General features: G+C 37.6%; 11 protein-coding genes and 2 long non-coding RNA genes across 17 annotated transcripts in view; 5 read left to right on the top strand and 8 right to left on the bottom strand.

The window, feature by feature from the left end:
* The first annotated feature begins 7,132 nt into the window (after positions 1-7,132).
* On the top strand, positions 7,133-8,203 carry LOC131306750 (heavy metal-associated isoprenylated plant protein 26-like). The gene is made up of 2 exons (XM_058333171.1): positions 7,133-7,544; positions 7,671-8,203. Exons 1-2 carry the CDS (start codon positions 7,464-7,466, stop codon positions 8,052-8,054), a joined length of 465 nt encoding a protein of 154 aa, XP_058189154.1. The 5' UTR covers positions 7,133-7,463; the 3' UTR covers positions 8,055-8,203.
* On the bottom strand, positions 7,708-12,345 carry LOC131306748 (basic leucine zipper 23-like). 3 transcript variants are annotated; one of them, XM_058333170.1, is made up of 3 exons: positions 12,084-12,272; positions 10,120-11,082; positions 7,889-8,031 (listed from the first exon to the last, which is right to left on the bottom strand). In XM_058333170.1, the coding sequence occupies exon 2, from the start codon at positions 10,914-10,916 to the stop codon at positions 10,143-10,145; it is 774 nt and encodes a 257-aa protein (XP_058189153.1). In that variant the 5' UTR covers positions 10,917-11,082; positions 12,084-12,272; the 3' UTR covers positions 7,889-8,031; positions 10,120-10,142. The 3 variants fall into 3 exon arrangements, with proteins under 3 accessions (XP_058189152.1, XP_058189153.1, XP_058189151.1); XM_058333168.1 differs by lacking the exon at positions 7,889-8,031 and adding an exon at positions 9,074-9,384 and having other exon boundaries at positions 12,084-12,344; XM_058333169.1 differs by having other exon boundaries at positions 7,708-11,082; positions 12,084-12,345.
* Positions 12,346-13,604: 1,259 nt separating this feature from the next.
* LOC131306747 (rac-like GTP-binding protein 5) lies at positions 13,605-17,074 on the bottom strand. The gene is made up of 7 exons (XM_058333167.1): positions 16,662-17,074; positions 15,868-15,955; positions 15,676-15,785; positions 15,492-15,555; positions 14,307-14,371; positions 14,116-14,181; positions 13,605-14,010 (listed from the first exon to the last, which is right to left on the bottom strand). The coding sequence occupies exons 1-7, from the start codon at positions 16,758-16,760 to the stop codon at positions 13,906-13,908; spliced, it is 597 nt and encodes a 198-aa protein (XP_058189150.1). The 5' UTR covers positions 16,761-17,074; the 3' UTR covers positions 13,605-13,905.
* Positions 17,075-22,426: 5,352 nt separating this feature from the next.
* Positions 22,427-26,992, bottom strand: LOC131307683 (uncharacterized). Of its 3 annotated transcripts, XR_009194196.1 has the most exons (12): positions 26,716-26,988; positions 26,142-26,322; positions 25,528-25,602; positions 25,204-25,441; positions 24,998-25,122; positions 24,213-24,246; positions 24,068-24,114; positions 23,816-23,956; positions 23,306-23,370; positions 23,165-23,213; positions 22,665-23,081; positions 22,428-22,600 (listed from the first exon to the last, which is right to left on the bottom strand). XR_009194196.1 is itself a non-coding variant. In XM_058334315.1 (11 exons), exons 1-11 carry the CDS (start codon positions 26,816-26,818, stop codon positions 22,919-22,921), a joined length of 1,221 nt encoding a protein of 406 aa, XP_058190298.1. In that variant the 5' UTR covers positions 26,819-26,988; the 3' UTR covers positions 22,427-22,918. The 3 variants fall into 3 exon arrangements, 2 of the variants coding, with proteins under 2 accessions (XP_058190298.1, XP_058190299.1); XM_058334315.1 differs by having other exon boundaries at positions 22,427-23,081; XM_058334316.1 differs by lacking the exon at positions 25,528-25,602 and having other exon boundaries at positions 22,427-23,081; positions 26,716-26,992.
* Positions 26,993-30,425: 3,433 nt separating this feature from the next.
* LOC131308448 (beta-galactosidase 13-like) lies at positions 30,426-36,933 on the top strand. Its single transcript, XM_058335384.1, has 19 exons — positions 30,426-30,813; positions 32,070-32,165; positions 32,293-32,405; positions 32,532-32,598; positions 32,685-32,777; positions 32,865-33,008; positions 33,090-33,184; positions 33,369-33,474; positions 33,552-33,636; positions 33,714-33,832; positions 33,932-34,099; positions 34,262-34,440; positions 34,576-34,685; positions 34,810-34,919; positions 35,012-35,119; positions 35,534-35,638; positions 35,741-35,886; positions 36,314-36,656; positions 36,787-36,933. Exons 1-19 carry the CDS (start codon positions 30,625-30,627, stop codon positions 36,925-36,927), a joined length of 2,517 nt encoding a protein of 838 aa, XP_058191367.1. The 5' UTR covers positions 30,426-30,624; the 3' UTR covers positions 36,928-36,933.
* A 7,482-nt stretch (positions 36,934-44,415) lies between these two features.
* Positions 44,416-45,931, top strand: LOC131307204 (myb-related protein 308-like). The gene is made up of 2 exons (XM_058333614.1): positions 44,416-44,949; positions 45,273-45,931. Exons 1-2 carry the CDS (start codon positions 44,687-44,689, stop codon positions 45,778-45,780), a joined length of 771 nt encoding a protein of 256 aa, XP_058189597.1. The 5' UTR covers positions 44,416-44,686; the 3' UTR covers positions 45,781-45,931.
* A 12,701-nt stretch (positions 45,932-58,632) lies between these two features.
* On the bottom strand, positions 58,633-62,747 carry LOC131307203 (protein EARLY-RESPONSIVE TO DEHYDRATION 7, chloroplastic-like). The gene is made up of 5 exons (XM_058333613.1): positions 61,958-62,747; positions 61,183-61,502; positions 60,456-60,622; positions 59,596-59,680; positions 58,633-59,026 (listed from the first exon to the last, which is right to left on the bottom strand). The coding sequence occupies exons 1-5, from the start codon at positions 62,555-62,557 to the stop codon at positions 58,837-58,839; spliced, it is 1,362 nt and encodes a 453-aa protein (XP_058189596.1). The 5' UTR covers positions 62,558-62,747; the 3' UTR covers positions 58,633-58,836.
* Positions 62,748-71,607: 8,860 nt separating this feature from the next.
* Positions 71,608-73,078, bottom strand: LOC131307654 (actin-depolymerizing factor 5-like). Its single transcript, XM_058334276.1, has 3 exons — positions 72,923-73,078; positions 72,446-72,705; positions 71,608-71,938 (listed from the first exon to the last, which is right to left on the bottom strand). The coding sequence occupies exons 1-3, from the start codon at positions 72,941-72,943 to the stop codon at positions 71,788-71,790; spliced, it is 432 nt and encodes a 143-aa protein (XP_058190259.1). The 5' UTR covers positions 72,944-73,078; the 3' UTR covers positions 71,608-71,787.
* Positions 73,079-74,877: 1,799 nt separating this feature from the next.
* Positions 74,878-80,391, bottom strand: LOC131308179 (uncharacterized). The gene is made up of 3 exons (XM_058335011.1): positions 79,141-80,391; positions 76,122-76,467; positions 74,878-75,253 (listed from the first exon to the last, which is right to left on the bottom strand). The coding sequence occupies exons 1-3, from the start codon at positions 80,163-80,165 to the stop codon at positions 74,990-74,992; spliced, it is 1,635 nt and encodes a 544-aa protein (XP_058190994.1). The 5' UTR covers positions 80,166-80,391; the 3' UTR covers positions 74,878-74,989.
* Positions 80,392-85,495: 5,104 nt separating this feature from the next.
* LOC131308531 (uncharacterized) lies at positions 85,496-88,668 on the bottom strand. Its single transcript, XR_009194463.1, has 2 exons — positions 88,194-88,668; positions 85,496-85,798 (listed from the first exon to the last, which is right to left on the bottom strand). It is a non-coding gene; the product is annotated as an uncharacterized LOC131308531 (long non-coding RNA).
* A 798-nt stretch (positions 88,669-89,466) lies between these two features.
* Positions 89,467-91,756, bottom strand: LOC131308530 (uncharacterized). Its single transcript, XR_009194462.1, has 3 exons — positions 91,358-91,756; positions 91,116-91,199; positions 89,467-89,823 (listed from the first exon to the last, which is right to left on the bottom strand). It is a non-coding gene; the product is annotated as an uncharacterized LOC131308530 (long non-coding RNA).
* A 15,719-nt stretch (positions 91,757-107,475) lies between these two features.
* On the top strand, positions 107,476-112,919 carry LOC131308084 (protein NUCLEAR FUSION DEFECTIVE 4-like). The gene is made up of 3 exons (XM_058334904.1): positions 107,476-107,882; positions 108,523-109,400; positions 112,206-112,919. Exons 1-3 carry the CDS (start codon positions 107,553-107,555, stop codon positions 112,672-112,674), a joined length of 1,677 nt encoding a protein of 558 aa, XP_058190887.1. The 5' UTR covers positions 107,476-107,552; the 3' UTR covers positions 112,675-112,919.
* A 1,951-nt stretch (positions 112,920-114,870) lies between these two features.
* Positions 114,871-116,205, top strand: part of LOC131308085 (endo-1,4-beta-xylanase 5) — a 5,375-nt gene continuing 4,040 nt past the window's right edge. Inside the window, exon 1 of the mRNA XM_058334906.1 lies at positions 114,871-114,996. The gene's annotated coding sequence lies outside the window, so the exon portion shown is untranslated. The remainder of the gene's footprint in view (positions 114,997-116,205) is intronic.

Here is a 116,205-nt window from a genome sequence, read left to right as displayed (position 1 = left end):
GGTAGACATGACTACCAAAAAAGAGAATTTTTTTTTTGAGGAGAAAGAACCATTTTTTGGGTATTTTTTCAGCCCCTAGATAAGTTCTTATGGCACCCAAAACTCAATCTCACTTAATTAAAGAACGTTGTACCAAACCCAGTGGTAGTAAATTGGAAATCGTTAACCTCATATTGATTTTTAAGTGCTCAAACTCAAAGTGTTATTTTACCTAATGCACCATCGATTCAGAGAGAGAAAGGTGGCGTTGGGAGTGGAGATCAAGTAGGGGTGGGAAAGGCAAAGGCAAAGGCAAAGGCAAACAAAATGGGGACCCATGTGCTGGCCACCTACCAGGGACCCATGAGTGATATTCGTGCTTGGGCGGCTAATCAGCAACCAATGGTGGAATCCATGTGAATGGACACATGACCCAAACGACCAAACAAAACCTTCAACATTACTAAATTCAAGAAATACAACGTATGACACAATATCCATCCATCAGTGATATCTCATTTTTATCTAATCAAATTGACTAAGTCGACAGACAAGACAACCCAGTAAAGAATTTAAAGATATGGAAAACAAAAGAAAAAGTTGGAGTCGTGATGATGATGAGGTGTATGTAGTACTAGTGAATAAAGTCCAGAACCCCAACTCAGTTCTCGTGTTTGATGAAGTTCCCTAGGCACCACTGCAACTTCCCTTCCCAACTACTTCTCCCCTCTCTCTCTCTCTCTCTTTGTTTTTTAGCCTTTTCGCAAAGTGATATGGAGCGTCAGTGACCCCACTTTCGATGTTGTAGTTGCAGCATCTGTTTGTGCTTCCTTAATTTGACGTAAAAGTAAAGGTTAGGCTAGAGTAATTATGCTTTGCTAGTAGTAGTACGGAGTACTAAATAAGATTATCATGCATTCCAAGACTAAAATCTGACATTACAGTGACTGATTCAATGCATTATCATTGTCATTGCCATCATACATATATAAATATCTGCATATTTTTTTGTCCTTTTGAAACATTGCCAACATTCACGTGAAGTTCATACATTTAATTATGATTTTTGCGTGAATATCTTTTGATAGAGATTCTTAGAACACCACGTGTTCTGTGGGTAAAATTTTGATTAGCTGAAAGGACAATAGGCCACGGCTATATCCTATGAACAAACCAGAAAGAGGCTCGAAGTTGGGCCGAATATCCATTTAAAGCTGTGATATCATTGACATTATGAGAGAGAGAGAGATGAAATTGTTGGCCATCCAGAGAGGAAGGACCACCAGAGTGTGGATAGTGGGAACGGTTGGGTTGTCCAATGTCTGTTCTGTTGCGTTCGTTCTAGGGGTGTGCACAGGTCGGACGGATCTGGTTCGGCCCCGAACCCGAACCCGGCTGGTCGGGTATTGAATTTTTGGGCCCCGAACCCAAACCGAAAGAGTGGGGGTAACCGTCCGCGTGTCCGATTTTTTTGGTCGGGTCGGGCTGGCGGGTCCGACCAAAACCGAAGTAAACTATATGAATTCATTGCCCTTTTTCGGGCTTGGTCGGCCCGGGTAAGAAAAAACAACACCTCGAACCGAAAACTGATTTTTTTGGAAAAATGTAGTCGTACCTGACCGAACCACATGTTCGGCCCCGCCCGAAACCCTTCGAGTCGGGTCCGTCGGGGCTCGATTTTTTTTGCACACCCCTAGTTCGTACGTTGGAGGGACGCTATAGAGAGAGTCATTGGAAACCGCTTGTATTGGCCACCAGATTAATTAGCTACTAACTGAAGAAATAGTACTAGTATTAAAATGCCACGTGGATGGCTCTGCGCATATAACCAATAATCGGGTCGTCCGTCGACTGCTTCAACTGCATAAATTGGATACTAAACTCCTAATAAAACCGTGACAGCTATTCATCAATGCATGTGCTTTTTTGACATGTAATCGGTAGATCAATTTTATTGCTGCATGGATGTATCTTATATTTAATTTGAATGTGTTATTTGTTGTTCGATCACGTGTGCAATGAGTCTTTTCCCAATTGTATTACACATGGTAGTTTAAATCAAAGGTGGAAATACACCCATTATGGGTTGGGCTGTAGCCTAGGTCCACTTTAGGAACACCCCCAAAATATATATATATTCTTGTGAAATATTTAGAGTTTTTTGTGAAAATTATATTTAATTCTAGAATTATCTCAAAATTTAACTTGTAAGAAAATATCTTTGTGCTAGAGCTTTCCAAATAATGTTAATAGGGATAGGTTCTAACTATCTTGTACCAAGCCAAAAAAAAATTGAGTTTAAATGTAATACAAATATTTTCATTCCTCACTATTGTCTTTAGTATTCTCCCTCTTCCAAAAATCATCAACGTAATTATATTTTTGCTCTAGGGCTCTCATATAATTATTATCCTTCAATTTTGCATAAGGGCAAAAATGAAAATGCATACTATCGATCCAATCATATCCCATGGAAAAAAACATAATATTAATAATCCTATCATCTCTAATCTCATTACAAACAAATATACTCATTACTAATATTTTCTTATCATTAATCGCAATTATAATCTCATTTCCTTATGAATCACACCCATCTATCACTGTTATCAAAATGCGGCCTAAGAGAAATTTACCTTCGAAAGGTAATTCCACTTTACCCATAATTGCTGATTAGTAAGCGCAAGAGGACCATTTATATAATAATAGTTTGTTTGCCAAAACCCAGTGTATCGCCACTCTCCATTCCCCAATTTTCAAGAAAATTCTGTCCCGCCATAACCGAGTTTTCTATGGGAAGAAAACAAGACTGAGTCTGAGAACAGTTGTTGCGTACCTTTTCTACGGATTGGCGATCGCGATCAGGACTGGTCCTAAGCTAAAGCCGGAGGTGCGGAGGAACTTTACGAAGAAACCAAGTAGCGTGGGTTACTGTTAGGAATGTAGAGATAGATTCATCGATTGATCTTCTTAACAATAGACTAATATTCTCTCGATGTGTAAGTCATTTCAAAGCAAGGTTGACATATTGGTCAACTCTTGCTCCACTTTGCTAGTATAATGGGTGAAGAGGTGTTCACAATTCTATTAGTGGTGACAAACTCTAGTAATTTACCGAGTTTAAGCTGCTTTGTCAAAATTGAAAAGAATGATTGGGGATTACATAGATTTTGCTGTTATTGTTGTTGTGTTAAAATCTTCTTGTAAATACCATTGAGCTTTATTGAATTTTTTTTTGAACAGCATTGAGCTTAATTGAATGAAATTTGTACTGATAAAAAAATGACATAACTCATTTTGTAGATAAATTTGTGAACTATAAGAGTATCCATTGCAATGAAACTATGAAAGGAGTCTCCGTTCATGTAAAAGAAACCTTAACTCATGATATACTTCTTTTGTCCCTTTTTAAGTGTTCTGTTTCGTAATTACAACATGTAAAAGAAACCTTAACTCATGATATACTTCTTTTGTCCCTTTTTAAGTGTTCCGTTTCGTAATTACAACTTATTAAGAAAATATTATCATTACAAATTTCATATCCACTTTTACCTCCACTTTCTTTACTTACCCTATATAGAGACATCATCATTATACTTTTACTCACTAACTTTTTAAAATGGAATCTACTTTTAGAGACAAAATGAAAAATGTATAAATTTTTACCCACTAACTTTACAAAATGGACACTTATTAAGGGATAATCCAAAATAAAATACTGAACAATAAAAAAGAGACGAAATGAGCAGTTAAAAGTTGAATTGACTTTCATTCAAATTGAAGGTTGGAGTACTGTACCCCTGTCACTTGATAGTGAAAATAAAGATGATTATTTATCTCTCTATCATCCATAGAGAGAGGAATTCTAACTTCTAATCTTTCCCACGTCTATTAGCTAACTAGCTATCAGACAAGCTTAATTACCACCTCAATCTCTCATAGCTACTTAAATATGACTTGCAATAAATCAAGCGGTTCGTGAACAGCTTGAGGCTCAGCAGGGCTCAACTCGTTTTGTAATTAAGCCGAATTCGAGGTCAAGTTTTAGAGCATATATCATGGAAATTGATATTAACACTCCAAAAAATGATGGAAGCATTCCAAAAAATAAATGAAAGTGACTTTGGAATTACCTTGATTTTGAAGTGCCTGCATCAATTTTTAAAATGCCAATGTCATTTCCCTGTATCATTTGAAAATACTCAAGCCTTTGAATGAGGCACCTATGCATATCACTTCTTTTTTTAAACCTCATACATATCACATGATATCACTGTCTTTCCTTGGCTCTTTAATGTGACCGTTGCTTTGTTTGTGGTATTTTTTTTATACGACTTTTTGAAATGTGTCACTGTTATTATAGATACTCGGTTTTCAATTAAGCTGAAATTGATCCCAACTTCTTAAGAAATTAGTCAAAAAAATCAACTTTTACCCGTCCTAGCCATTTTTATTTTAATTTTCACAAACACCCATCATGGCATGTAATTTACTGTAAAAGTGCGAAGATACAGAAACACATATATGTATTGGAAGGCAAAACGAAGAAAGGTCACGTGAAGCGTCTTTGAAGGAGAAATATATATTGCTTTCGGTTGGGCCTCTAGATTCAAGTGGTATCCGGTGAAGTTTGACTAATTTTAATGGAATCCCATAACTCGATGGCTTCTCATTTTATGTAGGATCGTAGATGTGTAGATGTACAAACAATTGAACCTTACCTTTATGTTTGTTTACAAGTCTCGATGATAAATGTTTCAAATTAATATTGATTGATTCTCTCAGTTTCTTTTCGTTTTGTAGACCCAACCCAACATCTTCGCTTTCGTCTTTAATCTTGACTTGGCCAACTTTCTAAGAAACTCGCTTACATCATTTAAGCCCCTCTCTCTCTCTCTCTCTCTCTCTCTCTCTCTCTCTCTCTCTCTCTCTCTCTCTCTCTCTCTTGTGTGTGTGTGTGTGAGAGAGAGAGAGACGTTGGAAATTTCATGATACATTTGTGTTGACTAAAGTTTCTTCAAGCAATGGAGCCCCATGACCCATAAAAAACAGGCACGAATGGAGGGTACTCATTTTTCATTTCATTTTTTTTTTTTTTAAAATCTCAGAGGGTACGAACTTCAAGTCAGGCAAATTAACAACCGACCATGATGTCAAATTCTATCTTGGATGGCGAATTTGTTGCATAAAATCTCGTTTAGTACGTGAAATGATGAAAAGCAAAAATGTATATGAGGTGAAGAATTGCATAGTACGTATCCAGATTAATCTCTTTTTTTTTTCCCGGATATCCAGATTAATCTTAAACGCGTCAAAAATTTATATTTCCACTAGCAATTCAGATGTCGAGCCTCATAACTCAAACAAATTACCAGAGAAGATACACAATCACATTTCATACAATAGTGTGTGTTTTTTTGAAGTGCATTTCACACAGCCTGACTTTGGGCCTCGCAATTAATTTCACTGGGTTTTTTCTTGGGCTATTGCACTACGTTTGGGCCAAACCCAAACACTGTCCACCGACATTCAAAAACTAGGGGCTAAATCCATAAAAGTATTTTGAAAGAAAAAAATGAGGACGATATTTTGAAAGGAAAAGCTAACATCTCTTTGGACGGTAATTAACTGAAAATTATTACTTACTCTTGGGGTATTGCCGGTCCATCATGTGGTGCTTCAATGGTCTCTACCAACGCACATTTACGTGTGGTCCCAGAGCAAGTGTATGGACTCCACTTGAATGTGTGATAGTACAGATTTTAGGAACACTACGTGACGGTGCTCCAGGAGCACTTAATAACCACTCGTAATTAAGGTTCAAAAAATATATATTAAAGAAGGAAAATTACAATACAACGTTTATACATGATGAAGAGTATGAAACATTTTTTATTTTGGCGCTTCGGAAAATCGAAGTTTACAAAAAGCGTATTGAAGTTTCAATTTTTCATTGCATTATTTTAAGCAAATACCTAATGTGTGTGTTTGTTTTTTTTGTAGCAATGCCCATTCGAAATGCGTCGCTTATGTCCTTTTTTTTGAATATCTAAAAAAGCAGATAAACAATGTTTGGTCTTGCATTTGAATTTCAAGAAGAAACAAAATAAAATAAAATCGGCTTACAGATAGACTTTTCTATGGGTAAAAAATAATTAAAAAAAAGGATGAATCTATGAGACAAATACACGGTAAATTTTTGTTCTCATTTTCCTATGGCCCCTTTTTGATCGGCAGAAATGGTGAGATAAAAAAGGGAATTAATGAAACGTAGTGAGAAAAGGGAAGGACCATCAAAGACTTTCATTTTGATACTTTTTTTTTTCATTTCTCATGTTACAAAATGAGCGATTTGAAGAAGGAAGCGGCTCCTCTCTAGTTTGGGGAAAAATTGGATGGGGTGCAGTCCAGCCAATTCAGATTCAGTTCGTGTCCATTTTGATAATCGAGACCGTTTATCTTGTAGAGCATGTCGAGACAATAGACCATGAAAGAACTTATGCCTATTGGATGGTACTTGATTCAAACACATTCAGCAAAAGGTAAATGGGTTTCTCATTTATATCCCGATCCATGTCATTTTTTGCATAGTCTAAAGTCTCGACATGCTCTACAAGATTAACAGTTTGGAATTGGCTGGATTGGACCTGTCTAGTTTTCCCCGAAACTGGAGAGTAGCCACTTGCAAGAAGGAAAACTCTAATTCATGTCTTTTTTTTTTTCTCTCACCAAATCACTCCATCCTAATTAATTGTTAATGCGAAAGAGGAGTATTATCAATTTCATTTTCCTCTGGTGAATTTGCTCTGAAGACAAAGTCAAAGATGTTCTGTAATTTACAGTAGTTTGTTTCTTTTTAGAGGAGTGGTGTAATTTCTTAATTATCTTCGTCTCCGCTTTTGTTACTAATTTGTTTGGTTTTGTGGGATCAAATCAATCATGCATATATATATATATATATATATATATATATATATATACGGGGGAAGCATCAGTTGGCTTTCTTCTTTCCAACAAAATTCAACCAAATTACTACTCCTAGTATTATGAGGAGTATCCCCAACTACCTTGTCGGCTCTGGTCGGTGTGGAGATTCCAACCTCATTAAAGGAGTACTATATTATGGAGTTATTCAATTCCATCGCCCTACTTCGATCTGCACAACACGTGGCTAAAACAACCAGACACGAAGCTACATCTACATACAGAATGCATATACATAATAGGAGAGAGAGAGAGAGAGAGAGAGAGAGAGAGAGAGAGAGAGAGACAGAGAGAGAGAGAGAGAGAGAGAGAGAGAGAGAGAGAGAGAGAGAGAGAGAGAGAGAGAGAGAGATGTACATATACTAGTATATGTATTAACTATAACGGAGGACTTCCCAGCGTCAAATAGGATCAATGTATGGGTTTATCTAGCGTGAACCCAAGAAACTGAATTATTGTGTTTCACAGCTAGCTAGCACTGAACTGGTGTTTAAGTGAAAATGGGCGTATTGGATCATCTCTCCCACATGTTCGATTGCTCTGGTGGCAGTTCCAAGCTGAAGAAACGCAAGCAATTTCAGGTAGGAGTAGTAATTGTCAGTCTTGTTTTTTTTTTTTTTTTTTGTATTCTACATCTGCTGATCTGCATTGCTGCTTTAACTTATTTGCTTCGCTAATTAAAATCAATACTGTGATTGTGTAATCAGACGGTGGATATAAAAGTGAGGATAGACTGCGAAGGATGTGAGAGGAAGTTGAGGAGATCCGTGGAAGGGATGAAAGGAGTGAAGACGGTGGAGGTGGATCCCAAGCAGAACAAGCTGACCGTCGTCGGTTATGTGGAGCCCGCCAAGGTGCTGGCCCGCGTGGCTCATCGGACGGGCAAGAAGGCCGAGCTCTGGCCCTACGTGGCTTACGACAAGGTGGCTCATCCTTACGCTCCCGGTGTTTACGACAAGAAGGCCCCGCCCGGGTACGTCCGGAAATCAGACGATCCACAGGTTCAAAGCCTCGCACGTGCTACCTCTTTTGAAGTCCGGTACACCACGGCCTTCAGTGACGATAATACTGATGCTTGTGTTATCATGTGATACTAGCGTTTTGTACTCTCTTTTGGGATGTACTAGTACATAATACATGATGTGTGATTTGATTGATACTCCATATTTTTTGTTTGATTAAGTCACTTCTTATAGACATTGAGAAGTCACGAATATGTTCATTTTTCGGAGTTACGGTCCATATCGAATATATATAGTTGGGGAAAATAAAGGTCAATGATGTGTTTTAATAATTAGTATTGGATATTTTTAATATTAACAAATATTCTCAACATGTTCTTAATAGGTATTAATTATCAAAACACGTTCTGAGTCGTCATTTTCCCATATAGTTGAGATGAGAACGAAATGAATTTTGTTGGATTGGTCAAATCTTTTCTGGTTTTATTTATTTAACTGGACTGAACGAAGGAATAAGGAACAATCCACAATTGATCAAAATATAAGGGCCCATTGCTGGGGATTGATGATCCATTCTGGATTTTTGGGCCCACATGGAGGCCCATTTTTACGATAAGCTCCCTGGGTGAAGAGGAGAATCATCAAAAACCCAGATTAAAGGCACACCGTTGCATCATTCCCTATGTAACGTTAGGGGTGGTTCAGCTTAAAAATCCATGCCTTATATTTTTGTCTTTATTCAATTTTGAATAATTCACCAAGGAATATACTATATATAGTATAAATCAACATCTCTTGTTTTTCTCCTTCCTTTTTTCCAAGAAGGATTGTTTTTATCCCAAAATAATCCGGTGCTTTCCCAACGTACCAGGCAATGTGGTCAACAATTCAAAACTCACGATCTAGAAATCTACAAAACTGTCGAGGGCCCGGGATGTTAAACCTACTTCCCTGTTGCCACTAGTAGATTTACTTCCTAGAGAGCAAACCCAGAATTCTATGACAAAATATGGGAATCACATTAGGGTAGCATTTCATGTGGTGCGCGGTGCCTACTATGTCATCTAGCTCTTTTTCACATGCAATTATTGATGCCACATCAAAAGGAAACAATGATGCGAACAAAATGGAACCTAATACCGAACAATTGGACATTGAAATGGAATGATTCACTAGAATTTTGAGTCAAAGAGCTACCAACCATTATCTCTATTTCGAAACTGAATACAGTCAAGTCATCAACACTGACTAGAAAAACAAAGAACATAGAGTTATGTTGATCTGTGTACATCAGACACTCAGCTCTGAAACCCAAAGTACTAAACTTGAGCTGACTGGAAGGAAAAACGATACTGAACTTCGCAAAACTGCACTTGTCTAATAATCTTGTATCCTCCAGAAAAAGAAATCTCTATATTTTGATTAGCTCTTCAAATAGCTGGTGATGTACAAGTCCTTCCTAACAGCATGAAAACAATGATGATCACTAACAAATGACAAGCTATGATAAATCAAGACATCGGACTGAATTTCAAGTTTCCATCCTTTCACTTAAGAAAAGATTACTCTTCAGTCACATGGTAGTAAGTAATGCAGGGGCACCTAAAATCCAAGCGCTGTCCTTGATCCTTCAATTATCTTTTTCAGCAGTCAGCAAAATTTCCCATAATCTTTTGAAAAACATACCGCATGCAAGTAAAGACAAAGAGGCCCTCACGCAATGTAGAAGTTCGTAAGAATAATGCAAAATTTAAACAGAATTGTTATCGATAAGACATGGATTAAGTTGAAACCATAGCACATGCAAATCAAAATGCATTCAAAACAGACGAAATAAAAGAGACTGTAGAGCTATGGAAATCTAGTACTAAGCCTGTTATTGTGGAATTCGAATGTCCAATCAAACTATCACACTCCACTTCCACTAAAACTGTCTCTATGTTAAATCACTCCACAAAACATTTGCATTGCACCAGGAACAACATGCAGGCTGTTAAGGAAGTCATATAGCATTAACGAATAGAAATCAAGAAAACATGCTCTATGATCAACATGAAAAAATACCAACAGGTGAGACTGCTACAAGTCACGCAAGCCTATATCCTCAAAAGAAATCAAGCTTGAGTTTGGTAAGAAGTATATTAACAACCTATACGAGAATGGAGCAAACATATAAAATACCAGTAAATTTCACCGTTTCTCTTGTTTGCATGAGAATTATCCACCGTCGAGACTACATCCAAGTCCACAACTAGGAAACTCCGTCAATCCAGCATTTTGGTTCCCAAGACACTGCAGATTCTCAAACTCACAACCACTGAAGTGTTGACCATTTAATGCCTCACCTTCCCCACTTCTTTCCGCCACCCCCGGATGAAGGCAGTAAACTTGATTATTACTATATTGCATATTACTACAGGGATTCATCACATATGCACCAGGCAAATTTGGAGTAGCCATGTTTTGATACAAGTAACTACCTTTTCCAGGCTTCTGATAAGGAAAAGACCCGATTTCTCCGTCTATCCTGCCCCGGATATCCACAAGCAAACACTTCATCCGTGCAACCTCAGCTTCCAAAGCTGCCTGCCCTTGCAATCTCTTCATCAGTTGCTGATTCAAAGCTCTCAATCTCACAACTTCATCCTCTAGCGAAGCAGTGCGAGCCTTCTTCTTCTCGCGATACTTTCGCACAGCTTCCCGATTACCCAATGGATGTTTCTTTGATTTCTTATCAGCGGACTCCGCTGTATTGTCAGGGGAAGCTGAATATTCGTTTGGAGGGGAGAGGATTTTGGTGTGCAAGTGAATACAAGTGTGGGTATGTGGGAAATCAGGGCCCGGTGGGTTACAAGTGTGGGTATGAGTGCAGGCGTGTGTATCATTCAGAATCTCGTTGAAAAAGCTGTCCATAGGACTGCTTGGAAGATCACCAAAGTCTGGACATGAGAACATTTCTAGGTTTGAGAAATCAAGCTCTCCGTCATCCATTGCAACTCAAGATACCACCAAAAGACAAGACAAAGAATCTAGAATCTGTAATCCAATATTTTGGCCTATACCCAGATGACAATTAGCTCTGCTTTCTCAACGTGGATACTGGTTACATATAAGGGCCTTAGAAAGCTCAAGTTGGGTGTTCAAAAACACCCAAACCCTGGAAAAAAACAGAGACAACATTACAAGAAAAGAAAATTTAGAACAGTGAATCTGGAACTGAATGCCCAAATCCAAAGCTGCATTTTTAATTGTACTAGTGCAATTACTTTTGACACTCTGCGAAAAAGAAAACGACGACTTTATTGATAAGCAGTTGGATGATCATGATGCTAATGAGGTGAAAGGCCCTAGAACAATGTCATTTACTTGTTTTAATTCCGTACCTTTTAAACATAAAAATAAAAACTGTAGGATGATGCTATCGTGTCTCCGGTCATTTGGGGGTTACCGTAATTTTGGCATACCTTCGCCATTATGAGCATAATTAAAACTCATTACAAGCATAACAAAATCCAAATCCAAATAAGGCAAAACCAAGGAATTCCAAAAAACCAACTAATGCATAACCAAATCCAAACCAAGGCATAACAAAGTTTGTTATGCCTTGTTATGATTTTATTATGCTTGTAATGTGTTTTGATTATGCTCATAATGGTTTTGTTATACCAAAAGTTACGGTGTCACCAAAATGACCGGGGACACCGAAGTAAAATAGAGGAGACACCAAAATGACCGGGGACACCGAAGTAAAATAGAGGAGTAGATATAGGTTACCACAAAAAAAAAGGAAGATATAGTACCGAACACGTATCCTTATCCAAGCACGAACAACAACGTAAGCAACGCGATTAAAGTAAGCACACATATTCTCCTACGATCAGTTTGGATTTAAAATATTACTCCCCCATCCGGATTTAATATTCTTTTTTCGGAGTTTATGCTATTTTTCAATCGCTTATATTTTTTAATTTATAAATTTATAATATTTTACGTCATTTTGAAAATATTGTATTATAAACTAATCGAGATCTATCAAACAAGATCTATATTCGATATGATATTCATTACAGATTCAAATATATAACTCATTTTTTAGCGGATTGGAATAGAATTAGGAACAATTAAATCCAGACGGATGGAGTAAAAAGGAAAACTTACGATAGAAATCGTAGAGAGAAGCAAAGGCGCTGAAGTTTCAATTGAGACCTCTCTTATCCAGTTAATTCCAGTTCCTCTTCGCAAGGGGCTGATGCATGAATTTTTGAATTGTGGAATCCTGGAAACCGAGAGGCGGTGTTGAGAGGGAAATTATGAGTTTTATACCCTAAAAAATGAGAAAGGAAGGCTAATAATAATGGGTGAAAAACAGCGCCATTTTAGTGGAGGAAAAGCTATGAACGAAGAATGTTCAAAGAGAAGACCCGGAGGAAAACATGTCTGCGGCCTCAATTTATAGGTTATTTTTTTTAACTGCACAGTTGGTAAATTTCATGTCCCTCCAGCCTGGCGAGTTTGAGATTTTAGGACTATGAATAATTTTTGAGTTTGACTAACATCCCACCAATTCTCACTGACTTGTAAAATATTTTGACAAAAAGAGAGAAAATTATTGGTTTTTGAGGGGGGAAGGGGTGATTATCAATAAGAGAGCTTTGAAGCTTTTATTGCTTATTGTTTCACAATTTTTTTTCCCCATAACTTCATGGGGCATCTGATAAAAATGAAAAGACACAAAAAAAAATAATAATAATAATGGGAAACAATATGTAGTTTCAACATGGAGTCTTCTATTCTATTACGAGTACTTGATTTTGGATGAGATCATAAGACGATCTCCATTTCAAATTCTCAAATAAATACTTAAAAAATAGACTTATTTTAAAACTTAAAAATAATAGGTTAACATAAAATAATTTTCAATTTTTTGACAGGATTTGATAGATCTCATCGAAATCTATCAAACAAGATCCATATTGCATATTATTTGATTTTCGTAAACCTATTATTTTAAGCTTGAAAATTCTGTACTTATTTTTTAATTTTTAAGGAGAGAAAGCAGAACACACCCAAGAAGATGACAAATAGAGGAGTATGAATTGCAATGCTTACTATTGTAGGTTCAATAGGCTCAACTCGCCGTTTTAATGAGATTTTTTTTTTGAACTGTAAAAAGGATGGGAGGAGACGACCGGTATAGCAGCCCTTGAGCATGACCATGAGGGCTCCTTAGCCACTGTGGAATGTCCGATTGAGCCATAGCTACTGCTCGAGAGGGTAGACCGTCACCACAACACCACTTAGGTACATAGTTGGAAAAGGCCCTATCCGCGAAGTCCAGCAATGAGTATGAGAGATTGGTTACGTACTATTGTGCCGCCATTACAAACTAGTAAACAAATTTTTACAATATTCAAACGTTATAAGATCATTTTGATGTAGACTCTTTAGTAATGGGATTGCAACTTTTCTTTTGCTGGTTCAGAGTAGTGTATTGTTCAAATTTCAGTGTAAAAGAGTAGTTTGTCGTAAACATATCTTGGAACTTTTGAGCAATTTCAAATGAATTTGCTAAGTCTGCAAGCCGAGCTGTAAAATCTAAATTAGTTCATATAATAATGGGTCATTGGACCAAGTAACGGGTCGAGCTTCTCAAAAAATCAGCACAAACGATATGCCCGGTTCACAAGAGGAACCGGTTTGGTTCCTCATAAAATGGATCTTCTACAATCTAGTCAATACATTACACAATTCTTTGACACAAAGAAATTAAAGCGTTGTGCACAAACCAACATAATCCGTATTATCAATATACAAATCATCACACACAGGACAAACTGACCATCATAATTTGTATCAGTCGAGACTCGAGAACAAAACCAGGGTTGCTGCTTCCCCAAGGTGGGAAAATATCGAGATATCAAGAAACCATGCGGTAAAATCAGCTGCTAGTAGGTTATCTGTTTTCTTCCCTCGAGTGTTCTTACAATATTCCACAGCCCTTGTGCCCCCTTTTCTTCTTTTTCTTCTTCTGTTTTGGTGGTTGGAGAACCACCTTGATAGCCGCGTCGAAAACAGCCTTCACATTCTGTAATTTCCAGGTAAATTCTTCATAATTTGCCATTACTGGTGATATAACTGCAGAAGTTTACATGAAGATAAATGGTGATACAAAACTACTATATAACAGCACCTGTTGGGTCTTAGAACTACATTCAATGTAAGCAGCAGCTCCAATCAGCTTTTTCAGCTCCTCTCCCTTGAACAAGAAATTAGGAAGTCAGGTTGTCACTTGGCACAGTTAATCAATGCACAAACCATGCAGTAACTAGTTGCGTCATGGCCAGAAAAAGGTTTCACCAACAACAGAAGCATAAAAGATACCTGAGCTGTCGTAATGGGCACGGCACCAGGGTGCTCTACAAAGAACTGCTTATCTTCCCGAAGATCTAACGAGGTAAAATCAGACGTTATTCAATCAGAAGAACAGTAGTTTGAACACAAGAGAGCGTGCGGAGAGAGAAACACTAGCAAAAGGGCAGTAAAATTCAAGTACTTGAAGTTCTGACCCTTCACAAACAGGCTATACAGATAAATTGTCTTGCTAAACATAAGAAAAAAAGGAAACCAAATGGGAAAAAAAAGAAAGGAAAAGCAAACAAAAGAGGAAATAAAGCAATATTAATTGCTCGGACCCCAATCATTACTGCCCAGTGCCCACAGAGCAGTTCCCCAAAGCAAGATGAAATTAAAAATTTGCTATCAAATTGCCAAAACTGCAAGGACTATGCGTGCTTTTCATACAAACTTCCAGAATAACAGGATATTGTAACACCGCCGAGGTTGTAGTTCAAGTGGTTGGCGCAGCAGGCTTAAGGTTGCTCCTCTCCCACCGGTCTTGAGGTCAATCCTTGGGTCCAAATGTTTGGGAGAGGGGGCTCCAATTTAACTTGCACTTCAATGGGGGCCTAGTTATGGAGCCCGCAATGTGGTGACAAATCAATATTACATCCCCAACCGGGTCGGCTATGGCTTAAGCCCAAACATTCTGGGTTGGGTGGGTTCCCCGGTTGATCGGGGGGGTCGCAACGCTAGTTCAATCTAGCCCACCCTTTTTATCGAGCCAAAAAAAGAAGAAGGATATTGTAACTATATGCAAGAACTAAGAAGCTATTAATTTCAAGGAATCTAATGATCCTAATCTGGCTCACATAGCCGAGCAATCCTCAATTGCAAAAGCAAAGCTGCACAAAGAACTGATAACAGAAACTAATTCTGCTACTTAGCTTTGAATCCCAAAGCACGGATACGAGGGGATAAACCTGTGTATGTTTAAACTTTAAGAAAAAAGATAGACAATCTTTATCCATAAATTGCCCTTCTGTATGACTATATGCCAGAGTACGGAAATATTCTTTAGGAGAGCTTCAAAATGAGTGAGTTGGCAATCATTGGCACGAAGGGCTACATTTTCTGGCAAAAACTTCCAAAACTAATTTACATTTGGACCATTCTACGAACAAATTGCTAATAACATGAGGAAGAAAAGGATAGGAAAGAGAAGCTAACCCAGCTTTGTTCCAACAAGAACTATTGGAACCCCAGGAGCATAATGCCTCAACTCAGGAATCCACTGACCATTGAAAATAGAAAACAAAAGGCATACATCAGCATACCATCTAATCAGACACCAAACTATCTTACGTTCAGAAAAGAAAGGCATATATATTTTACATGAAAAAATAATCCTTGCCTTTTTTGATATATTTTCGTAGCTGGCCTTGCTAATCAGAGAAAATGCAAGTATAAAGACATCGGCCCCACGATAGCTCAGTGGTCTTAATCTATTGTAGTCCTCCTGACCTGTTTCATGAAACTTACGAGTCAAATCCAGCACCGTGAAAAGTTTGTGGAAGAAGAAGAAGATCACTGGCTTTGAACTTACCTGCTGTATCCCACAGCCCTAAATTAACAGTGCTCCCATCCACCACCACGTTGGCACTAAAATTGTCAAATACAGTTGGCACATAATCCTGTTTCGATAACATAACAGTTGACAACAGAGACATCTCAATTCACACACAGTTCACGAAAAGCATCACCAACTTAGATACTATAACAAAGCAAGCACATACAATCAACATAATATCAGTTCAATAAATTCAGAATTTGAACAGGACACCCACTGTTGGAAAAAAATTCACGACCGTATACCATTTCCATGGTCAAACCGAGAAGTCCCAGAACACTGAAAGCTTAACTGTAGAAGCTGTCTTCCATTTTACACATAAATCTCACTTATCAAGTCCCCGAAAACCCCAATTTTCCATCTGATTCTTGAGAAAGTTTTCATCTTTTTCACTCCTCACTCACCAAACAAATATCAACGAAAAAATCCAAAATCTTCAAGAAGGTAGCCTACAAAAAATAAGCCTAATTCTAAAAATTGGTAAAAGGAATCAGCCCTTCCGGTTCCTTTCTACTTCACAATAACCAAACAGAACCCAAAACATCAAGCGTCTATCTCCAAGATAATGCATTTACAAGCAAATAAAACCCTAATTCGTTATCCAAGACACCGACTTTTAATTTCAGCTCACTAACCCGTCCAAAGAATTAAAAGCAGGAGCCACAAGAAAGGGAGATTTGTTCTAAACAATTGTTACAATTTGGTAAAGTACAGGGAAACCCTAGTCTTCATGTATGATGCGAAATTGGGAAAATTGGGGGGATACTCACAGTGGGGAAGGTGTTGCTGGTGTAGGAGATAAGCATACAAGTCTTTCCGACAGCTCCGTCGCCGACGGTGACGCACTTTATGAACCTCGACGCGCTCATTTCTCTTCGACCACGACGCCGTTTTTCACCTCTGTAGTCCTCACTTTCACTGCTTGCTTATCTGTTTATTGGGTTCTTGGGGTCTCCTCTCTCTCTCTCTCTCTAACTATCCATCTATCAATTACTTTCAGAAATGATAAACCGCAGGTTTGGAAGTTATAAGGTGAACTAATGTATAAGTACCTAACTGTGCAGGCGAATTGAGAGAGAGAGAGAGAGAGAGAGAGAGAGAGAGAAGTACGAGGGAGGAGAGAGGCGAAAGGGGGAAGAGTGTGGGACGAGCCAGCTCTGAGCCAGCTAGCTATATGAACTCAACTAGTCAACTTCTGGGTCACCTTCTTTAATCAAGTGAGTCAAAAAAAAATTAACTTTTTATTTTTATTTTTAAAGTGTTTATGCAGGAGAGAATGAGTCAAAAAAAATAAACTTGTTTATGCAGGAGAGAATTACCCATAATAATTTTTGACCCAGAACTTAATTAGACAATAGAAATTGAAGGTTTAGGATTTAGAGTGTATTCCACTAATTAAAATAAGTATTTATTATTTATTTTAAATATTTATTTTTTAAATTAAATATAATATATTATAAGAGAATGATCTATCTCGTAAAACGGGAAGCAAGTATTTGAAAAATAAGAATCTTAACGAAACGGGGTCTTATAATTACTACTTCAGTTAGCAAAAGGTTACTTACTTCAATCCTAAGTCACATAAGAATCTATGTTCTAGCTCTCGGTTTCAAGAATTTTTTAAGTTTAGAATATTTTCGAAACACGATCTCATGATCTTGCTTGCTTCCACTCACATTCACGTACACGCATCATTGGCTTAGCTTCAACCTAATACCAGAACAAACATAAAAACAATAGTAGTATTAATTTTCTCATTTTGTTTCCCTTGCGGCAATTTTATGAATGTAAAGGTTCTTCCAAGATCTTTAAAAAATTATGTTTTCCTCTAAGAAAATGCCGACTTGTACTTAAAGGATGTCACAGAACATATTTGTACTAAATTAGAATTGGAGAGGAAGTCTGTATGCTTACACATCAATCGTTCATATTAGAAATCAATGATCCAAATTTTAAAAAGATTCTTCTCCATATTCTTTTTGAAAAAAATCTTTCAACAAATCTGACACATTAAAAATACTTATAGACAATTGAGATCATATAGTTGCTCTTTGTCGTTTCAACACATGCTGCAAAGAAGCCTGATTCATTGCGTGGAGCTTTGCCTTGCACTTTTTAGGACCAATTTTAATTTCTTTTGAAACGTAATCACCTAGACAAAATCATACCTAAGTCTTGATCAATCAGGCGGGCAATGTCCTTCTACCTACCAGTGGTTACAAATAATTTTTAGGTATGTTTCCGGTAGTGAAAAATTTGTAGATTTTTATTTGTAGTTGAGAAGTTGTTAGGTATTTCCGGTAGTAAATAAATTGTTAGAAATGTCAAGTTCCTTCCAATAATGAATAAATTGTTGATGGGTTTGTGAGTAGAGTATAGCAAAAAAAGTTTTCGTCGACAATTTTTTTTGTTAGTGGAAATGAAATGGTAAAATGCTGAAATTTTTTGTTAGTGAAAACGAAATGGTAAAATGTGTTAAGTTTTTAGTATTTTTTGCTAGTAAAAACACTAATGATTGAAAAATCAAGTCCAAGACACGTAAAGGGTAGCCATCAAAATGCTCTCCGCCAAAATAAAGGTGACAATTTTTATGATCAAAATATCATGTAGTAGTATCTTTTTGGCATAATAGGAATAGATTCATTCTCGATAAAACTCAAGCAATTTGGACTCTCAACGAGGCTCGAGCAGTTTGGGAACTGCAGAAAGCTCTGGGTATGAGCTATAATGGTGACAAGGAGAATTTAATCAAAAGGATTGCTCAAATGGAGGAAATTGATGGAGGGGCGCTTTATAGCCAAGTTGTCTTCGGATTAATTTTTTTTGTTTTGAGGATAGTTAAGGAAGGCGTCTCTTGGGGTGTTGTTTGGGGTGTCTCTTGAGGTGTTGTTCGGAGTCATTGTTGGCTTCTTGCCAACCTTGGTATGTTATTCTCTCTCTTTGGGTCCTTGCGGCATATGATTGTTGAAGTTTGTTGTTGCCTCTTTGTGGGTTTGCTTTTCTCCAGCTTGATGCTTTGCGCTTTGAATCCTTTGAATCTTTGTAATTTGTTTTCAAAAATTAATAAATTTTTTGCCTTAAAAAAAAAATGTATCTTTTTGGCATTTGAAGCCTACCTCAATCCTACAGTCCCACTTATTTCCATGCTACTGTGGTTTATAGGTATTTATTTAGTCCGTAGTAATCGTCTCAATATTGGTTTCCAGCGCGTTGAATATGTATATAAGGTTTATTCACCTTCTTTAAAAGAAATTAAGACCCACTTATTTAGATTTTGGAGTTCTTTAATACGTATTTTCATATAGAGATAAAATGTCTAATTTGATGCAGTTGTCACAGTTTTTGTACGTGTGTACTACCGTTAGAAAGGAAAAATTATACTATGCCCCAAGGGCATAGCCACGTGGTGCCCCCAGAGCTTTCTGCACCACACATTTCAGTGGCCCACACTGAAATGTGTGGTGCAGAAAGCCCTGGGGCACCACGTGGCTATGCCCCAGGGGCATGGAATAATCTCTCGTTAGAAAGATATGCTCACCCGAAGATTATCACAGGACTAATTATTGGTGCGATATGCATGCTATAAAGGAGAAGAAATGGTTTTCATTGTTCAGATCAGCATCCAAAGTGCAATCAACATATAATATTGGTGTCTTGGCTTTCAAGTGAATCCACTAATGGAAAGCAAAACACATTTGATCAAGTGTCTAACTCATTAGAGGTAGTTAGTAAAGGATGGCCCTTTGTAGTTAGCAATATGGACTCCAATTCCAATGGTTAGTCCGGTTGGTTAGTGAGTTTGCTCTCCACATAATTGATCAGGGTTTGATTATTAAGTGTCAGGTAGCAAGAAAAGAATTTCTTGTGAATTCCCAACCTAACATGGAAGGCCTGCTTTTGACCGGACCAAAAAAGAGATTAGTCGAGGTGAGCTTGGGATGGCCCAAACATCCCTTGCCATCCAAAAAGGGAAATAGGAGAACCAATGTGGACTCATCAAATTCATAGGCAGTGTGACTTGTGAACTGCCCAAGTCATTTCTTGAATTATAATATACACAATATTGAAAAGGGTGGCGGTAGTTGAGAGGGTAAGAGTCCACACACCAAGTATGCGTAAATGTGGAGTATAAACTAGAGATGGTGGTTAGCAATTTTCCTCAAATGAGATCCTTGCATTAATAAATTAGAGGCGTGCTTAGCATCATACACGTCTCAAAATGACAACCTTGTAGGCCAAATGTTTGTTATATTGGGTAGTTGCTTTCAATGATTAATCAAAATGATCACCTAATAACTTGCCTAGATCTATTGTTTGTACAATTTCTGCTGAAATACATCAATATTAGTCACAATGCACCTTTTTTCCCATGGTTTGGAAGGTCACATATAGCCTCTAATCTCCTGACCAAAAAAAAACTATGGGTATGCTATTTTGGGTACACAGAAAGATATATAATGATCTAAGTTGTTCAATTTGGTTAAAATATTAGCTCAATCGAATATCCGCAAGGGCTTAATCAATTTATTCAATTTTTGGTTCTTAAATTCGCAGGGGCCAAAATCCAATGAATTGGTCAAAGGTCTTACTAATATTCAGTTGAAGGGCTTAAATCATTCAGTAGTATATACATATATATACTTGGAAAATAGGGTGCGATGTGTGTCCTACATACCGAAATCGCACCGACGGCCGCGATGTGTGTCCTATTTTTCGTGTATATACATATATATACTTGGAAAATAGGGTGCTTGGATCAAGTATATACATTTGAAATAACTAGATTCATAAACAAGTCAAATTTTTCGTGTATATATATATGTTATTCTTTTGATTTTAGTATTTCTTTAAAACAATTGAACAAACCAAGATAGTGAAACTTGACTTGTAATCGTTCGGAAAAATCATTTGAAATAACTAGATTCATAAAAAAGTCAAGCTTAAACTATTAAAGTTTTCAAGCCTTGAACAACCACTACTATGATGAAAAAACATACTCTATCCTTCCGTTCATTTTTAAGTGTCTAGTTTCGCAACTCAAATTTATTAAAGAGATATCATCCTTACACATTTTCTCATCAATTTTTACCTCAACTTTTTATATTTACCCTCTATAGAGACATCATTTTTACTGACTAAAATTTTCAAAATGAAATCTAGTTTAGGGGCAAAATAAAAAATGTATCAACTTTTACTGACTGACTTTACGAAATGAACACTTATAAAAGGACAACCAAATATGAAATCTAGTTTAGGGGTAAAATAAAAAATGTACCAACTTTTACCGTTTAACTTTACGAAATACACACTTATAAAAGGACAACAAAAAATGAAATACTGGAAGGGACGGAGAGAGTACCAATACTATTCAGTTTGGCAATATGAAACAGTAATAAAAAGACCAAATGACTTAAGTTCGACTTGAATGCTAAGCAAGTAAAACTCGAACACATAATTAAAGCTCTCTAAATTTTCAAGCCAAACTTGCCAATCCCCTGGGGCCTACTTGTTTTGCAACCCTAATCGGAACAAAAAAAAAGTACCGTTGTTGGTTAGGCTACTAATGCCAAAATGGACTTGAGAACAAATCAAAATTCAATTCCGGTGCACATGGAGAGACTTATACCAACTCCATGTGCATGGATGACCAACTCTATAACTACCTTCTCTCTGTCAATTTCTTCTTTGTTTCTGGCAGTGGCCATTCCTTTCTTGAGATACCATCATGGTCCCCTCTACCTTCCAATCTGGATGAAAGAAACAGCAACCAACAGAGATATGTCACCCACGTACCGTTATCCGCACATTCATTTTTTATTTTTTCCTTTCCTTCCCCCATGAATGATTCATGCTTCTCAGTTATAAAAGACTGCAAGGGGAAAAAGAAAAAAAAATCCAATAATCACGTAAATTGTAGTTTCGGACTTGGAGTATTAGCACCAGCATATGAGAGTACATTGACGGCCTAACAAAAAGATAAGATCTTCGGTTCAGTATATCATGACCACAATGATAAAATATAGGTGATCACAGTGGACAATACGTCCACAACTAAACTCTCTGAAGATTTGTATACTTAGGAAAGACTAGATCAACCAACCTCTTGGTTTTCTGTTTTGTTTTCCTCATAAACTAGTGTCTGGACCAGCTTATGCGTAACTGAACTAATCCCCCTTTTTCCTACCCAATACTCCAGAAGTCTTCTTTCTGAAAGAAGAGATGGCACGTACAGTTATTAGTACTACAGTGTTGACCTTCAGTAACAAGCTTACCAACTTCAAGTTCCAACATTGGCAGCCAATGTATCACATATAAGTTGATCGTTTAGGCTGCTGATTTTGCCACTCTCTTTTTTGTTAACTCCACTCCCCTGCAAAGTGTATTTTTCACAAAAAATACACTTTGCAGGAGAGTGGCGTTAACAAAAAAGGGAGTGGCAAAATCATTTTCCATCGTTTAACATCTAAAACCGTGATTATACTACCATGATGAAAGCCTAACTGCCTAAGTGGACTTGTAACCAGATAGCTGGAAGTAATCACCCAATAAGAACGATTTTGATCATTACATCAACCTATAGTTTCACAAGTAACCAAGAATTCTCGACATGGAAGGTTTTGAAAGTATAACATACTTGCATAATCTAAATACTCAAGCAAATCAATTCAAAAGACACTCACATTAAACTGATACACAGGTTAGTTGGTCTCTTCTGATCTTGGCTATGTCAATGAACGATTTCCTTTCCAAAAAAAAGAAGAAGAAGCTGATACACGGGTTCTCAACTTTCTCCACACAACAATAAGCAATTTATGAGATGAGAGGTGTCTCAAGTGTCCAATGGTTGACTGTTGACGGAAGCCCTAGTGGATCAATAATTAGAGAATGTATTTTCAAAGAAAACCTGTATCTTCCTTTACTCAAACCTTCAATAAAGAGCAATGACATCACACAGCCCATTTCTACCTCTTTGCCACTTGTCAGAGCTCAATCTCACCAAGTCGTAAAGGGGTTTGACAAGGAAGTCTCACATTTCTTCATCTGAGCTAATAAATTCTAATTCAATCATCTTTTCTCCAACCTCCTTGGTTTTCTCGGATGTAGCTCTCTCTTGCTCCATTTTTGTTCTTTTTGCATTTGTTTGTTGACTTCTGACTACAGGTGTATCCAACCTTGCAGCAGATGATGACCTGAAAAATGAGAGTGAATCTTCAGTGAAATAAAACACCGAGGGAAGTGGCAGATGGAAGTATAAACAGATGGCTTTAAATACCTCTTTTCTGAGTTCTGAGCTCTGTCAGAAGGTGTTGGAACCAATTTATCTGTAATAAGAGATGCAAAAAGGAATTATACTTCAATCACTTGAATAAGGCATCGCACTTTGCAACTACAGTGGTGAAGTCCGATCTTATACCTGTGACTTCAGTGAGAAATCTTATTCCTTGAGAGTGGGCATTCGTTGTTACTTTGCCTGCTTTGCTTTTCATTCATATGAAGTAAACATGGTATTAGTATCAATTAAAACCCAATCCTAATAGGTAGTGTATGGTTCGCTAGAAGTTTTTGTTGGAAGGAATGGAATGGGAATGGGAATGGGAATTCCTGCGCATCCTAATGTCACAATGAGTATTTGAATTGTTTGTAGCCCCATAACTATCAGAAGAAAAGCAGTGAACCAGACACTGCTGCTTCTTTTTTTTATTAAACGTTCAGGTTCAATGCTTCTCTGTTGAACATTCAGATGGCTACAAACAATCCAAAAGGTTAAAAGGTTCAAGGACGAGGAGAAATATTATGCTCCAGTTGGTTGGTTAAAATAATGGACTTTCAAATCATCGACATGTTTTTCTTGGCAGCCAAATAAAGCATATTCATTTTAGACCAAAAAAGGGCATAGGAATAAACTAGGATAACCAGGACAAACCTTAAAGCCTTCTTCAATCCTTCCACAGACAATAACTTCGCTGGCTGCTTGGACTTTTTTAAGTTTGTTCTGTCAGCCAGAGGATCAACCAAATATATTCCATCTGACTTGCGAGGATCCCTGATGGCAAACCTTAAATTCCTGAAAAAGACAAACAGTGGATAATTGCTTGAAGAAATCAGACATAGTTCAAAACACATTCCTCTGCCTGCAAGATAATTCCATATTTCATGAACGAAAGCGGATACCTACCCTCCCTTGAGTTCAGTTCGTGTAACAGAGTACTTTTCAGATGCTCTCTACATAGCAAATCGACAAGAGGAAAAGTAAGTTAGTAGCCGTACTTTGGAATATACTGGCTCAGACAAGATTGAGTGTTAAATAAACTGAACCTTACCATTATATGGTATGAGCAGTATACTCCACGACGCCTGAAATTACAAAATAACTAGAGTCATTATATGAGAACTTTTGGTGTGGAACGTACAATAAACTATGACCTCATATTCTCTGTCAAATGATCTAACAAAGGATCCTGATTCAACTATCTTGCCCATCAGCTGAGCAAATGTTGTGATTGAGAACAAAGCATGCAGTGCATAAAGGAACACGTTTTTACTAGAGAATTTATTGGTACTGTAAACAATAAATCATGGAATGTGCATTATATCCAGTCGTGAAACAAATTTTGTGCCTGACACATGAAGCTTCAAAGTTCCTCTGCATAACGGAAATGTATAACATCTCAAGTCTATTTCGCCTTCTTAGGGTTCCTATGAGATAGTTAATGTGACAGCGTAGAAAATAAGTTTGATTCCAAGTTGAAAAATGAGTTATGGGATGTTTTGCAAACCAGAATAGGGTAATGATGGGATGAGTTCCTTGATTTGCTAGTCAAGACTCAAGAGATTCTCCAGAGAGCTATTACTTACGATTCAGGTTTTTCCCAATCATGCAAAGCGATCGTTTTTCATTCCATCCGCCATACAGTTCACTTGGCACTTTCTTTAGCATTTTAAGTGATGCAGTAGAAGATGATCAAAAGGTGGTTGGCTTCTATTTCCAGGCCGCTGTACTTTGCCAGCGTAACCACACTCACACAAACATAATTGTGCTCTTGAGAGTAACATAACCGAAGTTAACAACAGCTCCTTATAACAAGTGAACGAGTTTCTAACATACTTGTTAATAACTAGTGTACAAGCCATCCCATCATTCTTTTTGGCCTTGCAAACTCCAAAATCTGAGGAAGTGCCGATCTTTAAAATTTGACCAGCGGAATAAACACTTAATGAAAACCCTTGCCCCTGTGGAAAAAGATGGACAAGGCTCAACAATCTGGCATTCTTTAAGAAAGCCAAGCTCACAAGCAAAAGAAAAGTTGATACCACTTTGTCCTTGCGAACACCACAACTGAAAAGAGCAAGCACAGCTCCAGCCTCCTCTTTCGAGTGCTTCTGGTAAGCATCACCAAACAAGAAAACAGAAATAGTCTTTTCATCTAGACACCCAATTTGCAATACACAGAAGCTCTTCCCCGTAGAACTCATTTTTGTGTTCCCTCTCCCAGTTACAACTCCAACAGTTGCCCAACAACCAGAAAGAGTATCCCCAACTAGTACATTCCTGAAAACCCAGCAAAGTATGTTATAAGTGACCACGTAATAGTCGAATGAGTAAAATTCACAAGAATGTTGAAGTTGTTTTCGTACTTTATTGCCGGTAACCTAAGAAATCGAATATCAGAAAAGCGATTGCTCAGTTCTAACTGGGAGACTAGTCGATTCCTGCGGAAAAAGAAATAGGAAAACATAAAGCTCCGTTTGGACAAGTACTAAAGAGAAGGATTCAACAGAAATAGTAAAAACGGAAGGGCGATTGTTTATAGAAGGAGATTTCAAAATGACTGTAATCACAAAGTTACTTCAAATTCATCAATCTTAAGAATTCAAAACCATTCTTTTAAATTTGGAGCTCAAATACAGAATCAACACGAAGTTTTACTTCTTGAACAAGTGATGCCAAAATATACAAACCCAAATGCAACTCAATAAACCTAAAATGAATTCCTCATCAAATTCACAATTTCTATTGATCAACTCTTAAAAGAGAGACCGCTCAATCTTGGCATTTGTGCTCATGGTGCTTATACAACAAGAACAAGAAGCTATGAACTCAAGCTAAAATCAAGGTGGTCATCATGCAATGCAATAGGGAGAAAAGGTTGGCAGAACAACATAATCAAATACAATAGACATGTTCGACTAGTGGTTGAATGCAACAACAAGTTTAATGCTGGGCTCAACTGGGGGTTAAAGAAACATACCTGATTCGCAAACCTGAAAACTTTTCAACCTCAGCATCATTTGACTTCTTTATCTGATTGGATTTTATAGATTTCTTCGTACTTTCAGGCTCATAATCAAGGCAATCTTGGACAGCAGTACGAAATACAGACATGCTCGCTTGTCCCACTCTCTTGGGGGAGCCATCGTCCGAAAGGTATCCTACAAATCAAGGAAAATCAAAGAAACCCGTGGAAATTTGGAGATAAACCCATGATAAGATTGAAGAAATACGCAGGAAAAATGGGTTTTTTTCCTGGATTACATATATTAGTATCAATTACTATTATAACGGGAACACTCTTTTGGTGTGAACGTCAATTTTGAAGCTGACTCACACTTTTTTCTTGACGTTCCGTCAAAAAGGATGGAAAAAAAACTGTCACCCCTGATTTCTTTTCCTCTCTTTCCTACTTCACATCCTATATTTCATTACAGATTAACCTAAATTGATTATGTTTCTCTTTCCATATATCACATAACACGATTTGCACATGGTCGCGTGTGTCCAGGCATATTGTGTGTATGTGTGTGTGTATAGGGAGATTGAGGTACCTGGGGATTTACAGTGGAGGGTTGAAGGAGAAGCGGGAGGGGTTTCCAAGACTCGATCTTGAAGAGAGAGAAGGAGATCGAGATCGTCTTGGTGGTTTGTCATGGTGAGCGTTTGCGCAAGTGATAACCAGCGAAAGCGATTGGAATTGTTTGTGTTGGATTTGTATGGAATTGGGTTAGGTAGTAGGGTTCGCCAGTTTGGTTATTTGGAGGGAGATTTTGAATTTTTGGAGCCCTAAAAAACTTATGCCGGGAAAGAAGAAGATGATTTAGGGGCTGAATTACGTCTGCATTCCTGAAGTATGATCTAGTACCACTTTAGCCCGTAGACTTTAAAATTTCCCCAATTGAGCCCTTATGCCTTTGGGCCGCTCCCAATGAGTTCTTAAGGAAAATGGCAAGCAGTGGATACCCACCCATGAGAAATTTTAGGGTGCTGAGAGCGGGTACCACGTGATAGTACCTGTAAGCGATTTCAGGTGTTCAAACGTGTTTTGGACACCCCATATTTATTCCCTCTATCTCTCTCTTCAACCGACCACTCTCTTTTCTCTTTTTTCTTTCTAAAATTTTTGGATGACTGAAATCGCTGACAGGATACTACATGTGTGATACCAGCCCAGCACCCAAAAACTTCTCCCAACGAACTGCGTAAAAGTACTAAAAAGTCGAGTTGTTTCCCAAAAGTAACTCTGGGCATTTTTAGAGAAATGACTAGACTTTTTGCATAGTATAAAGTAGTAGCCCGGGCTACTTTTGAGACACCAACCCTTAGTCATATAATTCTTAAAATGTTTTGTATGCTCCCGCTCGCACTCTTAATCCTTGTTTTCTCACGAATTGTACTTGATTGTGATGTGTTTCAAAGACATTTTTATATTCGCGCTCCCACTCTCGCTCATCAACAACAATCAAGAAAATCAAAAATAAAAACATAGGAAAGTTGAGCAAAAGTCTTTTTAGGGAGACCTTTCATAAACTGACAAACTTTAAGATTACTCTACTCTAATCCAAATATCAATCTGTGGAGAATAAAGGAGAGTCAATGAGTCATGACTACATTTGGATATTATGCAATTTTTCTTGGACATATGGCAAAACCATAGCGACCCGAGCGGTCGCACTTCTTATTTGCATACTCCGCAAAATTTCATTATTTTCTCTTCCAATTTCCAAATAAGTAAAAAGGCAAAGAGCCAAATGATTTCCCACATTTTTCGTTTTGCAAAACTAAAAGTAAGCCGACCTCATGAAAATTTTTTTTTTTTGCTTATTCCTGTGCAATAATCAAATTAATAAGTAAAACAACAAACCAAATGTGCATTGTGTGAGGAGGTGTTTCCGGTAGGCAATAACAAAATTGGCAAACAACATGTCCTTATTTTACTTTAATGCTCAATGACCAGAAAACGTACTCACTTTATACCACTTGAAAAAACGCCGGTGACTTGTTTTGATTGAAATTTAGCATTTACAATTTCAAAGTCATGAATAGAAATGCTTTTAAAATGTTAAATATGAACATACCAAGTAAATACTATTAAGGATGTGAAGCTCAGTAGTGTTCGAGATTAGCTCGTTTATCAAATGAGGCTAAAACTTGAGCTCGGCTCTTTTATTACCAAGTTGAGCCCTTAACGAGTCAAGTCAAGCTTTATAGAAAGCTTGATTTTTGGGAGAATAGATTTGGTGGTGAGAGGATATGTGGACGCAGACTTCGCGGGTGATCACGATACAAGGCGAAGTACAACAAGATATGTCTACACTTTGGGATCAACAGCGGTGAGTTAGGTCTCGTGTCTGCAAAAGTTGGTGACCTTGTCCATGACAGAGGTTGAGTATGTAGCAGTCATGGAGGCCGATAAGGAGAAGACCAGCGAGCGAGATGGTTGTTAATAGTACTCCCTATCATTGCCTTATGAGTTATAACATCTTACAATCGTACCGATGTCTTAAAACCTACGGGCGAGTGCTTTTCTAGGTGAGTTGGGTTTGAAGCAGGAGAACAATGTTCTTTTCAGTGATAACCAGAGTACTATACACCTTGCGAAAAATCCAGTGTTTCATGCCAGAACGAAGCACATCAATTTGAGATATCATTTCATCTGCTCGCTTTTGGAAGAAGGGGAACTGTTACTAGAGAAGATTTTGGGAAACCAAAATCCGGCAGATATGTTGACAAAGTCGATCACCACTAAGAAACTAAAGTTGTGTTCAACTTCTATTAGCCTTCGCGCGTGAGGAGTTAGAGAGTTGGAGTCAAACCATGAGAGGTGAAGTTTACGACGTCCACTTTGATTGAGGTTGTTGATGTTGGTTTGCTTTTGTTATATTCAAGTGGGAGATTGTTGGGGATGTAGACAAATTTCAGCTGCAGAGATCTGCGACTCGCGCAAAGGGTTCCCCGACCCCGAGTGGAGAGTTCCGCGACAACAGGCGCACGGCCAGGCAAGTCCCTCGACTCGCACGGAGGGCTCGTACCTAGGGAGGTCCCGCAGCAGAAAGTGTCCTGCGGCGGGGGTCTCGCGCCCAAAAGGGGCTCGCACGACAGGAAAGGTCTCTCAACCTAAGTTGGTTGAAGGGGTCCAGCTGTCACTTAGGGTTACTTATAAATATCAGTTGTTGTATTCATTTGTAGAGTGTTGCTAGACGGAGAGAGATTTCTAGAGAGCGAGTGCAAGAGAAATTTTTTCTCAAAGAGGAAAGAGAAGACTGTAATTTTTAATTTTCTTCGCTCATAGTGGACTTGTGTGACTCCCGGGGACGTAGGCAAGTTGCTGAATCTCGTATGTATGTGTGTTCTGTTTTTTCTATTACTCTTCCTCTTCCTTTTCCTTTTCTCTCGTAAGTTTTCTGTGACGATAGCATCCCAAGATCTTGAGTGTTTTTTTGTTTGTTGTGAGTCGAGCGCACGGCTGCAATTTCCCAACACTATGCAGTTGCCCGATTATCGGCCCATATTGGGTTTAGTTTCACGAACGAAACCGCTCATGTCATAAGCTTGTCGAGAACTTCAACCACGCTAAAGTCCTATTAATTGAACACTAATTAATACTTATCGTAGTGCATTTTATGTTTCTGAAAATGGATTTGGCCACACTGAATCAAAACCCATCAAACCCATTTTGTTAAAGCATAAATTCACTCTGATAAGGTATTAATCAGTATTCGGTTAACATGATTTTCTTGAAGTTGGAAGTTTACAACGAACTCTATGACATAAACGACTTCGATTATGAAACTAAACCCGGCATGGCTGATAATCCGGCGATTGCACGGTGCAACCCCTTCATATGGGAAAATTTATCAGTGTTGGGTGCGCACCACGTGATGCCTGCTCGGCGCATCCTAGTCGTTTATTGCGTTTTTTGGCCGGTTCGAATTTGGAGAGAGAAAGTGTTGGAGTGAGAAAAGAGAAAAAAATATAAATTCGAGCCATCCAAAAATATATTGAACGACTTGAATATGTCGAACGGATATACCACGTGAGATATACCCACCTGACACCGAAAAATTTCTCCATTCATTGGACTGCCGACAAGTCATGTCCAAATAAAAATTGCTATCCTCCCCACTTCCGAATTCTCTATGCCCAAAACCCGTCAACAGTCGCAACGACCAGAGAGACACATACGTGTATACATAGGCTTTGAGAGAGAGAGAGAGAGAGAGAGAGAGAGAGACAGAAACCACAACCTGTAACGAAAAACCGCAAAGCCAGTAGGAAGAGCTCCGAATTTCCCTCTCAGGCCAATAAATTCACCATGCATTTCTCCTATAACACTACAGTTGAAGGAAGTTTTCAGGGCAGCTCCTGGGCACCTCCTCCGCGTACAGGAGGTCCCAATTGGCTCTATCCAAAACACAGAGCTATAATTTTGATTGACACTGTTCGATCTTCGGGTAGTTATGGCGGTTCTGACTCGTGGGTTTTGTGTTTTGGTCCTTGTTTCCTGCTTGCTGGTTACATCTGCTGTTGGCCAACGCAAGAGCAAGAACCAGAGAAGCGTGACTTACGACGGGCGGTCTTTGATCGTCAATGGCGGCAGGGAGCTTCTCTTCTCCGGTTCTATTCATTATCCCCGTTCCCCTCCTGAGGTAAGTAATGAGGTTCAAAAGATAGATTTCTGAATGTTGGAATATGCAAAATTATCGACCAAAAAGTTTTGGCCTCATGGTCAAGGCCTGAAACCTCATTTGTGCTATTAGATCATTTTATACGGTGCTTTGTTTCGTCTTTAAATGGTCCCTAGTGGTTGGTAATATTGATCTCCATATTAATCGGGATGCGCGTAAGCGTGCCTGAACACATGAAAGAAAAAAGTGGGGTAATGAGTAATGACATTTTCGAAACAGTGGATTCCGAAGTCTTGAGGGGGAATGAGAATATATGATTTTGGCTGTCATGATTCTAGTGTTTGAAATTGCACGTCTTTTTATAATGGACCATCTTTGTGGGACGGGAGGAGTATTTGATATGCAAAATTATTGACCAATATGTTGGGGTGATTGATTCAAAGTTTTGGCATCGTGGTCAAGGCTTGCATTTAGAAGGTCTTAACCCGAAACCTCCTTTGTGCTATTTGATCAGTTCATAAGGAGCTTTGTTTCGACTTTAAATGGGTGCCCTTGGGGTTAGTAGTCTTAGTCTCCTGATCAATGGGGATATGCATAAGCTGACCTGTGCACGGAAGAAAAAACATGGGGTAATGACATTTTAGAAACAGTGGATTGCGAAGTCTTGAGGGGAAATGAGAATATATGGTTTTGGACGTCATGATTCTAGTGTTTGAAACGGCCAGGAAAACAAACCTAGTTCCTAATTACTGACCCAAGCTGGAATCTTGTACTTGGAAAAAGGAGGGATTCGATCCCTACACACTCTCATGATGATATCTTATTAGAAGGGATCTTATTGAATTCATAAAAATCATTTCATGGGTCAGATTTATGAATTAATCCTTATATTTGAAAGAAATTACCTCAGGCAGATTACTAGGTGTTTGATTCAGAGTAATGAGATCCCCGTATTCAATCAAAACCACAAATACTATTGCCGAAACAGCCTAGAGCAATAACACAAATACTTCTCAAATTATTGTGTATTGACATGGTGCTATCTGACCAATTAGAGCATAAGATACGGTATGAGGGCAGCTGATCAGACCCATGTTGGTTGGATGGGTAGGACTTAGGAGACGAGATCAGTCCATTCATTCCTCATTTTGTGCTCTTATTATTGGAGAGCGGTACCTGCACATGCTATGATCGTGCTCTTGGATTACTGAATAACTTTCGTGATTTACTAGTTGTAGATGTATTTGGCTAATGAATTTTGGTGACTTGGGGTTCAGATGTGGCCAGACCTTATAATAAAGGCAAAGGAGGGAGGTTTGAATGTCATCCAGACTTATGTTTTCTGGAACATCCATGAGCCCGTTCAAGGCCAGGTATAAATTGCTGTTTGCTGCATCACAAATACTCCCCTAGATTTAATACAAAGGCTGCCTTTTGCACCTTTGTTGCACGATTAATATGTGAAAACGAATGCTCATTAGATACCGATAATATGTACAGTACAATTTTGAGGGGAATTACGACTTGGTGAAATTCATCAAATTGATTGGCGAGCAAGGCTTGTATGCATCTCTCAGGGTCGGTCCCTTCATTGCAGCTGAGTGGAATCAAGGGTACAATTCCACCTATGCCATCTTATTCTTCTTTCAAATGCTTCTCTATGTTCCATAGCATAGTTCAACCTCTCTTTTTTTCCTGCTTTTTTTTTTCACAATATAAGTGTATTATGGTTTGGGCAGAGGATTTCCATACTGGCTGAGAGAGGTCCCGAATATCACATTCCGTTCTTACAATGAACCATTCATGGTGATCATCTTTTAACTTTTCCTAGCATCTAAGGCATGCAATGTGCAACAACAAACCAATAACAACTTGCATTTTCCATATTGCAGTTTCACATGCAAAAGTTTACCACTATGATCGTCGACATGCTGAGGAAAGAGAAACTGTTTGCTCCTCAAGGAGGACCAATCATTTTGTCCCAGGTCTGGTCCAGTTCCCAGTCTAATGAAACTTGAAAGAAAAACCCGGTTTTTGCTGCTGAACTTTATTTTTCTGTCTGATATTTGTAGATTGAAAACGAGTACAATAGTATCCAATTGGCATACAGGGACATGGGTGTTAAATACGTTCACTGGGCAGCAAATATGGCTGTGGGTCTCCAAACAGGAGTCCCGTGGGTCATGTGCAAGCAAATGGATGCCCCTGATCCAGTGGTAAGTTCATTAAACCATAAGTATGGAACTTGTCCCATTGCTTGTATTCTTTTCTTAAAGGAAAATCTTGGTTTTGTTCAGATCAATACATGCAATGGGAGGCATTGCGGAGATACTTTCCCTGGCCCCAATAGTCCCAATAAGCCTTCTCTGTGGACTGAGAACTGGACTGCTCAGTAAGTATAGCACTCAAATTGCAACCATAACAAATATGCAACGATGATAATAGAGGGTCCTAGAGGAGAATCAAGCTAGAGGATTCCTTATATTAGTTAAAACAAAGTTTTTTTTTTCGTCTTCATTTTTGTGGTAATTCGTGCTAATATTTATCCCTTTTCTGTGAAAAATTCATGATTGCAGGTACAGAGTGTTTGGAGACCCACCATCACAGAGAGCAGCTGAAGATATTGCATATTCAGTTGCTCGTTTCTTCTCGAAGAACGGAACGTTCACAAATTATTACATGGTAAATGGTTGATATTCGAAGCTAGGATAATAAATTTGTTCTTTCTAGATCTTAGTCATTATCATTGGCATTTGCAGTACTATGGTGGGACAAATTACGGCAGAACAGGTTCATCTTTTGTGACAACTCGGTACTACGATGAAGCTCCTATCGATGAATTTGGTTGGTATTGTCAATTTTCAGCGATTTCATTAAGTTCATTCCAACATTTTGTTAGGCTTGTTTCCACCCATTTCCAGGTCTGAGGAGGGAACCTAAATTTGGTCATCTAAGGGACTTGCATAGGGCTTTAAGATTGTCCAAGAAGGCTTTGCTTTGGGGGGTTCCGACTGTCCAAAGAATTAGTAACGATCTAGAAGTAAGTGTTCCTAATTATGCTTGGTAAGCACTACAATTGAACACAGAGAGAGAGAGAGGCGAGGTGAGATTATTATTGACTTGCAGTTCTGGTTTACAGATTCGAGTTTATGAGAAGCCTGGAACTGACATTTGCGCTGCTTTCTTGACCAACAACCATACAAAGATACCCGCAACAATCAATTTCAGGGGTCAGGATTATTTTCTACCACGACGATCCATTAGCATCCTCCCAGATTGCAAGACTCTGGTTTTCAACACTCAAACGGTAGCTTTTGATTTCTTAAACTTGTCTGGTTGCAATTAACATTTTGAATAGGTAGAAAAATTCTTTCTGAATGAGGGCCTGCTTACAATGCTTAATTCCGTTGTAATAGGTTATAGATTAGGAACGATATTTATCCTCTTCAACTTTTTCTCTTCCAAACAGATGGTTGCACAACATAATGCCAGAAATTTCCATCCATCAAAGAAGGCAGGGAAACTGAAATGGGTGGTTTTCCAAGAAAGTATTCCAAACATAAACGAATTACCACTTCAAAACAAGATTCCATTGGAGCTTTATAGTCTCACTAAAGATACCTCAGACTATGCATGGTACAGCACCAGGTAATCACATCTAGGGGATTTAGAAGTTTTCATTTCACAAAATCTTTTCTTTATCTTCCATGAATCGCTATATATATATATACAAATGTCTTATTCTACTTAAATCTGACATCTTTTTCGAAATTCTGTTTGCAGCATAACTTTTGACCGCCTTGACTTACCTATGCGTTCTGATATTCTGCCAGTCCTCCAGATTGCAAATCTTGGCCATGCAATGGTTGCATTTGTAAATGGAGAATACATAGGTACATGCATGGTGTTTTTTTTTTGTATAACTGTGTTGGACTAATTAATTTCGTTGTGTTGGACTAATTAATTCTCTCACAATTACATTGCATATATATAGCTAATTTTCCCTCTTTCTTTCAGGATTTGGACATGGAAGCAACATAGAGAAGAGCTTCGTCTTCCAAAAGCCCATAAATTTGAAGCCTGGAGTTAATCACATCTCACTTTTAAGCATGACAGTGGGACTCCCGGTAAGGAATGTGCATTTTGTGTGTGCGTGTGTACTTTTTCCCTTTCTATCATATACTAAGAAGAGGGACTGAGACATTATTTATCAATGAAGAATAGCGGAGCCAATATGGAGAAGAGGTTTGCTGGACCACGTGCCATTACAATCCAAGGTTTGAATGCTGGGACCCTTGATGTCACCCTCAACAACTGGGGGCATGAGGTACATATGAGCTTCCTCTATCAAACTGCACTTCGTTTATCTGCACAAGCACAAGCACAAGTGCACACACACACACACACAAAAATAACCCTAGAAAGAAAATGAAGAGCCAGATGTTTTTGAACGAAGGAAACTATATGGTCCCAGACAACCAATTAAGGATAATGTGAATCTGATCCATTTGTTTTCAAATCTAGGCAATTCCCTGAGCTATTTTCTTAGGCTGTAATACTAGTCTAAAATGTGTTGCTGGCAAAAGTACTATAGTTCTGGATGTGCCCATCTTCCATCCAAAAGGAATGCATCATGGAAACATTGCATAATCTGGACAGTTCCCAATGAATCTTTTTCTGATCTTTAATTCCCATACCCCTTAGATCTTTATGATAGGCTATAGCATGTTCCATTTTACAGGTTGGTGTCAAGGGAGAAAAACTCGAGCTACATACGGAGGAAGGTTCACAGAAGGTAAAATGGAGTCCGGCTGGAGGAGCAGGACCACCCCTTACATGGTATAAGGTAATGCCACCGGTAACCTTGAAGTTATTGGTAATATTCATTGAACACATACTCCAATGGAATTTTTTGGAACTCATAGGCCATCAAATTTTCTTTCTGCAGACATATTTCGATGTTCCTGAAGGCCAAAATCCTGTCGCTGTCCGGCTGACTACCATGGGCAAAGGAATGGCTTGGGTTAACGGCAAAAGCATTGGCCGTTACTGGGTCAATTACCTCTCACCTCTTGGGCAGCCTTCTCAGTCCGAGTAAGTAATGTACTAGAGTGCGTTATATATGGTAAATGAGTCTGGCTCTGCAAACTTAATTTGTAATTTTGAAGATGAAAAAACAATGCAAGAATGGTTAGTGTTTTACTTTTTAAGTGATACTTCATCGCAACTTGTTTAATTTTTCTTAACATCACAAGCTCTTGAGTCGCATGTGTGTTTCTTGTTATGATACTGATTTTAGCTTCTCAAATTCTTGGAATGACATTTTCTCGAAGTTCGTTTACTTTTTTTAAAAATCCTGTTGCACTTGTGTGACAAATCGTCAAGAGGTTCCACCTTATAGGCTCGCTCAGGTCCACCGAAAGCTTAGAGACCTACATCCAAGCAGTGGAGGGCCAGAGATACGTTTGGGCAAGTGGGTCATTTGAACCCCCTTAACTTCGACTTGCTTCATTATATGCAGGTACCATATTCCAAGATCCTTCTTGAAGCCAGGAAAGAACCTGATGGTTCTCTTTGAGGAAACCGGAGGAAACCCACAAGGAATTGAAGTCCTACTTGTTAACAGAGACACCATTTGCAGCTTCATATCTGAGGCTCATCCACCTAGTGTTAAGACTTGGCAAAAAGAAGGAGGTCAGATGACTGTCGTAGAAGATGTGAAATCAGGAGCTCACTTGACTTGTCCCGACGACAAAGTGATCAAGAGCGTGGACTTCGCAAGCTTTGGAGATCCTTCTGGTTCATGTGGAAACTTTGCTGAGGGAAAATGCACTTCTCCGAACAGCGAGAAAGTTGTTGCGAAGGTAAAACCGTATTCCCTACATAATTTGGTACCCACCCAAATCCTGCAGTAGTTATATACTGAATCACTGATCATTCTCACTTGTGCACTTTATCTGTTTCTTGTTTTTGTTTTCTCTGGACTTCAATCAGTATTGCTTGGGAAAGAATAGCTGTTCAATTCCACTAGAAAGAGAGATATTCGATGACAAGAGCCATGATGGGTGCCCAGACATCTTAAAAGTACTAGCTGTTCAAGCAAGGTGCGGTCGGAACAAGTCCAAGTCAGATTAGATAAAATGAGAGATGTAAAATATTTTATACCAGTGTCAATATGTACGTAAGAGCTGCAAGTTCAATATATTTCAACTGCAATTTGTTTTACCCTTAACTTGTATCCTTTGTACATGTGCTTGTTCATTGCAATGCCATTGGTTACCTAAACTGCTTTGGTAGGGTAACCCCAACGGATTGGCCCTGTAGTCAAGGCCTCGGACTTATGGGTTTGCTCTCCTACGAGCATCTTCAATTAAGGATGTCAAATCTAACATGGCATGCCAAGTGGATGGACCGAGATCCGAGCCAACTGTAACTACGATGTCAATTGTCTAGGTGTCGTTTGAAATCTCCTATCTCATGTCAAATTTGACATGTGATGGCAAAATTTACTCTCCACAACTTAATAAAAAATAAAAGATAAAACCAGGATAAAGTGAAAACATGCCAAAACAACAAATTTGGTATATTGGTTGAAGTGAGTATTTTTTGAGATGTAAAATTGTCACATTATCCTTGAAAAGAATTTGGCATCCCAAAACTTGAAGCCAAGGTTGGAGATGCTCTAAGATCTCAGGTTCGAAACAAACTGTGATCAACTCCTTTGGTATCCTAGATGGTTACTTGGTCCTTAACTTTAGTGACCACAATTAGTTTAGCCATTTAGGTGCATAATTAAGCTAGCCTGAACACTTGATTATAAATGAATAAAAAAAAACCCTTCTTTAATAGGGTGGCAGATGGAGCTCTAATTCCCGAATTGCTGGATTAGGAAACAAATAAAATCCGTGAGTTTAGTCGGGCGAATTGCTAGATTAGGTGCATGGGGAAGATATACGCTGGCTAGCTCCTAGCTAGGTAAAAATGATTTGATCGAGCTTCTTCGAGCTTCATTGTGTTTTTCTGCTCTCTTGGCTAGCTTATGGAATGTGTTCTCTGATCATACAATTAAGGACTTCTCTTGCATAAAAGCTAGGGTCGAGCTCCTCTCCGTCCAGTCATGTTTTGTTGGCCCTATTTGCGGGTCCTTTCCAAACTCGATCTCTTTGACATCAAAACTACTGTATATACTGCTGGCTGGTCCTTTGGTAGAATTAAGTTAGGAGTATGTTGCAAGCTAATTGAGGAGGATACACTTTATAAAGCCATGGATTAACTCCTGAATTCCCTGAGCACTTGTTCAACTTCTGCACAGGTTCGAGTGATTCTAGCTAGCTAGCTAGCTAGCTAGGTATTATTCGTTGTTCACTGTTTATTCTTTCTTTTGCTCTTTTCGATTTTCCAGATGATGGAACTGAGGCGGTTTAATTAGAGCAAATTAAATAGGGCATGTGTTAGCTAGCTACGTACAGCAGACCAAATTTGCATGTTTGGCGGGAGGAACAATTTGTTACGTACAGTACTACATTCTCATGTCGATCTCCAAAGATTCCTTTTCTAAGCAACTTCAATAATTATAGTTTTCAATCTTATTGGATTTTTGTTTCAATCTTAGTTTATGTAATCGATCTTCGTTTCTGCACGATCTGGAGTTGGCCGGAATATTACTACCAATTCCATCTTTTATGCTAGACCCAATTAACTTTTACTTTGTCTGCACCCATCATAATATGATTCCCAAAATAGGTGTCTTAATTGTGATCTTGAAATCAATTTGGGAGCGCGTGCATGTTGTATTTACATCATTAATTATCTCTATCCTACTATCTTGTGCGATATAGTTCCAAAGTTCATAAAACTCGTTCTTCTTCAACGGCGGATCTCTCTTATCTACCAACTTATGGTCTCAAATACGATGCCCCTCCCTCCACACGAGTGTCGTCACACCGCCGAGCTTTGTGTTATAGACAATGACTTGTCGACTATCGATCCGCATGGACCTCCCGATACTACCTCTAGCTTATCACTCCTACTCTAGGAGTGTCATCTATCTTACTATTACTCGTATTTACGTCCTAACCTCACATATGATCAGAACTTCCCTGTTACTCCTACGGTGCGTACGACATACAGTATACCTAATGGAGATCACAGTAGCACTGGCTTTTGTTGTCGACGAAAATAAGAAAGTCTTACTATATAACGATAATTATGGCAAATTATGGCAAGTTGGAAAATATGTATATCAATTACAAGTAAATTAAGAAAGTGGCAAAGAATAACTCATTTGGAAGCTTTATCCAGCATGTGGGACAGTTGAAGGTTGAGGAGCCTCTCACATGGGGGTTGGGAGGGAGTCGAGGGACGAGCCAAAGAGGTAGGTAGAAGGGGGTTTGCTTTTTAGGACAACCCCACAAATTCTCTTCACTACCTACTTACTACTAATTAAAGCACATGGTATCCCACAAGTTGCTGAGTTGGCTCTCACCTTACTAACCAGGCCTTCATTGCCTACCCCACCTGTTTTTTTTTTTTTCTTTCGTTATCTACCGGTGTTCAGATTGGTTTACGCGCACGTAAATTGGTTATTTTTGAGGGATCGATCCACTGTTAAAGAACGGGCCCATATAAAGTCACGCAAAGTCCTATATGGATTCCCCCCGCAAAGATTGATAACATAAAGGTTTCAAACTCGAGAGGCACGTAAGAAAGAAATAAATTCCTGAATTATACACGTCTTGATTATTTGGCCTACCCTACCCGTTAGCTATGAGTTGTACCCTGTATTAAGTTCCTGGTTCAAATACACACTCACAATCTCAGGAGTAGCAGTTGCTTGATGCTTGCTTCCCTATTAATAGCTCTCCCATGTGTTTGTTCGTGTCTTTATTGGATTGGAACTACTTGGGTTTGAGAACAATTTGTACCAATCATGCACCTACTGTACGTTTAAACAACCTAACTCTCAGTGGAGCAAATAAATTCCCTTCACCAGAACTATGGGCAGCTTGTTCGATATGGGCGCGCTAACTCTAGCCAACCATCATAACTGGGACCGGATTGAAGTCTGTACGTACGTGTGGATGCGGCCCAATTCCTTCAAATTTTGGATGACCACACAACTCAATCATCACCCTTGGAGTAATTTAATCTCGCAATGCAAGTACCTTCTGGAGAAGTTTACATCCGTTAAGATTAGCCATGTTTATCGGGAAGAAAACAAATATGCGGACATCTTTGCCAAGGAATCTCTCACTCATGCTCCAGGATTTATCTCTTTTTATGTTGCACCGTCTGTGGTGTTATTTCAATTACTTAAGAAGACACTATATATATTGATTAAATACCCCAAACTTATTATTGCTTAATCCCTAGACTTATTATTGCTGGCTTAATCTAGTTTTCTCTCCTTCATTACCCAAAAAAAGTAAAATAAAATCCCTTCAGGCTTGTACCCCAGGCATGCCTTTTTTTTCTTTTTACCCTCTTATATTTATCAATTATTTATCAATGACGGGCATGTCCATTGATCTTCTTTTATTGCAAACCATAGAGAGTACAAATATCTCAATAATATTAATTAGACGAGACATAAGTCCATTTAAGGGAAGAAGATAAAATCAATTTTACTTTTGGCAATTGTTGATCCCTGACCTCAAATTGGTTGGACAATACTAAATGTGATTGTGAGTCGGTGACCATGAAATTTTTTCTTACTTTCTACAACGATAACATGAAATTTTCAATTAGTTAGTGATATCAGTACGTTAAATTAGTGTGAAATTTCATATCCCTTCAGTAACACTAATGCGTGTTACCTGTGCACAGGCGTAATTAGCCTTTATAAAACTAGAGTAACTTTTTTGACGTAGGATTAAAATTAAAAACCAATATTCAAGAGAGCGGTGGATTTAGACAGAAAACAAGTGTATTCTCTACTTGATAATCAAATTCAAATATGGGTTTTGTTTCTTGTTTTGATTTCTTTTTTCTTTTTATAAATCTAAGGGGAATCATGGATAATGTACGTGAAGGATTTGGGAATAATTTCATAAATCGTGCTAGGGTTCAACATCAAAGGTGTGGGGTCAGTTTTGAACCAGGACAATTGGAAAAATGTGTAAAAGTAGGTAAAATGAACACATGAAATTTTACAAGTGGGCATCCCTCTCTAGAGGTGTCAAACATGAAATTTTACCCGTTTAAATTGGTACGACACAATATGGGCATGGTTTTAGATGGGCCGGACACGGGCATTATATGAAAATGGGTCAGGCACGATACGGCGCGACATGGTTCAAAACGGGCACGGGGCACGGCACAACAAATACTAAGTTGTTAGTTGTTATACAAATTTTTTTTTCCCACCAAAACTCGATCGGTTGGAGATGGGTAAGGATGGGCACAACACGACATGACACGATTGAAAAATGACACGACAAGATTAAATAAACGAGCTGGTAGAGAAACTTTTATGTATCCTAGGGATACCAACCCCTTGGTACCCCTTTCCGGTCTGTTTCTCATTTTTTGGCCATTTTCCAATCACATTTTGATGATCGGCTCCGTTCATTTTGTCGAGTTCGACGAGAACCTTAGTCATACCAAAAATCATGTTCATTGGACTTTATTTGATACATGATCGGCACACGTGAAAATGGAAAAAAACCAAAATTGGGTTATAATTCAGTGTGTTTTTGGACCCAGTTTTGGTTTTCTTTAATTTTCACGTGTGCCGATCATGTACCAATTAAAGTTCAATGAACACGATTTTTGATATGATTAAAGTTCTCGCCGAACTCTACAAAATGAACGGAGCCGATCATCCAAATATGATTGGAAAATGGTCGAAAAATGCGAAATGGACTGGAGGGGTAACCAAAGGGTTGGTATCCCTGGAATACATAAAAGTTTCTCGAGCCGGCAAGGGATGACACAACTAAAAGATGACACAGGTCACGACACGATTAAGGTAAACGAGCGGGCCGGCACGAAGCACAGTTGACATGCACAAAGCTAAAATGGGCCGGATTTGCACGGCACAACCCGTTTGACACCCAAAATGATCGCAAACAAGTAGGTGGTAGAAGTGAAAAATCATGATTCATGGGCAGTAGCTACTTTCAGTGTTGCTTTCACAGGAGAGATAATGTGTGTGTGGTGGGTGATAACAAATTATAACCAAATCAGAGAGGATACTATTACAACAAAGATTATGGTTTCGAGACACCCAATAAACTGTAAGACACATAATTACATAAATTTAGCTATAATGTATTACTCCATTCGTCTATAAATAAGTGGTCCCTATAAAAAGACGTGCAATTTTCGAAAAAAAAATAAAGTACTTCATTGCATAATTTTTTTCAATTTCTTCGCACTCAGTTAAAGAACTCAATTAGATCTTTAATTCAGTGCGAAAAAATTCAAGACATTATGCACAAAAGTACTTTGTTTTGTATTTTTTTTTTGTTTAAAAATTGCACATATTTAGGGATGGAGGAAATAAATTAGATGATATACAAATGCATTACGTTTTTTTTTGTCATTCATTAATTTTAATTTATTCTATCTTAGGGGACTTGGAGAGGAGGATGAGTGCTTACGGGAATCGAACTCTGCCCATGTGCATAAAAATGGGAAAATGACGGCCTAAGACGTGTTTTAATAATTAATATCATTCAATGACATTTTCAGCATTAACAAATGTTCTTAATTTGTCTTTGGTGGGTATTAATTATCAAAATACGTTCTCGGCCGTCATTTTTCCCATAAAAATACAAAAGAGGCACCAACTGCACTGCACTTCACATGCGTTACATTAAAATATGATAATTGAACATTCTAAAGTTGAAACAACCTTCCCCTCCCTTGCTAACCAACCTTAATTAGGTCCCTAAACTTGCACCACAATGTTTGGAGAGAGAAGAAATACTAGAGAAAAGTGGAAGGTGAACCAAAGCCCACACACAACCACAACCACACTCATTATGTTTTCTTTTTCTTTCATGACATAAATCCAAGTCTTCTAGAAACCCTAGCAGTACCTTTTCCTCCCAAACACACACACACTCTCTCTCTCTCTCTCTCTCTCTCTCTCTCTCTCTCTCTCTCTCTCTCTCTCTCTCTCTCTCTCTCTCTCGTACTAGGAGATAGAGCACCAATAGAATAAAGAACCACAACTACCCACCCATATGCTAATGCACAACAATAGAAGAGAAAACCCCACTAGGACACTTTTTTAATCTAATGGGCGCCCACCACAACAAACTCACTAAGTGCTAAGGTTTTGAATTTCCCCATTAGGTCATGAACATAATTAGGTTTGTATATGTTTAAAAAACGAGGATTACTTTTTAGCCTATAAAATAGTACTTCTATTTGATTAGTAAATTGGAAAAGCATTATTTCATGTCTAGATTGTGGTTAATGTCCAAGGCTAGATAGGTGAGCTAATCCGACTCACGAACAACAGATCACGGTATTACTAACATAATCAAATGCATATAAAGAAACGATGACGGAGTGACTTTACAACAACACAATATTGATGTTAGTTCCAACCACATTCTATTATATACTTCCTAATTAATGTAGCTGGGTAGTGGGTATAACTGACTTAGGTCTTGTTAATTTACTTCTCAGATTTGTAAATGAATTGCTAGAGGAAAACAAGTAGTAAAACAGATTTAACCTCAACCCATAGCAAAATATAATGAAGCCTGATAGCAAGTCCTTTTTCATTCCAAATTCGTTATCTTTGTCGAAATTCGACCAAAAAAAAATGGCAAGAGGCTCTCCCTTGGTTAGCAAAAACTTGATGCCAAATTTCACAAAGTCATTTTTGGTGAACCGTGAACAGAAGTTTCGCTTTGTCAAACCTTGACATCTCACCCCCAAGTTAGCATTGTGATCAAGACTTGAAACTCAAGAGTTTGCTCGATCTCAAGATCTCACGTTCGAAATCTCTCAGGTGGTATCACGCTCTGACTTAAATTAAGACCCCTGCAAGTAAGTGGTGAATTGATCTCATTCTTTTTGAAGGGCTTGGGCCAAAATAGTACCAAACGCGTTCAACAATATTTCTATTTTTTCACGACAAAAAAATATCTGTTTTTAAATTTTTTTTTAGCACTGCAGACTATTAAAAAATAACTATGACAAATTTATTTCACATCTTGCTCTTGGGGAGCATTACAAGGGATGATATAGGCCGGGTTTGAATAATAATCCATAAAAAAAAGAAGCGAAGATAGAAAAACACGTAAAGAATTACATATCCAAAATAAAAAGGATTTTCAACGGTCCTAAATCGTCAAAAATCCTATGTAGCTAGAACAATTACATGACAGAATAGTTAAACTTTCTTGTCACACCTGATAAATATTTTGTATCACAAACACTTTTTTTTTCTTTCTAGAAAGGTAATTAATTAAGGACGAGCACTTTGATCACCAGAATTTTTAATCTCAAGTGGTTCAGAGTTTTAGAGAGAGAAAAGAGAGGCAGAGATGAGTACTCCTCCTTGTCTTGCTATGTTCAATTATATACCTTACTTTTACACCTACCTAAAGGTATACCCACATTTAATATGAGTATATGTCGATATGATAATGCCAATATCATCAAAAGAGAGACCACCATCCACTCCCTCAAACCTGTCTTACCAACTCACATCTAGAAGCAATTACTCTCTCTCTCTCTCTCTCTAGCTTTCTCCCTCTCGTCAAAAGCCTTATAAAACCCCTCGTCAAGTACTCACAAGGGCTAACCTTGATCCACAAGCACACACCTCAAGTTACACCATCACCACTGTAAGCCATAGAAAAAACCAAAACCGAAAACCAAAAAGCCAAAAGGTTGTGGAAGAAGAAGAAGAAGCTAACCCCAAATTCAAATGGGAAGGTCACCTTGTTGTGAGAAAGCACACACAAACAAAGGGGCATGGACCAAAGAAGAAGATGATCGGCTCATCGCTTACATCCGGACCCACGGCGAAGGATGCTGGCGGTCTCTTCCCAAGGCCGCCGGCCTCCTCCGTTGTGGAAAGAGTTGCCGCCTCCGTTGGATTAATTACCTGAGGCCTGACCTGAAAAGAGGCAATTTCACAGAAGAAGAAGACGAGCTCATCATCAAGCTCCATAGCCTCCTTGGTAACAAGTAAGTTAAATTCAATTAATTAAATAGTACTTCACATCTTAAACTTCAACTACTTCACTCTCTTGCAATAAATTCCCAATCTTTCTAGTAGGCCCCGATGAAAAAAATAGTACAATATTTCTGATTTACCCATTTATTATTGTGGTCAGTCCCATATTCAATTTATGCTTCCCTAAACTTATTGAATGCATGTGATATTATTCCCCACCATATATATAGCATATAGGAATAAATCTAACACACATTTATTTATTTCCGATACATGGTACTTCAACAATTCTTTTAGAATCTAAATGGATTTTTGTTGTTGTTAATTAATATAGATGGTCGCTTATAGCTGCAAGATTACCGGGTAGAACAGATAACGAGATAAAGAACTACTGGAACACTCACATTCGAAGAAAGCTTTTGAACCGGGGAATCGATCCGATGACTCACCGGCCGATCAACGAGCCTCAACCGGAGGTTAAAACCATATCTTTTGCGACTGTTTCCGTTGAGAAAGAAGAGGAGAAAGCAGTAGTGGTGACTAGTAGTAATGGGTTTAGTGGCAAAGAAAGGTGTCCAGACCTAAATCTTGAGCTGAGAATTAGCCCTCCTAATTACCAACACCAAAACCAACCTCATGATCATCAGATTTTGAAGACAGGAGGGAGAGACTTAACCACCACTACTACTACTACTCTCTGTTTCTCATGTAGCTTGGGAATACTAAACAGTGAAGAGTGCAGTTGTTCCAATGGTACAAGTAGCAGCAGCAGCAGTACTGGTTATGACTTTTTAGGTTTGGAAAGTGGGGTCTTGGATTACAGAAGCTTGGAGATGAAATGAAGCTTGAATTAGTATATAGTATGTAGCAAATAGAGGAATGGTCAAGAGATGGGTATTTAGGTTATAATCTCTCTAACTTTCTCTCTTGCTTGTAAGATTATTACTACAAAAAGTGCATAGTATTTCTCAAGTACAGAGGACAATTTTGATATTTGTTCTGGAATTTAGATGGATTTTCCATCCACAATTGAGGGAGCCAGGGAGAGGTTAGTTGGTGGTCTTGGAGCATTACTTTGTACCGTTCACAGCTGGTCATTTTGTCCCTTAAAATCTTCAACACAAAGTATGTGGATCCCACAATAACCAGCTACACGAGTCACACACTATCTGTAGCTAGCTAGCGCCATGAGATTGTACTTTTATGTGCAAAAATCGGCCGAATCAACACCCAATGTGCAAAAAATAATTAAGAAACTAACGCTAACAAAAAATCACAAAAATTTTACATGGTAATTGTACTTAATTTATTCCCTAATTTCAAGGAGCCTCAGTTCCACCATTGCACTTATTTACATACCTCTTTACAAAATTTGATGAGATTATCATGTTACCTCATGTGTTGTTCTCTACTTTTAAACTACTCCTATTTTTAATCGTTGGTGAGAGTTAATGCTGGAACATCGCCAATACATGCCTTTTATTTTGACTTTTCAAAAAAGGACAAACATTTTGAAACAATTCAAAATTAGAATATTGGACAAGCAATATAGGATGGAGTGAGTAGTTCAGATCTAATTTGCATCGGGTTTGGCCTTTTTCGAAAAATTGATACGGACAAGAATAAGTGTATTTTTTCAATACATATACAGATAAAAATTTAGAGAAGAAAATTATGGGGTCAATGGATAAGCTGTGAGAGGATGAGAAGGCAGCAGGAAGAGGTAGGTAACCTATCTCTATTTCTTCATTTTCTGCCCATAATAAAAGCCCTAAAAAACACTACTATAAAATACTTTCTCCGTCCAGATTTAATAGTCCTTTTTGGAAATTTATCATTTTTTAATTGATTATATCTTATGATTGATTATATTTTATGTAATTTTGAAAACATTATCTTATAGAGCTCATTGAGATCTATCAAATAAGATCTATATTGGATACTTCTATAAACTTTATTACCAATTTAAAAATATAATTCATTTTTTATCCAGTTAAAATTGAACGAGAGACTATAAAATCCGGACGGAGGAAGATGAGTAAGGAAACTAAGCACCTGTACAAAGTAGCACCGTTTCTCTACCAACCTTTCAATTATTGTGTTGCCCATATTCCCTAACCAATCTCAGCAATATTCCCTAACCAATCTCAGCAACTAGAAATGGAAACCCTGACTACTTTTGTAGATTTGATATATTCTTTACTTCCCTTATTTTTTTCTTTTTTCTTTTATCCGGATTTGATTCTTTACCTTGTCCCCGTGTTTATATATATATGTCATAGAATAACGATATACATCAACCGAAAAAAACCAACTTCAATATTAGAATTGGGCGTAGTTAATTTGCGAAGAGTGATGTGTTTGATCAATTGAAGCTTTAATTTACTAGGGGGAAAAAACATCATAGTTATAACAGTCTAACATAGTCAATTTTCTTTAAGATAGTAACTTTTTCCAGTTAGATGGAAGATTTAGTTCAAAGTTCTATTATTTGAACAGATATAGAATAATAATAAAAAGTGAACCGGGCGATAAAATAGTGATCGCATCTAACATGGTAAGCCAATCATTTTTACAATTATACTACCAAAAACTATATTTGGTGTGACTCTCATGAAATAGATTGATGATAGAAATCATGAACTTAAGTGGTAGATCCGTTGGTTTTCTATCCTTTTCTCGATTCATCAAGGGGTGGTTTCGAACTCTACTAAATAGCAGTCTCTCCTTTCCAAGTTATATTATTTGTCTTTGTCAATGACGAAATAGAAAGAAAAAGAGTTGGTCAAATCCATAAATTTACGCTACTGCCATCTTCCATTTGACTTGTGTTCCAATTTACCCCTTTAAAAAATAAATATTTATTTATAATTTTTAAGTTTAAAAATAATAAGCTTACTAAAGTAAAATAAAAATATGTAATATGGATTTCATTTGATAGATTTCGATGAGATCTATCAAATCCTGTAAAAAAAATAATAATTAATTTTTTTTAAATTTAAAAATAAATACTTATTTTTTAAATATTTTATTAAAGAATGGACTAGTTAAAATATCTGACAGAAAGATGCTCAAAGAAATTGAACGTTTATTTTGTAATGAGAGATTTTTCCAAAGCTCTTCATATTCCTCGTTCTTGTGAAAGAGGCTATGGTAATCACAATTGGAGTGACTTGCCACTGGTCAAGGGGTGTCAGACCCCCAATTGAAATGGAGAACCCCACCACCATTAATTTAATTTAATTTTAATTTGGGGTCCGACGACCACAGGTAGGTACCAACATTATTAGGTAGGTAGGTGCTTGACTCACTTTTTTAATTTTTTGGAAATTAGCTAGGGGCTTGACTGTTCACTAATTTTGGTTTTGGAAGATCCTGATTAATCCATATATAAATAAACCTCTCCAGATAAGATTTTACTATGTTAGTGAGATATCATCTTGTGAAATAAGATTAACATGCACGTTGTCCCTAAGATCAATAATTCAAAATTCAAAATTACTATGTTCCAATTCGGTTAGCAACACCGAGGCGGATCTTACATCATACATATAATTTGTAGTTATTGCATACACTTATCCAAAATTACGTTGCAGATATTCATTCAACTTATTTATAGTGTTTCATAAAAAAGAAGAGAAGTAACACAAATACGAAATAAAATGTTACTCCTACATTTCGTCCTTTTATTTAATTTAAAGAAGAGGAGTACTAAAGAACAAAACAAAAGGAATTAATTAACCTCAGCCTACAAATCGTCCTTTTATTAATTTTCTTGTCTTTTTCAAAGGGGTTAGGTAGAGACAATAGAAGCTTCCGTAGATATTTTGCATCCCTTTCCCTCCCCACTCTCTCTTTCTCTCTCTTCAGTCTCAATGGAAATTTTCTACTAACTAAAAGCCATATTATTATTTTATGCAATAAAAACTACTCCTCTCTCTCTCTCTCTCTCTCTCTCTCCGTACACAATTATTATTGTAGTTAATAATGCATAGTTCTACTCCCACCAACAGCCACATGCATGACCCCCGGTGGTGGGCCCCTTAGGTCCCCATCTGATCTAATCCTCGGCCTAATCACCCCCAAAAGCTAGGATTATCATCAAGTAGTACTAATAATTAAAAAGGGTTGAACCAGTTCACAATCCATATATAGCTAGAGATCGAGTTGTTTTTCTTTGGCCTTTTTGTTTTTTCTTCAATAGTTTGATTGAAGTACTCGATATGCTTTTCACGTCCCAAATTTAAAAGATCGTTCCTAATTTACATATTTTTTTTGGCTGATATTACCTCAGTATAGTATTCCCTCTGTCCCATAATGTTTGGCATTTTCAGGAATGCGTGCCATTTTTAAATTGCATATATCTTTTAATCCATAATGTTTTAGGAAATTTTTTGAACTTTGTATAATAGAACAAATTAAATTCTATCAAACAATATCCATATTGCTTATAAAAAAATATTATGGATTAAAAGATATTGTTAATTTTTTCATAAGGCTGGAATAGTGAAAGTGCCAAACATTATGGGATGGAGGGAGTATCATACATGTCAGTGTTTTGGCATGTATGTTCATCATATAAGAATCCTAAATACAACCAATTTAGGGGGGGGGGGGGGGGATAAAAAAAAACAAACAGGTTGTTTCTTCACAGAGAGAACAAGTTTTTTATAGCAAACAATCAACCAAGTTTTTTAATAAAATATTTTTGGAAAAAAGTTAATTTTTCTCCGAAAAATTCAGATCGCCCAAAACACTTTGAATATGTGAAATTCATCTCCGTAAACTCATTTTTGCGGAAATCTCCGTAAAGAAGATTAGAAGATATTCTCTTCTTCATATATGGAGGAAAAAGAATTTGTTCATGCCATTGCCGGCCCTTATTTGTGGTGTATATTTTCATTTTATTTTTTGAAAGTGGGTGTATTATTAGTCTTTAGAAGCGCTCCAATCGCAGAGACAGTAGTGTACCAACTCCGGATCCTATCTTTTTGGGTCGGCAGTTGGCAGCCGCGCCCGATGCAGCGTCATGTGCTCCGGTTGCGGCTGTTTGGGACTCCACCAACTCACATGGCTCCCTACTCTCTCTCTCTCTCTCTCTAGGCCAATTATATATACTCCTTACTATAAAAGAGGCTGCTTTTCTGCCGTTTAGCCGTGATCAAAGTCAGTTGGATGCCAACTTGTATCTAATCGGAGCACGTATATTTAGATCAAAAATTGAGTTTCCAAGTTGTATCCAGTGTATTACCAAAAATAAAGTTGTATACAGTGTGCCCAGATCATTTTTTTTCAGAATATATCTGCCAAATCCAATTTATTTGGTATCCAATTAACTTAATATTTTATGACCAAAAAACAAGACAACTGAATCTCTTGAGTTGGGAAAGCAACGACAGCATTTCTACACGATGGATCGAGAGCACCATTGCAGCTGAATCAACAGAAGCCGACTAGAGGATGTTGCAAAACATTGCTATCCCCATCTAACATGACTAAGGCCCCGTTCCGGAAACGGAAATAAGTATTTATTTTTTAAAAAGGCAATTTCAAGCTTAAAAATCATGTATTTACGTAAATAATTTTCCTATCAATATGGATCTTGTTTGATAGATCTCATTGAGATCTTTTATACGGTAAAAAAAAAATTAAAAAATTATTTTTCATTTATATTATTTTTGAGTTTGAAAATGTGAAATAAGTACTTAATTTTTAAGAAGGTGTTCTGGAACGGAGCCTAAATGTAGAAACACACATGGAGATCAAACCTCACCAATAAACCAAAAACCGCTAGCCAGAAAAGGGATGACCCAACCGGGTTCCCAGGATCAAAAAAAAAAACAGGGTTCCCAACACGAACACCAACGAATTAAGGGAGAAAACCTCCACAAAGAGAGGAGAAACCTATCACAAAACAGGAAAAAATAAAAACAAAAACTCTTATCTTCCCAACCTTGAGAAAAACAAAAAATGACACCTCAATAATGGAGACGGGCACTTGTGCCCTCCAAATAATATACTTTGTCCCAAATCCAAAAACGTGTAGAAATCAGACAAATCAAACGGCCTTCGGCAAAAAACTAGGCTGGTCGAACATTGATACCTATCTTCTTGCTTATTTTTGAAATTCATATTTGCCGTTTATTCATTGAAAACAAATGTGATTCACAGCTGATTAGTGATGTCCGATCAACTTGAGTTTTTACAATTCTGTACAAGACATTGAGGTCTACGTAATGAACATGTCGGATTACATTCTAAAAAATAGGACGAGGCCCATATAGAGGGCAAAATAGGTCCCATTAACCTAGCTATACCTAGGTAGTATATATGCCTTCTCTTTTTTTTTTGGATCCGCTATATATGCCTTCTCTTGAAGTAGAAGAAAGTGTATGAAATAAAGAATAAACAAAAATTTCTCTACTTCCCTTCTAGAAACCCATCTTTTCCTAGCTAATTGATTTTACAGAAATGATTCGTGCACAGACTGCTGTGCACAGCAGCTGTGCACAGCAACCTTTTTCTTCCGCCCCGGGTCGCACAAAGATGATCGGAGCCGCTCATTTTGTTCAAAATATGTCATTTAAGGTCTCTGTAAAAAATGAGTTTCGTTCGATATCGTTAGAGACGTTAACAAAACACCCAAAATCACTTCAGAATTTAGGTGTTTTGTTAAAGTGATTTTGGGTGTTTTGTTAACGCCTCTAACGATATCGAATGAAGCTCATTTTTTACAGAGACCTTAAACGACATATTTTGAACAAAATGAGCGGCTCCGGTCATCTTTGTGCGACCCGGGGCGGGAGGAAAAGGCTGCTGTGCACAGCAGTCTGTGCACGTAGCACAGCCCTTGATTTTATTTATGCGATCTTGGTTAGGTAAGTGGGGGCTATTAATTAAATAGATAGAGAAAAAGGGTTTGTGAATTGCATCAACATGAATATAGAATCATTGCAAATGCTTGTCGTTTTGGTTCAAGATGCATGATTCACTTTGGTTTTTTCCATGTATTTTGCTAAACGTTTTGTAAATTTCTAACCTAAAGTGACAGTAACAAATCTTCTATATAATAAGGAAGAACGGTTTTTGAATCTTATCTCTCTATAAATTCTAATCATTGATTTGCTCCATTAATCATACGACTCTTCCTCTCTCTCTCTCAAACAATATTAATTGCACAATTATCACTAATTAGATCTCACGTTTCGCCGTGCCTACAGGCATGGGCAAACCCTAGTACATTATATTATTTGATTTTGAGCCACGATCCTACTATATATTATTTGCTAAACTGAATTCTTAATTACCTTTATGCATTACGGACGGTACCTAATTCAAGTCATTAAATTAAAAAATATATATATAGCACGTTCTGGAACTAATACGCCATAAGTTAACAACCTCAGACTGTCACTAGCAGCTGGGATTTGCTTGTCTCTTCTGCCATTGCGTCTTGAGGAGGAGAATATTTTTTGAGTACAAAAACATTAGGTTTCGTGCTTCAACAACTCTTCTAGATACCTTTTCAAATTCATTATTAATTTGAACAATGCAGATTTAATCATTAAAAGATTCATGTTTAATTTGTTTGGGTTAGGGTTTGTGAAAGTTTTACTCCATAGTAAGGAATCAACGGATACAGTACTGTGATGAAGCACTTTATTTCAAGTGTCTCAATCGATCGCTCTACAAGTAAAGATTAAAGAAACCGACATGGTGTCAGCCAACATGCATTGGATGCCTAGATCAAACGAATTTTATGTAAAGTGAGAAACCGGCATACGTTGCCTTCCATTCGAATTAGGTCTCTTAAGCTATAGCCGTGGCAGTTTTATTCTTTTTAAGAGAGGCAATCGTTTTGGATAATTTTTTTAGTACATGCCATAAACCTAATCTAACCTCCTATCCTAGGAGGTGGTTTGGTGGGGTATAGAACCCCATAATGAGAATCGAACCCAGGCTTTTTTCTTTAGGGTAGGTGGGGAATGGAACCCCATAATGAGAATCAAACCCGGTCAGGTGGTTCCATTATGAAAATCGAACCCAGGCCTGTTTCCTTTAGGGTAGGTGGGGGATGGAAGCCCATAATGAGAATCGAACCCAGCCTTACCACTTGACTATCCCTTTGTTCTCAATCCTTTTAGACTTGGGACATGCAAAAGCATTCTCCATAGAGAATAAGAGAATTGTGAGCCGTGACTATGCAGCCTTGGAACCCAGGCCGGTGGGCTGATGGCTCTTTGCCCCTTGCATGTAGTGCTCGTCCAGTAGCTATCTTGGCGTTGTGCCCAAGCAGGGCAGCCTTCTTGGGTTATCGATTTTATATACTCATTGTACTAATCTCACTAAAATCACAAATTGAATCCTAAATTGACCGGATATATATGTGAATATCCAGATGATTACTAGTGATTTCCTTAATTTTTTTAATAATCGGATGTTCAGATCAACTTTCGCGCACCTCGACTAATTCTGAAATTCCGAAGTTAATGATGGCGCAAACCTTCTAGCTGTCCCAATAACGTTTGGAATGTTACTTCGCAGAATTTGAATACGCACCTCATGGAGAACAAACACTTACTCTTTAGGGTAGTGATTTCCTTATTTTTCCGGCAAGCAAGTTGGAAGTCTGTCGTTTTCTCTTTTAAGGAGTAATTTTTTGACGTTAACATTGTTTAATAAATGAAACCACTAAGTATATCATTACGAGTGAATGTAGATGCTTACTGTAACATCTCAGTGGCTTCTCTTCTATAATAATACCACCCAAAGCACAATAATAGTTTCAATATTGAGGTTAGGTTAGGTAGTCAATTTCGGTGGTGAAAACAACTTTTTCTTGGCCATCTACATTAGGGGGTGTTTGGCAACTGCATTTTTGCATTTCCCTTTTGGGATTTTGGCCATTTGACTCTGGCTTTTCAAACCACATTTTCCCGAAATACATTCACCATTTTTTACAAAAGAAAAAGAATCCGAGAATCTGGCCACCAGGAGCTTTTCCCATTTTTGTTGTTTTCCATTTTCGCTGCAATGACCAAAATACCCCCAAGTAATCTACAAAGTTGCCTGTTCTGCCGTCCCATTTATTTCGTTACCTCTTCTGCTATCCACACCAGATACTTGTTCCAAATTAGTTGTGTGTTCAAATTTTTTGAGAGAAAAAGAGAAAAGAGAACGGACAAGAGAGAAGAGAAGAGAAGAATTTTTTTTGATCGCGTGTTCAATTTTTTTTCTACTTGTTCCAAATTAGTTGTGTAATGTTGGACTTGTGTGTTTGTCTGTTTTTTTTTTTTTGTTGCTTCAGTTTATACTTTTCTTTATTTGCTAATATTGAGGGTTTGTATTTCTCTTATTATTGTTTTTTCGGTTAGAGAATCATTAAATTAAGTATACTAATTTTTTTTCAAATATTACTTAAAACATGGTAATGAATATTTATTGTATAAACTATTGAATAATAAATTAAAATAATAAAAAAAAGAATGTGGCATGTAAAGAAATGAAATTTTGAAAAATAAAAGTAAAGAAAAAACATATTTACATCTGTTATAAGAAAATAATAAAGACAAAGGGCGATATGGTAAAAATCCAATTCATAATTCATTTTCGACAATCATCTACCAAATGCTACTACAATTTCAAAATAAATTCTACACAAATCTCCCAAACACTCCTACCATACTCAAAAGACATTCTAATCATAATTTTAAAAGCTAGAAAGTCAAAAAGTTAAAATTAAAAAATTAAAAAGTAAGCTTTCAAACACTCCGTACATAATAGAACGATTTATTACAAAATGTCTAGACTTACAAACAAAGGCCGTCTGATATATCTACCCTCTCTCTCCTCGTCATTTTTATGCATAAATTCTTATTTAAATATTGCATCTTTTGAACGGCTCATAATTGTAACTGATCATCACCGTATCTGTAGATTATATTTGACAATGCAAGTAAAACAGTCAGGTAGAGCAGGTAAATTATTTAAGTTGGGACTTTAGGCATGGACATCTACTAGCGTATTACTCTATATTAAGATGGAATGTAATTTTTGCACTCTACTTTTAGCAAATGACATTCCATATTTAGTTTTGTTTTCTCACATGATCAAGACACAAAGTAGAGTGTCAGTGGTTAAAATTGGAGTGCCAAAATTAATTTCCTAAAAAATTTGTCACATAAATTACCTAGCTATAACTTGTTTGGAAACACTGTAGGGGTGCAAACAAGCCGAGCCGAGTTTTGTCGAGCTCGAACTCGTTTAATACCAAAAAACTTGAGCTCGAGCCTGAACGAGAAGAGCTTACTTATTTACTAAACGAGCCTCTTTAATCCATTCGACTCGTTTATTAAACGAGCCGAAAACTCGAGCTCAAGCACGACTTGTTTATTAAATGAGTCGAGCCGAGCTGAGTGTTAACGAGCCGAATTCGCGAGCTGCTCGGTTCATTTACAGCCTTTGAAACACGGTAGGCTGATGATAATGATGATCAATGTTGGATCCAAATCCGATATATGAATATGATATAACCACCGTTTTAACCTACCAACGCTCTGTGCGTTCAATGTGTATGGACCCATCAACTATAACCAATTTGGGCTGCACTAATTGCGCACTTATGGCATCAGTTTGAGACTTTCGGAAATCTAGCTTTGGCTATTTTATTTTTTTGAACTGATCTAGCTTTGGTTTTTTACTCAATTCTTATGGTCACGTCATGTTGTGCCCCAGGTCTTTTTTCGACCACATATTTGGTATAGTGTACAAATAAATTCCACCTAATGTGTGATGAAAAAAGTGTCTGGAGCGCACTGAATCATGTCACGTGCGTATGAGAACAAACGAAAAAGCTAGTTGGGGTAGTTGAGTTTGGTGAGACATGATATCAATGCAGAGAGCTAGCTTGGATAAGCATCATCTGCATTTATGGGGAGAGAGAGAGAGAGAGAGAGAGAGAGTGAGTGAGGTGATTTTTGGGGTATGAATGAATCATGATGCACTTATACATCTGAACATACAAGATAGATAAAAAGAAAAAAAAGAAAAGAAAAGAAGAGAAGATGCATTGATAGGTATGGTGTGATGGCGGTTCTCTTTGTGACGGTAATAATAATAGAACTTAGCCTAAATCATGAAAGAAACAAGGGCCTAACCATTTAGGTTAGTCCACTTATTTTTCCTATGTTTTTATTGGCTCGATAAAGGAAAGCTCAGGCATGAGGAGCGAGACAGGCCCAGCGACAAGGAATATATCACAGTTTACGAAGGCTTTTTTTTTTTTTTAAATCTGAGTTTACGGAGGTTCTGTACCAATTTCCTTTTTTTTTCTTTTTGAACTGCGACTACAGTCCAATTAAAAGCCACGTAAATACATAGAGTATGACCTCCAAAAATAAATTTCAGATCAACGCTATTAAGAGTGTTCTTAGGTGGCAGAAAAAAGGAAGTTAGGAATTTAACTCTCCATACGGACTTTTGTTGATCAAGAAAATTACTACTACTACAAAACAATACTCTGATGCACTTCTCATAATGTCTACAGATACTTTCCCAATTGAAAATAGAAACACTGAAGATGTGAATAGTTAGTTAGCTTTTCGTCATAGACTTCACTTTCCTAGGAATTTTTGACGCATCAACTTTCTACCAACTCTAGCACCAAATTAAGCTTAAAATGGGTATTTGGTACCCCTGTTTTTGCTAATAGAAAGGTTCTAGAAACTTTCTTGCTTAACTACTTCAAGAAAAAGATTGCCAGACCAGCTAACCTCTAGGAACTTGCCGCAATCTATAGCATTGTCTGAAAAAAGAGGTCAAGAGCTTAACTTCTCTTCTAATGTGCTAATATAATTATTATAACAATACTAACTCCCGTAGATAATAATAAATAAATAAAAACCCACCACCAAGTTGGAACACCATGTAGATGTGGAAATTAGTCAGCCCACATGTGAACCCACAGATTCATAGACAATAACTGTATGATCCCAGTTGTCCATATATGCACATAAACTGGCACGGGAGGATAATTAGCAAAAAGCAATCAATTTACCAGAACTTGTTCAGTGGCAATTGAGGCACATTAGCAGAACTGCTGAATTTGATGTGGTCCGGAAAGTCGATTCCATACCCCATCTCCTTTGACAAAGGACCCTTGAAAGCCATTCTTCAATTTGATGCCGCATATAGTTTCCCTGTGATCAGCAGCGAGGTCTTGGATTATGTTGTTCTGTACTTCTGTTCATCCTTGCTGACAAGGTGGACGGACTATATTTAGAATCGAAATACACCGAAAATTTGGCAAAAGATTCCAAACAAGTTACATACTCATTGAAAACAACTGGACGTTCTCACCATTAAACAAAGAATAAATAGATAAAAACAAGACATACTCCAACTTCGAGAAGAAACTCGAACGTCTCTGTAAGCATGAATCTCGTGCTCGTGTGCCTTGATCAGGGTTTTGAAGCTGATAACAAATAGTTGGCAATACATTGGTTTGCATGTCAACTTTACAAAAGGAAAAGGAGAAGGAGAAGTGTACTTCACGGGGTTCAAAAGAAAGGGGAAACTGTTTAGCGACCAATCTTTTTTAGCTGCAACAGGCGATACTACTTCGTCCTCGCAGCAATTTTTATGCCCTTTCCCCGACATAGTGTGCAGGCTCGACGCATGGGTATGTGGGATCACACAGCCCGCGTTGCAACTTGCAATTCCAGAAAACAGGGAAAACTGTACAATTCAAATCTCTCGAAAGTTGCACATTCAACACCGACAAGGCCATGTGTTTTTGTTCAAGGTCACATCGGGTCCTTACAAGTCACTTGGACGGTATCAAGTTTATCGAGCGTGGCTTCAGTACGAAAGCAACCTATTGTGGTTATATGTGTGCAGAACAAACATCTTTTGAGGAAGTTGCCAAAAAATTAAAAAGAACAAGTAGCAGTCCGTACCATGTAGCATTTCTGATTTTGTTTATTCACGAGACCTCGGATGGTAATTAAACATATCTTTTTTTCGGAAATAGAGTGAAAGAAACATAATCCAAGTTATTTATTTTCCCGTTATAAGCAACAGTTAAAACTTCCAACAACCCAAGGGTCGAGACCCATAGAGTAATGGGCCATCACTTGCTACCCAGAACTACAAGGCACACATGCTGAGGTCGACGACAACAGTCTCTCTATAACGCAGTGCAAATGTGATCACTTTTTCCCCATGTTAGCAGGCATGTATGATACAAACAACATAATACTTTGTTCCTCCGATGAACATATCAGCAATGAAGCAGGTTTAACCCCAACTCGTATTTGCATTAGCGGAAAAACGGTGACTTTGTAACAACTTATGACTTGCCTGCTCTTTTCTATGGCGTTAACAAGCTTAACTTCATTTCTTTCGGCAACTACTGTCAAGGCCATGTGCATGCCTTTGCTTCAGTGGTGTGTTGGAATTCTTGGAGCCTACGGCATTTGGCCATTAGCATTCTACTTCCCCATGTATTAGAAAAAGATCAACCAATGGACAGGAAGTGGCTACCTCGCTAAGTGCATACTGCGACCTGTCTCTGTCTCCATGGCCCTGACACTCAAGACTCGTGAAATATAAGAGCAGTTACCGACGGAAAGACCAAGAAATATAACTTCATTCAGTAGAACAAAAGGTATATAGCGATAAAGAGCAATTGAGACTTCACCAGAACACCACACAGAAATGAAATTGGATTTATGCAAAATATGTTACAAGGATATTAAGAAACCAATAATTACTCATTTCTACGACATTGACAAATTCTACTCATTCCTACGACATGCAGCAGACAAATATTTTGGCCTTTACACTCGTACAAGAACCAGGAAAAAGTTCGCAAACGCATCCCAAAATCTATCTAGCGATTACTTTATAAGCTTGGTCTTCGATTTGGCAGCATTTTCTTTAGCAGCAGCTCTTGCAATGGTTGTAGGTTTGATGACACTCTTTGGGTTGAACGCTTTTCTTATCTTCCACACAGCCCAAGCAGTCCCAATACCATACCCTGCAGCCTCAAGCCCTTCATTGGTTACCTTGCCTGCCTGCTCTCCATACCTGGAATGATACAGATTCTTTAATACTTCTGAACCGTATCAACGACTTAACAAACGAGGAAAAGAGAGTGGTATTTGTGTGATTCACTGACTCAGTCGGGGGAAAAAGAATAAGGGGGGAAATAACCGTGTTTCAAGACGGCCACAAGAACTGGAGAAAGTACTCGAGTCTTGATATCAAATTGGCTCCCTTTTTTTTTCTGCCAAAAATCTAGACTACTCAAACATACAAAATACTCATCCAATTGACCAGCCTAAGAATAAGATTGGGTGGCCATTGTTTCTCTCTGTGGGCAACAAGCAGAATACGACAAAGTCAACAACAATTTACCTCACCATAAAGATTCCATCGAAGGTTGAAAAAGATTATGTTCAATATTAATGTCTTATCAATTATCTCATATCAACATAAAGAGGCCACTGAATGCAAACAGCAGCACCATAGAAGTGAGAACTTGATAATAATGTATTAGCAAGAATGTTGAAATGCAATGACATTATAGATGACTAAGATGATAATGATGACAAATGCGTATTTGCAGATCATATTAAAGGCATGCAGTGAGATACCTGTGGGAAACAAGTCCTGTAGTCACAACTGATGAGGTTGACATTACATTTCTTCCAGTGACTTCAACAGCATCAAAAACCTTATCTGCTTGCCGAAACAGAATTGTAATCTTATGAGCAGGAAACAAACTGCAGGACAAAACCAGAAGAAATTCCCAAAGAAACCAACTATGTTTTCGAGGGTCAATTCACAACAGAAAACACCTCGCCTTAAATTATTCCAAGTTATCAGTGCCAGAATGGAAGTTCAAGTTCAAATCTGAACTGATTAGGCATCAACATCGTTATAACACAACACACTCGACAAATTAACCAAGCATCTTCAAGGATGCGCTAAAAGAAACCAAATAACCAGACAGAAAAGAGGGAGAGTGCAGAACACAGTTTAGAGAAAAAGTTCAAGCCACCACAGCAACTGGTTGCATGGGCTTTGTCCATTCCAACCAAGATTTGAAATCCTAATGCCTCAAGATACAGTTGTATGTAGCGTACTACAATATATATTTTCCATCGGCATTGCATATTCTTTGCCAAGATGTCCTATGAGATTCTGTATCTCAGTGGTCGAAAGAGCAGGAAAACTGAATGGCAAGTTTTTACAATGTACAGGTCAGCCTGATTGATTATGTCGTGAAAGATTTATGTTGTAAGACCTCAACTAGTATGTCGTAAAATCAACGGCTTTAGAAAGTTCAGAGCTCATGTTAGTTTGACCGAGCATCCAAGAACCAAAGAACCAAAGAACCAAGGTGGTTAGAACTGATAACATGATGATAATCGCATGGCTATTTCCTTGCAAAACAGACTATGTAGGCAGGTAAAAATGCAAAATAAACATGAGATTGAGATGAAAGACGTACTGAATCCATCCAAGGACGCAAGAACGATTTCTCCAGGCAGGAGACTGAAGAATTTCTTGCCTACTGTTGAATTCGCGATTGAGCTTGTGAAGAATCCAGAAACTTTCAAAACCCCAGAAAGGATTCCAGTGACTACTTTCTCTGACCTCTTTGTCATCCTTCTAACCCTACATGAAAGATTACCACAAACTAATCACCCATGCTGCATCACAAGGGAAATAAGACTCAGAGCTAGTAAAGGAAACAGACCCAAAAACAACAATCAAGCCGTTTAAGTATGGATTTGGTTTTAATATGAACCACTTCAATGGTTCATCACCAAATGTTTAACAAAAAACTCTCAACTATTCCAAAATCCCACTCTAAAGTCTAACCATTATGATGAAAATGCTCCAATCTTTTTACAGGATATTCTAAACGTGTCCTCAAGCCTCTTCAACAGATTTGGTGCAAAACTAATCGCATCCATGATTTTGGATGACTCATTAAATTCTTCCATAATTCAATACCACAAAGGTGAAAATATTGGAGCTCATATTTTACCATTTGACAAAAGATTCGTTCAACTTAGAGATGCCCTTCAAAAAGCCATAAACAGACTTTAATTTAAACAACATTCTGCTAGAGAAAATATGCTTTACGAAAGGAACCAAGTTATAATGGCAAAAAAAAAAAAAAAAAACGAAACTTGCAGTGAGACAACCAAGAAAAAATAACAAACACCAACCTTCTTATCCTCTTCTTGACAAAGGGACTAATTTCCGCATTGGAACCCGGTTCCAACCTCTTCTTCATGAAATCATGTCCCCACTTCAACCTATCCACCGTCACATCCCCACACCACAAAATCCCCCAAATCAGATGTCCTGAACCCGCCGCAATCATCTTCGCAACACCACCACTATAATCCTCCACATTCGGAGCCAACGTTGTCCAATACGCCGTCGCGCTCCCCTCCACCTTCTCCCTCTTATCCACCTCCGTCGCCATCTCCTCCGGCGTCGTCTCCCTCGCCGCCACCGCCCCGTCAACCGCCTCCGCCACCTTCTGCAAGGGGCAGAGCCAAAATTTTCAATGTATGGGGTCAAAAGTTAGAACAATAGCAGATTAACAAATCACAATATATTAGCTGCAAAATATAATATTTCTAATTGAGAAATCAAATCAACAATTGTCTCTAGGGCTGATAAACAAACTAACCTACTGGAGTTTGAGATAGTGTTCTTCCATTAAAAGTTTGCTCAAGGTCAGTTTTAAAACAAACAAACCAAGCTTTAACATTTTTTTAAGCTTAATGAAGTAACGAAGATTTTTCAAAGCTTTCATACCAAGCTTTCAAACCAAACTCGAACAAGCTCGTTCAGCTTATAAAGCATAAATTAAAAAAACAAAAAAAAAAAACTCAAGATACTCAGATTGGATTACGTTCGGCTCAATTCAAGGTCATTGGAGATTAGCTTAAACATATTTAAAACACAGCTAATCTTTCAAACCAAGCTTACCTGCACGGAAAACGAACTGTAATGGTCCAAAATGGAATCGAAAGCGTCCAACAACCCCTCTTGCCCTTTCGACGCGATCGTCACTCCATAATTCAACAAATTCTCGTCCGTCTCGGAACTCCCCTGAACGACGACGTCGTCGTCGTCCTCGTCCTCGTCGGATTTGACGTCGGGCGGGACCCGAAGAGTGAAGAAATAATGCGACTCGTCGAGCTTAACGGAGGCCTCGTCCTTGGCCAGCGGCCACTGGATTTCCTCCCCGACGCGCGCGAACACCGCGACGACGTTCTCGCCCTGGCGGAGGCGGACGACGGAGAGTTCGCCGGAGGCCAGTTCGACGCTCCGTTGCTTGTCGATGAGGTGGACGACGGTGCCGGGGACCGTGATGAGGATTTCCTCGGAGGATTCGAATGCGGGGGGAGGTTGGGATTGTGAGTTGTCAGGGTTTTGTGGGTCTTCGTTGTCCGGGAAGAGATTCTCAGCGAGGTCTTTCATGTCGACGGATGGGTAGATGGAGGGTGGTGGTGTTGTAGAAGAGGAAATGGCTTCTGGGTTGGATTGGTCTACTTGTGGGTAGAGGGAGTTCTTTGAGTTTGACATGGCTAGCTGATCAGAAATGTGAAAATTCAGATACTTAACTTGGATAGAATTGATTGATACTCGTTGGTGGAATCAGGAAAATTAGGGTTTTTATTGGGGGTTATCTTACTGTCGAAGAAAAGGGAAGCAAGGCCTTGTCGGGTCGTGTCTCGTTGGTGTGGAAGGAAGGTACGTGGCACCATGGGAAAACCTAGGGGTGACCATGGATCGGATTGGTCTGGTTTTATAGTAATCCAATAACCAAACCACTACTTACGGATTATGAATTTAGAGAACCAAACCAATCCATAAAATTCATAAAACCAAACCAATCCAAACCGTTCAAAGGCGGTTTGATTTCGGTTTTAAACCACGGTTCGTTTAAAATCGAGATATCATTACTATAAACTATTTTAAGTACTTAAAATTGCATAGATAACTTAAACTAAAAGTTATATTGAAATTAATATATTAAAATCATCAAAACTCACTAACATCAATCAACTAAATAAGAACAGAATACATTAGTAAGTAAGTTACCGAGATAAAAGAGGAGGAAATTACTTTACTAAGCCCAAACCATGTATGTTTAGCGTAATGAAATTGTAGGAATAGGAAGTTTAGGAAATTAATATTGAAAGTGAAAGAAAAGAATAGGGTGGTGGAATAGAGTATTAGATAAGGAAATTAAGTTTATTAAGTATATCTAAACAAATTATATACTATATGTGTGTGTGTCTATCACACGGTTCAGATTGGTTTGGAACCAGAACCATTAACGTAAATCCATAAACCAAACCATTTAACACGGTTTTTATTTTTTTTAAACCAAGACCTAACCACATCATTAAAAAACCAAATCAAATTATTTGGTTTGGATTGGTTTGGACTGGATTCACGGTTTCATGGTTATTTTGCTCACCCCTAGGAAAACCCGCGTGCCGACATCTGGTCATCGCGCGCTTGCTTAATTTATTTATATTTTTTTTAGCAACACACCTGGTGCCCTAGGCTGCCTCCACCCAATCTTTGTTCCTTTTTGGGTAAAGAAAAGAGAGGGAAATGCTATGGACACATTAAAATGTGTTACACTTCAACTACATCTCTCTTATATGCATATGTGAGAATTTTACAATATAGAAATCTGCTAGAGACCCACATGTATATGAGAGGAATATGATTGATGTGTGACAAATTGATGTGCCACTAGCATCTCCCGAAAAGAAAAGATGCATTAATAATTCGCATAGAAAACATTATTAATACTCCTTACAACTTAAAATACTATGACAAACATAAAAGTCTTTAGCCAAAATAGGCGCATCATTTGTCAATGTGTCTGCACATTGACTTGCTTTTCGATAGATGTGTTTGATAGACACCGCTTTAAACTCTTCAATAACGGATTCACAATCGAGTAGAATATTACCAAGTGGGTGGTGTGACCGACTATTATCATTAATCAATCGAAGAATAACCATAGCATCTGTTTCAATTTATAGTTTCCTCGCTCTCTCCTCCTTTGGGAATGTCAACCCGTCACGCACAGCCCATAACTCTGCCGAAGAGACGAAATTGAAGAGAAAAATGGTACATAAACAAATCGTATTATGAATTTTAATTTTTTTTTGAGGGAGGTGATAATGTCAAAATTCTTTTTGTTCTTTTCAAAATTCAAGATGTATTTTTCATTAAATGACTTAATTGCCCTCCATTACATTTGTTTCGTTAATGTGCATCTTGAATTCTTTCCCAAGCTAAACTAAACTTTTCAACAAAAAATTAGTTTCTGACTTTCTACTTCAAAACCTTGAATTGTTTTTCAAAAAAAAAAGAGACAGAAAATTAAAGGACGAAGAATATGTATTGAATTTAGCCAAAAAATAAATAAATAAAGAAATTTGCCTCAACCATAGGCACACCATTGCTTAAAATTAATGGAGTCCTCTCTTTTCTCACAAGCTTGTTTTTTGTCAGCATAAAAAAATGTTTAATGTGCAGTTCACAGAAACAGGCTTTCCTCAGCGATTTCTTTTAATTAAGATTTGAGAATTATTAACTAATTCCAATTGTGTTTACCGTGAGTTGTCTGTTCATGGAAGGTACTGATCATCACTCTTGTTAGGAAGGAGTATTGTGATATATACTTGTGTTTTTGCTAATTGATCGTTACCGCCATAGAAGCCCATATCTTTTGTCTATGTACGTACGTACGTACATGATAAGAGGTCATAGAATATCTGATTGCATTTGTATGTTTCTTGTAAAAACGATATCAGATTTCCATGTGCATGCATACATGTAATGACTTATGCGTGTTGTTTCTCTGTTTTATGATGGGGGCTTGATCCACTCAGTTTAAAATCTGTAGTTGCTTCTCCGTGAACGTGATTTCAAGGGGCATTTTTGTAAAGAAGTGTAGTGAAGGGCAATTATGTCATGCAATGTGTTACCCAGACAGCAACCTAGAGGGGGGGGGGGGTGAATACGGTTGCTAATTAAAAATTACCAGTTAAAATCTACAAGGCAAATAACTAATTAGCAAATATATAGAGAGAGAGTTAAGAAGTGCAAAACCAGTTTATAGTGGTTCGGTCTGAATTTGTCCACGGTCCAGCCTACTCCACTTCTCTCCAAGACAATCGCTTGAAGGTTCCACTAATAAAAATGGAATTACACCAGTAAGCTTTGCGGGTGCTTACAATTACCGACGCTCCTAGCTTTCCGGAGAAGCTAGACAACCGCAAGGATTTAAAGTACAAAATCCTTAAACAAAAAAAAAAAAAACACCCCTTCCAAAAACAAAAACCCCTGTTTTTGGAATTACAGAACCAGTGTTTGATTTCTCAAACACTTGATCGCTCAAAAGATAATAGAATTTGTAGCTCACAATTACAACAATCCTCAAAGAGTAGATATAACAATTTTGCTCACAAATCTCTCAAAGTAAATGAAAAAAAAAATGAAGTGTATGAGAAGATTGCTCTAAGTATTTTTTTCTGATGAAGCTTTTTTTTTGTTGTTTTCTTCTGGTGCAGAAGCCTTTCTTTTATAAGGAAGAAAATATGAACGTTGTGTTCTTTCCGTTGAGTCGAAATCTTTTTTTTTTTTTTTACAACAATTGATCTTCATTAAATGCACCTTATGAACGTTGAGCCGAAATCTTCGGAAAATTTTGATCTGCAACGATCTTGAGGCTTAAATGCACAACTCCAAAGTCAACAATGGTGAACTGAACCAAAACTGCCGAAATCTTCGGAAAATTTTGATCTGCAACGATCTTGAGGCTTAAATGCACAACTCCAAAGTCAACAATGGTGAACTGAACCAAAACTGTAGAAACTACTGGTTGTCCACTTGTTTCTACTTTGCAAAAGAGAGTTTCTAAATCTTCTAACTTTTTCTTTTATTTGACAAAATAGGATGCCTATAAATAGCCAAAACCAGTAAGGACCAAAGTCATAAAATAGGTGGGCCAAGATTTAATAAAGGGTTCCTTTATTTGTCATGCTAAAGACAAGTACGAGCCAGGGGACTTTCCTTTCCTAGAAAAGATTTGTACACAAATTGATCATGTATATTGGTTTGTTCAAGTCAATAGAGATTTTAATAACTGCAATTTTAACATTGCTTTTTAAGAAATCAATTATGCCAAAAATATAATCAAAATCAATTATTTCTAACACAATGAAAGGTATACCTTGAGTTTTGGCATGAACAAAAAGAGTTTAGGCAGAAACAAAAAAGATTTTGGCATTATCAATTCTTTTTTTTAATCTAAAAAGTGTTTAGAGGTTGCTAAAATTAGTAATGTCAAGTTCCACATTGTTTATTCTTTTGCCCATAGTCAAAATCAATGGGCTTATTGCCACCTATTCCTTCCCTCCAAAATTTTCACCTCCATTCCACGCTTATTTCTTCCCTTCAAAATTTTCCCGCCGTTTTGTCCCAACAATTTTCCTACCGTTCTGTTATTTTGTGGGTTTTGCTAATTTCGGATTGTCGATTATAGTTGAAAAATTATACTTGAAAGCTGAAATAAAAACAAAAGAAAGTATTATTTCACTGTGAATCAATGATGCTCTTTTTTGGAAGCATTTAGCTGTCGAAAGGGCAACTGATCAAATGAACATGTTGTCTACCTTCTAATTGAAGAAGATGGGAAGAGGAAAGAGGAGAGAGAGAAGGGGGTCCAATAAATTTGGTTATTGGCAAAAACATTGTTTTAGTTTTTGATTAGGCCATCCACAGTGATATAATCAAAAAAGGATAATCAAAAGTTGACACATCAGCTTTTGATTATTCACGTAAGAGGTTTCTAAGCTTAACAATGTTAACCTTCACTATGGTCACTTCTAGTCCATAACCAAAATATGGGGTCCACTACAATTTCACTCTCTATCCCCCTCCATTTTCCGTCATTCACTTCCCTCCATTTACGTTTTTTATGGGTTAAAATATATCGATTCCCTCTCTTAATTTTGGAAAAAAAAAAATCGGTGATTTCTTTCCCTTCTATTATGATTTTTTTTTTTTGGTGGGGTGTGTGTGTGTGTGTGTGTGTGTGTGTGTGTGGTGGGGGGGAGAGGGAATTGAAACAGGAAAGAAGGGTGAAACACTTTAATTCGGTAACGATGAGTTGAATTGTCAATGATCGAGAGATATGAGTTTCACTTCTGAAGAAAAAGAAAGAGAAATAGTTTGTGGGTGAAGTGAAAAAGACATAAAGTATGCGAAGAAACTTGGCTACATAAAATTTTTATTCTTCAATTTTTTTTTTTACCAAAAAAAAAAAAGTAGGCAAAGAAGAGAAAAAGAAAAGACCAGTTGAAATACGTGTGTATACAAATTTTGGAATTAGTTAACTTATGTGGTGTAGAGTTCACAAATTTTGATTATTGAAAAAGGTTGCTAGTTTTGGTTATCCAAAGCCTAAAATTTGATTATTTCTAAGGATGTTGCTAAGTTTGATTATACCATTGTGAGCGATCTTTTGTAACAACATTGTTAACTTTAAAAACAATTGGCATTTGATTATACCACTGTGGATGGCCTAATGCAAATGCCCAAATTTGATTATTAGTTAAGAGGTTGCTAAGTTTAATTATTACAATGTAATCACTTTTTTGAGCACATATTATTTACTTTAACAACTTTTTAATTTTAATTATTTTAATGAGGGTGCTCTTAAATATGTAAGCACTTCTAAATAACGTTTGCTTTTCTAGCTTTGCTTTAAAAGTCGCCATGCTCCAGTGGTTACTACAAAGCACCATTAAACGCCGGACGAAGTCGATTCCCGTATCTATGACTTGCCCGCCTGTAATGTGGTGGCTGCAATGTGCTGTTTTGTCAGCGCGAGCTAGGCCGTCTTCTCGAAACGACTGGGTGCATGCCCCTTCGAATACTTGCCAATACTCTTTGGCCCGTTTGTTAAAAGTATTACGATGAGTTGGGATTCGTAAGAATATGATATTCATAATTTGTATGTTTGTTTCACATGAGATAAGATTGAATTGATAGTATACATTTTCATTTTTGCCCTTACGCAAAACTAAAGGATAACAATATCATGAATTATGCATCAAAAGCAAACTGGGTAAAAAGTAAATAACCAAAGCCAGTATCAACTGTTTATATATTAAAAATATAGTTAAAAAATTAAGTGCTTTAATTTTCAATCCGCCTGAACCGGTGTGAAGATTTTATTTTTTAATTATTTTATCCTAAAGGGTCATAATCAATTTTTAACTTTAGGGCTCTTATGTACAAGCTCTAAGATAATCATAGAACCAAATAAAGAGAAAATACTTAATTATGAGAGCTCTAGAGACAAAAATAATAATTATGAACCTTTAAAATAAAATGATCAAAAAATAAGATTTTCACACCGGTTTAAACGGATTGAAAATTGGATCGCTTAATTTTTTAATCGTATTTTTAATATATAAACGGTCTCAAAAAATTTAATACTCCAATTTTTAATCGGTTTAAATCAGTGCAAAGATATTATTTTTTTGATCATTTTATCTTAAATGGTCATAATTAATTTTTAGCTCTAGAACTTTCATATAAGAGCCCTAAAAGAATTGTAGGACCAAATGAGGGCAACTTTGCCTCTTTGGATCAACCCACCTGGGATAGGATTATCAATACCAAGTCCCACGAGGGATTCGTAATACCTCCTATGGAGCTCACTGCTCATCCCAACGGAGTAATAATCCAGTTATCAAACATGAGTTTTGAAAGCACTTGAGATTGGTAGTCCAATCCTAAGATATGGTCCAGTTATCAAACGGGGCCTTTCTGTCTAAATTCACACATGACCAATTTTGTTACTCTACAGAAACAAATGTCTCGGTGGTTCTTACTTAGTATATTTATATATTCTTTAATGGATATTTTGTATGGAGATAAACTTATTTACGGAGCCATTTTGTTCTTTTATGAAACTGAGTGATCCCAGCCGTCCGTTTCGACAATCAACGATTGAGATATATTTTTAATTTTTGTCAAAGATTAATTTTAATCCAAATAATTTCAAACACTTTTGAACGACCGACATTGAAATCCATATACACTCGATTACAACTAATCTGTAAACAAGTTTTCCTCTTTTGTCTGTCAGCATTGGTGCAAACGCGGACAAAATGAACTTTGAGTGCTTGCGTCATCGCATGCATTCAAGGATGGGATAAAAATTATGCCCAACTAATATAGTCTCTCTACCACTAAATTTTTTTAATATACATTTCGCTACTGGTAGGATAAAATCCTGATTTCGTCCTTACATGCAGTGACCAATCTATTCAGGGGCCCCCACGAAACTTCCAAGTTTTTCTTCTTCTTCCGATATTCTTCCACGTTAGTCCGCCCGCCCTTCGTTTGTAAACCAATTTCTGCCAAACAGCTAGCTGTGGGACCTCTTCCAAGTCTAAGCCGTTTGCTGGCACACCACATAGTTAATACTCCTGCCAAGGTCTCTCTCTCTCCTAGCACGCGAGGGCCTCTTTGGAGTCAGTTTAGACTGTAAATTGACCATTCCAAATCCAAATTGGAGGTCCAGTTCAACAGCAAATTGGCCATAGGTCCAAATTAAAGGGCCCAATTCGAGTTAGAGGACATTTTTTTTTTGGAAATTGATATTCGCGTTTCATTTTTTACTGATGGCATTCTACTTTGTTCATAAAGTTACCATGTTAAAATTAAAGCGTCATCAATAAAAAGTGGAGCGCGAAAATTAGTTTCCTTTCTTTTTCATCCATTGTTTAATCCATTAATGGATAATATTTAGAGTCTAAGATCCATGAAATGACAAAACGATCTTTTGACCGACGTTGACCGGTGTATCTGGTCAATGCCGGTCAACGATGGTCATGTCGGTCAACAGTCGACTCTTCGGTGATGATGTGGCGGATGAAAAACCCTTTGTGTCCTTCCCCTAGAATGAAAATATTTTGATGTCCTTAGAGCATCTCCAATCCAACACCCTTCAAATCTCTATTTGAGATGACCAAATTAATCTATTTTATTTGAAAAGTAGATTTAGAGGATTATACTATTTATCTCAACTCCAACCTAACACTCTATTTCTCAACTCCAACACATATTTTGAGGAGATCCTCTATTTTTTCCTTCATCCTCTATATTTAGAGGATCAAAGTTCATCCTCCCAAATGGAGGAGAGTTTTAGAGGATGGGTTGGAGAATGTTTTTTCTCCAAAATGAAGAAATGGAGTATGGGTTGGAGATGCTCTTATTGCTTGAGAAACTCTTTAAATATGTCCTTTAGGCCAATTAACCCTTTTAGAAAAGAAATCAAGTATTTTGCATATTGAACAGTTAAATTGGGTTTAAATAAATTAGGTGTTTTTTTATGTCTTCGCTAAGGTTAGTGAGGGATATCTTTTGATTGTTTGGGAAAACTAGTACTTTATTTAGTTCCTGTTTGCATGCAAATTTTCTGTAACTCGGTGCCCACTATCTTGTTGAAACAAATATTATGTTTCTGAGTGCGGCTCAATAACGCACCTAGAAGTGATTTTGTGTGCTACATTCTTCAGAAGAGATGTAGTCGAATTTCAATTTTAGAAGGCTAGATTTCCAACAGGATTTTGGAAGAGATCCCCGGAAACTTTTCCCTTATTCGTACTTTAGTCCCAGATCCTATCAGCATATTGGATTTGTGGGGTTTATTGTTAGCATTGCAGGTTTTGAGTAATGTGAGGCTGGCACAACTTACTCACGGGCTTGTCTCAAATGGATTAGGATCTGATTTGATTGTAAGTACTACAAAGTTGGAAACAAATTCGATCTGAACCAAAGCACGAGAAACTAATGGCCCAGATTCACTATCGTTACCAGCAGCTCGATAGCTATCCTTTAGAAAGCAAGGTTTCTTCTTATTAGCACACTCAAATGGATACTGTTTTTCTTCGTAGAATCGTAACAAGTTGCAGGGGGGAGTCGGGGACTCCCGGAATGCTTTGACAATGTCATTTTCCACAACAAGCGGTGCTATTCTATAACCGTTCGATGCACATGGGACCTACACATATCAAACATCTCGACAGATTCATATCTGAATGTTTAACATTTGCGTCTCAAGCATTTTCTTTCACGGATATTTTAACTCGTTGTGAAGGTGTTTGCAATGAAACAATAAGGCCCAAATACAGCCACATTTTATCGCCCAACAATCTTTACATAATTATTCTCTTGCTTTGTTTTACTCCTTTTTTTTTTGTGTGGTTGTTCAAGAAAAGAACAAGTGTAAATTAACAAAGAGTTTAGTACATGGATCTGGGATATTTGACCCCAAATAATTATACCAAATTGTCAAATTGATTAGGCTTTTAATCAGCTTAAAATTTGTTAATGTTGAATGGAAAAAACATCATACCAATACAAAGACAAACTAGTTTTGAAAAGCTATAGAAAAGCTGGTGCCAAACATCCAAGAGTAAAAAGTGGGATCATGCTCCTTTTTCTTTATGTTGGAAGTAAAAGGTGCCGATACCCTTTTTTTTCGAAATAAAAGTGAGAAACAGTAAAGGTGCTTTACCATTGGATTACTCGCATGATCATAGTATAGTATTACAGCAAAATTGGAAGATTAGGTTACATTAGTGCCAAAAGTCAGACAAAACTAGGGGGGGAAAGGCAACAAGAAGAAAAAGCACCCACTAATCCAAGTTTTGTGAGGGTAAAATAAGAGAGAGCCAAATCCACAAAGGCAAAAATCTTCAAAGCTAGTTGGCTCTCTCCTGGATGACATCAATCCCCATCTCAGTAGGGTCGGTTGCCTGGACTTCATAGTGGATGCCATCTAAGGCCCTCCTCAATCCATCTTTTGATGTTGCGTATAACATTTTTGCTCTTATTCTTGATGCTGTTGGAGACCTGAAAAAAAACACACACGTTACAAATCAACTGTATTACACTTTTATGTTTCACCATTTCGAATGAGCAATGCTATGGATAAAGACCCCCAAACATAAATTTAGATACAAATGTGTTAGTATTATCCGATGCATGCAGGTTCTAGACAATGAACATGCAGGTTCTAGACAATGAACATGGGATGAGATACAAGCATGAAATGGTTCTAAACATATCGATTTTCAAATCTATGTCCAAACATGTGTCTACCAACCAATTTTCCATTTTTACTCCAATTTCCAAATATATAGATTTTCAAATTATATGTCAAATATAAGAGCTAAATCGAATATCAAAGTTCACAAAAGATTCAAAAAAATAGGTAACAAAGTGAAATTTGAGTCAAATAGGGGATAAAACTCTTAATTTACCACATATGCGCACACAACATTTGAAAAAAACCAATGTGAAACGTAGGTGTGCTGTGCTGTGTGTTTTTGGGTTGGAGATGAAAGAAAAGAGACGGACCATGCGATGAAGAAGATCTTGGATTTCCGGCACTTGTCCACGGTGACAAAATCGAAATCAAAGACGGCGTATCGGCAATCGTCCTTGGGAAGAGAGGCGGCTAGATCGTCGTAGCCTTCTCCGGGCCCGCCCACCTTATCGACGGTCACCAATCTTGACCCTTCATCAATCTTGAACACGATGTACCTGTGCACCTTCTTCCATTTCATCTCCATGAACGAGTTCTTGCACTCTTCCGTCACCCACATCCCTGTCGTCGCCTGTTAATTTAATAACCAATCAGATATACATCTACGTATGTAAGTTGGTTCGGACAGCTGAGTTATTAAAAAAAACATTGTCACGCAGTCCGTACAGATGAAAAGATAGGAGCTTGATCGGAAAGAAATTAAACAGACCCATACCCAAAAATTAAAACAGAGCCATTTGAGCAGAGGGTGAATAATGGTGTGAGAGAAGAAATAAGAAGATACGTACCATTTTGAAAGCCATAGCCATGGTGGCTGTTGTTGCAAACTTGCAATTGAAGAGCAATGGACTTTTTTGAGATTTGTTGGAGGAGAATGTATGACTGCTGAAGTAGTAATATATATAGAGATGTGCTCAATTGGAAATGCCATTGATATTGGTGTAAATTACCATAAGACATATCCATGGTTTAAATGACCAGATTACCCTCAATCTGTAAGAGTATATACTACACCAGTTGCCCACTAGTATCTTGGATTCTTGAGAGCTGTTGCCTCCCTGAGCACGTGTGTGGATTGTCGAGGAGGAACCTGAATATTTTTTTCCCTACATTAAACTGTAATTTATGTATTTAAGTATCGTAGAAGCTTCTGTGTCTATCCATGTATTGATCCTGGCATCCTGCCCATTTGGGAAATAAGGTGCGAGGGTTCAAGGAGAAGTGTTTTGTTAGTTGTGACATTGTGGCTCGCTGACGAGATGTCATGGTTCCACTCATGTTCATACCTATTTTGCTGCGGAATCATGCCCTCAAATCAAAGCCAAATGACATCACAGAAAACAGACCTAGAGATCAAATTTAATGCTGAGTCACAGACATATAAAAAAAGAAGAAGAAGAAGAAACACTCTCGTTATTCAAGGCCTACCCAGAGTAGCACTAGACTACTATAGTAGTGCTTTTGTTGATCTATCGCCAAATGGAAGATAGCAATGTGGGGCCACGGTAAGTGACAACGCGAAGTTCTTTGTATAATTTATCTTACAACATCAATAAAATGTATAATTTGCCACATGCACAGCTCCAATTTTCTCCCTCTTTCAAAATTAGAAGCATATGTCCCACATTAAGAAAAGTGGGTACAACAGTTCTAGTCAGTAAAAAAAATGCGTAACTAGCTTTAAAAATGCATAATTAATATGAAAAATTGCAGAAATAATTAAAACAATGCATAACATTCGTAACTTCATCAAAAATTATGTAACTAGTGCCATAAAAATGTGTAACTCGTGAGGCAAGAAATATGTGTAACATACACCAAAAATATGGGTATCCTCTTCCAAAAAAAAAAAGTATCACTACACTTGCAAGGTAAAAGACACTAGAAACATGTACAACACAAACTAAAAAATGTGTAAAATTTCTCTCTTCTTTCCGTGTAAGGCCTATCGAATTCTTGAATACCTTGAAAAAGAACGGGAAAGCAAAGTGGAACTAGAGGAAAAAGAAAATGAAATGAAGTTTTTTATTTATTTATTTTAATAATGCAAATGCAGTGAAGTAAATGTCTACTTTTTGAGGAATGCAGTATAGCAACTGAAAACACCATTTTCAGAAATCTACGAAGAGAATACATTGGTCTGATCTCATCTCGGATCGCACGCACCCAGACCCATCTCTCACTCCTCTATAGTCTTTGCGTAAAAGCCAATATTGCATACAGGACCACTCAAAACTGGCCAAAAGCTTCTTGCCATAAGTGAAGAAAATTCACTTCATTTCCTTTGTTCCAGAAAAAGTGAACAAATTGCACGTAGAAACCGTAGGAAGATATTCATTCTTCTGTATAGGTTCTGTCGCCAAAGCTTCCTTATGGTTTGTTCTTCTCAATAATCCTAGGTGCGTATAATTCCAAGTTTCAATTCCCCAAAGCTCGAGGGTTCCCTTTACCGTAATACGTATGCATGTAGTTCCAAACCAACTGATTGCCTCATGTATGTAAAGATTCTCATTAGAATGAGTGATAAAAAGACAGTTACAAAGAGCGATGCATTCATCTGATGAAATCAGTCAGAACAATGGAACAAATAGAATATAACCACCATCCTGTTTGCTCTATATTGGACTTTGGAGGATGCTGAGGTCTACCTATCAAATACAAGTTGAAAGCTAAAAGCAGCTATAACTGCTCCATAGATGGTCTCCCCAAATCTTGAAACCTTTTGCTACAAGGTGATGCAAACTTTCAGTCTAAATTTTCCTCATTTTATTGCAAAAAAATCCCTCTATTGTACAAGGCAACAAAGAATACAAAATTACAAGCAGAACACAAGACAAATTAAATTTAAGGGATGGTTATGCACTGAGTGGAGTTCTGGGAATAAGAGACTGTCTATGGGTCCTACTGATGGGGAGATGAACGTAAACTTCATGAACTTCCTGTTTACTCACCTCCCCCCTGTCCCTGTCTATGGCATAGCACACATACACAGTATCAATAACATTGTCCAGAACATGCACAAAGTATCCAAGCACCACAAGCAGCAGCACCCATGCCATTGCAGCCACAAAGTACGAGTCTGCCCCTAGATCACTGACGGAGTTTAGTATTGCACAAACCTGCAGTCAGAAACAGAATTTAAGGGCATTCGTCCAGTTTAAACACTAGCGAAATTAGACGATTTTCATGGAGACTGGGACATTTATAGCCGAGGAGGTAACATAAACAAGACAGATATCATGAGGTCACTTGCTTCTTTTCCTACCATGCTTCCTTTTGATTTAATCAGGGAGGACAACTCTTTTTTTTTTTTTGATAATCTAAAAGGGTGGGAGGGGCCGAAAGGGTGGGAGGGGCCGACCAGTGTAGCAACTCCCCTTGGGCGTGACTGTAGAGGCTCCCTACCCGCCAATGGAATGTCCGGTTGAGCCATAACTACTGTCCGTGAGAACAGGCCGTCACCACGGCACCACCTAGGTACACGTTGGTGGGAGCACAAAGTCCCCAATCCCATGCCAGTTGCAAGACTCGAAACCAAGTCTTGCCTACGGAAAGGGGGAGGCCCAACCAACGAGGCTACCACCATCGGTGGTATCAGGGAGGACAACTGGTTAGTGATAAAAAAAAATACTCAGCCCACCAATCCCCAGGTTATGTGTTCAGTGTGATAGCCACTTTATGCAACTACTGCCAAAGGTTAGTTTTTACCCATTCTACCCCTTCCAGAGACCCATTTATAGTACTACCTGGGCATACGACTGTTGTTTTCCAACAACAAAAAGAAGCAACCCCCGTAAAACAAAGCATCAAGGACCAAATACATAACGATGTATCATGTACTGCCTCACCAAATAGCCCTACAATTTTTGTACTGTATTTTTTATTTTCCAAATCCACCCATGGTCGGCCTACTAACAAGGATGCAATGTAGGCTACAGTCAAAACAGTAACTTGGAGGCAAAACGATGGAAGGAAAGTACTACTCACCACAACTGCATAAATTGCAGAGAATACAAAAGCAATTCCAGCAAGTAACCGAGTGGAGATAGTCTCCACGAAAACAGCTGAGAGAAGATTCCTCTTCAGAAGTTCGTATGCCATCCTTGCAGAAGTGCAATACGCTTCACCAGTTATAGCCGCAAAGTTGATGGTGAACTTATTGAGGAAATCGAAAGCTGCCAAAAGGGCATTAACACAGCACTGCAGTACGAGGTTCACCATCCCTGATGCACCTTCTTGTCTTGCACTATCAACCATAGCACGCACCAAACGAACAACACAAATAAGTAATCCAGATAAACATACTGTTCCAGAGGAGGGGCCGAAGGCATTTCTGCAAGTGTGGACAAACACAATACAGATAGTGAGAATGACAGTTGCATTGAAAAAACAACATGAAAGTACAAGGATATCTGCATAAAAAAAACTCCACAATTTATATCTGGTAAAGAAACAACCGAGATGGATGAGGACGTCCTTACAAATATTATAATCAACCAGAATACCAGATTTACTGCAAACAAGTTTAAGGGACAAGTAGTTGTGATGTCATTAGTTTGACTTTGAGAAATGGCCTCGAGAGTCGAGATATTGTTAAAACTTCAGAGAAAGTATGAAATGGGCGGAAAAAAACTTGAGTAGCATCACTTGAAAGTCCCACATAGGACTGGGTAGGGTTCAATTTCCAGTTGAGAGACTGTATGTTTCATGTTCATAACTTATACATGAACCTCTCCCTAGGTTGCCACCTCTAATAGGGAGCTCCTTGAAGTTTCTTCAACTACACTGACATGTCGGAGTTGTGGGGTTAACTTCAATTGACGGACAATTATTCCTTGGACAATCAAAACTGATGGTCCTTTAATTGTCTAAATTTACCAGCAATATATCTTTGTTTCTAGCTGTTGGAGGTCAAGAAAGTGTCTCCATCAAACAAGGAAATTGATTTTGTTCTTCTCCTTGCAATCAGACCCCAACAAGGAAATGGCTTTTATTCATTTGATTCTGCATGCACCAAGGATCATGAGTTGGTGCAGCCACATCTCACCATTGCTTTGTTCTTCTCCGTACATTCAGACCCAAAGAAGGAAAATACTTTCATTCATTTGATCTTGCATTGAGGACAAGTTTAACAAATTAGTTTTCAATAATCTATGTCCTTACATCCACCAATGGATATGAGAATTGTTTGAAACCTTGACTCCTTAAATAAGGTTTGGAGGTCATGCAGTGACTGACAAACAGCTCCACTAAGAATGGATCAACTGAACTCTTAAAATCAGGTTGACACGAACTCAACCAATGCTCTCACCTAAAAAGGTTTGATTTCAGAAATAGGTTTTCAAATTACTACTAACTTAAATTTTCAATTTCTAAGACAATCCGAGATCGACCAAGTGAAAAGTCAATATTTTGATAGTATGCATGTGAAATGGTTTATGGGTGTATCTCATAGCCACAACGAATGATTGCATATTTCCTTGAGCCAGAGAATACAAGTTATTTGGGCATTTAAAACCACTTCCTTATAAACCTTACTACCAATTCTAGTAGCATATCAAGTAATATATTTAGGTATCAAAAGAAGTGTGGGTATTAACCATTGCATCTCCATGATCCTGGAGCAACAACTACCAACGGATAGACGTGTTTCGAAGCAGCTGATATCACCCCAAACATATTTCTACTCCATATATTGGCTCCACGGAGCTTAGAAAGAAAATCATATAAGATTAGCCAAAAATCTATTAATTCTATACACCACTCAACTCCACAAAGACTTATTCATCTTAGCACATGCAAACACACAATGTTACAATTGTTTCCCTTGGTTTTTCTCTTTTGTAGCAAGACAAACCCAAACAAATCGCCCTGCCCTTCCTGTAGATCTTTCACCACCTCTTATTTGAATCATAACACTTCTTGCTAATGCACTCATGGACTATCTCAATTCTCACACAAGACAGACCATATAGTTCAACTTCCGTTTGACTCTCTGTTGGTGCAACGTCAAATTTATCATTAATGCCATTGACCAGTCATCCACATTGGCATCCTCCTTCAGCTAGGCTAAGGCAGACGTGATTCCTAGATCTTTTCTCATTTGATTATTGACCGTTTGCTGAAAGAGATTTCTGCAAGCTACATAGGTATGCATGACCAACAATGGACCCAACACATACAAAATTCACCCTCTCCTCCAATTTTCACATACAGTGTCACTTTGTGTCTCCCTTTTTTATTTGAGATCACTTAATAATAATCTCACAACATGCTCAATGCTAACAATGCACCATGATTCTTTTCCCCTGCTTTTACTTTTGACTTACAGCTAGATTGCATTCTATTTAGCTCCCGTTGTACCTATGCACATAGATATAACTTGTCACTATTACATAATGGATTTCAAAATAACCTCCATAACTTTTGAAAGCAACATTTTATTGGGGGTCAAGCTACTAGCCTTAATAGATCTTCGGGAGACTACGGGGGTAGAGACAAAGAGTTCAAAGGTCGGTCTGTCTTATTGTATTGATTTCCTTGGGGTACGCTCACTTCTGCATTTTTTTTTAGGTTCTCGAGATTCTCAATCGCTCTTTTTAGTGGGGAGGAATAGTGCGTGAATGGCGGTTCTCAGACGAGGGAATCGTTTCTCTCTAAAAAAAGAGAGGCTAGAATGCTTCTATTGATAGTCATTACGCCCAGCAAACCGTGCTGGAAAGTCTTTTGAGTCTAGTAAGGGTAATAGGGTGAGCCCTTTGATGCCGATTCAGGCACTGACTAAGATGATAACATCCAGCATAAGGGGCAATGGGGACAGATTATTCCCACACTGGATCCAAGTTAAACGTCTTTCACTCATATGCAAAATTTTAAACATGGTAGCGTACTAACCAAAACTATCACGCATCAAAAGAAAATTAATACCAACTTCTCTGCAAATGAAACAAACTCCATAAAAGAATGGTGCAAGCAACAAACGAAGCTAACGTCGGCAGGAAATTACCTTAGAGAATTCCGTATACTCCGCCTTGGACCCGAATCATCCTTGGAAAAGTACCACTGTGCAATAGTCCCACTAGTCACATAAACCTGCGCTTCCACCATTGCTGCGGCAGACCACAACATCGTAAGAATTCCCAGCGCATAGTATGCGGGAACCCAACTATCTTGCTTCCAAGCACAATAATACTCTTCGCTCTTATACCGAACCACAATCTCCCCATTCTCGTTCGCAAACACCAAAAACACAACAATGGGAACGTAATAAACAACCAACCCCAAAGTCAAAGCTGGAAGAACCCCAAACAAACCCAAGTTCCGCCACAAGGCATGAGACGCAACCCCAATAATGTTAACAGTCAATTCTATCCGGTGCCAATTCACCACAACTATCCACACAACCACCCCAATTACCAAAAACACAAACACCAGAACCAAAATTCTATACACCAACGGAAACAAATCGCTACAAGAAGAGTCAACAGTACAGGCAACGAACCAGTACACGTTTATTAGTATCGGTACGATGATGAAAAAGGGAAGCGAGATGTACACAACCTGTTTGGTGAAATGCTTGAGTAACAAAAGAACGGATAGTACAAAGGGCACGCTGATAATTAACGTGATCACGAGCGTCCAGATCAAACTGGTTGACAGAGAGGAGTTCAAAGATAGGTGATTTGTGGAGAGAGAGGAGTCTATGACGCAAGAGGTGGAATTGGAGTCGTAGACGTAGGAGGAGGCGTAGGAGGAGTCAGGGTTTCGGTTGACGGAGGCGAAGATGCCGAAGGCGAAGGTGGAGAGGAGGAAGAGGGCGAAGAGGATTAGGAAGGGGAGGTCTTTGATGGGCCTCGGGCCGGAGTGGTAGGAGATCTGGAGGTAATTGGATTGGTCTGGGTCTGGATCGGAGAGGAGGGCGACGGGTTCGTGGGTTAGGGATGGTGGGTAGGGTTTGGAGAGGAGGGGTTGGGTTGAGGAGGGGTCCGGGAGGGTGTAGGGGTTAGGGGGTTGGTCTTCGGTGCTACCCATTCAGAGAGAGATAGTAGAGAGAGAGAGAGAGAGAAGTGTTGGAGTTGTTTAGAGATGAGCGTGGGAGTCATACGATTGACTGATGAAATGAGCTGTCTCCTGTGAGGAAGAAGATGATTATCGTGGAGATGAAGATGATGATGTTTGGTTATTCGGAAGTCGACGAAAAGGAAACGAGAAAGAGAAAATGGAAAGCCGGCTTACACGTGGAGAAAATTATCCAGTCCGCCACACCATGCTTGTTCGTTTTTTTTGAGAAAGACTACGGCCACCGAAGGAAAAAAGCGGTGGCCGACCACCGAATGCCGTGACGGCGCACTTCAGGCCCCCGCACGAATGATCCGATCCGTTCAATAATTTAAAAAAAAAAACTGAGTGGGTCACATAAGAAATCAGCTCAATCCGATATGTGTAGGTACTCGGATCAAGCTTCTCATCTTTGGAAAATCGGAAAAACCATTTTTTCGATTTTCCAAAGATGAGAAGCTTGATCCGAGTACCTACACATATCGGATCGAGCTGATTTCTTGAGTGATCCACTCGGTTTTTTTTTTTAAATTATTGAATGGATCGGATCATCTGTGAGGGGCCCGGAGTGGGCCCCAAAGGGCGTTCGGTGGCCGGCCACCGCTTTTTTCCTTCGGTGGCCGTAGTCTTTCTGGTTTTTTTTGCCTCAAAAAACCCTTGAGCAAGTTTTCTTTATCTATTTTTTACTATTCATTACTAGTATTTTTTAAAAATTTCTCTCAAAACCCAAATAAGAGAGGGTGTTTGGAAGGGAATATTATTTGGTGCCCTGGATATCACCATGTGATCAATGTCTCAAGCTCTTTCTCTACCATACATTTGTGTGATTCTTACAACAAAGTATGTGAAACTCATACAAATTTGTGCTAGAAAAGAGTTTAAGATATATACCGCCGCAAACATGAAATAATTACTCATTTGGAAGGGTAACTCCATTGACCAAACCGCCTCTGTAAGGAGGAAATTTACCACCATTCACACGTAGATTCTGTCATACAATTTATCGCATTCGATTTTTAGGGTCCGGTTTCAAGAAAGTAATTTATTATGAACTCGTATTTCCGGCGAGAATGGTTTGCTTTGATCGGAATGGGAAGAGAATTAGAGTCGAGGTACGCGTAAGTTAGCTTAGACATCCCTTACCGTAAGACAAAAAGAAAATGCATGGTTAAAGGAATGGTTTTGAAGATGACAAATAAATGACATTAGGGTTGTTTATCTATCAGATTTTGACAAGATTATTCCCTCTTCTCTCTTGATAGGATTCGACGTACCATTTGCATTAGACAAATTAGAAAGAAAGTGAAGAAATGGTGGTACGTTGGAGGAAAGTTGATAAGGCCATTTATTATAGTAATAGTATAGCATGTCAAATTTTGACTTAAGCGTGTGTCATTTTAGCTATCATAAGCTTGAAGATGCATGCTACTATTAAAAGAGGCCTGCTAACTTTGAGGTTAGCTCAGTAGAAAGAACCTTAGGCCATCTCCAGTAATAAGTAAATTCAATGTCAAGCCACTAAGATCAGTAATAGCTCAGTTAACAAATTTTACTACTACAAGAGCAATTTTGTTCACCCTCGACGAGGGCATGCTCATTCAGTATCGGAACCGTTCAGTTTTAACTTATTAGTAAAGTCAGAACTCGGAAGCAACAACCGGTGATTGGGGCCATGTGATGTGATCTAGCTTTTTAGGGCTCGACCCCATGGTTAGGCCTTTCTTTTATGCAAACAGGAAGTCATGTGTGTGCTACTGTGCTCTTTGCGTTTAAGCCTTCATGTGACCTCTTTGTGATAGATTAACCCAGGGACGGACAGCAGGTGTCCCCCATTTCGTGATTGAGCTTTAATTTGTTTTATGCTAGCAGCCTATCAGGAGGTCAAACTGCCTTCTTTCTTTAATTTCGAGTTTGATTAGGTAACCACATTTTTTACAGTTATATATTCAGTATCACAAACACGTGGCATTCTGAAGTACTCCAATAGATGCATCAAGAAAGAGAAGTTTTGTGTTTGGTAAAATGAGATTTGCTACTGGAAAGGCATCATAAAGTGTGTTAGATTTCGTGAAGGATTTTCAACCTTAGACTAATTGACAATAAGTGCGGTAACCTCTAAATTATATTAATAAAGTTTAGATGCCTTAGGTAATGAACGTTGATGGATAAAGTCTAATATTTTTTCTCTCATGCAACTCGGATGCACGTGGAGGAATGAATTGATGAGATGAGGCAATTACCCTTGGGCAACGAATACTTGATCGCGCGAGGTGAGGACGTCCAAGACATAACCGTCATATCATCTTAGATTTCTTGAAGGGTTCCAACCTAAAACTAATTAGCAATAGGTGGAGTAACCTCTAGACCATATTAACCAAGTTTGGGTACTTTAGATAAGTGATGTGGAATAAAGTCTACCAACATGTTTGGATTTTTATTTTTTGGGGGATAAATTTGAATTTGAACCTTTACAATTTTATTTTATTTTTTATTTTGGTCTACTTTATAATTTGATTGAAACTCACTTTTTGCCCCTCCCCTTCACAAGCGGACCATGTTATCAGTCATTGGGCTGTAAAGTGAGCCCGCACCCCGAGAGCTAAGCCCAAAGTGGCCCATTTAACAAAGGCCCGCCCAGTCTCGTCGATTCAACCTAATAAGCCCAACACTTTCCCATTGCCAGACTAGTTGTTTGTTTGTACTTACAAGGCAGTGTACGATCCCAAGGTTCCTGTTAAGGGCATTGGCCCAGTTATGTTCCCAGAAAATTTTTAAAAAAAGAAGGAAAATGACGGCCAATGGCATGTTTTGATAATTAATACTCGCCAAGGACGTTTTCAGCATTAACAATTGTTCTTAGCATGTCCTTGGAGGGTATTAATTATCAAAACACATCCTGAACCGTCATTTTCGCAAAAAAAAAACCATTAGAAAATTCTGTAAGGCCCTGTTTGGTTTGCGAATTCAATGAGAAAAAGAGAAAGAAAGCATTTATGGATCCCACATAACTCGGTACCCATATCCCTCCCATAAGATGTATGTGCTCGATTCTATACGTTAGACCAATATAGTCAGACTATTGCATCCATGCACTTATTATAAAAATCTCACTGGGACCATTGGTTTGATTTGACTGTCATCGTTTTCAAGTCTAGGCTGAGAAGGAAGAACCCGAAGGTACTCATCCTTTCCATTATATCCTATTAGAGGTTGGGACACATGCAATGCCTGTGCAAATTGAATTTTATATTTTTTTTGTTAAAATTCAATCAAACAAACAAAGCGGGAAACTATTATGCATGTTTTCTATTAAAATTCGATTTGCACACGTATTTCGTGTACCCGGCCTCTAGTCTTCTCTTATATAGAAAGGAGCCTTTTTGGTGTCTTCTCTTCTAATTAGAAGCTTTGTCACATTTTTAGCTCCCAAAAAACTCCTAAATTGATGCACGGGGCATTTTGTTACGCTTTGTTGACTCAAAGGGGTACACATGTAAATCAAGAACTAATTGAGACACTTATTAAAATTTTAAAAACTCTTGACAAATAACTCCAGGCGATTAAAAAAAGTTGCAGAGAGATTGAAGAAAGAAAAAAAATACCCAAATGACCAAAATAAAATAATTTTTGGATAAGCGTGTTGGATGATTTGGCCAAACATATGATTATAGATGAATTGAAAACATGCATTGGTTGTTGGTGCGCTGATTTTTTTCCTAATTTGTTTATTAATGTTTAAAGAATCGGTGAAGGCTATATGATCGAATATGACTTTTCTATAGTTGTCACATGAAATTTAATTAGCTTAGTCACACAGGAGTGCATTAAACACAAAACAAACTCAATGTGGTGAAAAAAAGTCAAAACGGAAATGGTACTCAAATTCCTATTGAAGGTGGTGTTCCCACATATCTGCTCTTGTTAATAGACACTACGAGGGTAAGTAATAAGGGCAGAACAAGGATTTTATCCTAGCAGTGACAAAACGTATACTAAAAAAATAAAAAGATGCATTGCAATATTAATAGTCATTTGCACATGGAGTACAAAAAAAAAAGACTAACTTTAATTTTGGACATTGATAATGTCACTCCCCCAATTTATAATGTCACTCTCCAGATCCTTATATGGATTTTCTAAATTGATAATCGCACTCCCTTTTGGGAGTGGCATTATAAATTTGGGGAGTGGCATTATAATTAATTTTCCTTAATTTTTTAGGTTAAGTTATTTTAGGGTTGGAGTGTGGAGTTTTTTTTTTCTTAATTACACCATCATTTATATTATTTCACTTTAGCTCATTGAATTTAGTTTTGGAATACTTTTTTGGGTCTCCTTTCTTGAAAAAAAGAAAAGGAAGATTTATGACTAGTATATACCACCTACGTTCCAAAATGTTTGTCGGGTTCGCAAAATGAGAACTAAAAAATAATACATTTCTTTCAATAAAAAAATTCAAACTTTTTTCATAAATTAAAAGAATTCATCGATATTTAGTGAATTGTTGAAAATTTAAAATTTTCTTGCAAAAATTGTATTATTTTTATATCACATTTTGGGACAGATGGAGTAATAAAAAATAAGAAAAAAAAATTAACAGTGGCGAAACTATATAAGTTAAGAATTAAAAAAAATTTCACATATAATAATTGCATTTTCTAAAATTTTTGTCATGGCGACTGCTGCCACCACTACAAGAAAAAACACCATTCCCGACTAATGGTTTAGTCGGCAATGGTACGAATTTTAGTCGGCAAAAGACTTCCCCGACTAAAAATTTTGGTCGGCACATTAGTCGGTGGAAGAAGGTCGGCAAAGGTTGTTGCCGACTAAAAAAAGTTTAGTCGGCTAAATATATCATATTTGCCGACTAATGGTTAGTCGGGGAATGTTTACCATATTGGCCGACTAATTATTTAGTCGGGAAATGTGTACATATTTTGCCGACTAATGTTTAGTCGGAGAATATGGTACCTATTGGCCGACTAATTATTTAGTCGGGGAATGTTTACATATTTGCCGACTAAATTCTTAGTCGGGAATTGTGTGCAATTCAACAAATAAATACCCTATTTGCCGACTAAATTGTTAGTCGGGAATTGTGTGTGCAATTCAACAAATAAATACCCTATTGGCGACCAACTGGTAGTCGGGTAATGTACTTATTGTCCGTACAAATTGGTCAATATCCCATAATTTTCTACAAATTTTTTCTCCATTCATTCCTTGTAAATTTGAGCGGCCCTGTAAAATTTATTTTCATCCACAAAATTGCAACATAATGTATTTAATAAAAAATAAAATTCCAAAAAATAAATCCAAACTTTCATAAATAGAGATGTCCACCAAGTAATTAGAAAACAACTTTTATCCAAATTCCTAAAACGTAAAATAACGACATGTCACCATGAGGGGGAAATTAAAAAAAAAAATCCAAGCTCAATAACAAAATGTATCAAAACTCCTAGATTGCAAAATACTAAAAAGTTCAACCTCAACAATTGGATAACCCAAAAACATTTGCACGTTCGCAACCAAAATCCAACTTTGATCTTCATAGTCAATAACCAAAAGTAGAACTGCAGGATACTCCGTTAAGCGTCAATCTGTACAAAAAGAATAGAAAAAAACAATCCCCCATTAGTATTTATGAACTAGTGTATCCCATTGCTTTAAAGCATGAACATAGGTAGATACTAAGTAAAAGCCAAAACGGAAAATTATCTTGACATTTTGTGCCTCTTAATGCATAAAAAGCTGACCCGTCTCACAACAAGCAGCATTAAAAAATGGAAACATAATATAGACAACATCCCAAGATAGAAACTCCTCAGCTTAGGGTCTGTATCCCAGCAGCATGATATAGTCATATCCCTTGTGCTTAATTTACCCCAGCAGCAGAGCTATAGAAATTAGAATCCATATGGGAACTCATGTTCACACCAAATAATTGGAAACCAGTGGATTTTATCCCTAGGTTTTTATGCTTTGAACAAGAGCTATCTTTATCGGGTGTTGTACAAGCAAAGCGAATAACCAAAGATAACCCATTTTTAAAAAACTACCATGTAAAGTGTGACTGGGAACCTCTAAGAAAAATGATCACTGAAGTAAGAAAAGTAAGAATGGATTGTCCTAAAATTAATAGCATGTAAATTCGTAGCATGTAACTTCGCAAGATCCATAAATAATTTTTTATAGTTACATAACTTACATTGCAAATTTGCAAGGCAGGCAATATGTATAAGAATAAAGAAGTAGCATCATGATCTGATTCGCATATCCATAGTACCAATTTAAAATGACAAAATGGACGCAGTGAAAATAGACAACAAAGGCATCAACGTCACATATTACCATACTTTTTCCATAATGCATGTCATGACCATAACATGTGCCAAGCAACTTAAATTTACATACATATGGAATGGAGTAGGTATGCTTTTCCCAGTGTAATAGAGACTTGTTTGATAAAGTTCCCATTTTTCTGAGTGCAAGTGTGTTAAAAAAGACACTGAAACTGTAATGGAAGATGCATAATTAACCTAGTCTAAGAACTTAGTTAATGAACTTGGGCAACAAATCACCAAGTCCTAGTGAACAAAAATGGAATGGAGCAGGTATGCTTTTCCTTTTTCCAGCGAAATGAAGGTCTATTTGACTTATCCAAATGTACAAGTTTTAGACCACGGAAACAATAATGGAAGATGCACAATTGACCAAGTATAAGAACTTAGCTAATGAACTTCTGCAATGAATCACCAAGTGGAAAATAAACGCTTCAGTCTAGTAGGATAAATACTACTCTTGTGAAAGAACACATGTTGGCTATTGCAAAAGAATAAGGAAATCGCAAGACGACCAGACTATTGGTCCATGTTCTCCATAAGATTTTTACCACAAACCCAGGACATATGAAGATCATATCAAAATGAATGCATTTCCTGACCTTGGGAAGTATTTTTAAACAGGTACCGACTAGACCAAAAACTCAGTGATTTCCAAAAAACAGATTTTAGGCCAACTTCAAACTGAAATCTGTTATTAGTCAGGCACAACTAAGGCACATGGCTTACATATAGTTGAAGCTCTATGTGTCTAGTTTCCAACAAAGAAAGCGGAATGTGATTTCGAGTTTTCTAGGCAGAGTTATAGCCGTTTCCGTGAAGTGCGACAGTGCTGTCAGCTTTGAGAGTTTCGCAACAGCAGTTCAGTATATGATTTTTAATTCCTTCCACGTTTTAAATTCAGTTCTACAGATTTTACACAATAAATTAGACATATAGAGGCATCTCTTATAAAAATATTGAAAAATTTCAAGGTCGGAAAGTTGGTTATAAAAATTCATCAAGAACCGGGAAAATTCGTTTATGTTCGAACTCTAACTTGTATACCCAGCCATAAGCTAATCGAATTTTTCTGAAGTAAAACTCATATCCCATGACCTAATCAGAACCTAAACTACACATTCAGATATCCATGGTTGTATTATTTCTCAAAACAGGAAAGAGATATGCATCACTTCCATTTTTTTTGCATAATCAAACCAAAATACAGACTTTCCTTAAAATCAATAGCCAAACTCTAATTCTTTTCAATCCTTCTTCCTCTACCCTTTTAATAGAGATATCAGATTCGGCAAAAACAAAGGACACATGAAATTAAGCATATTCCTAGCATTGCCATGAGAAGCACATGCACTCCAAATGCCAAACACCCATCTGTAATGTGGTTTTATATGAATGAATGAATGAATGAATGAAAAAAGTTTGAAGTTCTTCCCTAGCATATTCGGTCCATGGCAGTCACAAAACTGGTTTCCTAGCTTTATGAATGCAATCCAATGACTGTTGTGGAACCAACACCCAACCAGCTTCAACCTTTTTTAAGCATTCCAATCGCAATACACCAAAAAAACAGAAGCAGCAAGAAAAAATGCAGTCCAGATTTCCTACTTAGCATCAAAGTAAATTCTAAAAGAGATATTCTCAAACTACGTACCATATATTTGAGCCACCATCACCCTGCTCCCATGTACCATAGATTTCCGGCGTCACATAAGCTGAGATCCTCTCCCCTTTATTCTCAGCAATTATCCTTCTAATTCTTTTTCCACGTGTTGGCCCTCGCACACGCCGCCGCTTTGCTGAAGGTGCACCTGTAAACTAACAGAAAATAAGCCAAGTGGCTACAAGGATCTAAGCCAAGGGCTAAATGAAAAATGGACAGATTGAGCCATAACAAACACCATATCAAACACCACATGTTTTAAGTCCATCTAATAGATGGGAGGGAAACACATGCAAAAGAGGGTGATTGGCAGCAACTGAACTGGACAGTAGCAGCAGTAAGAAAAGTGTTTGGACTCCTAAGCATTACAAAAATGACATGGAAGTAATGGACAGAACTTTACAGTTGCTAGACAGAACAGCAGCATCCAAAGCAGGGTTCAAAGCAACAAAATACCAAAGTTAGACAGAAAATGCAGCATAACAGTAGCAGGATAGCAGCAGATTGCTGGACAGCATGTTGCCGGACAGCTGTGGACTACAGAACAAAGAACATACCAAGGGCATTGTATATCTGTGTGTTTGTTTGATTGACTCTGTTCTGTAATAAACTTACTGGACCATGACTAATTTCATTTAGTTTCATTGGTAAGCATTTGTTCTATGATGTTCATGTGCTTGTGAGCTTGGGGGTATATCCCTCTGTCTTGTACCTACCCGTGGGGGTTGTCCCTTGGGTGGTTTAAGCTTTCCTAGGGGGCATGTCCCTAGATATCCTCTGAATTACAACTGCTAGTTGCTGCTTGTCATGGTGGAGCCTTTGTTGCTGCTGTTCTGTCAGATCAGAATTGTTTTGCTGGTGTTTAACGATTCATCTCAGTAGCTAAAGTAGGTTCAAAGCTTTGTGTTCTGGTATATTGCTGTTATGCTTGCTATTCTGCTGTTGTGCTGGTACCAGTAGATATGTGGTTGTGTGCTATGTTGTTTGGCTGCTACTGCTACTGTTGGTTATTGTTTGTCACTGCTGTTTGTTACTACTGATGTTTGATGCTGCTGTTACTGCTAATAGCTACTGTAAAACATGTAAAAAACAGTTAATTGTAACAGTAAGACCTACAATTTTCCAACTAACCACCTTTTTTGTTAACTTCGTGCGATAGCTATGGTCAATTTATTGTAGTTGGGATTTTCTGGGGGGCGGTAACTGATGGTTTATGGATTACCCAACAAAAAAATTCGAAACTAAACCACGAATAGTTAATTATTGAGTAGTTTTTTCCTAAGTAATCTCAATCTATATGGCCACTCAGACTGACTTCCATCTGTTATTTGACAGGAAGGGAATAAAATCCCTCTCTTTCTGATAAAACTAAGGTACACATGTACACTAGAAATTAAAATTTAGCAAGAATGAAAAAAGGGAATCACTGGGAATGGGATTCAGATGCCCCTTTGCACACCCAAAGAAATCGCTAGATCAATTGTATTTAAGTTAAACTAACCTCCATTTGCTCACAGCTACAGCACCGAGGAGTCCCATCGTGTTCATGAAAGGGGCAATACTTCTGGACCCAGAAAGGATGTGCTCTATATTCTATAAGACCAGCAGCGTTTGTCGGTATCTGGAAAAAAAATCATAAAACTTTTAAAAAGGACCAGCATGAATTGATAAGAAATGGAACTTGAAAGATAAGTGTAATAGTTTCACACTACAAAAAGATGCCAATTCACAAAACCTTTTAGTGTTTCCGAGATTTCCTTACATAAGATGAACCTAGGTGCCCAGGTTAGAATAGAGGTTCAAATGTCCAAGACTCGCAATACTTGAAGTCGAAGATGTTTAAGACACCGCAACACGTTCTCCCAACCGAAACCCAGGTAAAAATTTGCATGAGGACATTTAAAGCTATGTTAGACCAACTCTTGTAAATCTACAAAGTAGCCTTGTGGAGGATATGGGCTTGCTGAGTTTATTTAGAACGACACTGGATTATATTTACCTGGTATCATCATTAATAAATTGGTTAAGAGTTTGGCTAATCCAACTCTCTAGGCATTCCCCTTGGCATTTTTAATGGGAGCAAAGAGTGGAGGCCCCATTGCAACAAGAAGCTAACATTTGGGTAGAAAAATTTACTTATAAGAAAGCTTCCCTGGATTTCTAGTCTCCAGAAGTCAAATAGAGGAGCATGGCAGAGAATTTGTCCAACCAAAAGAAAAAAAGAAGAAACAATTGTTCTTTCCAGGACATGTTGCAGCAGTTGTTAGCCTAAAAATTGAAGGCAAGTGTGCTGTGATACCACCTGCTCCAAGGAACTAGGGCAACAATAGAATTTCAAGGGAATCCACCCGGATACTTGGGTTAGTATGTGACCCCAGATTAGGATTTTGATCTCAGGATAGTATTTGATGGCAAAACAAGATTTTGATCTATTCATTAATATCCCTCAACAGTTTTCAGAGACATCAAAATAAAGTCACAGAAGAAAAGAAAACAGTCCAGCTGCTTCTTCTATTTTTTCCTTTTAAGTTCTAATTATAATCCGTATGATTAAAGCTCAAGTAGATTTCATAATGTACAACAACAATAAAAGTCAGTGGTCACCACAACATACAATTTTTTTTCATATATTTAAAGCACTGTCATTTGCAATAGCAAAGTACAACAAAATACATGGACATCAATTCATTGCTTTATATGATATGACATGCAAAGGCATGAACGTTATTGACACGGCCACAAAAAATTTCAACATGATTCAGTCCAAAGAAGAAAAAAAAAAGGAAACAACAATACAGATTTGATGCAGTACATGTTGCACTGTGAAGAATTAAAATTTTCCCATTCGCACTAGAACCTGATTATGCAAGATAGAATCAACAAGTTATTTCTTGACACTTGGAAGATACTTACAAAATGTTTGCAAACGTCGCATTTTGGGTGATAGTGCTCCTTGTAGCAAAACTTGTGATAAGGATAATTCCCAGACAACAAAAACTACAGAAGAAGCAATATGCAAAAAACCTCAGCACCAAAAAAATCACAGGAATTAATATTCTACATCAGTTATTGACTACTAATGTACACTGATGGTCCAACATTCAAATCAGAATAGAACTAGAGTATTTTGGCAGCATAGATAGTAGTTTTTTTACCTCATAATCACAAATTGGTTGGTTGTAGGTATGGCATCTGAAACATTCAGGATGCCAAACTGCATATATTCAAGCAATTCAGAAATCTTCCGTAACCAATCTCGGAATTACAACTCGCACATACTCTATCACAAGGAGATGAAGTTTTTAACTGTTCTTGCAGAAGTGTAGCGTGAACAAAATCTTTTATCTTATTCAATATTGTAACAATAGAGCAATTTCAAAAATCAAAATTAGGGTTTTACACAGGTATCTACTATCTACAGAAATTGATTCTACATAGAAACTAGGGTTCTATATAGAAATCGATTCTGCAAAAAGAAAACCCAGAAAAATCCAAAATCGAATTCTCTGAAAACCCACAATCGGAAACCTCTTCTCCAGCACCGTCACCCCTTCTCTCTCTCTCTCTCTCTCTCTCTCTCTCTCAAAACCCACAAGTCGAAACCACCAAAAATCGAGTCTAAAGAAAGAAAACCCGGAAGAAATTACCTCCAATGCAAGACCTGCGCCGTCGCCGTCCTCGACTTCTTTGCCCGTATCTGGATTTGCCTTCAACAACAAACACAGAACAACCACAGAGAGAAAGAGACGGGGCGATGCGAGGCTACAGTAGCCCTGGCCGCTGACGTGTTACTGTAGCAGTCGCGCGATTGACGAGGTCGGAGACGAGACTGTTGGCCAAGGGTTTTGAGGAGTTTGGCTCTGGGAAGAGACGAAATGGGGGAGAAGACGAGGTTATTGGAGATGATCGTTCCAAGTCTCTGAAGAGGCAGCAGCCCTAGGTAACGGGAGATTGGAAGTGCTGGGAAAATTTTCTAGCGCGAGACTTGAAATTTTTCGAGCTCTAGGTTGCGGGAGATTGAAATGTGTTTTGGAAGGGAAAAGGGTAAATAGTGAGTCTTAAACGGTGTCATTTTAAGTATTCTATTTGTAATTCACTGTAGTGGAATATTGGGCATTACACATGAAACGGTGCCGGTTCAATGAATGGTGCAATTAGTTCTTAACGTCCGGATTTTTACTTAATTATCCGAACCATTCATCTTGTAGGATTCATCAAATTGAATTCCCACATGAAAGTTCAAATTGATCGAACATCCTCAACTACCTCATCGAAATACGTTTATACAGTAAAAAAATTAGATAAGTCTAATCATTTGTCGGCTTTACTAAACTATTCCAATGAGGTGGTTACGTGTATCCGTTAAACTTCATTTTCAGTAGGAATGATCTACTCTACAACGTACAAAAGATGAACGGTTTTGATTGCAAATAAATACCTCGAGTGGTGTTCAGGTGGTGCATTATGAGACTTTAATACCTTCGGATGAATTAAATGTCTTCCGATCAAGTAGTTGTTGATATCCGATAATCTCCGATTTTGATGGCACTAATTGAATTGGTAAATTATGAAATTCCAACGGTTTAGATTGCCCATTATAAGAATAGATTAAACAATAATCTTTAGAATCTATACGTTCAACTTATTTTGTAGTAAACTAAGTCATCTGCTATAGGTGAATGTATAGTAGTCATGCAACTACAATACAAACATGACGATTGATACCGTTGAATTCCTTGAGCTTGTCGACTAGATCATTCATGCGAATTTTTGGCTCCATCGGGTTTAGAAAACCCCTTCATCGGTATGCAAATTCGTTGATAAAATGAAATTTTTATGTCCGATCAAGTGTTTAACGATACGCGATCAACTTCATTATAGTTAATCGTTTTCCGTTAGACAATTGATCGAACAAAAAATATTATTTTTCTAATGAGTTCATTTCTTGATAAAAGGGGTTTTCTAAATCTGATCGAGCCACAAAGTCACAAGAATGAATAATTCAACGAGTGCTACAAAATCAACGATCCCGATTGTCATGATCATTGTCTTGCAATCGTGTGGCTACTGCAAGAACGAGAGCAACATAAGACTTAGTTGATTATCAAGAAGATCAAAAGTACAGATTGTAAATTAAGGCAACTACCGAGTCATTTTCATAATGCCCGATATGAACCGTTAGGATTTCACATCTTACTGATTATAGTATTGTCACCAAAATTGGAGATCATTCGATATTGAAGATCACCTGATCGAAAAACATTTAATGCGTTTGGAGACGTTTAAATGTTATAGACCACTAACTGAGTCCCGCCTAAGGTCTTTTTTGGTAATCGAAACTATCTATCTTTGACATAATACGAATAAAATTATTCATACAAAAAATGAAGTTAACCGCATATGAATAGACACTTGATCGGACAACAAATTTATTTTTATTTAAGAATTTGAGTGCCGATAAAGGGGTTTTCCTTAAACCTGATCAAGCCAAAATTTTATAAGAATTTTAGGATTAAGAAGAAGAAAAAAAAAACTGTTTCGACCGGGAAGGTAACATTGTGATCAATGTAGTTGAAACAAATCTTTCCTTTCGTGAATTTTTTTAAAAAGAGAGTAAAAATTGATATTTTCCGACTAAACCTATAATTAGTCGGCTAATATTACTAAAACCCGACCAAACTAATTAGTCGGGGAATGTATTTCATTTATTAATTTTATAAATTGGTAAAAAAATTGTATTTGCCGACTAAAACTATAATTAGTCGGCTAATATTAATAAAACCCGACCAAACTAATTAGCCGGGGAATGTATTTCATTTATTAATTTTATAAATCGGTAAAAAAAATTTGTATTTGCCGACTAAAATTATAATTAGTCGGCCAATATGAATAAAACCCGACTAAACTAATTAGTCGGGGAATGTATTTCAATTATTAATTTTATAAATCGGTAAAAAAAATTGTATTTGCCGACTAAAACTATAATTAGTCGGCTAATATGAATAAAACCCGACCAAACTAATTAGTCGGGAAATGTATTTCATTTATTAATTTTATAAATGGGTAAGAAAAATTTGTATTTGCCGACTAAAACTATAATTAGTCTGCTAATATGAATAAAACCCGACCAAACTAATTAGTCGGGGAATATATTTCATTTATTAATTTTATAATAGGGTAAAAAAATTTGTATTTGCCTACTAAAACAATAATTAGTCGGGTTTTATTAATAAAAGCCGACCAAAGTAATTAGTCGGGGAATGTATTTCATTTATTAATTTTATAAATTGGTAAAAAATCTGTATTTCCCGACTAAATATATTTTTTGGTCGGCAAAATTCAAAATTTAGTGACTAAAGTAATTTAGTCGGGAAATAGAAAAACATTTTCTGACTAACATATATTTAGTCGGTAATGGTTCAACATTTGGCGACAAATTTTTTTTTAGTCGGGAAATTTGGTCGGCAATTGTGTAATTTGTTGTAGTGCACTTACCCCCAGTTCCATCCTTGTTAAAGTAATGTAATTGGAAATTGCTTTGTCTTCATTTTTGCTACCGACATTAACTTTCCTAACCTTTAAATATCTCATTGAACTTTGCGTAAAGGGCTCCTAGAAAAGCCAATGTTTGTTGAATGAAAGGAAAATTAGGAAAGTAACATAAAGCAAGAATTTAAGGAAGAAAAATGGAAAGTAGTCATACTTTACAGTAGATGCATGCGTGTGGGCTCACTGGAATATGTCGGCTTCTTGTTGCGCTTATAGCCACAGTTCCTTCCTTCCTTTGGTGGCGGTTTCTCTTCGCTTCACCTCGTCTTGCTCCACGGTAGGTATCCACAGACAGAACCACACCATTAGTTCATGACAAAGAGGAGGACAGTGTTGACAGAGAAGAGGAAGTTGGAATCAGTGAACAGGCCGGAAGACATTGTAGGGATTAAAAATACGCCAAACTTTATTATTTAAACTCTTGCTGCCAATATTGAACAGGAAGACATTGTAGGGATTAAATACGCCAAACTTAATTATTTTTTATTAATGTTAGTTTCTCGCGTTCATTACCAAAAAAAAAAAAAGATTGTCCTTTGTTTTCGTTCTCAAATCCCTTCTTCTAGGAACCAAAAGTAACTTACACAAGACAAACGTTTTCTCAGAAAGAGGCAGGCCTCAAGATTTTTTATTTTATTTTAGAGGAATGTTACATACACAACTTCAAACTATAACTCCAGCAAAATTGCGTCTGGTGTCGTTCAGTGCGCATGGATTCACATGCACCAAACGGCTCTAGATATAATTGCGTCATCGGTTGTATACTTTAAAGTTGTGTAGGTAAACTTCTTTCGTTTTTATTTTTTATCAACATACTACTACGAGTATATATGTATATATTACATCAGTCTTGCTAATTACCTCCGCTCATTAGGCAGATGATAATGTGTTAATAATTCCAAACAAATTCGGATATCAATGCATATCTCACGAAGATCAACAGACTTTCACATATATCAATACATCTTTCTCGAATATCAATGTACTTTCATACTTTGGGCAGATGTTAGAATAATCCTAATTATTAAATACATCCTCCGTCCCAAATTCTTAGTCTTATACGATTTTACATGCAACTTTCAATTGCTTATATCTCTCAATGTATATTATGTTTTTGAAAATATTGTTTAATAGAAATAATTAAAATCTATTAAAGAATGTCTATATTGTATATTTTAAATAATATATATTTTGAGATATAGGTCATTGAAAATTACACGTAAAATCGTAAAAAATAAAAATTTGGAACGGATCGAGGAAGTATATATTGATTTATTTATTTGTGTACTTCTGGTCCTGAAACATGCCTTTTCTGCAACTTAAAATTTCTTTTGTATATTTAAATGTGGTTAGATGAGAAATATAAGTATGGATGCGATTTGTTTAATCTTGTTTCCCTTTCGCATGGGCCATGCGAATTGAATTCTTTAGACAGAGGGACCAGCATTTGGCTGTTTCTCTGGATTATCTAAATTTTATCTTTTCTTTCCCCCATTGATGGCACATGGGTTGGGTTTCCCCTACTGCATGTTTGTAATTAATTATATATATTATATTAGTATTGTATTTGTGGACGGACGAGGGAAAAGGAGGGGAAACTTATCTAGTCAAAAATTCCCGATTTGCTAGATCTCGCTTTTTGTTATAACCAATAGGAAGGAATCGAGGGTTGCTGTCTTTACTGTTTGGTGGCCAGTCTACTTGTTTGAAAGTAGTAGTACCACTACTCTCTCCTCTCCTCTCTTTGGTACTGAAGTCTAGATACACATTACACCTTCACTATGTGTGTGAATTCTACTTAAAAAATATGAGTATATATGTAAACTATTTGTGTAAGTACGTGTAGGTCTTAATATGAATAAATTTGTGTAAATAGTTGTGATTGTAGAATAATTGTTCTGGATATCCATTTGCATGGAATTTTAGATGCATGCTTGATGCGCATCCTCATGCAACTAACGCGAAAAAAACAGAGAGAGAGAGAGAGAGAGAGAGAGAGAGAGAGAGAGAGAGAGAGACGGGGGGGGGGGAAGAGTGAGGGAGATATGGGGCTTGTGATAAGGTGAGGCTCGCATCCCAACAACAATCGGTTACTTCAACTTTTGTTATGCTTAAATAATTTTTCGGAAGTGCACCCAGCACGTCGAATAAATAATTTTCCGGAATTCAGTCACACCATCCGCTGTCAGGGAGTGGCAATTAAAAGTCAGGAAAAAAATCGTGTAACTGAAGATTGACAGTATTTGAGAATTTTTAAACTCAAGACTTTAAAAGTGAGCAAATCTCTTTATATTTTTTAAACTGTAGCCACCAAACCATACCCTTGGGGTTAATCGAATACTTGTTAAAAAAACCCACCCCACACACACGAAGAATTTCATATTTAATCGTAGGAAAAAGATGTGAACCGTTTACAAACAACGTGTACCTTAGAAAAATAAAGATATGCCTTTTGTGCTTAAGAATTTTCAGGTTAATTAATTATGAATTTTCTGGTTCATATGTTACTCCTATGTATTTTTATAGTTTAATTTGCCACGTAACTTTCTGATTCATTTTTTAATTATTTTCTTAGTGTTTGTTTTTTAACATACTACGTATTCTGGTCAATTAAGAAAAAATTTATACGGTTGCCCACTCAACTCCTCTCCTACTCGCATAGAGAAGTCGGAACAGGTATTTAGCTGATCTATCCTACAAATATTGTAGGAACCCACTTCGCGATGTCGCCCACTCAATTCGTCCTATTCGCTGAGAGAGAAGTCAGAACAGATATTCAGCTGAGCTATCCATAAAACATATTTTACAAATTACACAAGTTTTTATTATAGACTATACCATCACCTTCGAACGCTCCGGAGTCCGGAACAGGTAGAGTTTTGTTGATTGAAAATAAGTGGAGGTGAGGATGACATCCAGTAAAGGGAATAGAAAACAAGCTAGGTCGTTTCAACCATTGTTTTCATGTACTCCAACTTGCACATCCAATTTGCAATCTAGGACCCTCTGTACTGTTGGAGCTGACAACAAATTCTCTCAGTAGGTAAGAGATTATTTTCAAGGGAAAATAACGGTCAATGCGTGTTTTTATAATTAATATCTGTCAAGAATATTTTCAGTATTAACAAATATTTTTAGTTTGTTTTTAGCAGGTATTAATTATCAAAACACGTCATTAGCTGTCAATTTCCCTATTTACAAAGTACAAGTTCGAGATACTATATTAATTACGAGAGTCTATAACCAAATCCACCAAAGTAAAAAGGGAAGAAAACCCACTGATCCACACGCAGGTGGGAAAGATTCAAACCCTTACCTTTTAAGAGGATGCAAGAGTCTTGCTTTATTTGGAACATTTTTTGAAAAAAAAAATTGAAAAAATAGTAGAGATAATAAGTGGAGAGAGATAGAAAGAGAAATGATTGAAAGTAAGAAGAATCTTTTTTTTTTTTTGATCCGCAGTAAGAAGAATCTTTTGAAAAATGTTTTTCAAAAAAAAAAAGCAAACACTGCAAAATCAACTAAACTAGCCCCAGTCGGTAGAAATTCTCAGTAGTAAAGCTATGGTTACTATCATTTGGTGTACACTTGGGAAACTATTCTCTGGTTGGTCGTGATAATGTTCCAAAAACTAGTGACCTGTGACCTTAGTCACATAGGAGTATAATTTTTTAGAATACCATCTACTCCCGTTTTCAATTTTAGTGGCATCAATCATCGTCCTCATTGATTTTAGTAATTTAGGATGTATTTCAAAAACGTTTTCACACTCTCATTCGTACAGAACAAAATTTATGTGATTTAGCAACCACAATATCTTTAGAGGAGTTTCTTTTCTGGAGGAAAGGGCTATATCCCATTAAAATCTATATATGTAGAGTTACTACCAAGTATATGGAGTTCCCAAAACAATCTGCATGTATATTTGATATCAGAAAGCCTACCAGCATAGATTTCAAAGAACAAACAACACACATAGATGGGATTTGAACCTATTTTGGGTCACACAAAGATGATTGGAGCCGCTCATTTTGTTCAAAACGTCTTGTTTAAGGTCTCAATGAAAAATTAGTTCATTTGGATATCGTTATGGGGGTTTACGAAATACCCAAACTTTGCTTCTGAAAATGCCTATTTTCAGAAGCAAAATTTGGGTATTTCGTAAACCCCTTTACTGATATCCAAACAAATTTCACTGCAAGAAATTTTGCTTTTCCCGGTATTTCATAAATGCCGCTAAAAGTTTAAAAAATGCCGGTAAAGAGTATTACCAGCATTTTTTTGGTATTACCGGCATTTATTACAAATGCCGTCTAGGAGTGTGTCGGTAAAAGTACAAATGCCGAGAAAGGTCTCAATAAATGCCGGCAATAGTTGGACTCATTTGCGGCATTTGTACAACAAATGCCGGGAAAAACTATACCATATAATACAAAATGCCACCTGGGTGCGCCACGTGGCGCCCAAATTTTGTGGAGAAGTTGCTTGCCCCAAGATTCGAACTCGTGACCTTTGCCTCGCGCACGCATGAGACTACCAACTGGGCTAGCCACCATATTGGGTCCATGTGTCTGCCACGTGGCGCGCAAATTTTGTGGAGAAGTTGCTTGCCCCAAGATTTGAACTCGTGACCTTTGCCTCGCGCACGCGTGAGACTACCAACTGGGCTAGCCACCATATTGGGTCACCTTGCACAATGAAAAATATTTATATTATACGGAGAGTTTTTCCGGCATTTTTTTCAACAAATGCCGGTAATAGTTTAATGGTATTATTTTGGCGGAAAAATCGACTTTTGCCGGCATTTTTTTAAAACAAATTCCGGTAATAATTATTTATTTCCGGCATTTCTTGAAATACCGGTAATAATGGCTTTTCCGGCATTAATTAAAATGCCGGTAATAAAAATGCCGGGAATGACCATTTTTCTTGTAGTGATTGTGATACCCCGCTTCTGATGGCCGACGGTACCGCAGGATGGCAGGCTCCATCCGAACAGGAGGGGGCAAGTCATGGTTTATAAGAAAAGATCCCTCCTACTTGTACAAGGCCTTTTAAAGCCGTAAGAGCGGGCCAAAGCGCTTAATAACTTCACAGTTAAGCGTGCTCATCCTGGGGTAGTCCAGGGATGGGTGACCTACTGAAAAGTCTATGGGTTTTGGACATCCAAAGCTGATAATATTGTACAAAAATGGAGCGGGTCGTTACAAACTTATTTTAAGTTAAGTGCAAAAGAACGCACCCTAGTGAACACTCAACATTTTAGTACTCGAGGCATTCGGCAAATTCGAAGACCCATTTTTCAAAAATTAAAGGAACTAATCCAGAAGACCCATTTTCCTTGCTTATTAAAGAAACTAAATTGTACATACGGTCGGTTGCTTGCTTATGGTAATTTTGGCAGAGGAGAGATGAGGAGATTTGAGGATAACAGTGAAATTGATGGGAATTGATTTTTGCCCTCTCCTTTTTTTGTGTGTGTTCTTATTCATATTAACTTGAAATACTTTTCTGTAATAAATTATAAATGTTGGTATTGCAAAAAATTGAAGAGAATTACGGCTTGAGATATACATCACAGAACAAAAGGTGGTGTTGGGGTATTGCAAGCGAGAAGATATATAGTATTATAAAATTTTAAAATCATGAAATTAATAAGCGTCGTTAGGGAGGGGGAGATCGAAGTAAAAAAAAAAACTTGTTTAGGGTTTTTTTTTGAAATTAAGAATAAAAGCTAACTTTGGTTGGGTTAATAGTGCCCCCCTCCCCCGCCAATGAGAGAGAAGGTTTTGTTCACCCTCTTTTAGGGAGGATGAACAAAATTGCACTCCATTTCATGTATATAGTGTTATAAATTTTTTATAGATATAAGGCCATCCACAGTGGTATAACCAAAAAATAATTATTGTTAAAGTTAACAATATTTGTGCAAAAAATGGCTCACAATGGTATAATCAAACTTAGCAACATCCTTAAAAATAATCAAATTTTGGGCTTTGGATAACCAAAACTAGCAACATTTTTCAATAATCAAAATTTGTGAATCCCACACTACATAAGTTAACTAGTTCCAAAATTTTTATATACACGTATTTCAACTACTATTTTATTCTTCTCTTCTTCACTTGCTCTATATCTTATTAACTTCAACCACAAATTGTTTCTCTTTCTTTTCCTCCAAAAGTGAAGCTTATATTTCTCGATCATCTATAATTTAACTCATCGTTGCTGGATTAAGGTATTTTACTCTTCTTTTACGTTTCTATTTTAGGCTGCATTCTTATGAATTTAACTTAAACTTAACTTAAATCTGAAAATTGTCTTTATTTGAATTTTTATCACATTTTTTTGTTTTGAACCAAACTTTTATAGGTTATTAATTCGTTTCAACGAGAGGAATCGGGAAAAGTGTTTTTTTTTTTTACTTTTACCCAAGTATTTTGATAAATAATCACTTTTTAGCACAAAAAAAATTGATTTTTTTGACTAAAAAGTGGTTATTCATTTTTTTGTTCCTCCCCCTATGGTTGAGTAAACAAAGAACCTTGCAAAAAAAAAAAAAGAAGAGGAAGAACCTTGTATTCTTTTCCAAATTTAAGAACACATCTGATATTTTTTTTTTGAAAGATTAAGAGAGTGGTGAATTTGTGATATAGGCTATAGGAATAGGAAGAAAAAAAAATCGGTGTTGTTTTGATAGATAACTCTAGGAAGAACATCATATATTCGATATATTTTTGCCCAAAAAAAAAACGTAATGGAGGGAAATGAATGGCGGGAAACAAAAGGGGAGAGAGAGATTGTGTGAAATTGTAGTGGACCCGTTATTTTGGTTATAGACTAGAAGTGACCATTGTGAACCTCAACATTGTTAAGCTTAGCAATCTCTTAAGTGAATAATCAAACGCTGATGTGTCAACTTTTGATTATCTATTTTTGATTATACCACTGTGGATGGCCTAATACTCTACTCCAAATACTAACCCTTTTGTAGTTTTGTGAATTGGATAGGATCCTCTTTGGGATTGGCCGGTCGTATTGAGGGTTATTGTCCTTTGGAAGTTCGCTTTAATGATTGAAATCGTTTAGGATCCTCTTTGGGATTGGCCGGTCCTATTGAGGGTTATTATCTTTTGGAAGTTCGCTTTAATGATTGAAATCGTTTTACTTTTTAGAGCTTGTCAAGATATTTATATTTATATAAGTTTTAGATCATGTTCATAATACTTTAAGCGCACATGAGATCATGTTGATTGAATTTCTAGATGATCAAACGAATTTCAGGAACACATTTATTTCAAAAAAACATTTTCGCAACACGTACTTGTCTGGTAGATAAGTGTGTTCTAAAGTAATGTGGATACAAATTTGGTCAACATTATTTTTTATACAACTTTTTTATGAACTTTACAAAATAAAAGATTTCGAACATCAACATGAGTTAGGAAAAAGACTCATATAGCCTTAATTGGACTGTCTTGACGAAGTGAAGGATCCTCTTCCTTTTTGGGAACGAAAAAATTAATGCAATGTACATTGATTAAATTAGATACAATTAATTGCATTGTTTTACTGGCCTGAATAGCCAAACCACTAATAAGCAACAAAAAAAAAAAAAAAAAACAAATTCATAGGATTAAAAGAAAATCTAGCGAAACCCCACAAAAGACTAATGATCGTATTAGATAACTGTCAAATTTGCCCAAGAATGAATTTTGGATATGATCAAGATCATCATCAATCTAAAATATACACGACGATCGTTGTCATCTTCTTTGCCGTAATTGCTATCGTTGGTGAAACTCCGTTAACCATCGCCCTTATCTGGAGCTAGCTTCCGTTGTGATTTTGTTTGCAATTACTATAATTCACTAAAGGGAATTGATTTTCGCACATCACAAATAAATACCTGAACTAATTTGTGAAGTGCAAAAATCACTATCCTGCAACAAATAATGGAGTAAAATTGGTAGGTAAAGAATGATCGTGACTTGACAAAACATTAAGTGATGAGTGATCACTTTTACTTTGTGGAGCTGGTAGGAGAGGGGGAATATTAAAACACTACACAACTGCACAAACACAAATGCACGCAGACTCACATTTAAGTGTTTATGTTTTTGCGTGTAACACTAAACTTGTTGTTTTAAGAAGACAATACCGAGCCAAAATACAACACATATTAAAGTGCGCAAATCCAAATATAAATATGTCAATAATAATACTATGCATCTAAATTTCACACGATAAATATGTGGACTCATACACACCGGATACTAGTATACTGTCCTTGGCATTAAAGTAAACAGCAAAATTGGGTTGCGGCACTGTCCGGACACTTTCACTTTCACTTTCACACGGAAAAGGATATACAGAATTGATAACTGATAAGACAATGGTCTTATTATAGAGAGGCCCACCCCCCACCTATATGTGTACGGTCTTATCGCATATTAACATGGCCCGTTCGTTGTTAATCATCCGTGGTACTGGCTGAGTGCGACAAAAACCTAAAGGAATGCTGTGCTGTCTGTCTCTACCAGAGCATCAATCAATTTCCTAATCGAGCCGATAACTAGAGCTCGCTTAGAGGAGAAGTCGAGAAATTTGGAGCTTCCGGCCCCTAATTCTTTTGGTCCGAGGAGAGCTCCAAAAAATACAGTTTATAGTTTAAATAATACTGAGGAGTTTCAATTGCCTTTGAGTAATATCTTATTGGTCATGTGATAGTTTAGATCCTCTAAGTGCTTTAAGAGATGTGTTTTTTGAATCTCCACTCCCTGAATTCTCCTCAACATTTCGCAAAATTTAGTTCGAAGATGGAGAGGTAGATGGCCCCCTATTGGGACTTCTGCTCTGGACTCCAAATATCTTTGAGTCGGCACTGCCGATAACATGGAAACATATGCGCAAAAAATTCATCCCTCGTTATCAAACAAGAAACCCGGCATCATTTTATACTTCCCTCATGTTATCAAAATTGAAATCCAACGTCGTTTCATTTGGTGATTTGAATTTTGAATCGTTGACTTTGTAGCTCTTTCTGTAAATGCATTAAACATGCAAAAAATTATAATTATCTTGCTTGAGGGATCACTGACTTTCTTTTGATCCTCTCTATCTTGGTACCAGTGTCTATTATTTATATATAATTAACATGCACCATGGACTGATACTATCAGGAATTGGCACATGGGGTTCTGCTCACGAAATCAAGGAGACGATCTCTCAAGACACAAAATCATTGACTGATAATACAGTAATGCTACACGCACAGCAAATGTGCACAGATTTTTTGTGGGGCCCACTACGGGTCCCACACAAATAATCCGAGCCGTTCATTAAATGTAAAATATTTTTTCAAAGGCCCCCACCAAAAAATCAGCTCAATCCGATATCTATAAGTATTTGATTCAATCATTTAACTTTTCATTATCCTGAGATTCGAATGAAAAGTTAAATGATTGAATCAAGCATGTATGAGTATCGGATTGAGCTGATTTTTTTGCGAGGGCCCTTGAAAAAATGTTTTACATTTAATGAACGGCTCGGATTATTTGTGTGGGACCCGTAGTGGGCCTCACAAAAAATCTGTATACAAAATCTGTGCACATTTGCTGTGCGTGTAGCATTACTCCTGATAATACTATAAGGAATTGGCGCACATGGGGTTCTGCTCAAGAAATCAAGGAGACGATCTCTCAAGACACAAAATAAGATGTACAAAAGGTCAGTAGCAGATTCAGAAATTTTATATTCTAGGGCACCTATTATTCATAATTTTAAAAAATATTTTTCTGTATGTACACTACTAAATAATCATTCAACCATTGAATATTGATCACTCATTTTATTCGCAACCGATTTTTCACAATCTTCATGGCTAAAAATACCATTTCAACTGTCGCGGTGACAATTATAAGATTAATGTCAAAGTCAAGAGCAAGTAAAGTAAATGATATAGTAATTTAATTTTCATAATATTGTGGATTGGGAGGAAAACAATAAGAGATAGAACAAAAATGGAGAAATAAAGGAAAGATGTAGAATAAAAATGAAGAAATAAAGGAAAGAGGTAGAACAAAAATAGACAAATAAAGATAAAAGGTAGAATGAAAATAGAAAAATAAAGAAAAAACAGGGGAATCAAATCCGGTCACCGAGAACTTTTCACAACTTGGAGCGACCGCAACACCATGCTAAATGGTTTGTGTTAATAACTTTTTTATTTATTTATATCTAAATTATTATTATTATTTTTTAAAAAGGCGTGGGGCACATGACCCCACCCACGTGCCCAACTGGGGTCCGCCCCTGCAAAAGGTCCTATGTGATAATTCAAGATGTTTATTTAGTAGACCGTGGCGTATGTATTTGTGTTTAGGAGATGCCCAAATCAAATGCATTTTTATATTGATTATAAAAATATATTTTATAAGTATATATTATTACTCATGAGATCCAAAGAAAATACGATATTATGTGTATATGCAAAGCTACCGTTTAATTTTATATATGCAACCTAAACCATGATTAATTACTTGAAATTTTGGAGATTTTTACCCCATACATGCGAAGTAAAGAAATTTTGCGAGTTTTTTTTTCTCAAAGGACTTGCAGTAGCAAATTCTATAAATTTTTTCCTAATTAACTTAAAAATTGTTATAATACGCGAGAGTATTTTTTGGAGTTGCGCAGGGGACTCGCGAGTGACCCCTTGCACCCCCTTGGGATTGCCGTTGGTAGATTTCAAAATATATGAAATTCATAACTCCTACGTACGAGAGATTTTTTAGTGCCGAGCGGGTGTATCCCACGTGGTATCCGTTCGGCTCATCAAAGCCGTCCGATACACTTTTGGACGGCTCGGATTGAAACCCTCTCTCTCCTCTCACCCCAACACTCTCTCTCATTTTCTCTCTCCAAATCTGAACCGTTCAAAAATGAAATGGATGGCTCGGATGTGCGAACGGGCACTACACGGCACTGGAATTTTTTTCCCTACGTACCCTTAGGCTGCGTCGTGAAGAAAATGTTCATAGGAAACAAATTACTCTATTTAAATTGTTTGTTACTTGTGCTATTAATATCTCTTGTTCATACTAGATTTTGTACTTCATATATATCAATTAATTATTGAGTCAGTTTTGCACACCAATATTTTATTAGTCAACTGCTCTTAATACCAACTTTTGCAATTTTGCTTTGCCAGAAGATTAGGGCCGGCTCAGAGATTTTGGAGATCTAAGAGACTAAGACGATCTTCGAAAGTGAGGCCCTTAATAATTGTAAACGAAAATCAAATAAAAAGTTGATAAATGAACTTTAATTTCAAAACCAAATACATGTATTTAAGGTGGAAAACCCAACAAAAAATACAACATATCACACTATTTCAAAAGCATCATTATCTTTACTTAAACATCACTCTTCTTGAAGTTTTAGCAGCAAAAGTACTAATTATGCCCTCACAATTAATCTCCTCTACCATTTCATTCTCGATGGATAGGATGGCCAGTCCATTTAACCTTTTTTGTGACATAGTTGGGCGAAGATAAAATTTGATCAACTTCAACCTTGAAAAACTTCTCTCTCCGGAGGCAACGGTAATGGGTATAGTCAATAGGATTCTATAAGCAACCCAGGCACCCAGAGTAGTAGCGTTTAAGGGGGGAAAAAAGATGTATTCATGCACCCACCACATTGAATAATTTTGAAGGGCCCCAAAGATTTTGGCAATCTTGCGACTTTTTGTTATTCCTCCTTTTTGTTTTTTTTTCTTGCGTTCCAACGGTTCCGTGTTCCATTTTTCTGGGCCATTAAGCCTTAAGTGTAGAATGTCTTTTTGGGTTTAAAATTGGGCCCCAAATTAACACATATATACTATCTTACAAATAAGTGTGGGCCCTGTTTTATTGACAGTTTTTGGGGGCTTAAGGCCCAAGCCTCTTGGGCCTTAGCTCAGAGCCGGCAGTGCAGGAGATTCAAACTTAAAACTCTCACTCAGAAAGAAGAGTAACAAACCAATCATACTATATGTGGTGTTGTACCAATTTTTGCATTTAGGAATCACAAAATTTGGTTAAGGTTTAAACTTCATACTTTTGTATAGCTTAGGGTTGGGGTAGTTAGAATTAACAAATGCAAGTCCATGTCAGCTATCCTGGGGCATCTTGGCCTCATCCAATTTCTTTTTTTGAGTTTAGTTTTGCATAATATATATATATATATATATATATATATATATATATATATATATAATAATAAATATAATATTTTAGCCGTTAACAGAAACTAAGAATAATTTTTATTTTGAGTATTCTAAATTATGATGAATAATATTGCGCGGTTAATGATATTGCGCGTTATTGAAAAATATGATAGCAGCAAACCTGAAGGGGGTTGACGGTAGGTATTAAATTTTATAAAAATGGGGTGATGGAGGGGTAAAAAGGAAATGATAATACTAAAATTATTTTTGTTGATGTCAAAATTACAGTGCACAAAAAACTTGTACCATATGTAGTGTATATGACTTTTATGCACCGAAATTTTAATACCAACAAAAACAATTTTGATATTATTACTATCTAAAAAAATCAGAAATAAAAGAAATCACATACGGAGTATTAACCACGTTCATCCCACTAAAAGATTTTTTCCCATTTTTAATCAAAAGACTCTTCTTTATAAATAGCGTTAGCAAGACTCTCTCACTCTCTCAGTCTCGTCTCTCCTCTTTTTCAGTGCAGCGTCCCTTCAATTCTTCTGAGGACGGTTTGTTTCCAAAAAAATCAAAATATGGGTTTCACAATAACGCCGTCGACTGCCGCCGCGAAATGGCTGGGATTTGTCATGGCCGTGTGGGTTCAAGCCATATCCGGCAACAACTACACCTTCTCGAATTACTCCGACGCCCTCAAGACCCTAATGAATCTCACTCAAGTTGAACTCAACAACCTCTCTGTCGCCAAAGACGTCGGGAAAGCCTTCGGCCTCCTCCCCGGCCTTGCTTCCGACCACATCTCCCCTTCTCTCCTCCTCCTCATCGGGGGCATCGAAGGATTCATCGGTTACGGCGTCCAATGGCTTGTTGTCGCTGAGATCATCAGTCCTCTGCCTTATTGGGCGGTGAGCCCCCTACAATCTCACCTTCTTTATTCCCACACTTCTAAATAATCAAGCACTTTCTCTTCACTACCACATGAAAAAGTTTCAATCTTTACCCAAAATATCACCTTCTTCGTTTGAGACATTTAATCAAGCAATTTATAACTTTCTTGACTGCAAGCATGTAAAAGATTGATCAATCTTTACCCTCTATCTCACTTTTTTCATGGCGACATTTGAACGAGCACTTTCTTGACTGCAAAATGGAAAAGTTTCAATCTTTATTTAATCAACCCACAATCTCACCTTCATCATTGAGACTCACAAGGTCCCTTTGGATTGAGTAATTTGGTAAGAAATGAAATGAAAATTTATAGTTTTTATTCCTTCCTCCTCTTTCCTATCATACTGTTCCTCAAAATACAATTCAATCGCTTTATAAGCAACCAACTCCAGTTGTTAATTATCAATAAAAAACCGAAAAAGTTTCAATCAATCCATAATTATTTCATCTGCTTCATTGCGATACTTAACAAACACTTTCTTGATTATTACATGAAACAAGTTTCAATCTTTACACACTGAACCTTTCACCCACAATCAAAAGTTTCCATCTTTTTACAGAGTACCTAACAAATCGTTGTTGAAATTGTGAGCGCAGATGTGTATATTCCTCTGCTTAGGAGGCAACAGCACCACATGGATGAACACGGCCGTCCTGGTCACCTGCATTCGAAACTTCAGAAAAAACAGGGGACCCGTTTCAGGAATCCTCAAAGGCTATGTGGGTCTAAGCACCGCAATTTTCACCGACTTATGCGTTGCCCTGTTCTCCGATGACGCTTCGACGTTCCTCTTCATGCTCGCCGTCATCCCCTTGGCCGTCTGCTTCGTCGCCGCCCTCTTCCTCCGCGAAATTCCGCCGTCCTCCACCGCCGTCGAGGAGAAAGAAGAAGTCCGTTACTTCGGCGTCATCAACACCCTCGCCGTTATCGTCGCCGTGTACCTCTTGGTATACGACGTCACGGGGACCCACAGCAGCTCCTTTTCATTAGCATTTGCTATTATTCTTTTATTCCTGTTAGCCTCACCTCTGTTGATACCAATCTATATATCAATCAAGAACCAGGTTCGGTCCGGTTCAGGCTCGATTTCAGACGTGGAGGGTCACGTGACCGAAACCGAACCGCTGTTATTGGATGAAGAAAGTATCGCTGTTCAAGAAACAGAGAAGAAGGAGGAGACGGAGGAAGAGGAAGCGGAGGAGGTGGCGACAGAGGCGGTGGTGGTGGTTGAGAGGCGGCCGCCGGTGATCGGAGAGGAACACACGATATTCGAGTCGTTGAGATCGGTTGATTTCTGGATTCTGTTCGTGTCGTTTCTGTGCGGAGTGGGGACGGGTTTGACGGTTATGAACAATATGGGGCAAATCGGATTGGCACTCGGGTACACGGATGTGTCCATATTTGTGTCGCTCCTGAGTATATTCGGGTTCTTCGGGCGGATCATTTCGGGTACGGTTTCGGAGTACTTCATCAAGTAAGTTCCCAAGTGATAAATTATCTTTCCTGTCAGATTCATATAATTTCTCCGTACTTGCTTCGACAGTCTGCTAAAATCGTTGACTATTCCGTTTTATTGTTAGAAATTATAGTATGTGTGAAAATTTTAGTTTTGGAAACGAAATCACAGTTCTGATACCATGTTGGATTATTGTTTGGGCCGAAAGTTAACTTTAGGATGGATCTAACAATTCGTATCAAGCTAATATCCAAATCGAGTATTAGTTGAACTTTCACATGAACTTGCTCTGGCTTCTTAACTTGAGAAAGATTGATTCTTTTAGACCAAGCTTTCTGGTGGCAAAGGCAGTGATTTCATGGGCTTTACACTTGTTCCGGAACTTAAGTCGGTAAGCGATGGTGGTAAAAGAAATCGGAACTTCTTTTTTTTGCCCACATCTATTGATTTATCAACGAGAGATGCTCTGAGTTTGATACGTTTTGGAGGAAGGTAAAAAGATAATTTCACATACCAATTCACCTAAGACAATTGTTGAGTTTGATATGCTGATATATGCATATTATGTGGTTTCATGTCGGAAGTGCTCCATAGCTTAAGGGCTAAGCAAAGAATTGGAGTACTAGTAAAAAAAACTTAAATAGGATTTTGTAAATTTTAAATAAACTAGGGGTTGAGTAGTTGAGAGTTAATGCAGCATGTTGTTTTTTATATATTTACCAAAAAAAAGAAAGAATGCAACCAACGGGTGCAAGTGGGGTAGTGGTGGAATTGTCAGCATTGATACTGATTTCGTTACAACCGCGGTTGGAATTATTTTCTCTTTTTCAAACTCTTAACTCCTTGGTGGGTTGATTTTTTAGGGTCTAAAGTGGGTAGTTGCAATCACATTACGTCGGCAAAAGTGGAAATTTTTTTTTTTTTTTTGAGAAATGATTTTTTTTTTAAATTTTTTATGAAAGGCTTATTACAGACACTAGTGATTTCCTGCTTGTGATTTGAGGAAAATATACTGAGGTGAAGACTTTCACAAAATCAAAGTCCATCAGCCAACCTCACGTTCTTAATATACTAGTAGTTTATTTCTATAAAAATAAAGATCAAATTTTTATTTCATTAGGGATATTTATTATTTGTGGATCCTAAATATATTCGGGAAATTAGAACCCTTGTGATGGTACTATGCTATAGGAATATATCTACGAATTTGTTGGCTTGCTCTCTTTCTTTTTGTTTGCTTTAATAGTAAGAGTTTGATTTTTTTGTTGGGTTGCTTACAAACAGCACAGCAGGATAAGAATTTTACTTTTGAAAAGCCAAAAAAGGTTGGCAAAAAAAGGGTTAGTGAATGAGAGAGGGAAATGTTGTCTTGTCTTTGCTTAAAGGGTTCCTTTGGGCCTCATAAAAGAACGAGGACCACAAACCCTTTACGTGTCTCTGGTCTACCAAACTGACAATAATCTATTGCTTGCCGTATCTTGTGTACCAGTAATGGAAACTGATGCTCACACAGTATAGACTTCTATTACTATAACCAAGTCAACATCCGAACTTTCTAGGCAATTACTAACAGCTACTCCATCGACGACCTTGAGGTTTGGCCCAACGGTCGTGCAGTGCTCCAAAGGAGCGTGAGGTCTAGGGTTCGACTTCTATGGACATGAGGTTGACTCTCGTAGTAATCAAACCAGCAAGAGATAGAGATACTGGGTCTCATTTTTCCTCCATAGCTTCAGCCTTCAGGGCTAAGCTAAGAATTGGAGTACCAGTAAACAAAACTTCCTTGGATTTGGTAAATTAAACTAGGGGTTGAGAAGTTGAGAGTTGAAAGAATGCAACCAATTAATTTCCATTTGACCAAAAAAACAAAAAAGAAAGAAAGAATGCTACCAAGGAGTGCAAGTGGGCCTAGTGGTGAAATTGCATGCTTGTCAGCTTTGATACTGATTTCGTATCCGCAGTTGGCATTACTTTTCTCTATTCAAACTCTAATGCTTTGGTGGGTTGATTTTTTAGGGTCTAAAGTTCGTAGTTGCAAACTGCAATCAAATTACGTTGGCAAAAGTTTTTGGTTTTTGTTTCTGGAAGAAATGAACTTTATGAAAGGCTTATTACCGTCGCTAGTGATTTCTTGCTTGTGATTTGAGGAAAATATACCGAGGGAAGACTTTCAACTTTCACAAAATTAAAGTCCGTCGGCCTCACGTTCTTAATTATTTCTGTAAAGATCAAATTTCATTAGGGTAGGGATATTATTTGTGGATCCTCAATTTCGGAAATTTAAACCCTTATTATGGTAGCCGTGCATCTTGTTGGCTTGCTCTCTTTCTTTCTGTTTCCTTTAGAGTTTTGTTTTTTGTTAGGTTGCTTACAACAGCAGGATAAGAATTTTATCTTGAAAAGCAAAAAAAGGGTGTCAAATTATTAGTAAATGAGAGAGGGAAATGTTGTCTATGCTTAAAGGGTTCGTTTGGGCCTCATAAAGAACATAGACCACAAACCCATGTGTCTCTGGTTTACCAAACTGACAATATTGCTTGCTGAATCTTGTGTACCAACAATGGAAACTGATGCTCACATGGTTTTCTAAATATAGACCTCTACTATAATCAAGTCAACATCCGAACTTTCTAGGCAATTAACAGCTACTCCATCGACCTTGGGGTTTGTCCCAATGGTCGTGCAGTGCTCCAAAGGAGCGTGAGGTCTAGCGTTCGACTTCTATGGACAAGAGGTTGACCCTCGTAGTAATCAAACAAGTTCTAACATAACATTCTATTGAAGCAACTAGTCCATATTTAATTCTCATTTTCTATGTAACAGGATAGCAGGAACACCGAGACCTCTTTGGAATGCAGCTTCTCAAATTCTGATGGCCGTTGGCTATATTATCATGGCTGTGGCCTTGCCAGGCTCTCTATACATTGGCTCAATAGTTGTCGGAATATGCTACGGGATCCGACTTGCTATCACGGTTCCCACTGCCTCTGAACTATTTGGGCTCAAATACTATGGTCTGGTCTACAACGTTCTAATCCTCAACCTTCCGCTTGGCTCCTTCCTCTTTTCTGGCCTTCTTGCTGGATACTTATACGATGCGCAGGCTACAGCCACCGCCGGAGGGGGCAACACTTGCACTGGGGCACATTGTTACAGGCTGGTGTTTGTGCTCATGTCTGTTGCTTGTGTAATTGGATTCGGTTTGGATGTTTTGCTGGTTATTAGGACGAAGGTGGTCTATGCCAAGATTTACGCTAGCAAGAAGGCGAAGAAATCAATGGCCTTGTCTTAAAAGATGGTCGAATAGGAAGAAAATATGTAGTATGGGATTGATTGATGCAAATTTACTCGATGATATCCCATCCCATCCCATCCCAGGATTTGGCATTGGATTATCCCCTTAGCGTTGTTGTTGTAACCAATTCAATTCTTTTTGGTTATCAGTTAGATGTGTTCTCCAACACATTTTAGCTGAATGTTCCAATAATGCACTTCAGATTGGCTATCCTGAAACCAAGGTTAGCTTTTGGACTCAAACTGAATTTCTCGATTGTAGGCTTGCATTTTCTCATTTCGTTTGGGCCAAACCAATCTGCTCATCTTTTGATGATAAGGGCTGCTCATTATGACTACTGCATGTGATGTATAGTTCTCGCTATTTACCACCCCCCAGGACCAGGAAAAAGGAGAAATCACAAGTGGGCTTACAAAGAGCGTGCCAATGGGCTAAGAAAGAAAAGGCAACAGCAAAGTACTCACAGGCATCCTTTTGCAGGCCTGATCCAAATTCATTGAAAGCCCTTTTACTGCATGTATAACTTGCATTGCCAGCCTGCTTAAGATCCATAAGCTGGTTTTTCCTCAAAGCAAACCAAGCAATTACCATTGGGAAAGAATCGGGATACTTGGCAAACGGTCGTGTATGATGTGGATTTTTGGTCCGCAATAAATAATCGGGATAAGTTTAAGTGTTTTACAGAGCAAAAAACTCGCCCCATTTCCCAAGGGGGTGACAAATTCATGTTGGATTCAAAAATGTTTTGTAGGTCTTAGAAATACCCATGCCAAAGGGAAAGTGGCTAAATTTGGATAGTATTGATTTTGCTTCAAAGATGGCGATCCTTCTCTTCTCTTTTTCTTTTTTACCTTCAAAGCTATGCTATTTCCACTTCAATGACATGTACACTCCTCATATCTCTCTCTCTCTCTCTCTCTCTCTCTCTCTCTCTCTCAAGTGCATTCGGGTTCTTCGGGCGGATCATTTCGAATATGGTTACGGAGGTACTTCATGAAGTAAGTTAAACAATATCCCTAAGGGAGTAATAAATATGTTCCTGTCATAATCATATCGGTCTTTCTATTGTCAGCCCAGTGGGTTGACAATAAGCACACAAGAGAATAAGGAAAACACATATTTTTATATATATTTTTACACTTTTTAATATACATTCACACTTCTTATTGTCAGCCCAGTAGGCTGATTTTAGATTTTTCCTAATCCTATTAATTGCTTTGACGTTTGCTAATATGGTTCTATTGGAGACTTGCTCCTAATTCCATTTTCCTGTTAGAAAATAACCATGGGATGATGCAAACCCAGCCCTCATGGTTTTGCCGAAGATATGATCTTAGCAATTCCCTAGCCTCTTTAGCTTTGAAACCCCTGCAAATTTTATACATTAGAGATCACTCGTTTGCCCGTTCTCCTAAAAACTTAAAATTACAAGCTCAACAATTTTTCAAACGAGCACAATACCTGAAAAATACGACTATGCAGACTTCACATCATGCTTGGAGAGACGAATATGCTGTTAAGGGAATAGATTTTGTAATGAAACAAAACTACACTAGATTTACAAGTTACAGCAAATATATAAACAGGACAAAACCAAAACATAATTACAGTTTAAGAAAATATAGGAAACTAAGGCATGATATGAGGAGTAAACTTAGGGTCACATGGGTCACCTCAAATCATGTGGCTGATTGGCTTGATGATCTCCAACGTATGCAGTTGGACAAGGTTATTGAATTAAATATGAATAATTAGAGAGATAACCGGGTGAAATCTCGACTTAGATACGATCACCAAGAAATTAACGTTGCGAAAGAACGGATGTGTACGAAGTGGACTTTTGGTGGGCAATTGTAACAAGTAAAAGTGTTTTACAAAGCCAAAACATCCTTCCAATATCCCAAGAGGGTGACAACTTCATGTTGGATTTTAAAAAGTTTTGTAGGTCTTGATAATACCCATGCCAAAGGGGGTGTGACTAATATTGATTCTGCTTCAAAGATGGTGATGGTGATCCTTCTGTTTTTTAGCTTTGCTACCACATGTATCCACTCCTCTCTCTCTCTCTCTCTCGCTCTCTCTCTCTGTGAGATCTCACATACACACACACAAACAAACCCCCACCGGCAGTACTACCCAGTGGTCCCTTAATAATGCTAGTATTGAGAGAAGCTAGGCGTGCAGTTTTGAAGCCAATGAGTGCTCCATACCCCCACGCTCGGTAGCGGAAGGCCACCCGCAGGCTCTGGCCAGCGGGCTGGACTGGACTCAGAATCTTTCTTCGGCTCGAAGTTTAAAAAGTACACTCGTGCTGCAAAGGTACATATAATACGAAATCCAATCTCAAATTGGTCCTCAAATGCGGTCCCTTCTTCTCCAACCACTCACTATTGGGATGTTTTAAGAAGAAGAAAAAAAAAAATCAACTTTTCAATTTGGTTTTTTCTGGTAAAAGCCTTTTGACTAATAAAAATTTGTAAGACTTGAAGCGACTTTTCGCTAGGATGTTTAACTGATTTGAGGCCTGCTAAAAATAATAGGAGTAAATTGTAACGGCATTGGAGGCCTGCTAAAAATAACAAGAGTAAATTGCAAGATTGTGAAAGTTGTAACTGTTTGGTATGTCTTCTATTGTGGGGATCTCTGTAATTATTGTTTTCTTGCTTGTATTGGGGTTGAGACCCAGAATTAGGAATCCAACATGTGCATGTGCGGGTTTAATTAGTGTAAATGGACTGGAATTTCTTGAGTTTGCCCATGTAGAGAACTCGTGTCGAGAGTAGGCCAGGGAGATAGAAATGTAGGTGAGTTTAGCAAAATATCGAGACATCAAGGAGCCATTGAGAGGAAATGGGGATCATCTCAGGACTTAGATATTTGACATGATTTTGGTCTCACCAAATACCGTTAATAATGTTGCAAAAAGTCGTAATATTTCTCGTCCCTTAGGATAGTCTTCTGATTTTGACATAGACTTTCGGTGTAAACAAAGTCACTTAAAAATGTGAATGTTATTTGTTGGATTGGCTCATTACGTCTAAAGTATGGGCCCTGGCCTACTACTCACAGACAACAGCATAGGCTCTTTTAGTCACAGGATTTCTGCCTCAGAAATGGCAGCTTTGCTCTAAAATTGTAGGAGTACGGAAAAAGAGATGCACAGCAGCACATGTTTGTTTCCTAAGAAAAAGACACCAAATTGACTCGGAGGACCGTTTGTTTGTTAATGCAATTCACTTTGGCATCTAGACAATATAGATAGAGAGGCTCTGCCTCAGAGTCATCTGGCCTGTAGTATCAGTACCAGTATGGGCGTGACAAATGGACACAAAGGCAAACGTAATAACTAGCCGTCCTATATATATGTAGTTACATGTATGTATGTATGTACCCGAGTAAAATTCTGGCATGAAAATGCAGCTGTTGCTGTTCCTTATCATGTGACCACCTCCACTAGTGAGCACTGAGCAGCCACCCCCCCCCCCCCCCCCCCCCCCTACTATTTATCTTGTGAATTGTGTTCCCTTA

The sequence above is a fragment of the Rhododendron vialii genome, chromosome 11a (genome assembly GCF_030253575.1).
Source record: "Rhododendron vialii isolate Sample 1 chromosome 11a, ASM3025357v1".
NCBI classification, from domain to species: Eukaryota; Viridiplantae; Streptophyta; class Magnoliopsida; order Ericales; family Ericaceae; genus Rhododendron; species Rhododendron vialii.
The sequence above is the reverse complement of the archived record's forward strand: the minus strand, read 5'-3'. Positions and strand labels throughout refer to the sequence as shown.

Coding starts and splice junctions, on each gene's coding strand:
- LOC131306750 (XM_058333171.1), top strand. CDS start 7,464: ATGGGCGTATTGGATCATCTCTCCCACATGTTCGATTGCTCTGGTGGC. Junction 7,545..7,670: donor AGAAACGCAAGCAATTTCAG/GTAGGAGTAGTA, acceptor TTGTGTAATCAG/ACGGTGGATATAAAAGTGAG.
- LOC131306748 (XM_058333169.1), bottom strand. CDS start 10,916: ATGGATGACGGAGAGCTTGATTTCTCAAACCTAGAAATGTTCTCATGT.
- LOC131306747 (XM_058333167.1), bottom strand. CDS start 16,760: ATGAGCGCGTCGAGGTTCATAAAGTGCGTCACCGTCGGCGACGGAGCT. Junction 14,372..15,491: donor TCTTGTTGGAACAAAGCTGG/GTTAGCTTCTCT, acceptor TTACCTCGTTAG/ATCTTCGGGAAGATAAGCAG. Junction 14,011..14,115: donor GTAGTTCTAAGACCCAACAG/GTGCTGTTATAT, acceptor TGGAAATTACAG/AATGTGAAGGCTGTTTTCGA.
- LOC131307683 (XM_058334315.1), bottom strand. CDS start 26,818: ATGACAAACCACCAAGACGATCTCGATCTCCTTCTCTCTCTTCAAGAT. Junction 25,123..25,203: donor GTGTTCGCAAGGACAAAGTG/GTATCAACTTTT, acceptor CTTTTTCCACAG/GGGCAAGGGTTTTCATTAAG. Junction 24,247..24,997: donor TGTACACTAGTTATTAACAA/GTATGTTAGAAA, acceptor TTGTAATTTCAG/GCGTCGTGGAGTATACTGCT.
- LOC131308448 (XM_058335384.1), top strand. CDS start 30,625: ATGGCGGTTCTGACTCGTGGGTTTTGTGTTTTGGTCCTTGTTTCCTGC. Junction 34,100..34,261: donor TGGTTTTCAACACTCAAACG/GTAGCTTTTGAT, acceptor TCTTCCAAACAG/ATGGTTGCACAACATAATGC. Junction 34,441..34,575: donor TATGCATGGTACAGCACCAG/GTAATCACATCT, acceptor TTCTGTTTGCAG/CATAACTTTTGACCGCCTTG.
- LOC131307204 (XM_058333614.1), top strand. CDS start 44,687: ATGGGAAGGTCACCTTGTTGTGAGAAAGCACACACAAACAAAGGGGCA. Junction 44,950..45,272: donor CATAGCCTCCTTGGTAACAA/GTAAGTTAAATT, acceptor TAATTAATATAG/ATGGTCGCTTATAGCTGCAA.
- LOC131307203 (XM_058333613.1), bottom strand. CDS start 62,557: ATGTCAAACTCAAAGAACTCCCTCTACCCACAAGTAGACCAATCCAAC. Junction 61,503..61,957: donor ACAGTTCGTTTTCCGTGCAG/GTAAGCTTGGTT, acceptor TGCCCCTTGCAG/AAGGTGGCGGAGGCGGTTGA. Junction 60,623..61,182: donor GTCAAGAAGAGGATAAGAAG/GTTGGTGTTTGT, acceptor TCTTTCATGTAG/GGTTAGAAGGATGACAAAGA.
- LOC131307654 (XM_058334276.1), bottom strand. CDS start 72,943: ATGGCTATGGCTTTCAAAATG. Junction 72,706..72,922: donor TGGCTATGGCTTTCAAAATG/GTACGTATCTTC, acceptor TTAAATTAACAG/GCGACGACAGGGATGTGGGT. Junction 71,939..72,445: donor AAGATCTTCTTCATCGCATG/GTCCGTCTCTTT, acceptor GTTTTTTTTCAG/GTCTCCAACAGCATCAAGAA.
- LOC131308179 (XM_058335011.1), bottom strand. CDS start 80,165: ATGGGTAGCACCGAAGACCAACCCCCTAACCCCTACACCCTCCCGGAC. Junction 76,468..79,140: donor AGTATACGGAATTCTCTAAG/GTAATTTCCTGC, acceptor CCACACTTGCAG/AAATGCCTTCGGCCCCTCCT. Junction 75,254..76,121: donor CTGCAATTTATGCAGTTGTG/GTGAGTAGTACT, acceptor TTCTGACTGCAG/GTTTGTGCAATACTAAACTC.
- LOC131308084 (XM_058334904.1), top strand. CDS start 107,553: ATGGGTTTCACAATAACGCCGTCGACTGCCGCCGCGAAATGGCTGGGA. Junction 107,883..108,522: donor GTCCTCTGCCTTATTGGGCG/GTGAGCCCCCTA, acceptor TTGTGAGCGCAG/ATGTGTATATTCCTCTGCTT. Junction 109,401..112,205: donor GTTTCGGAGTACTTCATCAA/GTAAGTTCCCAA, acceptor TCTATGTAACAG/GATAGCAGGAACACCGAGAC.